Source organism: Eschrichtius robustus, chromosome 13 (genome assembly GCF_028021215.1).
Source record: "Eschrichtius robustus isolate mEscRob2 chromosome 13, mEscRob2.pri, whole genome shotgun sequence".
NCBI lineage: Eukaryota > Metazoa > Chordata > Mammalia > Artiodactyla > Eschrichtiidae > Eschrichtius > Eschrichtius robustus.
In genome coordinates, this window is record NC_090836.1 from 40,314,835 (window position 1) to 40,453,166 (window position 138,332).

Genomic DNA, 138,332 nt, shown 5'->3' on the forward strand with positions numbered 1-138,332 from the left:
CTGGAAGCGGGCCGGGCTGCTGTGGTTGGGTTATCTGATGTGAGGAGCCAGGTGTGCTCTGGGCGTGGGGGGAAGAGCAGCCTGAGAGAGAGAGAGAGAGAGAGGGAGGCAGAAACTGCAGACGCGGCCTGGAGACGCAGAGAGGCCGAAATAAGACAGACAGAGGAAGCCTGGGGGCCTTTGAGATCTCTCCCCCTTTCCTCCCGAGCTCTGCAGGCAGCCCAGGGGTGGGGGCCGTGTCCTCCTGGCCATCCCCCCCCTTGCTCCCACAGCTCCCCGAGAAGCAGGCGGCCTCCCCTCCACCTCGGGACAGAGGTGGGGTGGCCGGTGGGGGGATGGGGGGTGTGTGGCGTGGCAGGGGTCCAGCCTCATCTTGAATCAGGGCAGTTGGAGACAGTTGAGGGTCTGTAATCTCTGTTGGGGGTTGATGGGTGGAGGAGGCTTTGCAGGAGGAGATAATGGGAGGGAGCAGAGCCCGGGCCTGGAACAGGGTGCTGTGGGCCTGGCCCTCCCCCTCCTTGGGTGGCTTGAGCAGGGCTGGGTCTTTCACAAGAGGAGTCCACCTGTGAGTCCCAACTGCCACCTCCTCTAGTCCTGACTCGGGATGTGTGTATGTTGGGAGGAGGATGACTGAGGAGAGGAGAGGATCCCTGAGAGAGTGATGAAAGTTTTAATAACCAAGACTAATAGTCACCAAGCACTTACTGCGCACCAGACCCAAGTCTAAATGCTGTGTGTTCACTTATTTACTTTTCACAGCACCTCCCAAGTGAGTACAACTAGTATCTTTGCTCTGTAGAAGAGAGACAGAACAAGTCCAGCTGCCAGCAGTCCGGCAGGTAGTTCAAATCCTGCTCCCCCTCGTTGCAGCTTCTGCTATTCTCACCTGCTCCCCTAGAGGAGGCCCTGCAAGCTTCCTCCCATTCGCTTCACAAAGACCCTGTTCATAGGTGGGGAAACCGAGACCCAGAGGACTCAAGTCATTGCCCCCAAGTTACACAGCTAGTGACAGGTGGTATCAGGAGTCATCCTTCACCACCGTGGCTGCTTCCCTCAAGGCTGGGAGTGGTATGGAGAGGGCAGGGGGCGGTGTGAGGGAGCACCTGGGCTCCCTCTGCCTCCGTGCCCACAGCCCAGCCCCTGCAGACCCGCGGTGGAGACAGCGGTGGGGAGCATCCGAAAGAACTAACAACCAACTGAACGGTCCTCTCCCAAGTCTACTGACATCCTGCCCACCGACAGTGCTCCCTCGGCTCCCCTCCCATCCACTCCTCCGCCACCTCAAGGCCTTCCTGTGAACGCAGCAGAAGGCAGGAGCCCCTCAGGGCGGGGTCCCTATCAGAGAGGAAGTGGGGCTGGCTTCGTTCCCATCCCCTTTATCACTTCTCCCCATCCCCACTTTATCACCCAGGGCTGTTTCACCATCTCCTCCCGGCTGCTCTCCTAGGGCTCCAGGGTGGGAGAGGGGAAGAAATTTAAATCTGTGGGGCTGGGGGAAACAAAGGGGACAGCGGGAAGGGGTTTCCCCGACACCTTGAACCCGGTTGCTTATGGTCCTCTGCACCCAGGCTGGGTTGGCCTGGGATGAGCCTTTTCTGATGGGCTGCTTGCTCTACCTGGCCTTCCTGGGAGACAAATAGAGAAACAGGAGCCAGGTGCAGACACAGTTGGGGCCCCTGCACTCACTTCACCTCACCTTGCCCTTGCCCCATGCTGGCTGCCACAGGTGTTCACAGGATTTGTAATTAAATGGGGTTGGGTCAGGGTGGCAAGGGCCTTTCCAGATGCCCTGGAGAAGTCTGAGTGCAAGTGAAGAGGACAATGGGGAGACCCTGCTGAGCTAAATAAGGGCTGCCAGGCTGGGCTGCATGTGACTTCTCCATTTCTCACTGAGGTATGGATGCCTCAGGAGAGTTCTGCCCACTGCCCACTACCTTCCCCTCTCAGCAACCAAAATCTATGAAGGAGACTATGCCTTTCTTCCCTGAGTCCAGTTCAGACAGTATTTGCCGAACAATCCAGCTTGGAATTTGATACTTGATCCACCCCTTCCTGCATCCCCTATATCAGGTATCCCTGGATCCCTGAGCCTTGGCTCAGATCTGGTCTAATTCTATAAGAATCTGTTCAGACTTGGGGTAAGACTGTTGGGTCCTGGAGAGGGAGGGGTTGTGGGAGCATTGCCAAGTTTCCCAAATTCCCGTGGATGCCTGGGTTTTTGCAAGGCATCCACTCACCTCCCCAAGACTCAATCTCATTACCCACCCCTTCCCTTTCTCCCAGGGAGGTCTTGAACAACTGAACCAAAGTCAAGTCCCTCTGGTAGGGACCCTGTCCCAAGTCTGGTCAGTGCGCTAGTGTCAACCTGCAAGAAGGCATCGTCTTGGCTCTGTCTTAGCCAGCTCTGTACGCGGTCTGCGGAGCAAAGTTTTGGAAGATGCAAGGCCAGGAGGGATGGTCAGAATGTTGGATGACAAAATGAAGATTCAAAAGATTTGAGCAGGCTAAAATGTGGGAGAAATCAAATCAGATAGATATGAATAGGGATCAATGCTAAATTCTGCATTTTGGACCAAAAACCCAACCATCCACATGCAGAATGAGGGAGATATGGCAGGTGCTGTAGGGAGAGGTAGTTAGCATGTGGGTTCTGAAGCCACAGGGACTTAACTTCTCAGTTTCCAAAGTTAGGGGAAGGTGCTGAAATTTGCATAAGTCTGTTTGCATTTCATCTTCCAGCAGGGACCCAAGCAGAATTTTTTTTTTTTTTTAATTTGACATCTATTGTGAAGATCAGATCTTTTAGATGCTGACAGAAGTGGGCGGCACATTGCCTCATACTCATTCGTTCGTTCATGTATTTATTCAGCTACATTTATGGAATCCCTCCTTTGTTCCAGTCTGGTAGGGAGCCCCGAAGGCAAACCAGAAATTTAAAACACACAACAATGTACACTTCAGGGCTTCCCTGGTGGTGCAGTGGTTGAGAGTCTGCCTGCCAATGCAGGGGGACATGGGTTCGAGCCCTGGTCCAGGAAGATCCCACATGCCGCAGAGTAACTAAGCCCGTGCGCCACAACTACTGAGCCCGTGTGCCACAACTACTGAAGCCCACGCTCCTAGAGCCTGTGCTCCTCAACAAGAGAAGCCACCGCAATGAGAAGCCCGCGCGCCGCAACTGGAGAAAAGCCCTCACGCAGTGATGAAGACCCAATGCAGCCAAAAATAAATAAATAAATAAATAAAATTAAAAAAAAAAAAAATGTACACTTCATTCTACCATAGAGTGGGCGCACCATTCTACCCAGATGGGGCAAGGGAGGGTACAGCATTGTGAAGTTCAGGGAAGAATTTGTGCAAGAGATGAAGCCTGAGCTGGAAACTGAAGGAGCAGGAAGAGTTTGCTGAGTTGAGAAAACTGGGGGATGGAGAACAGGGTGGGGCATGTCTGGCCAAGGAAACAAGGCCTAGAAAAGTGTGCAGTGTGGGTCTCAGAGTGTAAGCTGGGGACCCCTGTGGATCCCTGAGCCCCATGCAGGGGCTTTGCAAGGTCAAAGCTACTTTCATAATAATACTAAGACATCATTTGCCTTTTTAACTCTCATTCTCTCACTTGTGTACAGAGGAGTCTCCCAAGGTTTCCATCTTGTGTGATACCCTAACAGATGGAACGCAGAACCAATTATGAGAATCTAGCTGCCTTCTATGAAGCCAGACATCAAAGAGATTTGCAAAACTGTCAAACAATACCTTGTCACTAAATTTGTTTTGTTACCTTTAACAAAAATTGTATTATTTATGTTAACTTAGATTCATTATTGTTTTTTTTTTAATTTAATGAGTATTTAAAATTCTTCTCAATTTAAGTTCCTAATCTGGTTAATATTGATGGATATAACCCACATAAACAAAAGCTCTTTGGTTGGGGGGCTCTTTATTTTTAGTAGTCCAAATAGGGGTCCAAAGAACAAAACATTTGAGAAGGGCTGGTGTGGAAGCAGCCTGCCGAGTGCACGGTCAGAGCTGCAAGTGGTTGGACGTGGCCGTGGCTCGAGTCCCACAGTCTGGACAATGACACGTTTTCCTGGAGCGGCGGACAGGCGGCATCATGTTGGCTGTGCACCTCGCCAAGGGGACATGGGTCCAGTGAACGCCAGGGTAAACGAATAGAAACTGTGACACAAAAAAATACATGGAGCAAACCTGATTCTTGAGGCTTATCTTGATTTCCCCCTCTCTGGACAGGAACCGCTTCCGTCCAGAGAATACTGACGTTAGTTTTGGGTCGGTAATGTGTGTACAGTGAAGTCGGTGGTGGTGGTCATTGAGGGAGCGAAGCTGGCAAAGAAAGACCATAATTGAAAGAAGCCGGGGAGAGTATTAACTAGAGTTCCCCGTGTTTCTGTGCCTGCCTTCCCATCTCTTTCCCACACTTTTCTCTCCAGCGGGGCTGTTTCAATTCGGGCCTATTTGGCTTATGAAGTTGCACACTTGCCTCCTGGGGGCCACATGGAGCAATGACGCCTTCCCCCAGCCCCTGTAGATATTCACGGAGCAGGGGCTCATAGCTCCAGAGGCTGAGATCTGCATGGGGTGGGGGGGGGGTGGGTCAAAGAGATCCCCCTGGAGCCAGTCCAGAGAGCCTAGCAAGGATCAGTGGTCAGAGGACTGGAGCAATGACAACTTGCAATGAAAACTTATTTGACCACCCTTTCACTCTGCAACCTAATAATGATGCTGGCAGCACAGGTACTGTGAAAAGTGATTTACACAGATTATATCACAACAACGAACCTAGGAGTAGGTACTATTATTGTTGCCATTGTATAGATGAAGATTCTGAGGCTCAAAAATATCAAGTCACTTGCCCAAGGTCACACAAGGTAGCAAGTGGGAGAGCCAGGACAGGGACCCAGCAGTTTATGCCATTAAGTGTTCGGCTTCTGCTTGTGCTGCTTGGTGATGGCCTGTTTGCAGGCCTGCCTTCTCCCCCTGGACTGTACCTTTTTGGGGGGCAGCGACTGTCCTATTCATCGCTGTATCCCCAGCACTGGGCTCAGTGTGACACTTGGAGACACTTGTGCTTGGAGACACTGAAAGGACTGCACAACCAAGCTGGACCTCAGAGGGAACGTGGGACCAGCAGGGAAGGTGCTCAGAGGCCCCAGGCACAGCAGGCCAGGCACCTTCACAGAGATAAAAGCAGGAGCAGGATGTAGAGGGAGGAGGGATTGGGGGAGAGCGGCCCGGCGAGCAGCCCAAGCCTGTCCCTATAGGGCAGTAGCACCACCTAGTGGTGAAGCTGAACATGACTTCGGGAGGGAAAAAAAACACTAGACAGTCCAGAGCTGGGGAGAGGCTGGGAACGACCCCCTCTGGAGGGAGCTCCAGGAACTATTGCTACCCCCTCCCTAGAGCCAAAAAGAAGGGCCTGGCAGCATTCTGGCCCCTCCCCAAGGCGTCAGGTTGTACAAAATGTGAAGAAACGACCCCCAGTCCTACCTGCCCTTGGCTGAAAAGAGGTAACTCTTTTCCTGGGGACAGCCTGCCTCCAAGGACCGGGTGATGTAAGAATGTAAAAGCCAGCTCCCTCACCTCAACTTGGGGCAATCCAAAGGGCCATCCCAGTTTCAGAGCTCCCCATAGGGTTGGTTGAGATCTCTGCTGAGATTGCTTGGCAGCCCTTCTCCCTCTACCCAATCCCACTTTCTTCCCTGCCACCCAAGCTTGAGACCTCTCCCCAGTAAACTTCCTGCACTCCCATCTACACTTCAGAGTTGGCTTCCCCAGAACCCGACCTGCAACACTATCTCATATATCATATACGGCATGTCTGAGTGCAGAGATTCCAAGCAGCTGTCTGGAGCAGTGACAACCCCCCGTCACCACTCCCAGCCTCTGCTCCACATCCTGCTGTGCTTCTTGGTCAGTTGGAGCACAGACCCCTTCAGCAGGCTTCTTGCCCACAGCGATGCTAGTTGGCACGAAGAGGCAGCCCTTTGGCCGCACTAGGAGTGCCAGATGTCACTCATCACCCTTGTCTCTACAAGCCCGGCTGGAGAGAAAAGTCTCATCACCTGCAGGGCCATGGGGCAGACCCAAGACAGACCCAAGGTGCATAGACAGCTTCCAGGGAGCCCCGGTAGGAGCTAGAGACCCTGACCTGAGGGATCTGGTCGCTCCAGGCAGGCCCTGTCTTCTTGTCCCCAGGACTGAAGGAATCAGTACTTCCTGGAACAGCGCTGACGTATTTATGCCACCTGAAGCTCTGAGCCTATCAACCTCATGATCTGTGAGATGTTTCTTCTTTATGTCTCTTTTGAGGAGCAGACGTGTTCACAGCAGTCCCGCTGCAACATTGCTTGATGTAAAGGGAGGATGTTCCCTGAATACCCTCTATATGGTGTCGAACACTTGGTGGCCATCTGCCCAACAGATCAGCAGCAACATACCATCCAAACATAGGACCAGATAAGAATGCATTGTGTAGACCAATGCCGTCCAATAGAACTTTCTGCAATGAGGGAAATGTTCAGTATCTGCACCGTCCATTCCCATAGCCCTGGGGCTACTGAGTGCTGAAAATGTGGCGAGTGCAGTTGAAGAGCTTAATGTTTACTTTTATTTAATTGTAATGAATTTTAACGTAAATAGTCACATGCAGCTACCTCACTGAACAGCACAGATGTAGACCCAAGACTTGGAATGTGAAAACTTAAAATCACTTTCTCCTAAGTGTGTGCATTCCTCTCTGTTTACCTGGAAAAGTTGATTGTAACACACAGACGTGGAGATTTTGTGTTCCTCTGGATCATCTATAAAAATGCTAAATAAGTCTCCTAACAGTTTCTAAGGACATGCCTTCACACTTCTCCTGCCAGAGCCTGTGTCCGTTTAGGCAGCTGCTGGTTTCCTTTCTCTAAGTCTATTCACTTTTCTTGGCAAAACGGCCCTCAAACCCCACCCCCAATTCTTCTATTCCCATCCCATCCCCCACTGACACATTTGGTTTGAAATCTTTTCAGATGCTTCTGAAAAATTAAATCACATCCACAGGTTCCTAGGCCAACTTATCATAAATAAATACATTGGTTATGCTTTCCTTGCATGATTTTCCCTTAGGATGACCATGTGTGTCTTTGGTTAGTTATTTTTGCTTGTGTGTTTAACGAAAGCTGCCCTTTATCATAAACCCCCCTTTTTTTGGAAATGGAGGGGGTACATTGGCTCCTCAGGGCCCTTTGGGAGTCCTGTATATTCATAGGAGTCACTTGAAGTTTGCCAAGTCACTGGCACAGCATTTCAAATACAAGACACATTTTTGTCAACAGCCGCCTGGCTTCCTATTCTTGAGGTTCTCAGGTAAGGGCCACACAGAAATGGACCCAACACATGTGACTGAATGCTTCCTGAGAGTAGAGCCCTGTTGGATCCAGCACCTCCAATTTCTCTATCCCAAGGCCTACTTTAGGAATGGGAATCTCCCTTACATCCACTTTAATAGAGAGCTGGCATGACTAGCTGTCATTTGTCAGCCCACTCAGCTCAATAGGAAGCAGTATAGTGTAGCAGGTAATTAATGGCTTCTGGAGCCAGCTGCCAAGGGTTCAAACCCTATCTCTCACTTACCACCACTGTGGCTTTGGGCAAATTATCCCCTCTGCGAAATGAGGGTAATAGTCGTCCATCTCCCCTAGGGTCCTTATAAGGATAAAGCAAGCTGGTTTGCATAAAGCATTTATTTACAGCAGTACTTGCCACAAAGTGATATGTAAGTATGTGCCATCTTTATTACCATAAGCAGAGCTTTCTTCATTGGTTTATTTGACAAATTTCTGGCAAACTTTTTTTCTCTTTGGAAATCACTCAGGAGGCACTCTTCAAAGCTTTCTTTGCTGCTTTATTCCCAGATTTAACCAGATCTATCGTACGTTCCAAGCTTCCCTGTTGGCCTCATTCAGATTCTCCTACTTCTTCCAGTCGGCCAGAGAAGGGTTTTCCTATCTCCCAGAATCTTGTTTATTTGGCATTTTTGGTACAGACTTTCCTAGCTTTACAATAATATAGTTTAAAAAGGTTGAGATTTATGAATGTCTACCTTCACATTCTCTCATTCTAAAACAGAAAAGATGATAACATTGTCTCCCAATTCAGCCCCAGGGAACCTCACTTTTTCTCGTCCTCCCAGCTGCTGGACTTCCCTTTGGGACTGGACTGAGCTGTCACGGGCCCCAGGGCTGAGGAAATGGCGTTCTCAGTGGGTCCTGTCATGTTCCCTGGGGAAGGCAGGTCCAGGGGAGCGCCAGGAGGGTGAGGATAGTACAAAGACAGATGCACTTTATTGTTAAGGCAACAGCATTATGCCGAGCTGCGGCAGAGACCCCATCCGGCCAAGGCCACACTGGGGCGGGGGTGTGATTCACATTGAGACACAGGCTGAGGTGTCCCTTCTCCTCCTCCTGATGGGTCAGTGGGGTGACAACCCCGGGGAGCAAGGCAGGGATCTGGGATCTGGACATGCTCTGTCTAAAACCCAGGGCTTCCCCCAGGGATGAGGTCAGCCACGAGGGGAATGGGACATGGCGTCTGAGCTCAAGCATGATGTAATGAAAACAGCACTGGACCCTAAGTCCAAAGTCCGGGTCCAGTCCTGGGGCTGCTTTGAACTAGTTACATGAGCTTGGGTGAGTCACACCTTCTCCTCAGCGTCTGTTTTCTTTAACAAGGGGATTGAACTGGGTCAGAGATTTTCAAGCCCTTTCTACCACTGACTTGACATCTGGACCAATGTGTTCTGCAGCTACAATCAAATCCCAAGGGTCTCTCCCTAATTTGTAAAATAACAACAACAGTAATTAACCTGTAGAATTTTCACAACGGACGTCCTCATCACCCATAAATATCGCTTCATCAGTGGTGCCTACTACCCGCTGTATTAGAATGTGGTACCAAGTGGAGCCTGAAGGCAACTCCCATCTAACAGACATCAGACTGAGTCTAAGGACGGTTCTGCAATAGGGACGGTGGCTGTCAGATGAAGAAACACTGGCCAGCAGACACTGGCGGCTGCCGAGGAGGTAAGCTGGTTTGCTCCCGGGGTCTTCAGGGAACAGCGGACGCAGGCACAGGGGCATCCTGCTGACACCACCTCCTCCAGGCTGAGACAGCAAGCGCGGCTGCATCCCCCAAACTTGAGTATGATCTGAAGGGCCCTCTGTCGCTCCTGGAGGGGCCCTCTCTGCTCTGCTCCCGCATGCCTGCCACCCACGCCCCAGAGAAGCCCAGCCGCGTACACTGGCCGTGAGTGCCCACCTCCTGAGCTGCTCTGCCCATGGGGAGTTTGAGGTTCGGTGCTCCTACCCCGCCCTGCCTCACAGGTCCCTTTTGACGTCAGGGTGTGGGGTGGGAATAAGGAACTATCCCGCCCGACTCCCCCCCGAAGTGCTCTCACTGACCAGCCACCAGGCCAACCCGCTGTCCCCCGATCCGGGGTGCTGGGTGCTGGAGCACACTGCCTTCTGCTTCTCCGGGGGACAGCCGTGTTAGAAGCAGAACTAGGTGGGCCGGGAGGGCTTGGGCTTTTGGGGGTCTGGAAATTCCTCTCCCCCATCCCCCCCTGCCAGGTGGGAAAGATGAGGCCCCGCTGGTAAGCAGAGCAGCACCTGCTTCTCCAGACTGTTGGCGGGGCTCGGACAGTGGGCTGACCTCTGGGTCACCACCCTTGGCCATCCCAGGGTCAGGCCCCTTCAGCGCCCTCGGCCGCTGCGCAGGGGCTCTGGAGCCTGCGGCCGGTTCTCTCTCTGGGGTGGGAGGTAAGGCACTGGCAGGGTGAGGGTGAGGGTGGTGCCCGTGATTCTCTGAAGCCTGGGGGCCATTCAGTCCTGCCATGTGGATTGTCGGAGGGAGAGCCCCCCTCCTCGGCCAACCCCTTAGCTCCAGGCTGAGGAGCCACGGACTTGGCGGCAGGACGGGTGTGGCCTCCATCTACTACTCTTATGTTCAGGCCGGGTTTGCCTGTCCCCTCACTGCCTGGGCCCTGCTCTCTTCCCTCCTTGGCCTCTCAGCACATGGGTTCTGGGCCAGTGGCCCCCGCCATGGGGAGAAAGCCCATCTTACCACGGCTACTTCCGGGGAGAATGTTACCATGGCGATGGGATGAAGGTGGGCACCGTGGGGTTAGGCAAATGCCTTTTGGCCAGCAGAGGTGGAAGAGGGGAAGCTGTGACCTTAGTCACCTTGGTTTTGGTCTTCCTTGGCAGTGAGTGTCCTAGGCAGGCCAGGGTGGGAAGACAGAGGGAGAAGGCCCCATCGTGGCACACTGCCCTGGGGCAGAACAGGACAGACCGGCAGCAGGATGAGGTGGGGGTCATGGGTCAGTGTTTATCGTGGGTGGGGCGAAGGAAGGGTGATCCCACCAGGATCTGGACGTGTGGGCCTGGAGCTGGGTAGAGGTGAGGGTATCTCTGTCCCTGAGGAATGGCTGCGTCTCTCCCGCCTGCCTGTTCCCTCGGCACCAGCCAGCAGCCACTTCTGGAGTGTGGGAGGGGGCATCCCCGGGCACGGGCCCACCTTCAGCCTCTGCCCTCGGCCCCCACTTGAGATTCTTTGTCAAATAAGGAGCAATTCCTCATGACTGAGGTCTCGAGGGACTGGGGGCAGCCCGTGGCCTGCAGGTAAGGGGGACCTGGTGTTAGATTGGGCAGGAGAGCGGATGGGCTGGGCGGGGAGGGGGAGTGGGAGAGGAGGGGTTGAACTCCAGAAGGGGTGGGAAGAGCTGCTGGGCACCCGGCCCCAGAGAGGCAACCCCGCCCAGGCGCCAGGGCAGGCTGCCCTGCTCAGGAGATCTCGTTGCCAAACACCTCGAGCACGAGGGGCGTGAGCTTCATGCTGCACTCGGGCTGGAAGGAGAGGGAGCGGTACTGCTTGGAATGCTCCTCGTTCAGGCTGCGCAGGTCCGCTAGCTTCTGGATCATCTTGGCGTAGAGCAGGTGGCTGCCCGGGGGTGGGTGGCGGCAGCTGATGTAGGTCTGCAGCGTGTTGGACAGGCGGTCCTGGATGGCCTCGACCAGCGCAGCGTCCTGCACCCCGGGACGGTCTGTGGGCAGAGAGGCGGGCGAGGAGCTCTGAGCCAGCTCCCTTACCGTTCGGCCCACCCCCCGGCCCACACAGACAGACACCCAGCCTCAGCATGCTCCCAGGTCACTCCCGGATGCCTGCTGACCTGTGACACCACAGTCCTCCCCAACCCCTCGACCACTTCCCAGTGCATTTAGGATCAAGTCTCAGGTCCGTTTGCGGGCCATCTGGGCCTGTCTCCACCTATTCTCTCTCCTTCTGTCTCTGTGCTCCATCTTTCATCAGGACCCCGATGAGCCATGCTCTCTGCACTCCAGGCTTCACATTTGTGCTCCTTCGGCCCAGAACTCAGCTCTTTTACCTTTGCCTGACTCTTGCTGACCCTTCAGGTAACAGCTTAAAGGACCTTCCTCAAGAAGGCGATTCCTGATGACCCCGTCCCTCCACGCCCCAGACGACCTCAGGTTCCCACTTTCTGCTATACCCTCTGTAGCATCATGTACTTCTTTATTTTTAAAATAAAGTATTTGTTTAATGTCTCTTTCTACACTTCCTGGGAAAGAAGTCTGTGTCCTGGTTGCTGCTGAGTCCCTATGCCCAGCATCGTGCCTGGTTCCTGACAGAAGCCCAGTAAATCATTGCTGAGTGAATGAATGAATGAATGAGTGAATGCTCACTGGCCAGGAGGAGGGGTGCCCATGTCCTTTCCTTGGACCCCCAGCCCAGGAAAGCGTCCCTGGAGAAAGGCCACTGGCTTGTTCCCTGAACACAGTCCCAGTGGAGGCCTTATCAGCAATCCAGCATCCCCAGAACCACAAGACCTCCCTCCTCGGCTTCTCTCCCTCTTCCCACCCCAAACAGGCAGAAGAGCTCAAGGATCACAGCACCGTGCCTCCAAAATCAGTCAGCTAAACTGTCTGTCAGGCCAGCAGAACCTCCTATCAGGCCCCAGGCTTTTGTGCCCTATCCCCAGGGGGCCTCAAGTGTCAGCAGAGGTCAGTCCAGTTCACACAAGAGCAGAGCTTGAGTACTGTCTGTGGCCTGAGAAACCCCATCTATTTGGTTCCTCAGAATCCCACCCATGAATCACCAATGGTCTTGCTAGGGCAAGGCCAAGGGCAGTGAGGGAACCCTCAACATACACACACCACACGGGCAGGGCAAACCCAGCAAAGTGGGTGTTTCCTTGTTGGTCTCTCCTTGTGCTCACTTCTCCCTCCAAACCTCCCTGCTGGCCCTCAGCGGGGCTCCCCCCTTCCCGCTCCCCACACTGCTAGGTACCTGGGGAGACAATGCAGATGGCCATGAGCAGCACGTGCTCCTCCTCATGCAAGTTCAGCTTCTTCAGCGCCACCTGGAACTTGATTAGGGGCTCAATCAGCTCCAGGCTGTGTCCGGCTATGAGAGAGAACGGCCAGCTGCTGTGGGCACCCCCAGGACCACCCACCCCACCCTACCTCCGGCCTGACCCTCACCCTTCTCTCCCTGGTGCTGCCTCACTCCCTCTGATGTGCCTGGTGGGGCCCATGACCCCAGGAGGGGTGGAGCCGGGGCAGGAGGAGGCAGAGCCCAGCCGCACCTTTGGTCACATCACTGACTTGGTACTTGAAGTCCGGGCTGCCGCAGGTCCAGGACATGTCGTCCATGGTGAAGGACTGGTTGGAGCGCAGCATGATGACCTCAATGGCACTTGACTTCAGCAGCACGATCTGGTCCTCAGGGGTGAGGTCTCTGCCAGGGAGGGTGCGGGGGCGGGGGTGGGGGGAGGTCAGGTTACTGGTCAAGACCATCAAGTCATGTAAATCAGTGCAGTGCTTTGACAGGTGTACACCTGCCAGGTGACCAGCATGTGCCCTGGGTCCTCCATCGAGGAGCTTGCAGCCTGGTTGGAAAGAACGAGACTGTTTCTTGAGGGAGAACGACTTGAGAACAACTCAAAGCTGTGACCAAATGCCAACCGATGTAGCTTAGCTACTAAGACAGGGAAAACCCAGTGACTTTCCAGGGTCTCCAAGGTCGGAGCAGCCATGGCTCTTCTAGGGTCAGGAAGATAGAGCCTGAAGAAGCTCCCAGGGCTATGGCATGAATATGGTCGTCTGCAAAAGCATGGCCAGAGCCATCCCCAATGGCTCCCATGCTTTCTTTCCCTCTCCCTCTTCCTGCCCTTCGGTCCTTCCAGTAGTGAAGTCAGCTCTGTCTCCAGGACGTCTCTGGACTCCCGCTCCCACTGGACTGCTCTGATTCAGAGCTCCATCATCTTTTCGGTTGCCTCTTACTGGACTCCTGGAGTCAAGTCTCTCGTTCACCTTTCTTACTACTGCTACAGGGACGTGTCACTCCTGCGCTCAGAAATCCCCACTGACTATCAAATGCCCCAGGATCAAGTCCATACGCCATAACTGGGCTCCAACCTGTCTTTCCAGCCCCCGTTCCCATCACAGACTCCACCAACCCTACATTCTAACAACATCGGACTACTCCACATTCAGATGCTAGGCATTCTCATGCCACCATGCCTTTGAACGTGGGACAGCTCCAGCTTAGAGCACCCATCTTCTGCTCCACCCCACCTTTCCGGTCCTGAATCCAGTGAGGTCTCCCTTGGATCCCTCCACCCTTCGATTCTCTTCATAGAATTAGAGCCATTCCTTTACGACCTGCTGCACATTGCCTGTAATCCTATTTTGCCCTTTCCCCTTCTTTGCCTCTGTCCTTTAGATACTTGTCTCTGGCTCTTCATCGTAAGCTACTTGAGGGCCAGCACCACCTCTTAATTACTTTAGTGTTGCCCTGACACTGTTCATTGAGCCCTGAGCATGAGGAGAGGGTCAATAGCTATGTGTTGATGAGTCAAAAGGCTCACGACTAGTTCCACTATTCTGAGTCACGAGCTGGGCTTGTCTGAACAATGACAAGGAAAAGGCAGGACCCACAGATCAAATTGCTTCCTCTTTTTCCTCCCTTTCTCTTTCTGTGTATTTCCTCCTGGATATCCTGTCGATGGGCTGTCATCCCCTGTGGCTGCACTTTGGAAAGTAAAAAGGTGGGAAATGGATATTAACTGATGAGAGTCCCGTATCAACAGGTGATGGATGAGGAGGTGTGAAAGGGCTTGCATGATTAGATGACCACCAAAGGGCCTGCACTGAAGGAAAATCACAAAGTGCTAGGGTTGGAAGGCCCCACTTAGAGGCTATGTGGTCCAATTCCTTCCTCAGCATTCCTGACAGACGGCTCTCACACAGCCTCTGCAGGACTCCCCCAGTGCCAGGGAGCTCCTGGCCTCTGGATACAGCCATGGGGTGCTTGGCTTTTGGGTCAATAGCCTCTTCTCTTGAGCTCTAAGCCACGTGGTCACACACTCATCCATTGCTTGTAGTTCTGTCCTCTCAAGGAACACAGAACCAGACTTCTCCATTAGCCGCGGGACATCCTTTTAACCATTTAAGGAAAGCCACCATGTCCCTCCTTGCCTTTTCTCTGGAATAAGTAGCCCTGATGCCGTGACATCTAGATGTCTCACCATCCTTGTCACCTTTTTCTGGGTGCTCAATCCACAATGAAAAAATAAAAACTAACACCACCCTCATTTGGGTTTTAATTCATTATACGAGTAAAACATGTTCATTATCAAATCTTTGGAAAATACAGTCTCCCACCCACCTATTTTTGGGCATTTTGGTTGCTTCTAAGTTTTGCTGTTATAAGGAATTCCATGAGGAACATCTCTGTACATAACCTTTTGTTCAATGGCCCACTCAAAATGGATGGCCAGAAGTGAACAAACATCCCATGGGTGCCTGGCTAGAGAGATTTCAGTGGGATCACTGCCTGCTGTGATCCAGACATATTACTTCTATGAAAGCAAACCTAGAATGACCTCAAATTACCACCCACAGCCTGGAAATACAGGGACTTTCTAAGTGCAGCTCACAGCCAGAAGTGGAAATGGTAGTGGGTGGCGGTAGCGGTGAAGATAAAGGGGAACTCAGTAAGAGACCTCGTTCCTGCTGTGATGGGCACCAGCTCCGGCTCTGGGCCTCCTCCCTGGACCTGAGTAATATTTACACCCTGATCAGTTTCCACACCTCTGGCCACTTCTGGGCACCTGTGAGGTGCTCTGGGGATGTCTCGTCTTCCCCACCCTCCTAGGCAGGGTCCAGTTTCTCCCCATCTGCCTTCCCTCGGTACATCTTGGCGCCCTTATCTCTTCACCGCGGCTCTTCATATGTCTATCTCTTCACCGCGGCTATTCATATGTCTATCTCTTCCATCAGACGCTGAACCTCTGCAGGCCAGGGACTGTGTCCTAGTCATCTTTTATCCCTCACAGTTTATGTCATAAGCAAGCTGATTGTTGGACAGATGAATAAGTGAATATAGAGGAAAGGGCATAGGAGGAGGGAAGCACTATGACCCCAGGCCTCTGACCCAGGAAGGAGCCCCTGGGGATGGAAATGGCAGTGCGGTTGAAGGCGTTTAGCCCTCTGGGGCTGTTTGGGCCTGGTCCCTCATGCACCCCTCTGGGCAGTGAAACCTGTGGTCCTTGGCTGTCGGATCCAAGACGGCTCCTGGCCATGGAGTCGCTGCTCCTGACACCACTTCCTCCATGCATTTCTTTTGCAGGGCTGAAGGCGGGGGGGGGGGGATTTGTGGGGTGCAGACCGAGAGGCTGAGGGAGAAGAGGTGGGAGCCAGGGGCAGGGCCAAGGCCACCCCACAGGGCAGGCCACGCCCAGCACAGCCCATGCAGTCCCGCCCACGCTGGAATCTTGTCCTGTACTCTCCCCTCCACTCACCCACACAGAAGTCCCATCCTGCCCTCCCCACACCCTCCACCCCCGCCTCCAGGCAGCAAGATCAAAGCCACCAGGGACGCAGACACTGTTCTTTCACTTCTTGGAAAAACGGAACCTCTAAGTGCAGGAACCGGCAGAACCAGAGAACTGTTGGGCTGCCCCCGCCTGGGTCCTGCGGAAGCCTGGGCTCTGGCCCCCGTCCTGATGCAGCATCAGCTCCACGCATTCCCAGAGAACATCCGCGTAAATGTCCCCACAGAGCTCTTGCTGAAGCCTGCTCCAGTTTTGTTGGAAAACATTCCACTTTGGGACTTCTCAAGACACGCTGAAGCCAGAAAAGTTAACCCAAGCGTGTTTAGGATTGATTTAATGGATTTTGCCTCCATAGCTGGGTGGCTCCAATACCTGCTCATATATACCTCACTTCGGCCAGGACTGCAGGGCTAGACCAGGGAACTCTGGAGGATGAGGTTTGAAAGGGGAGGAAGGGGGTAGACTTCAGCTCATCCTTGGGGAGAGGAATTGAGGGGCAGGTGGTGCTATTTTGTGCGAGGGTATATGTGGCGAAGGGAAGGGATGGGGGCCAAGAGAAAAACTGGGGCTCAGGTTACTTAGTGGAGGGGGCTGCACTGGGGTAATCTGGTTAAATAGGTCACTTTCTTTTTAGGACAGTTTTCCCATGTGGGCAATCCCAGCCACCAAACCTCAGCATCTGGACAGGGCTTCAGGTGCCCTCTGGTCCAGCTCCCCACTAGGCAAGGTTTGGGGACTGGGTAGATGAGAGCTGCTCCTCCTGGAAGTAGGATGAGAGCCGTCTGCTACAGTGTATCCATCAACACCTTGAAGTATTTTTTCTCTAGCTGTTTACACAAAACAAGACTTTGGGAACATGTGCAGTGTGCAAACAGTAACCAGAAGAGTGGGGGAGGGAGCTGGAACTTGTACTAAGCGGAATGTTGTCATCGGTTCCAAGGAAAGACTCTGGAGGGTAAATCCCAGGCCCTGTGTGATGCTGACCTCACAGGTGACACCCGTTCTGCCTGCAGAGTGGCCTTTACTCTTTTTGATGCAACCAAAATGTGCGATACAGTAAGAGTGTCTCAACACCATTTGATGGTTTCTCTCCTTTATAATTTTCACATTAATTCCAGGAAAGAACATTGGTGAATCCCTGGTATTTGAATTGGTGCGAGGCATAAAATAACACAGAGCAGGTTGTCTCAAGACAGAAACAAACTGGGATGCGCTGGGTTTAGCGCTGTGAATTACCATCATTTAGCTGGCAATCAATGCAGCAATTTAGACAGTAGCTGATGGCTTCTCTACGCGCCAGAGATTCACCAAACGATAAATGGCACCTCGTGTTAGCTTCCATCCGGAGCTGGCCAACATCCAGTCATTTTCCAGCTCCCAGTATTCTAGCGCTGAATCCGAGCGTCAGTATTGAGGAAGCATTCTACCCCTTCTGCTACAGCTGCAACTATTGCTACTATTTGAAATGATGAGAGTATTGCTTGATATTAATTAATTTCTTTCTTTTTTTTTTGGCCACGCCAGCCACGTGGCATGCAGGATCTTAGTTCCCCCACCAGTGATTCCCCCTGCAGTGGAAGGTGGATCCTTAACCACTGGACCGCCAGGGAAGTTTATTCATTTATTTCTTGACCACAATGTATATCTATTTGATGACAATGTTCCAAATGAACTTTTAGAAAGAATGAAGCTATTGATATACATAAATATAGATATAACTGCCTCCCAACATATCTACTAAAAGCGTCAACTTTTATGTACTTTTAAGAATATTTAACACTGCATGACCATTTAAATATAAGTATTATAGATAGCATCATGACCAAAACAATAGAACATCTGAATGAATGAATGAAATTTGTATGAATGAATCCATAAGGGAGGGTCTTTACTCCAGTAGAACTCCTCATACTTACCTACTTTGGCAAAAAAGATCTCAGTATGATTAGGAAACAGCCTTGGGTGAAGGGTAAATTGGGTGAAAGATGCCCAGGTTATATGTACAAGTGCGTCTCCCTCTAGGATTCCTAAATTACATCACAAGCCCAACCCTTTTTCCTCTCTATCGCTTCATCCTGGTTTCAGAATTGGGTGTGCCGGATTAATGTAGGTTTAATTTAAAAGGATAATATGAGGAATAGATCCAAGGCAGCTGGAGTGGACACAGCAGTGAACTAAGAGTTCTTAACCCGGCTCTGACACGTGGGCTCCAACACTAGAAATCCTGGTGTTGGCCACTGAACCTCACTGGGCTCCTGTGCCATCACATAGGAAGTGTAAGGGATGGATGGCTCTCCAGTGCTGGCCTGCCGAGTAATGCTGGATGGGCTGCACTTCTTAAATACAGATTCCTGAGCCTTGCCCAGAGATTCTGACTTAGGAGGTCTGGGGTAGGGCCTGAAGTTGTATTTTGGGAAGCAGTAGATTGGTAATTTCCGAGCCTTCTTCGGGCTCAGTCTAGGATTCTGACTCTGTTCCCTGGATGTCCCAGAAGCTCCTTACCTGAACCCTGGAATCATCTTGGCAAAGCCGATGACCTTTTGGATACTGTAACTGACCAGGTCAGCCAGGTGGGGCAGCATGGAGAGCTGGGACAGGTCCAGGGTCACAGAAGGGTCATCAGAGTCTTCTTCACTCAGATCCAGGTTGGAGAAGCCGGTTGGCTCCATCGTATCTGGGGAAGGATGAGGGAAGAGAAGGAACTACTTGAGCCAGGCTTCCTTCCGCGAGGCCCCGCGAGGCCCTCCTACACCCTGGCAGCAGGGCCAGCTGGGAATCCCACAGTCACCACCTCTCTCCAAAGTCACTTCAGCCCAGGCTTCCCCCTAGGGTTCCCTGTGTCTTCTTTCAGCAGAGTGGGGCAGGAAAGTCAAATATCAGAGACACTCTGAGATAAGAGACTTCTTTAAGATGTGATTTTACGTGTTGTTCCTAATGATCTCAAATCAAAGATGTATTTGGAACCAATAAACTTGTGGAAAACAATGTTCAGCCTCACTAGTGATCAAAGAATGGCCAAGAAGAACATCTACTTTTCACCTCTAAACTAGAAGCAAGTACGTTTATATGTTGACACCAGTGTTCGTAAAGATGTAGGGAATTAGGCAATCCTTGTGCAGCACTGGGGTGTAAAGGAGGCATACATTTGTGCAACTAATCTAGAAAGCTGTTTGACCGTGAGGGTCAAAAGCCTACAATTATGTATACTCTATGACCAGTAATCCTACTTCCATGAATTCAACATAAGGAAAAATTCAGAATAAGTGCAAATATTTAACCCCAAGCATACTGTTATCTTAATGAAGAGCTGGGAAAAAAATCTAGATATCCAGTGATAGGGGTTTAGATATGTTATTGTACATTATACCCCAGAATACTATGCAGCCTTTAAAAATTATATTCTAGGTGTGTACTGAATGGTATGAAGATATGACATAATATACTATCAAGAGAAAAAAGCAAGTTACCAGACTGCGTATAGCACAATTCCATTTCTGAACATATATATATGTTAAAAAAAATTGGGAAAAGATACATCACAGTGTTAACCGTGATTATCTTTGGGTGGTAGGTTTAAAGATTATATATAATATATATAATATACATAATTTAGTTTATATTTTCTGAATGTCTACAATGAACACATATTACTTTTATATAATAATTTTTTTTTAATAATTTTTTAAAAGTTAAAAATGTTAACTAGTTTGAATTTTTCAATAAATATATGCTATACTGAACATACCATGGGGGGGGTGGTAAACACCTCAAATTAATTAACCTATGAGAAGAAATCAAAACTTCTAAATAATATAAAATTATTATGAAAAGTTGAAGTACAGACCAATGTATAACATGCAAATTGGCCCTTTTTTAATTTTCCCCCCGGCTGTGCCGCAAGGCTTGTGGGATCTTTGTTTTCCAACCAGGGATTGAACCCGTGCCCTCGGCAGTGAAAGTGCGGAGTCCTAACCACTGGACCACCAGGGAAGTCCCCAGATTGATAAAAATGAATATACCATAAAGTAAAAAGAGCAGGAAAGTGAGTAGAGAAAATTACCACAGGGGAGGGGTTACTACAAGGTTAACTACAAGGTGAGGGGCTCAGAGGATCAGTTATCTGTGCAGTGGTCAATGCAGGTGAGTAGACACACGGCCAACTCCACTGTTATCCCTGTCTAGTAGACACAGGGAGCCCTCCCACCTACTCTGGATCTGGGCACAGATCCATCAATGGGTCTGGAAGTACCATATCTGAGGATACTAGTTCCCCAGAGGGGAGGGGGCTTTTCCATCCCTGCCTTTCTACAGGCCCCAACCAGAGGGCAGCTGGGTTGGGTGAGAGGTAGAAGGATGAAGGCAAGGGCAGGGGGAAGACGAGACAGGAAGATGAAGAGGAAGGTAGGAAAGGACTATAAGAGGAAAGCAAGGATGAGCTGGCAGGGACAGGTCCTCCAGGGCCTTAGGGGCTCCCCAGGGCTTGAGGGGAAGGCGGGCTGTAGTGGGACCCACATCTTCTCCTTCCATGCTGAACTCCACCTTCCAAAGACTCAGGCTCTGGTGACTGCAGTTAACAACACTGTCTGTTATATTTGAAAGCTGCTAAGAGAGTACGTCTTAAAAGCTATCACAGGCGGGGAAAATATCTTTGTAACTATGTGAGGTTAACTAAACTTACTGTGGCAATCATTCTGCAATATATACATATATCAAATCATTATGTTATACACCTTAAACGAATGCAATGCTCTATGTCAATTATATCTCAATAAAACCGGAGAAAACAAAACCCAAAATGAAACAAACAAAAAAAACCCCAAGGGCCCGGGCTCAAAGTACCCTTTAAAGGAATCCGGTCACTCCCAGGGAGGGAGCCGGGGGCAGAAGCCTCGCTTAGAGGAAAGAACAGAGGATCTGCAGGCAGACCCTGCCCACCGGACCCCTGTTTGGCCTCTTCCTCAGCGTCCTGCACGTGGGCCCTCAGGAAAGCCCCGCCTCTTCTCTAAGAAAGGTTTTTTTCTGAGGACGTTGTGTGGCACACAGTAGGTAAGTGCTGTCCTTCCAGCTGCAGCCTAGGACAGGTGGGCTGGGGAAGCCCTGGGCTCTCTGGGAGGCGTGCAGAGCCACTTACCTGGAGAGGAGGTGTAGCGATCTGAGCAGGAGGACGATGAGTTTCCAGAGAAGCTGGGCGTGTGTATCAACCAAGGCCCTGAGGGATGCTTCCCTTCATTCTCACCCTCTCGAACCGGAGGCTGGAGGGAAAGGTGGAGGGTCAGAGGCCCTCACTTGGAGGTCACCTTCCTACCCCAGCCCTGATCTCTGACAGGAGCGGGAGTCCTCCCCAGTGTCAGAAGGCCAGAGCAGCCTCCGTCCCTTCCCAGGTTCTGCGCCCAGATCCCCCTTTGCCCTCCGTCCGCCTCGGAGCCCGGGCTCTGCTGGTGGCTCAGGCTGTACCCGGAACTGGCTGAAGTCGGCGTAGGTGGGGTCATAGGTCTTGTGGTGGGCGTCCAGCAGGATGGCGATGATGTGTTGCTGCTCCTCGGACAGCTTCGGCCGCAGGCTGTCTTTCAAGGCCTCCTCTTCCTTCCTCTTGAGGATCATCTCCCGCTTCCGCTGCACCTCTTCATCAGTCAGGATGACTGTGGGGCGGGAAGGGGGAGTCAGGAGGGCTCCCCTGCAGCGCCTCCAAGGAACCTTCCTCCAGGTGTAAAGGCACGAGATGGAAGGGGCTGTGCCTCACACTTGGAGCTCACCGGGCCGTCCGGCCACGGGGACCCCAAGCCCACAATACGAATGGAAGATTGCGTGTTCTATGTTGAAAAGGCAGGCGCATGAGAGAGGAGATAGAGGATTTGGGAGGTGGGATGCTTGGGCATTGTTAGGGAGCCTGGGATCTCAACAACAAGGTGTCTGACTCTGCACAGACTGAGCTCTCCAGGCTTTTGTTTGCTTGTTTCTAAAATGAGAAGTTTGGATCATATGATCTCTTCTTAGTCCCTGTTTTGTTCCTTCCTCCATAAAGCATGCGTATGTGGGGATCCTACCTCAAAGGCCCGACTGCCTTGAGACCTGAATGCAGGCCTAGCACAGAGCAGATGCTCACTAAACGTTTGTTCTTGTGGCTTCTACCCCCTCCCTGTACTCCCTGATCCTGAGGGAGACACTGGGGGGAGGGAGGGTGCACAGTCACGGCGACAGAGGCTAGGAGGTGCTGAGAAGACCTCACACGGCCTTCCCCACATCCAAGTTTCCAGGCTTGTGATCTACTATGACCGACGTAGAAAGACTTTGCCTCTTTGGTTGGGCCAAAACAACCCCTGCCTCAGCCAGTCCAGTCTTGAAATGACTGCCCAAGGAAGTTTTCGAGTCCTCTGGAAGTCCCCAAGCATAGCAGCTCACAGCTCTAATCTGGAAAGCTCTCTCCAGCAGCTGGCCAGTGTACCTGACCTCGGGGATCCCCGGTCCCCTGCAGGCTGCGCAGGGGCTCCGGGCCTCCCCAGGCTGGGGCAGCTGCCGGAAGGGCGGGGCTGGGAGCAGGGGTGCTTAGCACGGCAGCAGGGCACACAGACCTCCCGGCTGGGGCTTGCAGAGCGCTGAGGGCAGGAGTGGGTGCTGGAGCCCTCGGCCTGCAGCCGCTTGCTCTGTGCTGGTCTTGCCAGGGCATCTGCCCACAGAACTGAGAGTTCACAAGAGCAGGGAAAGGAACCAGAACCCTAGAGTGGGTGAGTGTCCGGCTTCGAGAAAGGCCTATTGGCCTAGGCCCCTTGGGTGGGGGAAGGACGAGAGAAGTTGGCGGGGGCGGGGAGGGAGAGCCTGTCGGGGGTGGGAGTGGGCAGAGCAGGAAAGGGAGGCCTGCTGCGAAAGATGGCCTGTTTCTTCCAGAGCTGGAACAAACTATACCTAGAGGAAGACTGGGGTGGACGCCACGCCCAGGTTACTGACTCACCTGCCCAAAGAGCTGCCAGCCCTCCTCCCACAGAGGGTGTCTGCTCAGACCCCAAGAGATCGAGCAGGGTGGGAGAGGGAGCATCCCATTCAAGGCAGGGTGCAAGACCCTAGCCGGGGGGGAAGCCAAGATTAGGTGTCGGGTCTTTCCTGCTCACCTGAGGGGCAGGCGGAGGAGGTGATGAGTCTGGAGCCGGGGGGCTGGCTCTGTGTGCCCACAGGCATGCTTCTCAGCCCCGACAGGGCTCTGATAACCCCCTGTGATTCTAGGATGTCACTCTCCTGCTCAGAAACTTTTTCTGGATCCTTCCTGCTTACCATGCCCCAACTAAAGTCAAGATTCTCCGTGTTCCCTTCTTCCTAACTTTCCAACCTCATTTCCCGGGGCCACTGGACACAGCTTCTGCTCTAGTCACGTTGGGATTGCTGACCTGTGAACATGACCTGCTCACTCTTGCCACTGCATTTCTCCTTGTGCTGGGTGCCTGTCCAACTGGGTCTTCTCTCCCCAGCAGCCATGCAAGCTCTGTCGGTTCTCCAGCACCCAGTTCACAGCCCTCTCGTACGACGAGAGACTTTCTTATTGCCTTGATCTGCAGTGAGCCGTTTTTCCCACACACACTGGCACCCGATCGTTTTTCACTCTGTTACATTTACGGTTAGTACAGATCCCGGTAAATGCCTTTATAGAGAGAGCCTAAGAAGTTCAAGGTCTCCTTCACTGGAACTGCAGGCTACCTAAGGGTGGGGGCCACATCCTACAATGCCTGTGTCTTCCCCACCAAGGCTAGCCCAGTGGGGCTTCCTCAATAGTCTGATGCACTGGACACCCAACACATCAACACTGGCTGTACCTACTATGTGCTGGTCGTCATCCTGGCTCAGGAAAGAATGGTGAGAAGTATAGCAATGCTGCATGTTCCCTACCACGTCGAATGGCACACGCCACACGCCAGTCCACCCGATCGCTGAGCAAAGCTTACATTTTTAATTTAAATAATTGTAACTGAAGTATTTTCAAGACAGAATACCTTGTAACAGAACATGTGTAACATCATGTAACCTTTGCTTGATGATTCAGAGGCATCATTCTGAATAATTCTTGGACTTTGCAGGGACAAGGTTATGACCCCAGAATTGTATGGAGCTGTTTTCCTGCACCATATGACTCAGCCAGCTGTGATTTTGAGTTCTTGTACTACTTTTCATACCAGTCTAGCCCGCTCTCTTCAGCTATGTGTTGTCTCTTCTTATTTGTGTGTCTCTAGAAGTATGCCTTTATCCCCCTTAAGAGTTACTTCTAATCTGCTGGGAGCTGGAAATCCTGATGATCAAGCTGTATGTAATAAAAAATACTGTTAATAAAAATAGAGGTTTATTTGAATGTACCGGGCCCTATTCTAAGTGCTTCTATATATTAACTCACATTAATTAGTCCTTGTAATAACCCCTAAGGCAGGTACTATTATCCTCACTTTGCAGATGAGGGAACTGAGGCCCAGAGAGGCTATAAAGCTTGTTCAGAGTCACACAGCAAACAAGTGGTGGAGCTGGTATTTGGGCCTGGGCAGTCTGGCTCTACAGTCCAAGGTCCTAACCACTACCCCATACTGCCTGTGACTCTAATTGGCTATGAATGCTCAGCAGGACCCTGGTCCTCAGCCATGGAGTCCTGACACACAAGGTGTTCCAATGCATCTGAAGAGTGTGAAAAAGTAAATAAAGTCGCAAAGCTTGTAAGCGATTTACCTTAAAAGGAAAAAGAGATTTGAGGTTAACCTTATGACACTGATCTTCTCCATCACTTCTAGCAAATAGTGACCACCATCCCATGTGCGGTACTAGAGGAAGAAATGCTAAGATCCGCTGGTTTCAAATGAAGGCTGCCAATCTATGGGCCTCCCTCCAGGCAACATTTTCTGGAGACTAATAAGTCATAAGTCTCTCACACATGCAGATGTTGTTGTGACTTATGAAATAAGTCATTTGTTTAAAGGGGCTGTTAATTTCATAGGATTGAAAGAATCATTTTCTCAGTGAATTGCGACTAAAAATACCATTATTATCATGTAGGAGGACACTTTGTTTGTTTGTTTTATTTTTTGTGTTTCTTTGGCTAAACAATAGAAATTTATTTCTCACTAGGAGGCACATTTTGAAGTTAAAAGCCACTCAAGTTAAAAGCCCATTGATGGGCTCTCCAGTGAATAAAGGACATGAGCTGTGTACAGGGGTTTTGTGAAATCCACATGGCTGCTTAGTAGCTTCCCAGGTCCTTGCTGAGTGTGCAAATGGCTTTGCTCAAGTTAATCCCATGCAAGATATTCCCTGTTCCATAAAGTCTAGAATAGAGTTAGGGGGTCAAGATCTGAAAGCACGAACAACTTAAAAACATTTCAGTTTGCCACAGGTGGCCTAAGGACAACATTAGGGAAACAGACATAAAATTTTCCCCTATGAATGACATTGACAATGTCAGATGTGGGAGATCTTCCTGATATATAAATCAGTGGGAGAGGCAGAGATACAAAGAAGCATAATGGGGAGCTAACATTCAATCATTCAACACATATTTACTGAGTACCTACTATGTGCCAGGGGCTGTGCTCATGCTGGGCAGAAAAGATGTACATGCATAAAAACATTAAACAAGTTCACATGTGCAGGCCAGGTCTACAAGAGGCCAGAACTCAACTGTGAAATATCTTGGGCTCCAGGGACATCAAGTCAACCTGGACTTGAAGAGAGCGAGAGTCTTTAGTGGGAACAAACTCTCTTCCGCCCCAGGAAGTGCCTGGAAATGCACAGTGGAGGAACTCTGGCCCACTGAGGGGAGTGGAGGGGAAAGGGGAGGGGGGCCGAAGGGCTGTGCTGGGGTGGATCCCACAGGCTTGACCTTTGGAAACACACAGGCCTAGATTATCAGCTTTGGAGGCATGATATTTTAATTTCTCTGAATTTGCTCATCTATCACAAAAAATAAAAAATAAAAACAGAAGTATTTACATATTTAGGGATTGTTGTCGGACTTTAACAAGAAAGTACTAGTGCCTGACACTGGTACAGTAAGTGGTCAATAAACATTGGTTCCCACAGGCATCTCCTCCCCTTCTTATGCCTCCTCTAGGAAACAGCCACCTCCCTGTCCCCACCAGAAAGGAGCCTGGGTTTGCAGCTCCCTTCAAAGGAAGCCCTGGGGTGTCCTGTGGTTTTACTAATGTCGACACTCAGTTGTCTCTAGGAGGCTAGGCCTTGGGGATGACAGCCAGCCTGGGTGATAAATAAGCAGCTCTCCTAGGGACCTGAGCTGGGGAGTTCCAGGCCCCCCAAAGCTTGGCTAACCTGAGGCAGGAAATAGAGCTCTTCCTGGAGGACCTTCCCTTTGGGGCAGTGGAAAGAATAAGCCTAGCGTTGGCCCAACATTTCTATTACAAATGGAGCTCTGGGGCCCAGACCCCAAAAGCGCAGCTCTACAAACCCATCCCTAACTCAGCACAGCTCCCTGCACTAGCATGGCGAGAGTGGTGGGCACAGGGCTGCCCTGGGCATAGAGCAGGAGGCGGGCACGGGGCTCCGTCCAAGGGATTGAGGCTGAGATTGGGGTGACTGAGGCACAAAGCTGACCAGGGGCTGGGGGTGGGCATCCGCTTCTGGATTGCTGGCCCCCCACCACGTGGTGTTCCTGCGGTGGGAGCACCCTGAAACACTCAAGGCCTGTTCATCACGGTGGATGCAGTGCTCTCCACGGGGACCAGGAGTGATCTAGGAGGGGACAAAGAGTTGGATTCTAGTCCCAACACACTTTCTGACTCCAATCCTGGTATTAATATTTTTGCCTTTCTGGGTCTCAGATGATTTCTAAGTGTGCTTCCTGTTCTAAGCGGATGGAACATCTCTTTTCTCCTGAGACATAGGAGAGGCACTTCTGGGACATCAGTGAGGCTGGCCCTGACCAGAAATCCTGTGGCAGAGCCTTTCTGAATTTCAGGTGTAACTCTGGGCCATTCTTGGTTGGCTGCAGCCTTAGAACCATGGCCCCCTGCCCTGTGGAGGCTGTGTGCTCGGAGGGGGCAGGGGCAGGGGCAGGGGCAGGGGCAGGGGCAGGGGCAGGGGCGGCGCACGCTGCTTCCTGTTTACGTCCAGCCTAGCACCTTGAACAGAGCAGGCTGCACTAAGCCAACGTGTGAGAAGCTCCACGAGGCACCCAGGCCTTGAGCCTCCATGACTCCAGGATAAACAGGAGTTGGGCGGGGCAGGGGACCCGGGCTAGGAGTGATCAGCGTGCCCAGGCCTGCATGCTCCCATGGGGGCGAGGAGGAACGATGGCCTGGAAGCTTCTTCCAGGGCTGCTGGTGTTGGCTGGGGAGCTGGTATCAGGAGTGAGGGGCCGTGGCCCACCAGAAGGGAGCCTGTCAAGGCCCGAGGAGGCCTCACTGGGGCCGCCACTTGGCCTCTGTTTCCCAAAAACACAGCATTTTTTCCCATCAAGGAAGAAATTTCCCATCCCCTCAGCCCTGTCCTGTGGCTTTTTCCTTGTTCCAGACACATCTCCCCTGTACCTAACCTCTCCAACGCCCACCCCCCACCCCCCACCCCCCCCAGAATTGGCCCCATGGTCAGGAGGGCCTCCAGGGGTGGCTGTATCTGAATGTCCCTCCTGAGCCTCCTCAGGCCCATAGCTTAGCAGGGCACGGCCCCCATCCCAGGCCCTGGAAGGGATCAGGGTACAGTTCACAGACAGGGATAAGCAAAAGGCACAGAGCAGGGAATAGTGTTCAGAGGGCACCCATGACCAGGCCAGCCCAGTGCCCTTGCTTCCAGCCCAGGGAGGGCCTGGCCAGCCCTTCCCAGGGTCTACTGAATTCAATGGTTACTCTGGTTACCAAGTAACTGGCACTAGAGCTCAGATGCAAAGTCCAGGGGTTATTTTTAGTTTAGCTTAGTTTTGTTTTGTTTTGTTTTGGCCACGCCACACAGCATGTGGGATCTTAGTTCCCGACCAAGGATCCAACCCGCGGCCCCTGCATTGGAAGCACGGAGTCTTAACCACTGGACCACCAGAGAAGTCCCCAAGGGTTGTTTTTAACAGTGGGTCAGAACATGTTAACCTGCCACATTGGTCCTCTTCTGCAATGCCAGCGCTGGACAGCAAGTCCTAGAGGGTCGCGCCTCTTTTTCAATCTGTATCTAGAGGGTCTTCCTAGAGTCTAGGGCTTCCCCTTACAGGATCTTTCCATCTAGTCCCGGACACCAGCCCTTGGCTCTGCTCACTGGGCCAGTGGCTGGAAGGCTAGGGCGGGACAGAAACCCCATGACAGCCAGGCGCTGAGTATTTCTCCTCCCCTTCACTCCTGCCCCTCCCCACTCACAGCAGCCCTCTCTCCCAAAGTCCAAAGAACCCTGGGGTCCTTGAGCCTCATCCTTTCCCCGAAGGTCCTGGAAAGAGGCTGCTGTAAGAATGGCGATGACGTCTTAGAGGAAGACAAACCTGGGGGGGCTCATGAAGGCAGTGCCCTGCCTGTCCCTCCTCACAGGCCTCGCACAGGAGTGGCCCTTCCTGGGCCTCGGGACACACACACACACGGATCCTAAAAAGGCTGGCAGGACTCCTTGGGCCTTTGCCCTTGGAGTTCCAGCCGCCCTGCCTGATGCTGCTGGTCCCACTCATGCCCGGACTCCCGACTCAGGCCCCAAATGCCGGCAGCTACAGAGGAAGGGCAAGAGGACATTGCTAGCCAAACCTGCGTAAACAGCATCCACCTTCCCCCTGACCCCGCCCCCTCCCCGCCCAGGCCCCGCCCCTGAAACTCACACTCCTTCATCATGCCGATGTCCACACAGCGCTTGAGCCGGCAGGCCTGGCAGTGGCGGCGGTTGTCCTTGGTGATGCGGCAGTCTCCATTGAAGGGACAGGTGAACAGTGCCTTCCGCTTCATGCTCCGTCTGCGGAGACAGCACAGACCCTCGTCTGGGTCACCTACTTCCCAGCCCCTTGGCCCTGCCTGTGGGAGAGTGGCCTGAGAGGGCTGTGATCAGGAGACCTGCCAATCCACCCCCACCCCCACCCCGCCCCGGGGCTCTATGTCTCCCAAGGAGGATGACGGCCCAGCCCAGTCATTTCCTATTCTGCCCCCATCTTTGGTTTTACTTACCTTTACAGTACTCTCCTCCTCCCTTTTTATTACACAGGAAATATGAGTGAATTAGCTAGCAAAAAAAATTTTTCATACTGAAATCTGCAGAGTTGCCCTCACTGCCTTTAGTGCCATCATGAGAGGCGATGAAGCTGGTCTCAGCTTTAAGTCTTCTAGAGTCAGAGATCTGTGACTAGAGCATCCCCGGTTCAGGGACAGACATGTGCACAGGTGCACAGAGAAGGGAGAAAGGGCCCAAACCATAGCTTCAGACATCCAGACAACCTGCCCAGAAAGAGAAGCAGCCAGATGAGCAGGTGGGTGCCTTGAGGTTTGGCCTTGGCTTTCCGAAAGGTAGAGGAAGTTAAGAGTTCTGTAAGAACAGAAAACTACCGAAGAGCTCTTAGCTCTTAGCTGGCACACCCCGCTCCACCCCGCAGCCTATGTAAATTTGTGTGTGTGTGTGTGCGCACGTGTGTGTGTGTGTGTGTGCGCACAGGCACGCGTGCAAGCCCAAAGGCTCATTTTCCTAATTCCGGCTTTCTCCCCTGCTCCCAGCCACAGCACATGGGACGTTCATGAGGCTGCATAAAGGACCGCTCCCCAGACGCTTCTCAGCATCTGTATCCTAGAGGTTCCTCTCACTCTCCCCAGCCCCGGCAAGGGGAGGCCCCACCCTTTCTGCCCCAGGACAGGTGCCAGGATTTAGCTGGGGAAAGATGGTGGCAGAATCACTTTCTCTGTGAGCAGTAGCCTCTTCCAAGGAGCTGTGGAGATGCCCAAGCCTTAGAAGCCAAGGTCCAGGCTCAACCCTTTCCCTCTCCTGGAGATGAGCTACCGATATCGTCTTCTCCAGATGTCATAAACTAGTTATGTTTTTGGCGAAAAATGACTTATTGTTCACATTCACTAGAACACACACGGATTTAGGACAAACACGTTCATCAGTCGACATGGACATATGGGGACCAAACCAACTTGACCCACGGGAGAGGGGAGAAGAGACTAGAGGAACAGGAAGTCATAGGTAGTCAGACTCTAAGACCCTTAGGGCGCCCCTCGTTTTATGGCTAGGACCCCTGAGGTGAAGAGACTTACTTGAGGCGATTTAGCAAAGACTTGAGGCTCCCAAGTTGGGACCTTAGGAATGTGAGGCTCAGCTTTTAGCTTCCTGGGTTGGACATACTGTTTCATACCCAGAAACTCAAGGAGCTCGATGAAGCTGAGCCCACAGGCAAACGGCTTCAGGCAGCTGGCCCTTGAGCACAGCTCAAGGCAAAGGACACCCAGTGGTCTGGGAAGCAGGTGCTGTTGGCTTTGGACCTCGGCCCTGGTACCCTCCCATCACAACCCTCATACCCAAGGGGTCACCAGCAGACTGGGCAATACGGGGAGGTGGAGGAGTGCTGGCTATTCGGGTGGTTTAGCCCCCAGTCCAGCCCACTGAAGGCCATGTCCTGCCCCTGCAGTGACTCCCCAGGGAGAGACTGTATCCCAGGCTCTTGCCTATGGAAACGGAAAGCCTTTCTCCTTGCGTTTCCATACGTTTACCGCAGTTTCCCAGAGGGATAGAAGAACATGGAAGCACCTTGGTTAACCTGAAATGAGATACTGTCATCACCACAGGGCACATCGCTATGTTCCAGGACATGAGATTGGCTCCCCTTTTACTCCTTTCTCTCCTTCCCACTTGGTGGTTCTTGAGGCGCCACCTGTTACCACAAATGCTCAGGCCCCAGAATGCCCATAATTCTCTAAACCTACTCAAGGACCAGAAGTTTCTAATTAGAGCAAACTCTCACTTCCTTTTTTTTTTTTTTTATTAACAACCAGGCATTTTGCCTGGGGGCTGAGCTGAGGGGCTTCTCTGTCCTCCTACCCGCTGTCTTGTCTGGCTCAGAGGTCACCCTGTTCATTCTCTAGGGCCGCGGGCACCAAGAAGAACACACATCACGGCACCTCTAGACACATGAGCCAAAGCCTCTCACATCCCTGCGCTGGGAGCTGAGAGCTTCCCGAGGCCCCAGGAGGGAGGGGGCCCCAGCATCCTTTCGAGGCCCGTCTCTATCTTCCTCAGACTCTACAGGGCCTGCCCCTGCCCCTCACCAGTGGGTACCTCCCCCAACTACGCATTTGCTCGGAAAAAGATTTTGAAACTTCGCCCTCTTTCTTTTATCTTTCTCATGTTGTAAATCTGAAGCCTAACCCAGGCTTCCACACACAGGAGAGTGGAAGATAGCTGCTCAGCCCAACTTGGCCTGACAGCAGCAGTGGACTCCAGAGAGGCTGGGGTAGGAGTCCAGAGAACGCAGAGCTGGGTTAAAAGAAAGTACTGGGGGAGGGGGACCAGTGTCCTTGCTTTCAACCTTATATTAGGAGTATGAAGCCCAACAGGATTGAGATTGAAAGAGGAGGAGGAAGAGGACCAAGACCATGACAAGGAGGGAGGGAGGGAGAGAAAGGAGGTGGTGGAAGGGGGAGGGAAGGAGGGAGGGAAGGAGGGAGGGAGGGAGAGGGAGTGGGAGAGAGACAGAGAGGGAAGGAAGGAAGGAAGGAAAGGAGAAAGGGAGGGAGGGAGGGAGGGAGGAAGAAAGATGTTAAAAATTCTATTGGCCAGGCTCACAGCAGGGCTCAGACGGGGGGGTAAGAATGCAGCCTGTGTTTTTCACCCGTTGCCACACCTTGTCCTGAAGCCCACCAACCTTGTACTGTGTCTGCACATTATTTGAGCAAAGCAGAAAGCAGCCTATAAACATATGGAGCTCTGAAGTTATTATTATGAAAGCATACAGTAAGCAGCTCTTCCGTGGCTCCTCGACAGACAGAATCAGAGGCAAGGCGCTGGCTTGTGGCTGGGGAGACGGAGGCTGCACATCGCGAACAACGTCATCACGCTCTGGGCTGTGGGGTCGGCCTTTGGGGCAGGGAAAGCTCTCTCACCAACTCCAGCAGGCAGGCCCAGGCCCTTCCCGGAGCCTGGGTTCTGGAGCCAGCCTTTCTGGCTTGCCTGGCCCAGCATGGCTGTTTGGCAGGACACAGTTTCCCTGGTCTCTGAGGCCCAGTTCTTCCCCGGTCTCCCGCCTTCTAAGGGCACTTGCACACATGTGGTTGTCAGCTAGCCTCTGCCCGCAAGGACTTAGGGCAGCCAGACTGGCCTGGCTCTGTGCTTTGTCCTGAAGATCCACGCCCTGCCCTGCCTTCCTCCTAACACTAATTGCCTGGGAGCTGGTTTGGTTTTGAGAAACAAGAGCCTTGGGTTTCCAAGGGAGCCCATTTCCTCAGCAGCGCTCTCAGCCTGGACCCTGTCATTCTCTGGATGGTTGGCAATTATACCCCAGCTCAGGAAGGGGGGGTAGGGGTGGTGCAACCAGGCTAAATATAGACGCAGTTTCTAGAAAGCCAGGGTGAGAAAGGACATTGACGGATTCTTGCACCAGAGACCAATTCATCAAAACATGAGACAAGCAGCTCACAAAAGCATCAAGCACCTGGGGCCAGGGTCTTGGGCCTGGGACAGGAGGGTCCTTTTTCAGTAGGTAACCCCTGACAGCAGAGACACACCTTGTAAAACCCCAAACTGGGGCCAAATACTAGCTCTGAGCTTTGCCTCCACTGCAGCTCTAGTGTCACAGAAATCCCAGAGCCCAGTCTGGATGCAGATGTCTTACAGAGCTCCTGATATGAAAGGCCTGCCTGTGTGGTCTGATAATGAGACCCACTGGGCACATTTGTGTGTGGTGACATCAAGGGGTTCTCAGCAGCTGGGTTAAAAAAGAAAAACCAACTTTAAGGGGAGGTAGGTTAGCACTGGTAAAGAGCACAGGCCTCTTTTTTGGAGGGCCATTTGGCAATACAGGCATACATTGCGACATCGCAGGTTTGGTTCCAGACCACCGCAATAAAGCCAATATCGCAATAAAGCGTGTCACGCAAATTTTTGGTTTCCCAGTGCATATAAAAGTTATGTTTACACTATATTGTGATCTATTAAGTGTGTAGTAGCATTACATCTACAAAAACAATGAATACACTTTAATTAAAATATACTTTATCATTAAAAACTGTTAATTATCATCTGACAATGCAGGGTTGCCACAAACCTTCAATTTGTAAAGAACACAGTGTCTGCAAAGTGCAATAAAACAAAGCACAATAAAATGAGGTATGCCTGTATCTACCAATATATAACGCGCACAGAGCCTTTCACACAGTAAAGCCACTTCCAGGAATTCATCCTGTGGGTAGGGACCTGAGAATTGGGTTGAGAAGGAGACTTATTTTTCACTTATGTTCCCTTTTGAACTGTCTACATCTTTTTAAAAAAACCATTCACAGGCATTACTTAACCAGACAAAAAACAAAAACAAAAAACCCCACCCTTTATAGCTGTTTTAAAATTTTAAATGAAACACAGACTTTGGTTAGATGGATCTGTTTGGGTTTAAACTCTAATGCACAACCTTGGGTTAAGTTACTTAATCTCCCCATGCCTCAGTTTCCACATCTGTAAAATGGAAACAACCCTACAGAGGGGGTTGCTGTAAGGATTAAATAAAGGAAGCAGGACCTGGTACAAAGTAAGCACTAAATAAAGGGAAGGGAGAGAAGCTGGCAGGGAGGGGCAGTGGGAGGGAGTGCTGAAGGGTGGCTGAAGAAAGCAGTGAGAATCCGAGACCCTGGAAGCAGAGAGCACATCTCACACCAACGCCTGGAGTGCCTGGTGTGGGGCTCTGCAGGCAGAGAAACTTGAAACGGTGTGGGGCTCTGCAGGCAGAGAAACTTGAAACGTACCGTTGCTTCATGTTTTGTTGCTCCTGATGTCTAGACCCACAGCCCTTGTGTGAGTTACAGCGACCAATGTTCAGTTTCTCTGAGCACCAACCAGGTCTCACAGAGTCCCTGACTGACGGTGAAGGTCTCTAGAGCCCCCGGACCAGCCCTTTCTTTCTCACACCTGATATTTAACTCCTGTTCGGGGACCTTTAATCAGAGACCCTTGCTGACACATAAAGTCACACATGTTCCAGGTTCCATGACAGAGGAGAGGAAAGGACCGTCTGTTCTCAGAAACTCAGACACTACAAAGGGACAATGATAATAGGTACCACTTACTGAGAGCCTTCTCTGCCAGTACTTTACATATTCTCTCCAACGCTCTCAACAACCTATTAGGATAGGCATTATCCCTATTTTACAGGTGGTACAAAAAGGCAATGGAAAGTTAAATAATCTGCTTAATGTCACACAGCTAAAAAGTGTAAAAGCTGAGATTAGAATCAAGATCTGTTTGATTCCAAAGCCTCTGGTATTCTTACATAATATGGTCCTTATCATGAATCCACCATACCTCAATCCAAGCCAGAGCAGCCGTCAAAAGTATGCCCCCCAAAGTCCATGAGCAGGAAGCAGGGGCTGTCTGAAGGACTTCTGTAGGACAGAGAAGCCACTGGGATAGAGGCAGGATCTGAGATGGGCGGGTTGGAAGTAGGGGATAACATATGGCCATCCTCTCCACTGGCACCTCTACTGCCATTGCACGGAGAGGATTCCCAGCGTGTGTCTAGAGGGAATTCACACCAGTGAGCCCTGAGGAGAGTGCTGGCTTCCTAAGGAAATGAAACACTGACCAGAAAGAAATGTACCCTCTTCCTCATGTCCACGTAGCTGCCTTTCTTGACACCTCCAGTGGTGTTCCCTCTCCAACTATTCTGGCCTCCTCCCCACAAGCTTCCAAACATCACTCTTGGCTGATCCGTAGCTGACCCCCTCATTCTCTTCCGTTCACATCTTTGAGCAGCTATGGAGAGAGGCCAGATGCCAAGCTGGCCTGGACAAAGTTCTCTCCAGCAACACCAACCTCTTGGTGACTCATTCACTTGTGCCCACAGAATGCCCCAAGCGGCCACTCCTCCCCTCTCTATTTACTCTGCTGCCTTTAAGCACTTTGGGTCGCTGGACACCTGCCCCGTTGCTCTGCTCCCTTCACAGCACAGCTCCTGCAAATACTGTCAGGATGAACTTCCTGAAAGCCAGAACCCTCCTCATGTACCTGGATCCTCACCAGCCTGTGCCCCCCAAGGCCCGTCATTAACAAGGTCCCTGAGAACCTTGGGGCTCACAAACAAGAAGGCATTTCTCCACACCGTCTTTGTTGGCTTGGCGCTTGCTGCACATGTCAGCTTCACGGTGTCCTGATGAGGAGGAGGGAGACGACATACAGAGGCAAGCAGTGATCTGTTTCTCAACCTTGTCTTCCAAGTGCACCTCTTAAACATCGCCAGTATTCTTCATTCTCTTCATCAAAAGGGTCTTTCTGATTTTTCTTCTCTGTCCTTTACACCTTTCCCTGATATCAAAATCTGGACAAAGCCATTCATGACCAGAGAATCATCCACATCCACAGATCATCACTATATATATGTGTGTGTGTGTGTGTGTGTGTGTGTGTGTGTGTATACATGCTTTGTAGTGGGCTTACATATTTTCCTCCTATGGCTCTTGCTTGTGCTCTGGTTGTTAACTTATTACCAAGACATATAACCATCTAGAAACCTGCCCATGCCAACCTTTTATTCACACTGGAAATCTTTCTCTGAGGAAGTACATGTATTCCAGAGGAGCAAGAAGCAGAAACAACATGAAATAGCTTGCAAGAGGAATTGGCTGGCAATAGTCTCTAATTCCTGACCATGGATCAATAGAACTGACCAACCCCCATAATCACACTTCGGTTTGATTATGAGTCTTGGATCTGCTGGGATGACCAGAGCTCTAGCTTCTAGAGCAGTTTAGCTTGACTTAGAAGTCAATCAAACACTAAATGGTCAAATGGGCTTATACCCCAGGGCTTAGAAAATAGCCAGTGACTCAACACCAAAGTAATGCTCTTGCCTTGAGAACTGCTACTGTAGGGTTGAGTGAGCTCCTTGAGAGCAAGGACTTGTGTTATCTTTATGTTCTCAAGGATGTGGTACCCGACACAGAGAAGTACCTCCCACTGACAGAGGCCTTCCTTCCCAGGATCAGGATTTCACAAACAGACATAAGTGACAATGGAATTCTCGAACAACTATTTGAAATAGACTAAAGTGGAAGAGTATCAAACAGAATTTGGATGAAGCAAAGGAGGAGAAGTAGGGGAAGGGGGGGAAAGAAGAGAAGAAATTATATATAGACAGTCTATTCTTGTTATTCGAGGTAGTTATGTTCTATCAAGCAAATATTGAACCATCAGCAAATATTGAACCATTGCTCCTAAGAGAATATGGGTTAGGTTCCTGAGAGCCTCTGGTCACAACGTTTTCATCAATCCCTCAGTACATAACTTTGTTTCATGTGTGTTGTCTGTTTAAAGGCACCTCATTTAATACATATTGTTGATTAATTAACATTGAACTCACAGCCAACAGCACTATAGCCCACGTCTGAACAAAGCTTGTGTAACACGTCTTTTCTCTGTAAGGCAACTTGTGGCTTTCCTGTGCTTAGGAACACTTGACAGAATTTCAGCACCAGGCTTGGGTGCCATCTTGAACAGTGAAATCACCATCAGGTACAAAAATGCAAAAAGGGTGGCACTAAATAGACCAAGAAAAACACACTTGTTTACAGCATGAGAGCTGAAGCAGAGGCAGGACGTCTTGCGTGGCCTCAGCTGGGAACGTGTGCATCGGGAGACTCGAATTTTTCTCCACTCTGCACGTGTTCACAAATGAGCACAAAAGTGCCGCAAGTATTGATTTGGGGATTACAAGTAAATTTTAGCAGGTAGTCAAATTTGCAGATACGGACTCCACAAACAATGAAGATCAACGGTGCGTGCATGCGTGTGTGCGTTTGGGTGTTTATTTATAAAACAAAATTCAAGGCAAACAACAGAGATGTTGGCTCTTCAGAAAGTGCAGCCTGGCTCAGTCATCAAGGCAGAGATAGTAAAGATATAAGGTAGACCGAGGACAGGGTAACAAGATAAAAGCAGCCTGCTGCCGGTAATGCCAGGCCTTGCAGGCGGGCGTTGTGGCCATCAGCCAGCAGCAGAACTCTGAGGCGTCTCAGAGAGAGGGGCTGAGGCTGGGTTACGATAGCACAATGTGCCCACGTGCAGCAAGCCACACTGTTGGTCCCTGGTGCCCTGGATGTGCAAACCTGCCATCCCCATCCATTTGGCATCTCCTGTCCTCCCTCCACCTGGATGCCTAATGGGTCTGTCCCAAGGATTCACCGCCTAGTGGTGTGTCTGAGGGCAGCAAGCCCAGGTGCACAGGGGTCGGAGCTACTCTAGTGAGGAACTCCCACATGTCATAATCCAATAAGCAGCCACCTAAGTGTCCCATCTCTCAGAGCAGAACCCCAGTGGGTGGTGACCTGGAAAGAGAGGGGATTTGGGGTGGGGTCCATGAATCAACCAAACAGCCCTGAGAGCAGTTGGAGACGTTTGGGTCACAGATTGACGAGATATGACCTCTGTCTGGGTCTCCATGTTCCCAGCTCCTAGTCCAATTCTTGGATCACAGATGTTCATTAAAATCTGGGAGGCAGTGTGTGAAAGCGAAAACAAAAGGAGGGTGGATGGCTGGAGAGACTTTTGTTTATTAGGGCAGGGTTCCACATAGGACGTCAGTATTGACCCATCAGGCTCAAATATGTATATATTTCTATTGTGCTTTGTTTCTCAAAACACCTTTGTATACGTTATTTCATTAATCCTCAGTTTATTCCATATACTAGAGGGGCTGGGTATTTATACACCCATGTGGTTAGCTGGGGTAACTGAAACATAGAGAAGTCAAGAGATTCGAGCAAAGACAGACAATTAATTAACGGCACAGTAGCACTATAGCCCACACGTTTCTGCCTGGTTTTAAGATGCGAAGCAGGCCCTGATGCGAGCACCCAGACTCCTTCTCCATTTCTACTCTGAAGGCAGCTCCCCCATCCCCAGGCCCTGGCAGCAAAGGGTCCAGGTGGCACCTGGGACACAAGGCCTGGGCTCGGGAAGGCCCACCCTGCAGAAAGCACGGGCTTCAGGCCAGAGGAACAAGAGACGTGGCAACAGGACCTGGAACCAGCGACGCTGCCGGTCTGGTTCCCGAGATGCGGAGCAGCCTGCCGGGAAGCTGAGTAGGCAACAAGTGCCAGGCCGCACAGGCAGTTAGCACCCACAGAAACCCTGCCCGCGGCCCAGCGGTTGCTCGAGGCAGTGAAACTGCAGGCCTGCCAGCTCCCAAGACAGAGGGCAGGTGAGTCGGGAGCCTGTATATATAGAGCCCAGGGGTCCCCGAGCTGGAGGGGAGCACCCCAGACATGCTGAGGCCTCTGATTCACTCTGCCCTCGAAGCCCGTTCAGGGAAATAGGAGTCCTTGTTCTGGACTTGAATGACTCTTTCCTCTCTTTGATGGCTAAAGCCTTGCCCTTAGTTTTACTCACCTCCAACAAGACTATTATACAGAAGCTCTTTTTTGGTCACCTTCTTGCAGGCTTCTCTCTCCCTCTCTCTCTCTCTCTCTCTCTCTCTCTCTCCAAAATATGCCAAATGCTAATTTCTCATGGTTCACAATCCCATCCTGCAATTCATCACTTCCCTATGCTCCCTCCCTGGTTCTGGATGGGAACAGCCTTTGTCTAGCCTTTCTAGTACTTTCCCATACTGTTGGCACTGGTAGTGCTGGGCTCGCATGAGAAGAGAGGAAGCTGCTCACAGAGGAACTGGCCCTGACCAAACAGGAACGCCTGCGCTTCCTGGGCATTCTGAGGTTGGCTTTCCAACCCGGGACAAGCAAGCCGTGGATGCAGATCTGGGCACAGATCAACTATGGAGGTCCAGCCAGGGATGCAGTTTCCCTTGTTCTAGAGACGGGTTTGATTTGGATGGGGCGGTGGGGGAGAGGGCAAGCTCTGAGGCCAAGTTCTTGGGCCTCCCCGAGGCCATGCCGGTCTCTTGGATTAGGAAGCTGTGATCATCAACTGGTAGGAGGTTTGCTCCGGGAGGACAGACACGTGGGTCGGTGCAGGGGGCTGCAGGTCAAGGGGTAATGGAAGGATGGGGACCTACATGCCACCTCAGGAAAGCAGTTTCTGAGGGGGTCAGAGAATGAGCTGGAGCTGAGGGCAGAGGAGGAAGAAGATAGCCTCGAGACCCTATCGCCCCCCGGGGGCTGTGAGAGCTGGCGTGTGCCCGGGCCTGGTAGGGAAGGAGACACGGAAAACGCAGGGTCTCTTCCTGGGAAACCCCGTTCCTCTCCTCCCCCTCGCCCTTGGGGAGGATTTACCTGAAGAAGCCTTTGCAGCCTTCGCAGGTCATAGCGTTGAAATGGAAGCCGGTGGCTCGGTCTCCGCACACACCGCAGATCCGGGGCACATGCCGGTCCAAGTCGCCGGGGTCAGGTAAGGAAGCGCCGGCTGCCATCGCCTCCATCCCTGCAAGGACAGCGGGCAGGGGTGAGACAGTGCCAGGGCTGGCTGGCGGCCCTTCCGCCAGGAGCTCAGCAAAGCTGGGCAGCTCCCAGGGGCCCAGGCCGGAGCAGGATTCTTTGGTGCCCTCCCTTCGTGGCTCTCGGTCCCCAGCTCACCCTCCTGACACTCTGCTGGCCACGGGCAGAAGGCGGGCTCCTAACCCAGTTCGGAGCAAATCTGTTGGGGGGGGGGGGGGGCGCTGCAGTGATGCTCACGGCGTGGCCTGGAACCGAGGTGCCAGGGAGCAGAGGCTGTGCCTGCTGCCTATGAGCTGGGCTACTTTGCGTGAGATGTTCAGCCTCTCTGCACCCCACTGTCCTCATCTGAAGAATGTGTTTTTCTTCACCGGGTGTGAGGAGGGATTATGCGAATGAACACACGCCCACCCCTGGCCTCAGCTCCACCTCAGCAGCGGACCTGCCGCAGGTCAGAGGCCTCTCTTGCCTAGTGTCCCCTCCAGGAGGGACGAGGGCCCTCCAACAGCCTCCAACGCAGAGGGAAACCCTCGGCCCCTCTTTCCTTCAGGGCGAGGGGAAGAGGATGGATTACACGCCCAAATCAGACCCTGTCGTGCCAGCTCCTCGCCGCCCTCCTGCTCAGGATGGACAGGATTTGTGCCCCTGCGGTCCTGGTACCAAATTCATCAGTCTTTTTCTCTCTCTTTTTTTTCAATATAAATTCAACACATCGTTCTGAACGTCCTTCTGAGTAATGTGAGTCATATACAGTGAACTAATTTTGTTTTCAGAGATGGCTTTTATAAATAGGCATTATCTAGAGATGGAGTTCGCACTTGAAGAAAAGGGGGAAAGAGATAGAGGGAACAAAATATATAGCTTTGGGAGATCCTTCTCAGGAAGCTGCTGACAGGTCTTCCCTTGGGCAAACTGGGGCCTTGGCTTCACCTGCTTCCTCTGGTCCCCACTGCTGTCAGCTCAGAGCTGCTTCTGGGGTCCCTCCTGCCTCCCTGAAATGGTTTCAGACCCTGCTGCCTCCCAGTTTTATCTGAGTCCTCACATGGGTTGCTACAGGTTTAAGTGCCTTGGCTCCAGGGCAGGAGGGTCCCTCAGGACAGAAGAAGAACAAGAGAGAAAGCCAGTGGTGAGGGGGCAAGCACCCTACCCCCTCCTACCCTGGTGCCACGTCCTCCCACTGAGGTGAGAGAGGTAACTTCCGGGGGCCCTTGGGAAGCTCCAAGCTTCTTTCTTTCCAATGGCTAGGCTCTCAATCTGAGCTGAGGTTTGACACATCAATGCCTGGTAGGGTCTTATTTCAGTCCATCTTCATCTCACCGCAATGAGGCAAGTACTATTATTATCACTTGTTATACAAATGAGGCCCAGAGAAGCCCAAACATTGAGGTTTTCTAGCAACTATAATTACGAAGTGCACAAAACAAATACTTAATTTTACAAAAAGAAAAATCTCACCAAGAGCTTCAAGCCAAACAAAGGAAGCTGGACAGATAAGGACAGGTATTGTCAGTCCTGCAGGGGCAGAGGGGCCCTGATCACAGGCAGATGTATTGGATCCCCTAACTTTCTCTTTCAGCTCTTCTTTTCCTGGGAACTTTAAAGTAATAATAGTGACCCTGTTGCCCATCCCTATCACAGTTAGGTTGATACTTGTTAAACAATAATGTTTATATATATATACACATGCAGAGACCGAGAGAGAAACACTTTTAAAAAAAAAGGAACAAAGGAATGATTAACAGAAACTTTTGAGGGAGTAAGATTGGGGAGGGCATGCAGAGGCATTATGCAGCAGCCATATTCCATTTCTCCGAGTGGTAGGTATACAGTGTCTTATTACTACTACTAAAACACTATTTTCTGTTTTATATGCTCATCTGTATATATAAAACACTTCATAACTGTAAAACAACTAAAAATAAAAGAGAGTGCCTTTGGGGTTGTCAACACTGTCCTTATAGCCCATATTAAGTCCAGGCTGACTCCAGGCTCCTGGAGTGTCACCCACACCCCAGATGTGGGCAGGGATCCCAGAGGCCCAATACCATTGTGGGGCAAGAAGAGAAACTGTCTAGGACGCTTGTGGCTTGACCCCAGGTCAGCTGAGATGATGCAATTCCCAGTCATCGTGATGTTGCTACAGAGTCTGTGTCATCCAGCGACCAAACATCCGGTGGATTTGGTGGAAAAAAGAGAAATTAAATGTGAGGGTGGAGGGAAATCAGTCAGATCAGTCCAACAAGTATTCAGCATCATCTGGGCCCACTGGAGATGTGATGATGCAAGAGAATTGAAAAAACACGACACCACAGCCGGGCAACTGTGCCTTCCTGCAACAGAGTGATGGCAGGAAGGCTCCTGGCCCGGGGGTGGGACCCCAGGCACTGGGTTAGGCCTGACAGAAGGCTGGACCCGGCAGCCAGAGGCCCAGAGTGAACAGGACAATTTCAGGTGAGCTGAGAGACAACTCAGCCCTGCTTGGGGTTATGTGCTGCTACCAAGAAGCCAGGGCCCAGGACCAGAGTCCAGAGGTGGAGAAGAGTCCCAGGCACATATGGCCTGAGAGCTGGCAGTGCCAGGAGTGACAGGCAGAGACCGTGGAGGGCAGGAAAGAGAAAGGAGTTGGGAGCTGGAGAGGAAACCTCACCATGCTGGATGGCCCCCTGGGGTCCTGGCCTGGGCATCTGCAAGCCCGTCCCTCTGAGGCCTCACCCCGATCAGCCTGGCTCCAGGTCTCGGCCGCGGGCTGCTGAGGACTCTGCTGACACAGGACTGGACCAACCCACGTTTGCTAAGGGCAAGGGAGTATCTCCTCTTCCCCCTGCCCACCGCCTTCCCATGCCCGCCTCCCCTCGCCCCCGGATAACAGAAAGCCAGGAGGTTGTGGCTGAGGAGGAAACACCCACCTGAAGGAGCAGGAGGGAAGGGAAGTCGAGCGCAGAGGTGCCCTTCTGTGAAGGCTCGCAGACGGTTCCAACCAAAAAGACTCTGAAATGAAAAGGGGGAAGCACTTTGCAGCTCAGCGCTGACCTCGCCGCTAGAGAGCTCGTCAAGCCGGATGAGAGGCTCTTTCCAGGGGCTTTAGTCCCCAGATCAGGGACTGAAAACTTGACGGAAGTGATCTGTTGGGGGCAGACATGTGGTGTCATCACTGGCAGGACTGAAGGGGCAGGAGCCCAGCCGGCAGCCAGGAACAGCCCTCGCTGGAGGCCGGGGGCAGCAAGAGCAGCGGGAAGGGGTGGGAGGTGGCCGCCAGCACACGGGCAAATGGAAAGAGCTGCAGAGAGTGTTGGGAGGGAGGAAGGGCTTCTTCCAAGGGAGCTCGACTGCTCCCACGGCCCCACCCCCAGGTTTTAGGGATGCTCGGAGAAGCAGAGCCAGAGGGGGGCCTGGCAGGCTGCTGAGGGTGGGAAGGAGACCGGTGCCCGGGCGATGGCAGAGGCCACTCGGGAGCTGGGAATGGTGCAGGTTAGCCCTGGCCTCTTGGGATAGCTTCAAAGACAGGTGTGTGGGATCTGCTGTCTGTGGAGACTGGGTGTAGGCGGAGCCGGTGCTGCAGGGGTTAAATAAAGCAACGCACTGCTTTCAAACAGGATGTTTTCTGCCACTTTTAGCTCTTCCCCAGACATGCTCAACACCTCCGGCCTCGGCGAAGGCTGAAGGTGGGCTGACTCTAGTGTCCTGACTCTGGGTCTTAGTGGCGTGATGGGTCACCAAGGTGGGGCTGGTGGAATTTCACCCTTCCCACTTCCACCCACACTCAGTGCTACTTGCCCACCCAGACAGACAAACACACACACACTTCCTCCCTTCGCTGACGCCAATAGGAAGTGGCTGGGGAGATAATAGATATGCAGGTGCCTGACCCCAAACCCTGGCAAAGGCCTTTCAGGCAAACCCCATATGGGGGAGGTTCAGACCCCCAGCTTTTGTTTCACTGCCTCCTAGTGGCCCGACTAGGCAGAGAAGGGGAGAGCCCAAGGGGCATCCAAGACCTGGGCCCAGTCCTAAGACTGCCAGCCCACTGACCCATCTACCACCCCCTCAGGCACTGCCCACCCCCAAGGAACAACTGAGGAAAGTGTCAGTGGACCCTACTGAGATAATGTGAACATGGCTGGCCCACTCCCAAGGACCGTGGCTGGAGGAGGGGTACCTGCAGGGTACAGACATGTGGCCACTTCCTCCAAGCCAGGCTCTCCTCTGCTCCCTCTGCTTGTATTGCCCAAGGCCCCCCCCAGCCAACCGGGCTCTTCTGGATTCTACCCCATGGCCTTAGCAATTTCCCAGACTCCCTGCTTGCTCCTCAGGAAGGCTGAGGTAAGGACCAAGTGGGTACAGAAAGGACCACTGCTTTCCTGCTCTCAGCCCCTAAGATATTTAGAGGTCAGACCTGAGATCCAGGTAGCCTACCATCCCTGAGCTTAAAGAGAAAGTGTTTGAGTATCTACTATGTGCCACCCGGGATCTCATGTAACCTCCGAACAGTCCTGTGAGATGAGAAGCAATCTCATTTTACAGATGGCAAAACCAAACTCCAGGTAGGGCACTTTGAGAGACTTGCCCAGGGTCCCACGGCCAGGCCAGTGGTGGTGCCAGGGACCAAACGAGGGCAGGCTGGCTGCCTGCAGTGGCCAAGGGCTGCCCTTGCCTCCTGCCAACTCAACCCATCCCAGCGATAATCACCAGCACAGGCGCTAATACTCACGCTGGGCCCTGCTTCAAGTTCCTCCTGTACCCTCACTCATTTAATCCTCACAACAACCTCGCAGGCAGGTACTGATATTACCCCTATTTTAGGCATGGGGAAACTGAGGCACAGAGATGATTGCCTTTGGAGCCCAGATCTGAACCGAGGCAGCTGAGCCCCGAGTCTTTGCTCTACTTTTCCTAAGGGAGATAACTCAGTCATTCCTCACCCTGTGCTCTGGACACCCTTCACTTCCACTAAGTCAGGGAGGAGCAGACAGGGCAATCCCCAGGTCATGACGGAAGAACGTCATGGCGCTTTTCCTTCCAAGGCTCCCAAATCAGCCAGGATCTCTCTTCTGCCAGCCAACCCCTCTTACCTGGGAAAACCCCATTCAAAAGATGGGCCTCTCCTCCCCATGCAACTTTGCACTACTGGGTGGTCCTTTTAGGAAAGATTGTCCTAGATTTAGCCTGTAGGTCCAAGTGCATGGAAAGTGGGGCAAAGACACAGGGTGAAAAAAAAACAAGTGGAAAAAGCCCCAGCTTAATACCACCCCCTTTGCCACGTCATACACCCCCCACCCCCAATTCATGTTCTGAGTATAAGAGCATCCCACTGCCTTTGCTGGGGCTGTCCCCAGAGCCACCCCCTCCCGCCCTGTTTTAGAAATACCCAAACCCTTAGTATTGAGCCTTGGAGAAGCAGAGGGGTAGTAGCTCAGCTCTGCAGAAAGCCCCTGGCTTCCATTCCTCCGGGGTCAGCATCCCACATCAAAACCCCTCCCTGAGCCTGACCCCAGGCCTGACCTTGCTTTAGCAAGAAATGAGGAGATAATGTGTTTCCTTCCAGTCATCGAAGCCACAACCACTGCCTCTCCCACACGTCTGCCCGTCAGCTCACACAACAGACACCCCATCTTCCAGTGGCTTCTGCTGAATGGGCATCCCCGGGCAGAGTCTCACCTAGGGCAGTCTTGTAGGGTGGGGACGGCAGGGTGTCCTGGGGAGACCCCTGGCAAGACAGGGATCGAAGTGTGCTACAGGGCTCGGTTTAACTCTGCTGCATTCACTAGACCCTCTTTGGAGTCCTGAGGGCAGTAAAGCTGTGACTCTAGGAGGACCAAGCGGCAGACAGAGGTCTGACTTCTAAAAGGTCTTTTCTAGCTCTGAAAGTATGCAACTCCAAGGCTGAATTCCCATCATGATGAGGCCTTAAGACCATTCAGGAAGTGAAATTCCTTCACTGAGCGCTCTCCCCAACCCTCCCAGTGACAGGTGAGGCCCACTCCTCACCCTCAGATGCTAAGGGGCAGGAAGGGCGGGAGTGAAATGGCCCCTTTGGGTCCTGTGGGCACTGGGAGCCCAGGAGAGGGGCCTCCCTCAGCAGGGTTGGGACTGGACTGATCAAAACGGGCTTTCTAATTGTTGACATTAGCTCAAAGCTCCCTCTCCTTCTAGAAAGAAATGCAAAGCTAAGTGATTTCCCAGCAGAGGGGGAGAAAATTCCCCTTCTTCCTAAAATTGGCGCACACGGAATCAACCACACGCTGGGCTCTCTCTGGAGCGGATGGGCCTGTGCACACGCCAGCCACAAGTGCACATGTGCTTATGCGTGCACGCCCTTTTCTTGTTGTTTTCATTTCATCATCCTTGCAACTCTGCCCATAGAGTGCTGAACGCTGTATGACCTACCCAACTTCTTACTTGCTGTCTCTTTATTCTAGTATAACTTAGGCACAGCAGTATCATGGCCAGTTGAGGTAATGCCTTTTCTTCCTTCTTCACCATCCCCAACATAAGCCCACATTCTTTCTCCAGAAAAGTCTCAGCATTACTTCCCAGAAGAAGCTGAGGGGGGATAGAGTGGAAATGAGGGCAAGGAAAGAGGAAAGTGTACTGTGGAGTTAGAACTTGGCCCAATTCTTTCTTCCCCCACTGTCTCCCCAGTTCCTCCACGCACACACACACACGCACACACACACACACACATTTTAAACGTGGCTGAGAACATTCGGAAATTATTTTCCAAAGACTACAATTTCCAAAGTAAAACCCAGTGGATACCAGTCATCTCAGAATATCTCAAGATTGGAAGGAAACTCAACACCACCTACTCCAACCATCTTAAATCGCTTCTATAATATTCTAGCCAGTTTTCTAGCCTGGACTTAAATATCTTTTCTGTTGGAGAACTATCTCCCACGGTAATCCATACTCTTTGGATGGCTCTATGCTTAGAAAGTTCTTCATTATGCACAGATGAAATAGCCCCTACAGTTTTCAACCACTGGTCCTAGACCAGCTCTCCGCAGCCATCTAAGATGAATCTACTAGGCCATTCCCACAGTGTCTCTGGAGGAGGGGTTGGTCGGGCCACCATGTGGTACTACCTCACACATTAGAAAAAGAAGCACACTTCTCATCTGCTGGGAAATTGTCATGAAAAGATAGAAAAAATCTACGAAGTTTATCATGCAAGTGAGGTTTCAGGGGAGAAGCACAGGAAGCTAGCCTGGCTACATTTAATTTTGATTTAGACCTCATAAACATCCCAGGTACGATCATGATTCCCACAAGGGCAGTGAATAAGGTGGTGAGTGCAGACAGCGTCTGCCTCCTTGGCTTCACCTGGGAAGGAGTTTCCAGCCCAAGAAAAGGGCGCTGTGGAAGAGTGTGAGTAGCTGCATAAGTTCTGCCAAGCCAGCCTGCCGCCTCTGTCTTAGGCTCAGTTGTTTCCAGGGGAGGCTGGCCCCCAGCACTGCAGCTCTAAGAACATGCCTGAGGTGGACCAAACTGTTTAACGACTGACTGAAGGATGGGAAATTAAGTGGCTGATGATCCAGCAGTTTCAGGAATAACTTTACCCCTGAAGGCGCTTCTGAATTAACTTTTTGGGGAATATACCTCGCCTTTGAGAACCTGGTAAAGGTCATGAACTGACACCCCATACGGTGTCACGGGTTAGCAGGTCACTCCAGAGAAGCCATGCTACAGACTCCCACTCTACTGGCCATTCATCAAGGCTCTTTCTTAGCAGATGGTCCCGTCACTCTTGGGAGCACTGATAGCTTCTTGGAGCTGAGCAGAACCCAGAGGCAGGAACCCACGAAGCTCTAGGCAGTGGGACAGGAGATACGTAGCTTACTTAGATATATTTCCACTTCTTATCAACAACAATTATTCCTGCAAGCTGCCTTTTTTCCAGTGGAAACTCAGCCCTCAGCTTTGTCAACAAGATTTCTGAGTTGATTACTGTTCTCCAGGTAACAGGCAGGCCATGCCCTGTCCCTGCCGGAAAGCGTGGGCAGCGACAGTGGCCGGTGAAGCATAGGGAACCTGCCCATTCGTAGCTGCAGCCCAATCTCTCTGGTTTTACAGCAGAAGAAACCGAGGCCACCAGAGGGGAAGCGAGTTGTCAAGGCCACACAAGGAGGAAGGATGCTTCTCCAGCCCCACCCTGGCCAGGTCCCAAGACCTCTCATCACCAGCCCGAGCAGCTTCCCAGGGGAACAGAGAGAGGTGGGAGAGAAACAGGCCACGGAAGGGAGCATGAATTTAATTATTCAGAGGAGGGGAGTTGTGAGAGGCCACGAGGAGGCCCTGAGGCAGACTGCAGTGAGACCACCCACCACTGACTCTGTCCTTACAAGCAATACAGAAAAACAAAGAGGTGGGTGAGGGGTACCCACTCGCTCCTGCCTGACCAACTCAGCTCCCACAGCCGGCTTCTCTGGCCTGAAGAAATGGATGAGGACTCAAGACAGTCAGGGACTATTTTAGAGGGAGGCAGGATACACCTGGCCTGGGTGTATCTCGCTCCTCTGGGTGGCTTTCCTGGGATACTAGGGTGGGAGTACTTCCCTGGGGCATCTGCCACAGGTGGAAGTTGATGGGACAAGGAGGCTCTTTGTCCAGTGACTTGGAGACCAAGGAGTAGAAACTGAGGCAGCCCAAAGGGAGAGCACCAAGAATACAGGGAGAGCAGATCTAGCCCTCCTCTGGGGACACCTGAACCCCTGGGATTGCTGGTGCAACTGATGGCTAAATGGGATTTTCCTTGATTTTCTAAAAAAAAAAAAAAAATGGCCCCAGGACAACAGGAGAGAGCTACTTCTTTCTCCCAAGTGATTCCCAAGGCCAGTTTTTAGTGCCCCATGACCCTCTACCCAGCTTAAGCATCTTTCTGACTGCTGGTCCCCAGCCCAAGTTCATGTAGGCCCAAGTTCACCCCTGCTGGGGCAAACGGTTTTTAGGTCCACCCCCTCCAGCCCACCACCCTGGCCAGCATTCTCTTCCTCATTTTCCTTCTGGGATCAATGCAATCTCTGAATCCCTCAGACTCTTCCTGGACTGTGGGAAAGGTAGTACCTAAGTCCCAGGTCCTGCCAGCTCCAAGCGGGATATTTGGGATCCTAGGCATCAGGTCCCTTGCCCACCTTCACAATCACCTTGGTCAGCCTGACACCCTTGGCTACCTGACTACTGTCCAGCTTCCCCCAGAACCTGTCCCTGTGTCCTCATCTACAAATAGGGACATGATAGTGCCCAGGTCACAGGCGGTCACGGGGACCAAGATCTCTGTGCAGCACTCAGCACAGGGCCCGGCACACTGGAGCTCTATGTGTTTGCTCTCATTATTAGAGTGCTTACTGTTGTTAGTACAATTGCGGAGAGTTCAGGGCCCAGAGAGGTGCCGTGGAGGCCAGGAAGCCTGTTCTCCATCCCAGAGGCTCCAGCCCAAACAAACATTGCCCAGAGAGCCACATATCTGCTGAACTGGGAAAAAACGGACTACCCCACCCATTGGCTGTGACTCCTAAAAATCTGGCTGCTCGGGGTGGGGAGAATGGATTGTTCTAATCTCTCCCTGACAAGCAGAGAAGCTGAGCTACACATCTGGACTTTTCCTCCACAAGGAAGACGAGGCCGTGTCCCCCAAGGTGCCACCGATTGCTCACTGCTTCTGCTCATAGCGCGTCCTTTCCCTCTCTCACCCCGTGAGTCTCTTTCCTACCTCCTCCGGCATCCAGGGCTTATCGGGCATCTGTTCTCCCCTTAGTGGGACCCTGCTCAGCAGCCCGGGGGCGCCCCCTGTCGGTTATCAGGGCAGCGGCACTTCCTCGCCCCACTCACGGCCACCACAGCAGGCAGCGGAAGGCAGAGTGATGGGAAAGGCTGGCAGAGGCCAGGGGGCCGGAGCCTGGGGCGGGGCAGTAAGGGCTGCAGCCACCCTGGCAGCGGGGTGGCCCTGTCGTGGCCCCTAACCTAAAAAGTGGGCTGGCTCTGGCTCAGTGGGCTGCCGCCGGCTCTTGGCAGCCCTGGAAAGCCATTCGCTTAACCTCGGATAGATTCTGAGGCCTGTGTCAGAATCCATGAGGGATCCCAGGGTCCTCTGAGATGGGTGGGGCTGGGGTAACTCTCTACCAGACAGCTCCAGTCCCATAAGGGGCTGATTTACCCAAAGGCATCCTGTCTCTCTTCTGCATTATTAGTGAAGAGGTGAACACTTCTCACGTATTCATGAGGCTTCTCAGGAAGAGGCCAAGTGGGGAGGTTCCCATTTACTTTAGAGGGAAGCAGCAGACACCCCCAAGCTGCTCCTCAGTTCCTGTGTAGAATGATTACCCCAATGGGGCTTTTCCAGAGCTTCTGTTTGGTCAGAATTCCAGCCATCTTGCTGTGCTGCGTAGATTTCTTCTTGGGGACCATACTGGAGGGCCAAGGAGGCCACAGTGTTTCTTCTTGGCCTCACACTGTGCTGGGTATTGGTTCTGGCCTCTGATGCCTTATCTATGATGGTGACCCCTGCCTGGTTTTAAGCACTGACTATGTGGCATGCTGTATACTAGGACTCAGAGACACCATGGTGAGCTGCCCAGAGACCCGGCCCTCATGAAGCTTACAGTCTACTGAGGGAGACAAACAGGAATCTCCAACTCAGATCCGCACTGCAATACAGGTAGGCACAGGTGTGATGGGAGCACGTGGGAGAGCACCTGGCCTGGTCTTGGAGAGGGAGAGAGGCTCTTTAGAGGACGTCACTTCTCTGCCTCTCAACTGAGACAGAAAAGACCATTGTTTAACATGGCAGTGGTGAGAAGGGTAAAGAGGGGTCCGGGCAGGTGATACCATGTGAGCAAAGGCTATGGAAAGAGGAGCAAAGGCAAAAGGGAAAGAGCATTTTGGAGGCGGAGAAACTAGCTCCATATGGCTGGAGAGAGAGAGGGGACATAAGAAAGAAATAAACCAACTGACCACACTCATTTCAGTCGGAAGTAAATTCCATTCTTTCCTCTACCGAGTGTACTTCTTCTCGTAAACACACTGAGTCTTGAATACCAGGAATTTTAAATTACTGCAATGATATTTTGCAACCAAAGACTTTCAGACTCCATTCAGCTTCCCATTCCAACCGGAATTGACCTTGAGCTTTGTGAAGGAAGTAAAAATGGGCCTCCTTCCCGACTGCTCAAGGAGAAAGGGCCCCCCAGGTCAGAAAGGCAGTGGGCCTCTTCTACCACCCTGGTGCACACCCCTTGTTCTCCTTTGAGGAGGGGGGGATGCTTTACCCTGGGATTATTCCATCAGTAACAGAGCTGGAATGGAGAGGTAGAGGAGAGAGTTCTGGAAAATCCTGCGCAGCTAAATAGGAAAACATACTTTTTGTGAGAGAAAACCCAAAGAAAGAACAAAAGGTTCAACAAGGGCAGATGGAAGTTGTGAACAATTCAGTGGCACATCACCAGTCAATCCTTATCTGACGCATCAAGCTGTCCAGGGTGGCCAGATGCGGTTGCCGGGAACAGAGAGAGCTGCCTTACCACAGAACCCACCGGTCCCCACATTTGCGTCCACCAGCGCGCTTGGCTCACTCCTCTCTCTCAGTCAACAAGGTCACTTCCCTGTTGCCAGGAATCCCTCTAAGGGCACCAGCCACACACACACGATGGTCACAAACAACTTGCGCCATGGACATGTGTGGGAAGTCCCCTGCATGCGTGGGCACACGCCAGCCCCTACCCTGGGTCCAGATGTCCACGTTCACTGCTGACCGATGACATGACACAAGCACAGCCTTCCCCTTAGAGCTATCATTGAAGATAACCCTCTTGTTTCAATGTTTCAGGCCAAACCGCTGGAGGATTCTTCCCTGGGGCCACAAAGTGGTAGGAAATAGTGGCCTTTGTCCTAACCCATGAACCCCCTCCAAACTAAAACCCCCTCCCCCAACCCTACCCATTGGCTATCTTCCTCTTCCTTGTTTTTCTTTGGTACCCAGGGGCAAAGATGGAACAGATTCGCTACACAGAGTGGCGTTCAATGCTGCCTCAGGGTACAGGAGAAGCTGAGCCCAGGTCTCCAACAATCCTCTCATGGGATTGCTGTATCCGCTGAGATTAAAAAAAAAAGCATGTTATAAAATTGCTATACTCCATACCAATGTTAGTTACTAGTTTACAATTATTTTCCCAGGTGTTTAAGAGGGGGAGGAGGCCTGTACTCCAGAGCAACAACTTCTTTCCCTCCTTGGCCGTCTGCAGCCCCCCGGCTGCCCACCTGGACCTCCACACCAGGTAACAGAATTTCCACTCCCTTCACTCAACACTCCTTCGGGCAGAGGCAAACATCCCCGGAGAAGGAATGTGATGGACCAGCTCAGGGCCTGCACTCAATCGAAGGAGCTGTGAGGGAACTGCTCTCCAGCTGGCTGGGCAGGCTGCACGCTGTCCGCTGGCGTGGCCGCTGGTCAGGCAGCCCGATGAACAGCATTCTGGGGAAGAAGGCCAGTGCTTGTGGCCATCGCAGCCCCTGGGGGAAGAGGAGGTACCCCTCCACCCACCGCTTCCCCTTTGCTTCCCGACTCATCACTTCTCCCAGTACTCCCCCTGTCCTGAAACACACTTCTGCAGCCAGGCTTTTCAGTAGTCCAGGATTGAAGTTTAACAGAGACAAAAATAATTCTCTTGAGTGAGCTGTTTTCTGCCCAGCTTGGGGAATAATAGCTCAGGGTGACAGTCAGTCGGGGTGGGCGTGGAGAGGAGGCCGGCCACGGGCCACCCTTTGGTTTAGGGCCTTCCCCGTGCCCCACACCACACTCACCCTGGAGCGGGAGTTTCAGGGAAGTGGAGACCTCAGTCAGGGGCTCCGGACTACCAGCTGTCCCCCTACCCTCCCACCTGTGGATGCCAGGTGAGGAGTGAGGGCGGCAGGCATGGGAAGGCCTGGGGGAGCCAGGGGCTCCCCGCACACCAGGTTTCAATCCTCCCTGGCTACGGCTCTCTTATGGAATGGAAGGAAAAGAATTAAACACTGCTACTTTACCAAGCCTCCAAAAGGGGATTCTATACCCACTTGCCTATCTCACAGGAATGTTGTATCAGCTGAGATTAAAAAAAAAGCGTGTTATAAAATTGTTATACTGCGTACCAATGTTAGTTATTAGTTTACAATTATTTTCCCAGGTATTTAAGAGGGGGCGGAAGCCTATACTCAGGCATAAAGGGGAAAGCTGTGAGAAAACATTCTGAAGTATAACGTGGAGGGTGATCCCCTCTCTGACAGCATGAGGTCCTCGCAGCCCGGGAGAGCCCACAGTGCAGTGAGGGTTTCAGACCCGGCCTGATAAGCGTCATTCATTGCCTACCGAGCCCAATCCAAAAATGCCACTTTTTTTGGGGGGGGGGGGGTGGGGTGGAGGCTAGAGACCCTTTCTTTGACTGTTAGTTTCCTTTTGATTTTTCTACATCGAACCTTCCTTCTAATACCTATAGGGAAATATCTGACTGGGAAGACCCAGTAGAGGAGGAAGGGGGAAGGAAGGAAGGAGGGAGGAAGGAAGGAGGGAGGGAGAGAGAAAGATAAGGAGGAAAGGGGACGATTTATTTTTTATCATCAGACTGAAAGATTTCATTATAACTCTCCAGAAAGAAACACTCTGCATTGTAAAGTATTATCACACGATGGGAGGGGTACCCATGGAGGGGAATCATTCATGCCTTTAGTAAGGAATTCTATATACACTAGGGCTTTCCTGGTCCCCCTCCAGGTAACAGTCATCTCTTAAAGGAAAGAAACTACCAGAGGACACACAGGAGGCCTGCAGGCTAAACCTGACCATGAATGAGTTCTGTTTGTCACCCCCCTACCCATCACCACCAATGATTATACCTTTTTAAATTGGCTGTCAATGTTTCCAAAAAAATAGAGAGATTTGACTTTTGGAAAAAACCTGGATGTCCCGCTTCCTATTAAACATATTGTATAATCTGGCCACACTGCTGCAGTTCCAGTGGCCACCCTGCTGGCCTGAGGCGGGGCTGTCCCTCTAGACCAGGTTTGTGCCATCCCACCAGGGTTTGCACTCACTGTTCCCTACCTGGCCCTAGTTCCCGGACCCAGCCCCCAGCTTCAGCCGAGCTCTGTGTTGAGGGAGACACTTGAGAGAAGAGGCTCTGGAGGCAGGCTGCCCGGGTGCCAACCCTGCCTTCCCCCCCTGCCAGAGGTGTGACCAGAACCAATGACCTGAGCTCTCTACGCTTCCGTTCCCTGGCCTGTCAAATGAGAAAAATAATAGTACCTACCTCATTCATGTGTGAGGATTAAATGAGATAACGTATGTCAAGTGCTCAGCACAGGGCCTGGCTCATGGCACCTGCTCTGTGTTAGCGCTTGTGATTATGCACAGTTGGTTCAATTCATCTGAGCTGCAGGCCAGATTTTTAAGGATGTTTTAGTCACACGAAGCGATTGCCCTCCAACTCTCCTTTCTAGCTTAGGGGACCCGGTCTACCTAAAAAACAACCCAATAAACATCTACTGAGCATATCTATGATGAGTTAGGTATTGCGTGGAGTGGTGACACCTCAGAGATGGGGTTCAGACCTGTTCTCGGGGGCTCACAGCACAGTGGGGGAAATGGACAACTGGACAATCACAGCCTTGCTCCCTCCCAGTCCTGCCCAACTACCGGGGAGCCTGGCATTCAAGGAGAAACTGGGGTGCCTCTGACTCTTCTCCTAGGCTCCAAACCCTCCCAGAGCCTTCCTAAGAGACACTCAAGGGCGAATCAACTCCAGTTCATTTCTAGTTTCTCAGGCTGCATATTTGAGTTCTTCCACTGCACCCAGGTTAAAATAATTCCATTTTAACCAAGCCATTCGGATCTTAGATGGCGTTCATTATAATGGAATTTTACCTGAGGCAGCCCATCCCCCAATTCTCAACATCATGGCACCCAAGAAGTTGGCAAGCTTGCCAAATAGGCTGGGCAGAAGTAACTTCCCGCCTCTGGCAGAAGTCCGGAAATTCAGAGCCTTTTGGAACAAAGAACTCTGCCCCGAAGGTGTTTTCCAGCATCATCCTGGCCAGCCTGGAACTGTTCCATTCCCCCTCCACTGGCACCACCTGCTGCCTCTTTTTCCGGCCCTCTTCAGACAGGAAGGGGCGGGGAGTTGAAGGACAGGGACGCAGGGCAGGACAGGCAGTGGCAGTTGAAGAAGGACCCCACGTCGGGTCTTAGAAAGACCTGAATTTAAGTTCTGGTTCTGACTTGGGAGCTCGATGGCTTTGGGCAAGAAATTTAGCCTCTTAACTTGTTCGAACTCAGTTTCCTCTTCTGTAAAGTGGGGATAACAATATTACCTACCTCCTAGGATTATTGAGAGGCATATATGAGAAGAAGCACGAAAAACATTTAACCCAGTGCCTGGAACATATTAAGTTATAGTAACCTTTTGGTTTATTATGATTATCAGCTATTATATGATATGTGAGCTTCAAAAGGGTCAAAGGTTGGTATAGAGAGAGACACTGGGGCAGAGTTGGGGGTAGAAGTGGCTGAAGGATAGGTGAGGCCCTGCCACTGAGCCCAGCATGGGACTGGTGACCAAGATAAGGCCAAGGGCAGAGGCGCTCTCCTGCCCGTGGAGCTGACAGGCACAGACTAGATGGGTAATTACGGGATTGTGGGCTGGGGTGGCCCATGCAACTGCCCAACCAGCCACATTCTTTTGTCCCGTGGGTGGCTGGGTGGGTGGGCAGCTGGCTGTTTATTTGGCTGCCAGGACACTGAGTATATCTAACACCTTTCAGACCGGTACCCTCCACCCCCGGGCAGAGTGTTCAACACTTGGAAGGGGAAGGGATTCTCTGTGAGCATTCGCCTCCTCCTGTGGCAGCAAGTGGTGCCAGTGGAGGGGGAATGGGACAGTTCCAGGCTGGCCAGGATGATGCTGGAAAACACCTTCGGGGCAGAGGTCTTTGCTCCAAAAGGCTCTGAATTTCCGGACTTCTGCCAGAGGCGGGAAGTTACTTCTGTCCAGCCTATTTGGCACCTCCTCTGTTCTCTTCACCCCATCTTCCAGACCTCCCCCCTGCTCTCCAACCAGACAAGTCAGAGGGTCAAAGTTCAAGGCCAGACTCTGAACAATTGGTCAGCGGAGACTACTAACTTCGGTTCACCTCACCTGGAGCCTTCAAATGATCAAGAAGCCCAAGACAGACATAAATCCCATCACTGTCCCCAGCCCCAGGGCTCTGGTGAGCTAGCACATACATGATTCTGATACTTCCACGTCTTGTTCTTAAAATCAGTGCTCAGGGAAAATATACATCCCTCCCAATCCATCTGGCAAAAATGCAATTCAGTGGGTATTAATTGAGCACCTGGTATGTTCTCAGCCCTGACATCAGCCTCTCGGTTGAACTGAACAGAACACCAAGTGTTGGGAAGGATGTAGAGCCACGGGATCCCTCACCCACTGTCGGTGGAAGCCCAGTGAGGAAGGGCTTCAGCTGCACCTGCAGACCCTGCAAAGGGCTCTCAGAGTCAGGCTGTGGCGTTTGCGGGGCCACCTGTGCACCACACATCAGACAGGCACACACATAAGCCAGAAACCAGGCCCTTAGGTTAAGAATGATACATTTATTATAGACGAAAGAGACTTTAGAAGCTCCTCTAGTACAAATTTTTCATTTTAGAAATGAAGTCTATATCAAGTGTTAAAAAGGATGGGGAACTTTTATCTTAAAGGAGTGTTTACTTAAAGGAGTGTTTTTGGTACAGTCACTGTGGAAGACATGTAGAGTAATGCCAAACAGGGAATTCCGTGTGGCCCAACAACTCCATTCCTAGTATGTGCCCTAGAGAAAAGCCTACACATGCACCAGAAGACAAGCACAACATCTTCCTAGCAGTATTAGCTTATCATAATAGCCCCCAAACCGGAAACAGCCCAGATGTTCATCAACAAGAGGAAGGATGCACAAATTGTGGCATATTCTTATGGAATACGACAGCACTGAAAACTAATCAATACAGCTGTGTGCTTCGAAGTGGATGAATCTCAGAAACATGATATTGAGTGAAAAAAGTGCATTGCAGACAACACACATGTAGGTAAACTCCAAAGACGTGAAACTAAACAATACACTGTTTTGTAAAGCGTACAGAGATGATAACTTGCAAAGAAAAGCAAGGACATATTAACTAAAATTCATAATATTAGTTACAGTGTGGTGGAGAGTGAGGAAGGGGATGCAAATGGGAAGAGGAAAGGGGGCTTTTAAGCTTCTGTAAATGTTCCACTCCAAACTTAGGTGGTGGGTCAGGATATATTACACTACTCTTTAATGTATACATAGGCCTATTGTGTACTCTTGTGTGCACGATGTATTTCACAGTTTAAAAAAGTAGAGTCTTGGAGAAGCTAAATGACTTTTCCAAGCTCATCAGCTAACAAATAACAGAAAGAGAAATCTATTTACTGAATCTGAGTTTAGCTATTCCTGGCTTCTAAAAGGACCTTTCACAATGATGAGCTTCTGGTCTAGGAAATTTGAAAACAATTGCAAGAGTCTTTTCTTTTCACTGTTAAATTCCCAGTGTCTTGAATAGTACCTGGCACACAGTAGGTCCTCAGTGCATATCTACCGAATGACTGTCTACACAAGCTCTTCCGGGGCTTACATCGCGCCAGGCGCTCGACTTGTATCATCTCTAATCCTCACACAACACTGCAAGGGAGTTATTCTTACCCCAGTTTACAGATAAGGAAACTGAGATTCAGAGAGATTAAAAAACCTGCCCAAGGTCACGAGCTACAAAGTGACAAAGCCAGAATTTAAACCTAGGTGTGTCTAACTCAAACCCAGTGTTTCTCCCATTCCGCAAGGCTGCTAGCACAGCTTCTAATAGCACTATCTAAAATTTCAGTCGTTTACCAAGAAACCCTGGGAACCCCAGCTGAGGGGTAGGCTCAGTGTTTTCTCCTCCTTCTACCTGTCTCCAGGCTCCGGCTCTGGCACTTAGAGTGGTTTGTACAGCCAGGCCCATCACCAGCACACAACGTAGAGCTGTGGTCATGGGTTAGCTTTACAGCATGGGGCAGGTTACTGCATCTCTTTAAACCTTCGTTTCCCATATGCATGCTGGAGAGAATACTAGTAACTTACTCCAAAGAAAGGCTGGGAAGATTAAGGGAGACAAGGAAAGTGATCAACACAGTGCCTGGCAGAGGCTGTCAGGTGAGGCTGGGTCTGTTTCTCTTTCCAGGTGGGTAGGTCCGGGAGTGTTCCTTAAGGGGTAGCCAGGAGAGGAAGAGGCAAACAAGGTGAGAGTAGCTCCCAGTTGGCCAGTGGGACAATGGCCTTTTCTTCCTTGGTGCACTTAGCACATAGAAGGTCATCAATAAAGTGTTCTGTTTGAAACTGAGAGTTTCTTATTTACCTTCCAGACCATCCAAGTCTTCTCTGATCCCTGCTATCTCTCCACACAGAGCTATCTCTCTCGGGTTCTTGTCTGCTGTTTTTACCCAAGTAAGGTACCCAAGACTGCCAGAGAGGCACCGAGGCCTGAGGGTATGGCAGAGGGAGCCTCCTCTGAGAGACCACCGTCCCCAGAGTAACCTTTGGACAAACTGAACTTGCTCCCAGGTCAATTCATTCAAACTGCTATGAAAATCTAAGCTTGCTGCTCAGGGCCATTTCTGCAGGCCTATTATGTGTGAGGCAGGCCCTGAATGCTTGTGGCCGCCTGGTAAGGGCAGAGGTGGCAGGGTCCCCCTGAGGTTGAGACAGACCCAGTGTGAGTCCTGACTCTCCCTCTCACCAGCTGTGTCACCTCAGCACATGGCTCCACCTCCCCGATCCTCGGTTTCCCCATTTTTGTAAAACGAACATGGTGGTGGTTCTCGTCTACACAAGCTGTGACAGCTCTGGGGGGCAGTGCACGCGGCGTCCGGGGCCCAGTACCTGGTACCACTGGGCTGAGTGCTCAGTAAGTAGCTGTTCCTGGAGCTACAACTCCAGTGCCAGCAGGTGGCACACACTGGATGTGTCACCAGCTAAGCTTTGGGCCTCATGGGTGCCTCACAGGGCTTAGAATATCACACTTTGCGTAACACCTCAAAGCTTCAACCTGCCATCAGAAGGCCAATGAGAGGCAGCGGCTTCCCAGGAACTGGCTGCTGGGTGCTGCCTAGACTCCACTTTCTCACTGGTGCAGCTGCCTACACCATGCTCAGGACCACGACCCTGCCCTGTGCCCAGTGAGGACTTTGTGTGGCAAAGACTGTGGAATAGACTGCTTGGTCTATTCCTTGGCATGGGACCTGTCGGGCAGGTTTGCGAAGGTATGACACACACTCAGACTCCCCGAGCGTCTGTTCCTTCTGCCTTTGGCTCCTGCCATTTACCTACCAGCCTGCCACCTCTGCCACCCCTGCCACCCCTGCCACCCCAGAAGCTCTCTCCTCTCCCCTCTCCATAAGTCGCTTCAAAGGGTGGGACTTCCCAAGAGGTCTCCACCTGCCATTTTCATTTGTCTGTGAGGAGAATGACTTCCTTCCTGCCACAGTAGACAGAGTCACTATACAGTCATCAAGGAGGCTCCACCCCCATGCCCGGCACCCCGTCTCTCATGCTGAACCTCTGGGGACTCTCCAGGGCACCCACCCTGAGCATCTGGGCCACGAGGACCAAGGACTCGGAAGGGAAGGCAGTTTCTCTTCCACATGTCTCCACAGCAGGCTGCAGTTGCCCGCTGCCACCAGCGCCTTTAGTCGGGGTTGAGAAAGTCTGTCCCCACCCTGGACCATTTCCCCAGAAGTCAGACAAGCCGAGAGTCAAGCTCCAGTGTCCAGGGGACCTGGCTCCCCCTCCTGCTACGCAGCTTCTCTCGGCCCTGACCTCCACTTTGCTTGCCATTTCCCCAGAATCTGATTACAAGTGACCTGTGCCCTTTATCCACATGGGCAAGGTTTGACTACCCTTCCCTTCCTGGTTGTTTACCCGCTTTAATGCTGAGCTTTCCCGCGGGACGCTGTGGCCCCCGGAGGTCTGGGAAGATGGATGGACAGAATGAAGAGGCTACAGATTTGGGGGAAGAGAGAAGAGGAAGCGTGAGGCTGAGTCTTGGCTTCAGTATAAATCCCAGTTCCCCAGGGGCACCTGAAGGGGAGTTGGCAGGCCTTCCTGAACCTGTGTGAGGTAGGGGTGGGGCAGGAAAACCAAAGGTGAGGCCAGTCACAAGTCAAGGGTGAAGGGAAGTCACAGGGAAGGGGAAGGGAGTGAACAGTAGGCTAGTCCAGAGAGAGGGCGGCCGAGAGCAGTGCTGGCCTCAGGGAGAGACTGCAATTAGCGGTAGCACCGCAGAGCAGGCTACCCCCATCTTCCCCTCACCATTAAGCACCACCCCCATCTTCTCCTCATTAAACCCACACCCACCCGTCTTCCCCTCATCACCGTGACCTCCGCTGGGTCTGGGGTGGGGTTCGCTAGAATGCCTCAATGTTCCAATTTGTCCTGAACAGCTTGGGTTTAATTATTCATCACACCCCTTTCACTCTCAAAAGTCTCCCAGTTTGGGCAATAAATTATACAGTCACTCTCTCTAGCACATCCAAGAGGGCACTGAGACAGGAGACAGTCAATGGGGAACCGGAGAAAAGCATAACTAGAAGCAAGACCTTAGTGGTCCAGAGCTACAGCCAGGCTGGCTCCTGTCCAGCTGGACCCCCTGAGAACTGGACTGTAGTGGAAGAAGAGCCCGCCAGCCACTGCCCAGCCTGAGCTCAGACCGTCTAGGGGGAGGAGGCCCGGTCTGGTGGGTTCCGTTCCCTGTCATCCCTCAGAGGGCCTAGTACCATGCTGGGCACACAAGAGGCTCTTAAGAAAATCTTGTCATTTCCTTACTTCTCTTTACCTGCATCCAAACCAGACGTAAGCAGTAACAAATGGAAAGCTGGAGCTCCTATAACTCATCCTGTCCAGCAACACACTGGAGTGCCATCCTAGCTCAGACCTCCAGGTGCTCATGACTCTGGCTCTCCGGCCACTAGAACCCACCTGCTGGATGTAAGCACCGGCCAGTTTCTTGCAGAGAAACTCTGGCTCTCAGGCAGGATGACCTCTGCCTCCTCAGGATGTGGGGTAAAGAAATGAACAACTGCAAGTCCTTCTCCTGTCTTGGATAACCACTTGGTCTGGCCCACTAGACCCCAGGCCTTCCTCCAAATGTGGAAGACATTGGCTTTAACACTGGCTATTTGTTCTGGGAGTGGACGGTGTGGGTCCAAGAGGTCCTCCTGGTGCTTCCTCTGGGACTCGGTGCCCAAAGGAGATCAGTTCTGAGGTCGAATAGGGAAAGAAGACCGAGAAACCATAAACACAAGTAACTAGGGCACCTCAAACAGCATCAGACCTTCCACAGTATTTATACAAATAAAGTGTGATGGTCTTGGCTGTGAGTGGTGAGGAAAGCTCCCTAACCCTAACCCTCTTCTTTCCCTCCTTCCTTATCCCACTCTCCTGTTTTCTTATCCTTTTTCTCTTCCCTCCTTTCTTATCCATTACCCTGGAAAGGGTCCAAGTCATGGCTGATGAGGGACAGCCAAACTGAAGCCATGGGACCCAGCCAGAGCACAGACTGTGAATTCCCCAGCTGTTTGCAGTTTGAGTCAGCCCCCTTGCCTGCTTGTGGATTGTCTTCAAATGGGTCCAGAGAGGCCACTGAGTAGGGGGCAAATGGGGCCCCTACTTCTGCTCAAGGGTCTGAAACACCCAAAGCAAAAGCCAGAGAGAAATCTGCAGTCTTAATAGCCTCCTGGTCTGGCTGCATACAATCCTGACACCATTCCAGAAGGACTGACAATCCCCTCCAGCACTTGGACAGGGATGGGATGAGGAAGGTCCCCCGAAACACAGCACTCTTGGCTCGTAAAGTTGAGGCTCCAGTGTCCAGATAATCCATTTCCACCTCAGCGAACCACCCCCACTTCCCAGCCTGACTTAAAACCATTGCCAGCACCACGGCTTCCCTTATCCCAGAGTCTTTCCCAATCTCTTGTGCATGCCCACCTCCCTAACACACATAGGCAGCTAACAAGATCACTAGGCAGAAATGGAATGAGGGGCTGGAAAATTCTGCCGTGCTGGGATGCACCTCCTGATCCCAGGAGAATAAGAGACGTGGATTTACCACAAAGCCACAATCCCTTCCCAGTCAACCCATTCTGGAGTCATACCATAGCCATCCCATAATCATTGCTGTGTAGAGTGTCCCCTCCAGGAGTGGCCACCACCAGCCATGAAGAAGCCGGCCTTCCAGCAGGGAGCTGGCGCAGAGCTGAACTCTGCCCAGGAGAGCTTTTGCAATGCTCAGAAAATGCCTGCCCAACTGCTTGCCTGGGCTCTGGCCCCTCTGGCTGCTGAGCCCAGACAGGAGGTTGACTCACTCACCGCATGGAGAAGGAGGAAGAGGAGGAGGAGAAGGAGGAGCAGGAGGAGATGCGGGAAGGGCCTGGGTTCAGAGACCCAGGGCTCTCCCAGCCCAGGCAGCCTAGGTCTCAGCCTCAGTGGTCCATGGGGGGAGGGGGGCAATGTCAAACTGCTCCCCGGAGACCATATGATGGTCCCTCCTAGATACTTCCCCTGAAATCCTCCTCATCCACCACCCACAGATGTGGGACTCCTCACTCCCCCAATAGAAGCTACTCCTTGAGCCCCCTCCTCAATTAGATGCTTGCCCCTGAGCTCCTGTGGACATCTATGGATTGGCTTTCCTGAGAAGGTAAGTCCAGTGCACTGGACTGGTTGATCCAGGATCAACCAGGTCTAAAATAATTGGTGGCTTAAAAAAAAAAAAGCAAGAAAAGAAAAGAAAGGAAAAGAAACCCTCTACTTAAGAGATCCAGCTGCATCATCGCAGGTGACCATGCGTGGGTCCTATAAGATAACAAGGCTATACACACTCCATCCCCAGAAGACCTCAGCACGTAGAGAGCCAACCCCTCCCTTTCTTATTCCTTCAGTCCATGCCAAGGCGGCCCGACAGAGGAAGGAAACAAATGTTTCTTGTTGCCCAAGTGCCGAGCACCCCGCCGGAGGAGCGTTTCTGTGTTCCGCTGCCTGAGCCCCGAGGAGGTCGCTGCCCCCCTCGCCAGCCTGCCACGAACTTCAGCTTTCTCTCAGACCTCAGGGTCCCCTTAGTGCCCCAGCCTCAAGGCACGACAGCCCAGATCTCAGTCGCCAAGTTCGCCCAGACTCTAGTGCTTGCACACGGGCACTCAGGCCCGGTACTCCCGACGCCCCCACCCCGCGCCTAATCCCGATACTGGGGGCCGCCTCCCCGCCGGTCCCGGGTCCGCACCTGGTCCTGCGTGTGGGCACGCTGCTCCGCGCTCCCGGCGCCTGGGCGGGGATCGGCGGCTGCCTTTTGACAAGCAGAGACAGCCCAGCACCGGGCCCCGCCCCTCGCAAGGCCCCGCCCCGCCCCTGGGCCCCGCCCACAGATCCAGTCCTCTCTCGCCCGGCGCTCCGACTGCGCTGCAACCATCTTGACTTGGAATCAACCACTGCACTGCCTCCTGGGAGACTCTGCCCAGTCCTCCAAGACTGCCGTCCACGGGGCAAGGCAAGCTGTGCCCTCCGTGCGTGAGAGCTTTCGATGGTTATGTGTGTGCAGATCCACGATTCTGCCTGCGATAATCCGTGATGCCTCCCCTTTCCCCGCACTGCAGTGGTTCTACCCAGCCTGCTGCGGACGCCTCTTCCAGGTGCGTCACCCCCACCTGGGCTGACCCGGCCAGGACTTCTCCGTCGTCTGCGGGGCTCCGTGGTGGGGGTGGAGAGGTGCTGCGGCGGGCACCAAAGGTTCTCTCAGCGCTCTTGGAGAATCCCAGTGCAGCCCGCCGTCGTGTTACTCCTGCAGAGCGTCAGGGAGCTCAGCCCGAGCCCACACGCTGGTATAAAAGAGCGAACGAAAACGGGGCCGAAGAGGAGGCTGGAGTTGCATTGTCACCCCTACTCGATGTCCCCTCGGGCGCGACCACGGCTGACCACGTTCTCGGCCCGTCGCGAACCTCGTCCAAACAAGCTTAGTCTCAGCTTCCCTGGGCCCTGGGCCCCAGCCCCACACACCCATCCCATCCGACATTGGTGTGAAGGGGTGGAAGGAGGTAAAAAGTACATCTGAGACCTGGGATTGTAGGTGGATGCGGAAAATTCGCCATAGAAAATCTTGGCTAAAAATTACTGCGTTTCCTTGGCTATGTGCTAGGCACCACTCTAGATGCTAGAGGAGAGCCGAAAAAGATGTGGTTCCCATCTTAGAGCTCACTGTCCAGTGGGAGAATATATAAATAAATAGTAATTACAATGTAATGTTCTATAATAGAGATGCCCAGGAAGTCATCCAGCAGTTGGTGACCCCCTTTAGGCAGGGAAGATGTTGTCATTCACCTTTTACAGAGGAGCAAACCATGGCTCAGAGGGGCAAGCTGAACAGGTGGGAAAATGAGGTATAGAGAGGTTGATTTGCCCAACATGACATACCTATTCAATGAAGGGCAGTACTAGAGCTCAGCAAATAATAGCCTCTGATCCATTTCTGAAACAGTTATGCTAGACTGTATGATAACCAGCCCCTCTCAAACTCTCAATAACTGGATCAAGAGAAATGGACTGAGGCTAAACAGAAAAAAGGACCTTCAAACAGTGAAGTTTGTTAAGCACTGAAACAGTTCATTAAGGGAGTATCATGGACACTTTCTCTCTGGACAGGTTAAAAAAAAAATAGAAGAGACACAGACTGTTTGATTGACCCAGGGAATGGGCTATCCATTCTGAGAAACAGACGAAAGGAAGTGCCCCTTTGGAGGTCCTGCCAGTCTGATGGATGGATTAGCTGTTTGTAATGAAAGTAAAAGAAAGAATCCCCTTGCCCAGAGCATCATGGGAAAGCTAGAAGTGGTTCTTGTGGGCAGGAAAGTGTAAGAGGAAATCTCTAACAACCAACACTTTGGGACATCCTCAGAAAGTTCCATGAGCCTCTGGAAGAGGTTGATCACTCAGAAGTCACTTTCGTAATGCTTAATTGGCCAGACAGGTGAACCTGGCATCTTGAAAATAAACCTTATCAAAAAGTGGTAGAAGATGAGTCCTAAGTGTTCCACAGTAATTGGCAGTGTCTTTTCACAGCTCTTCATTTGGTCTTCATCATGACCTTTTGAGTCAGGCCTGCTAGAAAATACTCTCCCCGTTGTGTAACTGATGTGCGGAGTTGCCAAAGCTCTTACAGCCGGTGAGTGACAGAGCCACTTGAACTCAGATCTCTCTGCACTTTCCACTGTTCCATGCTGCCTCTCAAAAAAAAAAAAAAAAAAAAAAAAAAGGGTCCATAGGCTTTCCACCTGCTCCACCAATCTAGATAATACAGCCTTAGAGAACTCAGAGGTTCTGAGTTTGACAGATTTGCAGGATTATCGATGTGATCACAGTCACCAGCAGCATATGCACTAATTAGCCCATCTCTCTAACCCTAACCAACTTCTTTTTATCTTCCCCCAGTACCTGAACTGCTCCCTCTCACCTGTCTCTCCAGACCCTGTCCTCTTCCAGGCTGCTCTCCAGGTGAAAATGTGCCCTTTGAGCCCTCTCTGGAGCACTCCCATCTGTTTGCTTTTCCCTTTTTTAGGGCCTTAAATATTTTTTTTTATTTTTCTCCTTAAATATTTTATGGTTATAAGTATGGTGGGAATGAAGGAAAGGCTCTCACTCAGCAAACTTCAGAACATCTGAGAGACACGGAGTCATGGATTCATAAAGACAGAAGCTACCAGGCCATCCCAGTTAGTTCTCTTGTTTTAGAGATTAAAAAAAATTAAGTCCAGAAAGGTGAACTTATTTATCTTTTCTAAGCCATGTTAGGGCTGTTCTCTCTGTTTATGTTCTGGATGGTGAAAATGGAATGAATAAATGGAAGAAGCTGTAAGCAATGAAAGCAACCCAAACAAAAGGGTCTTCCCAGGACAGTGTTTACCAAAATTTTAACTGCAACCCATAGTAGGAAACAATTTTTTGTCATGACCTAGTATACCCATGCAGATATACATTTTATAAAACAAGAGATACCCTGCAATGTTTTCCATTATTTTTCCCTTCCTTCCTTCCTTCTTTCCTCCCTTCCTCCCTTCTTTTTGTCTTTCTGGCTTTCTTTTTCGGATCCACCAAACTGATTTCACAGACCACAGTGGGTTGTGACCCAAAGTTTGAAAAAGTCCCTATTATCATGAGATCCCTTCATTTAGAACCTGCAACATGAGATTCACAGAAGGGCCTTTCAGAGCCCAGCCTGGCTTGCACAGAGCGCCCTCAGAAGCCCATGGGGGCTCCAAGGCTTTGGAGGATTCTACTTCCAAGGCCACATTGTCAGGATTAGGTCACTGAGGCAGCGTGTATCTACCCAATGTTTGCCTTTATGGCCTTAACTCAGCTGTTATCCTACCATGCTCCTGCATTTTCTAGCATGGGAGCTTCTTTCAGCCTCAGGAAGCTTTATGGCATCTCAGAAATCCTGATTTCCCCAGAACAGGACAGCTGTGGGGGAGTAGTGTGCAATGTCACGAGAAGTGAGTGTCCACAGACTCAGCTTGCCCTAGAAAGTGTAGCTCACCCCCGGTTGTTCAATCCAAATGCCTGTGGCTCCAGGGCTCCATTCCCAGTAGCCCAGCTCATGTCTCCATCCTCAGGGCTTTTGGCACTTGTCTTTCCCATCTGCTCCCACATCCTTGAGCCCTAGGCTGCCTGCCTGCTGGCCCGCACACAGCGTCTGCTGGCATGGTAAAGCAGAGCCTAGGGGCCGGACGAAGGAAGGTGGAGACTCCCACCTGCATCTCCAGGCAGAGGGAGCTCCAGAGCTCTCCTAGGCTCCCAGGTATTTGCTGGGCTCCCATCCAAACCCCAGCAGACAATGATGACTCTTCAAGCCCCAACACCAACTACAGAGACCAGTGGAATAAACAAGAGGCTCAAGATCCTTTCCCACCTATGAGGGTCTGTGGCTGTAAGTTTTGCAACAATTACGGTCACTCTAACAGGAAGTGAAGTGACCCTATCCCCTAGCCCTTGGGGAATTCTTATTTTGCTCCTCTAGGGAAGCATATCTTGGAGAGCCTAGTGAGGCAGGTGGATGGAGAGGCTCTGAGGCGTGGGAGTAGGTATCCTGGGAGCAGGTGAGAGTGCCCTTTGTGTCACATCACTGCTGAAGAAGTCAGTAGGAAATGGCTGACTGTTTTCAAAGGAAGCCCCCTTTACCCAGAGGAGAGTCTCCACGGAAGGCGATTATGCACAGATCTCCTTTTCTTCATACCAAGAAGCAGAAGCCTCACAAGCCCCATCCTGGGCATGCCTGCTTCTTTCTCCAGAAGAACAGGAAGGACATTCCGTAAGCAGCCCAGGAATGCATTAAACAGCTCTTCCCTGAGGCCTCGACTCCAGAAAGAGTGGCGATTGACAGCTGTTTTCCTTTGCCTTTGGCCTCTGACCTGGGACGAACACTACTGAGCATGGACGCCCCTCTCTTTGTATTTGCCTCGTTGTTCCATGTTGTTAAAGATGCCACCGTTGTTAAGACTGGTGTTTCTGGTGTCCATCTCCACTTGCAACAGAGTTTACTCTGGACTAAATGATAATGGTATTGTGCTGCTTTGTATCGTCCACATGTCCTACAGCCAAGAAGTGGTCTCTAGACACTTCTGATTGTAAAACCTTATTGGCAAAAAAATTTTGCCATCCCCATATATGAATATGACTTTAAAAGTTCTATCATTAACTCATATTTCAAGTCAAACTACACAGTTCGGGTGAGATTCATCATCAACATTAACGAATGTAAATTTGTACTTCAATGGATGTTCTTGATACTTTTTACTGACTTCCCTAACACTTCTTGGCACTCAGATACCTCACCCAACATACCTGACTCGGAGACCATCTGATACAAGGACCAAGTGAGGGTTCAGTGTCAATCTGTATTGACATAAACAATATTAAACATACTAAACATACTATATGTTTAAACTTTAAACATACTAAGGCTTAATTTTTTTTAATTAAATAATTAATTAATTTTTATTTTTGGCTGTGTTCAGTCTTCGTTGCTGTGCATGGGCTTTCTCTAGTTGCACCAAGCCGGGGCTACTCTTCATCGTGATGCATGGGCTTCTCATTGCGGTGGCTTCTCTTGTTGCGGAGCATGGGCTCTAGGTGTGCAGGCTTCAGTAGTTGTGGCTCACGGGCTTAGTCGCTCCGCGGCATGTGGGATCTTCCTAGACCAGGTCTCATACCCGTGTCCCCTGCATTGGCAGGCAGATTCTTAACCCCTGCACCACCGGAGAAGTCCTAAATCTTAATTAAAAAAACAAAAAAAACAAAAAAAAACAAAAAACGCAGTGGTTAAGAATCTGCCTGCCAATGCAGGGGACACGGGTTCAAGCCCTGGTCTGGGAAGATCCCACATGCCGCGGAGCAACTAGGCCTGTGAGCCACAACTACTGAGCCTGCGCGTCTGGAGCCTGTGCTCCGCAACAAGAGAGGCCACGATAGTGAGAGGCCCACGCACCGCGATGAACAGTGGCCCCCGCTCGCCGCAACTGGAGAAAGCCCTCGCACAGAAACGAAGACCCAACACAGCCAAAAGTATATGTATATAAATAAATAAATTTATAAAAAAAAAAAAAAGAAAAAGGAAGTCTTTGATATTGTCCTCCCATACCCAGTGGATTGTGTAACATATCCTCCCTCGGAGATCTCTGCTCTAGAGAACAGAGAAACAGGATTTGGACCCCGAGAGTTCGTCAAGTTTAGGTGACGCATTCAAGTTTATAATTGGTGAGTTGCAAAGCAGGGACTAGAGGCCAAGTCTCCTTCCTTGAAATCCAGGTCTTGCTCTTTCCACCACCCTGTGCCTCCTCTTCCCTCTGCTTTGTGGAGAAATGGAAGCACTTTGTGTGTGGGGGGGGGGGGGGGTGGGGGGTGGGCAGGGAGAATCTCTTGAAGGCTGGGAAGCTAAATTCTTTGATCTGATTGGCTTATTTAAGCAGAGTCTGAGGCAAGATCCAGGTGGAATTGACTGTGATGTGTGTCTGGAGTCACAGCTGCCAATAGTCTGATGCCACAGGTCTCTAACCAGATTAAACCAGAGAGGCAAACAGGACAGGCTCTCCCAACAGTGGCTACCAGGGTTGGGAGAAAGGGTGTGGTGGCCACTTGTGGGTAACTAGGAGTAGGAGAATAGACCTTAAATTCTTAGCTTGGGCACCACCAAGGACCTTCCTTTGACCCACATTCTCGAGGAGAGATGTCGCTCAGTTGGGGTTTCTGGAACCTGGGAAGAAGGGGTTGCCTGACCTCTGAGTGCCAGCTGTCAAGCCCAGAAAGAATGTGGTGAAGAGACCCGAACCATCAGGGGTTTCCATCTCTTTACCCTTTAACCCTCCTTTTCCCCACCCATCTTCTCAGTCCAGACAAATCAGTTACTCCTCCCTAGATCTTTCTTTCCTGCCCTCCCTCTGCTCCCCAGTTTACTTCACATACCTCACATGCCTCTGTACCTTATTCATCACCAGGCTCCTCATCTGTCAAGAGATGGGGAGTTTGAGGGCCATCAAGGGCTGATGATCAGTGAGTCTATGACTTGGACCTGCCCAGAAAGGAGAATAATATCTCAGTTGCCAACACTCCCCCACCTTCTCCCTGCCTTTCCTTCCAGTGACACCCAAAATATGGGTGAGGATGAGTTGAGAGAGAACATTTAGGCAAGTAGTCCAGATGCCCAGGCATGAAAACGCCAGCTGTAGGCTCCTCACAGGGTTGGGATGGAGTTCCTGAGCAGAATGCTAGACCCAGAACAATGAATTATAGCAACTGAGTCTTTGTTCTGTGTCCTTGAAGTAATCTTGGTATCCCAGTTCCCTGTCCTCTTCTCTTCCCAAGAACCTTATGCTTGATCTTGACAGGAATTAGAAGTGAATTCCAAAGGCAAATACCAAAATCTCCACTGTAGCTTCCTAGAGGTGATCAAAGTAATTCAACCACTTCTGCTATGTTGGGAGCTGGAACTCTAGAGAAACACATGTCTCTACATCACTTTCACTCCCCCAACTTCTCTCCCATTCCATGAGGCTTAAACTGTGGACTGATACCATATACCCTGTCACTTGTGACAATGCAATCTAGCCTGATAGAGAGGCTGATCTGGTGCCTACAGCTGGTTTACTTCCTTGTCAAACCCCTGAATGTGAGGAGATACAATTCCTGCTTTGTGATTAATAATAGTCTCCCCTCTAATCACTTGTTATCTTACTGCCTTAGACTATACGTTGACATTTGATCTGCAGCAATTAAGGATTTATTGCCATGTTTCTTTCTCCCAAATAGCATACACCCTTTAAGTAGAGGGCATTTGAGGACGAGTGGTGTTGGAACCAGAACAATTGACAAAGAATTGTATGTGTCAATGTTGCATTACCTCTGTCTCAACCTCAGTCTAAAAAAGATGTTTCATTTCTAATAGTACAATGGATTAGATACCTTGAATGACCCTTTCAGTTGAAATAACAATTTTAAACACAACCATTTAAATTAAACAACATTTAATCTTAAATGTATCACCAAGCTGGCACAAAAGAAAGAAATCTACAGAACTCAAAATGAAGTGAAAATAGGAGCACAGGTTGGAAAGCAAGGACCAAAGCTGGTCTTCACCCTGAGAGAGTCTTGGGAACCTTGAGCTTTCACTTTGATGGTTTCACAGGTCATGGGACAAGAGGTATGGCCAAGGGATTATCCTGCATAAATTTGGGCTCTCAAAGAGTATACCCCAGAACTCTCTGTGTAAAGAGAATGAGAAATAAACCTCCATATAGAAAGGAGCAGCAAGGAATTTGGCCTGTGTCATTCTGGATGGTAGGAAAAATAATAAATATTCCCTCAGAATTCACAACCACGAGCCAGTGCTCAGCTGGGTTTGCAGTCCAAATTCATGTGCTATGTGATCAAAAAAAAAAAAAAACCCAAAAAACAAAAACCAAAAATTCAAACAGAAAACTTAAAGTTATCCTAGGTTGGTACTATTCAGGTAACTTGCTGAATCAATTGTAATCCTCTTTGAAGGAACTCAACCACATCCTAGTACTCAAAGGCTTGCCACAGGTGAAATCTCAGGGAAAATTACAGCTTATGGTCCAAGTCACAAAACACACATGGAAATAAAGCACGTTGAGTGAAAATCAGCAGAAATAGACCCACAAAGGCATTAGATATTTAAAGTTTTAGACACAGAATATAAGGTTTTTGTTTGTTTGTTTTAAAGAAACAAAAGAGAAGCTCAAAAAAGTGAGCAGGAAATAAGAGACTATAAATAACTAATTAGACTTGGAAAATAAGCAAAAAGAATTTCTGGATAAAAAATAATAGGTGTTGAATCTTAAAACTCAGTGGATAGATTTAATAGCTGATTAGATATGGCTGAGGAAAAAATTAGTAACCTGGAAGCTAGAGCTGAAAAAATGACCTAGAATGTAATCCAAAAAGACAAGACATGGAAAATATGAAAGATTAAAAGACATAAAGGAGAGAGAAAATTGAACTGTGCCAAATTAGAGCTCTGGAATGAAATAGAAGGATAGGAAAGAGGTAATATTCAAAGACAATGGCTGAGATGTTTCCAGAACTGTAGAGAACTTCTGGAAGCTCAGTGAATGCCAAGAAGATAAATAAGAAAAAACTCACATGTAGGAACACCATAGGAAACTAAACATCAAAGAAGAAAGAGAAGATTGTGAACATTGGCAAGGAGAATGATCACCGACAAAGGAATGGTGATAATTAGACTTATGGCTGACTTCTCAACAGCAAAAATGGGGGCCAGAAGACAGGGATATAGCAGTATCTTCAAGGTGCTGAAAGACAATTACTATGGACCTAGAATCTTATATCAATGCAACTATCTTTCAATAATGAGAGAAAACAAAAATATTTTCCAGTAAAAATTGAGAGCATTTGTAACCAACAGACCCTCACTAAAGGAAATTCTCAAGGATTTATTTCAAGCAGAGGTAAGTGATCTTAGATTGACCATCTGTGTTACAAGAAGGAATGATGAGTAAAGAGATTGGTGAATACCTAGGTAAATCCCAACAAACAGTAACTTTAAAATAACAATTATAACATCTTATTTACGTGTAGTGGGGGAAAGCTGGTACTAAAAGAATGGATGATAAAAGCAGGTAGGTTGGGTAGGGATGATTAAGTTTAAAGTGTTTTCAAGATCTTTGTATTGTTCAAGGGAGGGAGACAGAAATTGATTCATTGCACACTTTATTAAAGTAAGAATGAATATAAAGAAATAGCTAGGCTAATCATTAAAAAAATGATATTAAGTGGATAACTTCAAGTAAAGGATAAAAGGGGAACAAGTAAAAGTAAAAGTAAAGGGGAACAAAAGAAGTCAAGAAAAGTGTAAAGAAATGAATACAAAAATCAAGATAAAGCACTTAGGAGGATTACTGGACTGAATGTCAATATTATGACATAGAAAAAAATATATATATGTGTGTGTCATCTTGGACATGTTACTTAACCTCTTGTCTCATATGTAAAATGGGATAATAGTAGTAGTATTGTTGGGAAATTATGTGAGATAGTATATGTAATGTAGAGCACTTAGAATGGTATATGGTTCAACCAAAGACTATATATGTGTTTGCTTTCTTCATGGTATTTTATTGTGTATATGCAATATAATTAATTTAGCTAGTTTCCCATTGATCAATGTATAGCATTTTCAATTCCTCTGCTATTCCAATGTTGTTGTCAATATCCTTACATATCCATTAAAAAAAAAAGATAAAACACTTAATAAGATGGTAGCAATAAATCAAAATATGTCAATAATCCCAGAGTTGTAATTAAATAAATGTTCCAGTGAAGGATGAAGCTAGATCAGAATTTTAGAATTCCAGATATAAACTGTTAGGAGTCAATGAATCAGGAAGCTAAAATAATTCTAAATTTGTATGTGTTAATAACATAGCCCCAAAAATATAGAACAAAAAGACAAGATGATAAGAAAATGGTAAGTCCACTATCAGAGTGGGAAATTTTTACTACCTCTGTCAGGAATTGATAGATGAAGGAAACAAAAAATCAGTGAGGATGGAGAAGATGGTTTGCAAGCTTGATCTAATATGCATTGAAGGAACAGTGCTCACACAATTAGAGAATAAATATTCTTTTCAAACATTACAAGGCATGTTTATGGAAACTGGACACATAGTATGCCATAAATCCAGTCCCAACCATTTTAAAGGATGACTTTCAAACAGATTGTATTCTTGGACCATAATTCAATTAAAATAGAAATAATATCAAGTAGGATAGGCTAGATTATGGTGTGGTAACAACATCAAAACTTGTGTAGCTTGACACCATGATGTTTATTTTTTGCTCAAGGTGTTGAGAGCCCTCCAGAGCAGCTGCCCACTATGTGTGGCTTTGTGTTACAGACTGCTCTGACCTAGTGGCACCTGTATCTCAACATGTATTTCCCCAATCCCTGCAGAAAGGGAAAGAGCATGGAAAATTGCATGCTGCTTTCTTAAATGCTTCCACTCACATTTCATTGAGCAAAGCAAGTCCCTTGGCTATGATGAACTCCCAGGGGTCTATGAAGTGTAATCTTCTCATAGGTCCAGGAAGGGAGGAAAACTGGAAATACTGACAACTGACATTTTAAAAACGCACTTCTGAAGAATAAATTATAATGCAAAAGAGAAATTACTAAGAATTTAATAATAACCATACTATGTATCCAAACTTATGGAAGTAGCTAAAATAGTACTTAGAGGAAAGTATATAATACTAACATTTACTTAGGATTTACTGTGTGGCAGGCATTGGTTTATGAGCTCTACATATTTTACTCATTTAATTCTCGTAACAACCCTTGAGGCAGGCGTAAACGGGGAAATTGAAGCACGGAAAAGTGAACTGAACTACACAGCTAGCAAGTGGCAGCAGAGCCAGGAATTGGACTCAGCCAGTGTGGCTTCCAAGTCCATATGTTATAGTTGCAAATGCTTACATTAGAAAAATTTCAAAGCTTAGAATTAATGTGCTAAGAATTTTGTTTAGGAAGTTAGGGAGGAACAAAAGCAAAATGGCCCCAGAAAAGTGTAAGAAAAGAAAAAATGAACAGGGTCCAAATTAAGTTGAAAAAGATACATTATAGGGAAAAAAATCAACAAGTTAAAAGTTGGTTCTTTGAAACAACTTTGAAACAGTATAGACAAACCTGTCACAAGATAAATCAAGACAAAAAGAAACAAGTTGAAAAGAAACAATATTAGCAATTGAAAAGGGGATATAACTAGAGATGCTGTGGAAATTAAATAGTTGAGAAAATGTTAAAAACAACTTTATGCCAATAAATTTGAAGTTTTCAAGGAAGTGGATAAATTCCTAGAACAATACTATTTGCTAAAACTGACTAAAGAAGAAATAGAAACCTGAATAGATGTATAAGCATTAGAGAAAAAGAATTGAACTGGCAGTTAAAACCGTTCCCTCAAAGAAAACACCAGGCCACACAATTTAATTACAGGTAGTTGTTGTGGCCTGGGTTCCTCCAGAAAGCAAAGCCAGAGTCAAGGATTTGGGTGTAGATGGTTTATTTTGGAAATTGAAATGTTTTATTTTGGAAATGGAGAACCAGGAAAAATGAAACAGGGAAGGAGGAACAGCCAACACAAGGGAGTCACTACTATGGGCAACTAAGGCTCAATCTTGCTGCATGGAATGTACCTTAGAATTGTTTGCCCAAGGGATGGAAGGGGAAAGCCACCAGTTTCCATCCTCCATTGGTCAAGGGTTGCCCCGTAGGTTATTAACTTTCTGGAACTTCCAGATTTACAAACCCTCAAGTGCTAGGGGTTTTTCCAGGCTCCCCTCAACATCCATAGTGGAGAAGCCATAGGACAGAAAGTGAGAGATTAGTGGGGTAGCTGAGGCAAGATTCTGTCACATTACACCTGTATCAACCTGGTTATTGCTGTCATAGCTGGAGTGCCCAAAGGATGTGAGGTGGGCACAAGAGGTGGTACATATAGGAAGTTCTAGAAAACATTCAAGAAAATACATTCCTTAACTCATTTTATGAGACTAGTAGAACTTTGATTCTAAAACCAGATAAGAACAGTATAAGGAAAACTACAAGCTAATCTCACCCATAAACACAGACAGAAAAATCTTAGACAAAATATTAGCAAACCAAATCCAGCAATGTGTGAAACACTAACAGATTAAAGAGGGGAAAGAGCCACATGACTATCTAAATAGATGCCCCCCCCCAAAAGTGTTCAATAAGATGTAACATTCATTCTTGATTTTTTAAAAAAAGTTTGCAAACTTGGTAGAGATGGGAACTTCCTTAACCTGATAAAACATATGTAAAACAGTATACTTAATAATGACACTTTGAAATACTTCTGTTAAGATCTAGAACAAGATGAGAATGCCCCTTATTACTGGCTCTATTCAACATCATACTGGAAGTCTTAGACAGTTGATATAAGTCAAGAAATAGAAATGAAGTCAAGAAATAGAAATGAAAGCTATGAGGATTCGAAAGGAAAAAACTAAACTGTCATTATTTGTAGGTGATGTGATTATCTGTTTGGAAAACCCGAGATCATTTACAAACGAATTCTAGAATTAATAAAAATTTAGGACAATTGCTGGATACGAAATATGTAAAAGTAATTGCATTTCTATATACCAACAACTATCTGATGGAAAATTTAAAAGAGTGAAAAGAAGCACCTTACAATAATAGCAAAAATATAAAGTTCCTAGGAATAAAATCTAACAACAGGTGTTCAAGTTCTTCAAGGAGAAAAATATAAATCTCTACAGAAATATATTAGAGAAGATCAAATAAATGAAGAAATACACCATGTCCTTGGCTAAGGCGACTCAATATAATAAAGCTGTCAATTATTTACAAATGGAATTATGAATTCAATGCAATTCCAATAAAAACCCCAACAGAGCTTTTCTTGGAACTGAGTAAGCTAGTTCTAAAGTTTATTTGGAAAATCAAGTGCCAAATGCAGGCAAAATAGTCCTGATAAAAAAAAGAACACGGTGGGATACTCACTCTACCCAACATCATCATAATATAAAACTCTAATCATTAATATTGTGGGATATCAGTGCAGAGAAAGACAACTAGATCAGTGACTCAGAATTGAGACACACATGTATGGAGACCTATTTGTAACAGAAAGTATTTCATATTAGTGGGGAAAGGATGGACTATTGAATAGGCTGGAACAAATGGTTATCCATTTAGAAAATGATTAAATTGGATCTCTACCTCAAACAGTACACTCAAACCCATTACAAGTTGATTCAAGCCTTAAATGGGAAAATGCAAACCTAGAAAACTCTTAGTAGGTAATATAGAAGACTACTAAGAGGACTTTCACATTACAAATAGATTTCTTTTATACTTTGGGTAATAATCTAATACTCCCTCATTTACTGTGTTGTTAAAATTATTCCAGCTTTGGCCATGGGGAGCTCTGAAGGCTGCTGTGTCCCTTTAACATACCCCCATCATTCTGGGGGGTTTTGAGTACTTCCTTACTTTCTGGCACTATAAGATGGTCCAGGCTCATCTTGTATATTTCCTGCCCAGTCCTAGAATAAGCCATTTCTCTAAAAATCCCTGGTTCTTTTTATTGGAGAATGGTATTAGAAATTAAAATCTTGGCGCTGGGTCTGCTCATAGCTACTGGGGTACTGTAGACCCTCTCAGCAGACAGAGTTAGGAAATATATGTATGTATACTCTACATGTGTATACATACATCTATAATTATTTCTATATCTCTATTAAGCTAAACATGGGTTCATATTAATGTCTCCAACTCTCATCAAGAACTATATGGTTCATTCCAGCCTTGTCCCCTTGCTTATCTGTAACCTCTCCAATAGTGAGAAACTAAGCTTCTACTATACGTGTTCCATAAATAAATATCCATGATAAATAAATAAACATTAATTAGTGATTGAATAAGTAAATGGAGGAGGATAGACCACTTTCCATACAGAAGAATTCTAAATACTTTATAGATACTCCCCCTTTAAGAAAATGAAGCATAACTCCCTACTTATTAAGTGTGGTATGTACATTATGACTTCCTTCTAAAGAATACAGTATGGAAAGGGGTAGGGGATGTAACTTTACATTACATCACAGGTGGGGAAACCTGAAAAACACTACCTCAGCCAGGGGATCAAGGTTAATGTAATCAATGATAATTAATATTAATAGCATATACCTTTCATATGATATGATGAAAATGGCACTTTACCTCTGTGGTCTTCTTTCTGAAAATCCATAATCCTGTCTAACAATTCTTTTAGACAAAGAAATCCCAATTGAAGGACATTCTACAAAATACTTGACCAGTCCTCAAAATGGTCAAGATTCTCAAAAACAAGGAAAGTTTGAGAAATTGTTATAGTTTAGAGGAGCCTAAGGAGACATGAGGACTAAATGTGATGTAGTATCCTGGATGGGATCCTTGAACAGAAAAACTAAGAAAATCTGAATGAAATATGGACTTTACACTATTTACAATAGCCAAGACACGGAAACAACCTAGATGGATAGATAAAGAAGAAGTAGTACATATATACAATGGAATATTACTCAGCCATTAAAACGAATGAAATAATGCCATTTACAGCAACATGGATGGACCCAGAAATTATCATACTAAGCAAAGTAAGTCAGAAAGAGAATGATAAATACCATATGTTATCACCTATATGTGGAATCTAAAATACGACACAAATGAACATATCTACAAAACAGAAACAGACTTACAGACATAAAGAACAGACTTATGGTTGCCAAAGGGGAAGGGGGGATGGGGAGGGAAGGAACAGGAGTTTGGGATTAGCAGAGGCAAACTATTATACATAGGATGGATAAACAACAATGTCCTACTGTATAGCACAGGGAACTGTATTCGATATCCTGTGACAAACCATAATGGAAAAGAATATATATGTATAACTGAGTCACTTTGCTGTGCAGAAGAAATTAACACAACGTTGTAAATCAACTATACTTCAATAAAATTTTTTTAAAATGGACTTTAGATAACAATGATGTATCAATATTTGTTCATTAGCTGTGATAAATGCACTGTAGTAATAAAGTGAAACGTTAACAATAGAGGAAACTGGGTGTGGGGTATACGAGAACTATCTGTAAGGCTCTTGCAACTTTTCTACAAATCTAAAACTATTCTAATATTAAAAGTTCATTGAATGTTTAAAAGGAGGATTCCTTAAACAAAAAAGAAAATGGGCAAACTAAAAGAAAACGACTCTACTCAATACTCTGTAACGACCTAGGTGGGAAAAGAATCTAAAAAAGAGTGGATCTATGTATATGTGTAACTGATTTACTTTGCTGTACAGCAGAAACTAACACAACATTGTAAGTCAACTATAAAATATAAAAAAAATTTATTTTTAAAATTTTCCAATAAAAATTTTTTTAATTTAATTTATTTTTTTATACAGCAGGTTCTTACTGGTCATCAATTTTATACACATCAGTGTATACATGTGAATCCCAATCGCCCAATTCATCCCACGACTCCCCCACCTCTCCTCCGCTTTCCCCCCTTGGTGTCCACACGTTTGTTCTCTTCATCTGTGTCTCAATTTCTGCCCTGCAAACCGGTTATCTGTACCATTTTTCTAGGTTCCACATGTATGCGTTAATACATGATATTTGTTTTTCTCTTTCTGACTTACTTCACTCCGTATGACAGTCTCTAGATTGATCCATGTCTCAACAAATGACCCAATTTCGTTCCTTTTTATGGCTGAGTAATTTTTTTTTAATTTTTTAAAAAAATAAATAAAAGAAAAAGACTAACAAATCTGACTGTATTTGAATGGAGAACTTCAATTTACAAAAAGATACCACCAAAAGAATAAAATAACTAACTAGCTCAATGAAAGATGTGCTGATGAGCAAGCTATGTGGACATTTTTTTTTCCTTCCTTCCTTCCTTCCTGCCCTCCCTCCCTCCCTCCTTTCTTTCTTTCTTTCTTTCTGTAGACATATTTCTTTTAAATTTCTTTTCTTTTCTTTTCTTTTTTTAATTAATTTATTTATTTTTGGCTGCGTTGGGTCCTTGTTGTGGCGAGCAGGGGCTACTCTTTGTTGCGGTGCACGGGCTTCTCATTGCAGTGGCTTCTCTTGTTGTGGAGCACCGGCTCTAGGCACGCGGGCTTCAGTAGTTGTGGCACACGGGCTCAGTAGTTGTGGCGCACGGGCTTAGTTGCTCCGTGGCATGTGGGATCTTCCCGGCCAGGGCTCGAACCTGTGTCCCCTCAACTGGCAGGTGGCTTCTTTTCCACTGCACCCCCAAGGAAGCCCGGTGGACATATCTCTGACGGTAAGAGTGAGCTGGGAACATTTAGTAGGTAGAATCCCTTTTCCACTTCTCACTAAGGCTGACTCTACTATGCAGTCCCCCCAATTTCTCATTTTAAATTTGTGTTTAAAAGTCTTTTCATTTTCTGCCGGGTCATTCCAGACAATTGTCATTGTGGTCTTCTTCCTGAGTGCCCTCTGGACCCTCCCTGTCGTTCCTGAGCACAAGCTTCCTCCTGACGTGGCACAGTCAGATCCGCTCGATTCCATTCCCATTGGGACTGGATTTGCTAACACCTGGACCTCTCTCCAAGTTCCCCGGCCTCCGGCTCTGCTTCCCAAATCCATCCTGTTATCTGAGCTGAAGTGCTCCATGCGAACATCTCATCGCCTTCTTTGGGGGAAACTTGCCCACTCGCAGCATCCCAGTCTTCCTCTTATTGTTCTGCTGTTTGTGTTCTTTCCATCTCAAGACAAGAAAAATATTCTGCTTAAGGGTCTGTATCCAGACCTAGGATAAAAAGATTCCTTTTTCCCACCTTACCTTCAAATCCAACAAGTTAACGAGCAATGTTTTGTCTCCATGTTTTGTCAGTATAGGGTAGTGATTAAGTATCGTGGTTCTGGACTCAGGCTGATCTAAGTTTAAATCTCAGTCCTGCCATTTAACAACTGCATGACCTTGAGCTAGTTATTTAACCACTTGAATCCCCACCTTCTTCATTTATATAATCGGGATTTTTTTTTTTTTTTATTCCAGGTACTTTTGTTGTAAACATCTTTGCCGTAGACATCTTTGCCGTAGACATCTTTACCACAAGCATTTTGGCCGTAAACATTTTCATAGCATAACTAATTGACCGTAAGGCAATTTAAAAGATAAAATAACTGGTTGGCAGTTTGGTTTAACAGTTTGGTTTCGACTCCTTGGCATTGACACAGTACTCTCATTTTTATATTACATAAATCTTAGCTTTCATAATGGTCTATACAGTGACGAGCAGATGTGGCAGTCTTAAAATAGTAGATGACAACAACTGTGGACATATATCGACTTGATGGAAAATACAGTGATAAAACTTACTGAAAGTGTGAAATAAGAGAGTATAAAGCCAGGTTGCACACTATACTAGAGAAAGATAACATATCACTTTGCAAGTTCTTCAATGATTTGAAGGCACAGAGTTGAACCCACATTTCCCATAGAACTTTGGAACGTCTATCAACGGACATGTAACCATATGCCAAGAACAACCAGCAGTATAGAGGCTCTCACAAGGCAACATAAAGCTCAGTTACAAATATGTATCCTAGGATTTGGAAACTGATACGTCTCTTAATGAATAAAGAAATTTTATGGAAAAAGAAAAAGCGCAATGCTGAATGAGGAGACAAATCAACAAGCAAAAAAAAAAAAAAATGCATAAAATACTATAAACAAATGACTTGGAAGCCACGTGCTTTGGTACAACCCATGAAATAAAATCAGTTATTTGTGCAGTAGTGCCATGATTATGCACACATTTTAAATCTATTCAAATATTTTGTATTTCATGACAGTCTTCTTAATTTTGTTATTCATTTTTCATGTTTTATTATGTCCTTTTTAATGTCTCTCTTTTTTTTGTTGTTATTTTACTTTTTATGGCAAAATTGCCTGATGGTCATTTAGTTATGCAGCAAAAATGTTTGTGGTGAAAATGCTTGTGGCAAAGATGCTTACTGTGAATATACCGGACACGCTATTTTTTCCTACTTCACCGAGGTATCATGAGCATTAAGTTAAATAAAGCACTAAGCAAGTTGTCTGAGGTGTAGTGAGCACTCAATAAATGTCGGATATTATTCCTTTGTTTTTTGTCTTAGTATTATCGATTTGCTTTGGAAGCTGAGTTCTTCCTCGTGGTGAAATTATTTCTTGTTAACTTTCCTGGACTCTGAAATAGTCCTTTCTCCAACTTACTTACCCTCCTACTGTCACTTCCCCTGCTTTGGCATCAAAATGAGACTCTAGGAAGTTAAACTAAAATCTCCCCAGGCAGATGGGAAGCCTGTCCATGTCCTTATAAGCTCTTGAGCAGCCAGAACAATCTATACGATTTCTCAGTAATTCCTTACAGTACCACATTCTTCTGCTTGTCTTGAGTTTCTTCCTGATATCTGATTTCAATTCCTTTTACTGGACTCACGCTCATTCATTCTTCAATGAGGATAGGGAATAACTGGCTTTTATCCTTAACTCTATGATAATAGCTGAAAACTCTCCATCCCCCTTCTTATCCACACAGAAGAATCTTAATTGGCTTGTCCCTTCCTTCTCTCTTTCTGTCATTCATACTCATTTCAAAACTTTTCAGGCTATAATATCAATAAAAAAGCCAACATTCAAGAAACGTTGGCATTAAAACATTTAAAACTTACAAAAGCAATAATTTACATAAATAACCTTTCATAAACTTTTAAAATAATCTTTGACAACTGAGGCATGTTTTATCATTCAAACAAAAATCAAATGAAGAGAGAAAAGAAAATACTCTCCAATCTGCTAGCTGAAGTCTGCAACTCTACGTTAGAGCTTCATTCTGTCAGAATAAATCCCTGTTAGAATGCAGATTCCTCCAAAGAGATGCAAACATTCTGAGAGAGATAATGCCTTAGACCTGGGTTTTGCAACCTATAATCCACAGCATACTAGTTCTACGGGATGTTAACAGATATGTTTACACCAGAAAAAAAAAGTTCCGTGATCAAATAAGGTTGGAAAATGCTGGGTAAATAGCTCACTGTAGATGACAAGGTTGTGAATGATCTGGCCCCTTCCTGCCTCTCAGATCTCACCTGGTACCACTCTTCTTCTCTCTGGTCTAGGGCACCTGTCTTCCATCTTTCAGACCCAAACGTGCAAAAGCTCACTCCAGCCTCAGCACCTTTGCATTTGCTAGTCCCTCTGCCAGGGATGCTCTTCCCAGCTCTTCACATAGCTGGCTTCTTCTGATTATTCATTCAGATCTTGGTTCAAATGTCACATTTGACCATGCCATTAACATTCTTCATAACAATCTTTAACACTATCTGAAATTACAAATTTTACTTGTGTATTATCTGCTCCACCAATTAAAATGAGAAACCATATCTATCCTATTCATAACTATAGCTCTGGTGCCTAGAAAAATATGTGGCACACTGTGGAAACTCAATAAATATATGAATGCATGAAGGAACCAACATTAAATAGGTTTTTTGAACACAAGACTTCTCAGGGCCTTTCATGCATGAATCTGTATTGGAACTCTTCAAGCAGGAGACGTAGTATTCAGGCTTTTCCAAACCGAAGTGTTCCCTGGAGCATTGAGTGGAAAAATTTTTTATTGCTTATACTTTTGGACATACTGCTTTAGGTTTTTTTTTTTTTTTTAAGAGATTGCAAGTTCTAGAAGGAGGAAATTGGGGGGGGGGGTGCTGCGTTGGGTCTTCGTTGCCACGTGGGCTTTCTTTAGTTGCGGCGAGAGGGGGCTACTCTTCGTTGCGGTGCATGGGCTTCTCTTGTTGCAGAGCACGGGCTCTAGGCACGCGGGCTTCAGTAGTTGTGGCTCGCGGGCTTTAGAGCGCAGGCTCAGTAGTTGTGGCGCACAGGCTTAGTTGCTCCGCGGCATGTGGGATTTTCCCGGACCAGGGCTCGAACCAGTGTCCCCTGCATTGGCAGGCGGATTCTTAACCACTGCGCCACCAGGGAAGCCCTGCTTTAGGTTTTATGAATGACTTTATACCTAAATGAATTTTAGATTGTCTGAAAGCTAGTTTAGAGGGTTACAGAGTCAAGATGATCCAGGAAGCTATAAATAGAGAAAAGATGTATAGATAATGGGAGTGGGGATGAAAAAGATCTCTGAAGTAGTAGATGGAGACCTTTGCCCAAGGTTGGCCCCCAACATCTAGATCATTAGATCTCTCTTGGGATATGTCTTTGAATTAAGAACTTGCTCAGCCCAGTTGTACCTAGCGCTGGCCTCACTTGCTTCTACTGAAGCTTTATTTATAAACAGAAAGGTTGCCACCCTGAATAAAAACAAAGTTACACACACACACACACACACACACAAACACACAACTTCAATAAATGTTCCAAATTATATCCTATCAGGTAAATTAGAATGTAACTAGCAAGGATGTTATTTTGTAACTAACAAGGATCCTTGTGCCTACAACATTATGGCTGTTAATTATTTGAATGCCTCAGTCATTGCTTTCTTGCTGCATCCATGAAGGGCTGAAGTCAAGGCAGTTGGGAAAGTACCAGGGAGATGGTTTTGTCCACATTCTATCTTCTGGAGAGAAAATATTGAAACGTCCTTGAAAATGTCTTTCTGAACTTCTTGACTGCTTTCATCTGGGTAGCAGACAGATGAACTGGGAGATGAGAAGGGCATGGTGGTGGGGAGGAGGAGAGGAAGCTGTTATCTGGGGGATTAAAATAACACAGTTCATCATCATCGTGGATGAACTATAAACGGGTTCAATACTTTAATTTGCTTGGAAAATGGTTTTGTTTACCGCTTCTAAATTGGCTTAATAGTTCAGAGAAGAGAAAATGATCTTTATGGAAATCAGGCCCCAGTTAAACTGTGTACTAGCTGCAGAAGTATTATTATTGAGCTTAAAATGCAGGTACCATAAAATTTTTTCTCTGGAAGGAGTTATAAGTAACCGTTAACGGCGACATTTGGAGAGAGGTTCCTCTCCGAACTTAGGGTCTGAAACTTAGGTTGGGTGAGGGATGTGTAGAGGGAGAATTTTACTTTTTCTCTAATCTTTCTGCTCAGTTTGTGTGTTTACTATATATGTGCATTACACCTATTAGTTTTTTAAAGTGTCAACGCATCAAAAGAATGCGTTTCCCTAATCGGGTTACCTCTCTCCATTTTGGTACCTGGGGCTGGGGTAGGAAGAACAGGAAACTGGAAACATGTGAGAAGAATCAGAAAAGGCCAACTTAGAAGCCCTGCAGGAGGAGCTGGGGCCCTGACTTTGTCCTTTGTGGCCCGACCTCTTGATCCCGGCCCTTTGAGAGAGGGAATGACCACTGGGCTTACACAATTTAGGACGAATTTCTTGAATTGGTTCTTTTAATGAATAGACTATGCACTTTGCTGGGAAACAAAGGTATGAAACATTAATTCTTGACCCCTTGGTGTAGTAAATGAGTGCTGAGTCTGAAACTTCCAAATCAAGTTTGAGGAAGAAGGAGAAGGAAGAGAAAGAGGAAAAGTTGGAACAGGAACAGGAGGAGGAGGAGGGGGAAACTTTTTTTTAAAAAATGAAGTGGTCCTAGTATCCTCAATATCTTTATAGAGATATAATCCTTCAGATTAGGTGACTTTTCAGGTGCTAGCCATTATGTCCCTCATAGCCTCTACCTCTGCCTTCCTGCCTTCCTGCCTTCCTTCCTTCCTTCCTTCCTCTCTCCTTCCCTCCCTCCCTTCTTCTCTCCCTCTCTCCCTCTCTTCCTTCTCACCTGTATTTTAATAAATGTTTATTGAGCACCTACTAAGTGGGAGGCATTGGTGCAACAGAAGATACAAAGATGAGTAAGACATGGTTCCTATTCTCAAACTGCTCATTAATATTGAATACAATGAGATAAGAGGTTGAATGGAGGGCCAGTGATGTGCTAGGAGAGCAGTTAATTCTGAGTGAATTAACCAGGAAGGCTTTACATTGGTGGTAGCATTTGAACTAAGGACCGAAAGTGTGGTGAGCAGAATTTTAAGACGGATGGTGTTACTCCTATGATTATATGGCAAAAGGGAAATTGTCCATATGGGCCTAATCTAATCACACGAGCCCTTTAAAGCAAAGGATTTTATCTAGCTGGTGTCAGAAGAGTAATGCAGAGAGATCTGAAGCATGAGGAGGGCTCAACATGCCATTGCTGCTTTGCAGATGGAGAAACCACAGGGGAAAGGATGAGGATGGATTAAAGGAGCCAAAAGAGACTCCTGGCTGACAGCCAGCCAGGACACCAGGACCTCAGTCCTTCAGCCACGAGGTAATGAATTCTCCCAAAAGCCTGAATGAACCTGAAAGCAGATTCTTCCCCAGAGCCTCCAGATCTGAGCCCACCCTGGCCAACACTTTGATTTTGGCCTTGTGAGACTTTCAGTAGAGACCTCAGTGGAGCCTGCCTGGACTCCTGACCTATAGAACAGTGAGATCATAAATGGGTGTTGTTTTAAGCCATTACCTATGTGATACTCATTACACAGCAATAAAAATCTCACAGAGAAGCATTTTCTATTCGGAGGGAAAAGCATGAGGGCTCAGAGACTTAGGGGGAGAACAAGTAGCTTGGAAACGTGGGGTGCCTGAGTGCACAGGCAGTAGCCTGGAAGTCTACAAAGCTGAGTTTGAGTCAGACCAGGAAAGTCATTGAATGTCATGCATGTCGAGGAGTTTGGGCTTTATCTTGAGCACCACCTTCTACCTTCCCTTCCCTCCTAGCAGCTCCATCATCTGCCCAACATGGAAATACTTCTCTTATTTGACTAGTGTCTGGGATGTCCATACCGTTTTTTAATGCATCTGTCTTTCTTTTCTCTTCTTTCCTTTCCTGTTTAATATCCACCTGCATCATTCCTGCTCTTCACTCTGGCACTGTTTCCCTTCAGGTAGGAAGATGCCCAGGAGTCCTGCCTGATGATGGCCAGAAGGGGACATAGCTGCATGGCCATAGCCTTGACAATGTCCACCAGTGTCCACCACCAGGCCCTTTTGAAGGGACTGGCTGATGGTGAGAGGGAGTAGAGTCTTCTCCAAATGGAAGGAACAGAGTGGATCAGAGCCTGGGTGTCTCATATAGGAAGTAATGGAAGAATTATGGGCAGGGAGGCTCTGCGACTGACCCAAGGATCCTATTAGCCAGAGAAGTGCTGTCTGTTTAGGAAATGGAAGAGGTGAGATGTGTCCGTCAGGGTCCCAGCTGGAAATATAATTTTCCCCAGAGGGCTCAAATGAAGAGACTTTAAAGAAAGGTCATTGACAGATGTGTGGGCAAGGTTAAGGGAACAAAAATGGAGTATAGGAGTGACAGGAAATCATTACCACCTCAACCTCAATGGTCCAAGGGATAAGAAAAAAGTAACCAGTGCCCAGTGAGAGCTGGAGCCATGGAGAATGGGCCGCCTGGATGAAACAGTAGTCATGGAGGCATGGAACTATTGCCAAAGAATTAGTTTTGAAGCAAGGAGGAGCAGGGAGAAGTACCTAATCTCTCTCTCCTCCCTCTGACCCCCTGATAGGGTCCCCCTAGGTGGACCCTATCAGAAGCCAGTCAGCAAGGGAGCCCAGGAAGATGTGGTCCAAAGGTGTCATCCTCCTGGGGCACAGAACAGGGCAGAGAAAGGTGGTCAATGGATCTGGGAGAGAGGTGGAAATGAAGAACAGAAAATCATCAACACGTCAGGGAAGCAAGAGGCTCATTGGCCTTGCCATGATACTAACTTTGCCATGACCTGGGTCACGTATGGGCTCAACATCACTGCTTTTAACCCTTGGACCCTCGCTATGGCTATACTCTTGCTGGTGGGATCCAGAGGAGGGATGACCTGAAAGGGGAAAGACCCCGTGACAGCCAAGCCCACATGTTGGCCCTCCAGTTCAAGGACCCTCTATGAATGCAGTCACCTCCCATATGAGGAGAGGGTTTGGGGGAGTGAACACAGGGGTATCATATGTAATTGTGGGAGCTTCTATCCCAGGGACATTAGGGGCTTCCCAGAGATTGCAGCCTGAACTATTTAGGGTCTACATACTCAGAGTGGTGGGAAACCATGCTCAGAGTTGTGGGCTGGACTGACCATTTGTGCCAGGGCTGTAAAGCTGTGTTTTGGAGGGAGAGGGGCAGCAAAGAGATGGCACAGGGGAAGGATGCGGTTAAGTCCTTCTTTAAGAGCACAGCTTGTTATCTTTTGGGTCAAGAAAATTATAGGGGATTGATAAATTTACTAGAACAGCAAGAATCACACTGTTTTATTTTTTTCAGCTTTAAATAAGGACATTCTTCTCCTAAAATATCCTCCTTGGGCTTAGAATGATCCTAGGAAGGTTTCTGACCATCCAGAGACTTTAAAATTAATTCTGATGAAGAGCCACAGTCAGTACTATCAGGACAGATGGAGCCCTTAAGTGACCCAAATCTCACTACACGCACTCCAGGCTGCCTTGTCCAGTTTGGACAACCCCCTGCTCCCTCTCAGCATTTGGCTCAGAAAGGCTAAGTAATAGCTCGCACTTCTAGCCTAATCCCACAGCTGAGCCAGCCCCCAACAAGCTTCAGGGCAAGCTTCTCCAGCCCTGTGGGACTTTAAGGACCAGGTCCGGGATTGAAAACAAAGATAGGGCAGACTGAAGCGCCACATGAAGGGCCAGGGAAGGCGTGAGGCCCAAGAGAGGATTCACCTTTTGGCTGAGTCCAGTCTCCCCTCCCTCCAGATGATTCTGTGTGACCTGGCCCCCTGGCTGTGGGTCTGGACACCGGGCCCTCTCCCTCAACCTCAAGCAGCTGGTCAGGGCAGTTGTTCCCAGGAACATGGCCTGTTTACTCTACCCCGTGGCCCAAATTCCCTCTTGAGCCCAGAGAAAGTCCCCACAGCAGAGGCCTGGACCCAAACTTGCACAATCCGGCCCTCTTCCCTGGGTCCCCAGACACAGAGGACAGGCCAAGATGGGGTTGGGAGGCCTGGGTCAGCGTGGCCAGTGGGGAGGGTGGAAGCTGAGCCCAAGACCAAGCTGCCCCACGGTATTTGCCGCCTGCCTGAGACCACAAGCGAGACGCATTCGGAGGCGTCACAGCCCCTGCCGTCCAGGCCCCCCATGGCTCCCCAGGGACTCCCGGAGCCCATGAGCTTGGCATGAAGCCTTCAGCCAGACTTTGGACCCATTAAGTGCAGGCTGGAAAGACGGGTGGGGGGACTGGGGCTGGGCGGAGTTGGCAACCACCATCAGATCCTCCCTGGTTTGATGTCCAAAGGCAAACTAAGGGCCAGATGTGACTTAGAGTTTATTAGCTTATAGTGAAGCAAGAGAAAACCACTGTAAGCAAGCGATCCAAAGTTGGGGATCTCTGGGTACCATCAGTACCTCCAGCCTCACTCTGACCCCTGACTCCAGGCCCCAAGGCCCCCAGGGCTGAGCACCAGGTGCAGGGGTGCTCTCCCTGTTAACAAGCCAGCTCTCGATTTCCTAGACTTGCTTTGTTAGGTTCCGGTCCCCACCACACACACACACACACACCACCGCACACACCACACACATACACACACAAAACACCACACACACACACACACACACACACCCTAGCCCAATTACACACCTCACCTGCCATGGCGGTAATCAGTAATCTGGCCAATTACTCTAACTGCATGTGCCGGGGAGGAAGGGACCCACCCATACACCTGCCGCTGAGATACTTTCTTCCAGAGCTGTTTTCCTCCTCCGAGTGGGGCTGACACCTGGGTGCCCTCCAGGAACTCCGTGTCCCCTCCGCTCCCGACAACTCCTCTCCCCATCCCCACCACAGAAATCAGGGCCCAAGGCAAGTCAAGGCGGGTGGAGAGCACTTCCAAGATCCTTCAGACAAACCTTGAGTCTGTCTCAGCCGAGCAAGTACGCGACACAGGGGTCTGCACAGAGTCCGTGGAAAGATTTGGGTTTGTGCTGAGCTGCCTGAGACACATACCCTATGCCGTGGGCTGCTGCCCCCAGCCCTGTGTTCTTGCTACCCTGCTCCTGGGCCCAGAGTGCCATCCTTATCTAGATCTGTCCATCCAAGTCAGTCTTGACCAGCTGATGCCAGATGGCTTGGTGATATCTGGGTATGCTTGGGGACGACCCAAGAGAGAAAATGTCCGCATTCCTGGGGTAGATGAGAGGGCCCAGGAGCTTGCTGGGGACCAGCACAGGTGGAAGCTTTGATCTCTCAGCTTAATCAGAAGAATATGTTGTAAAGATGTGTCCACCCACAAGATTGCTCCCTTTTATCCCATCCTTGAGTACTGAAAACTCAGATGATTGGCCATAGGACATTGTTTAGGACTTGTATCATTTTGGGTCATTGATTGGTGTGAACATACATTTTTAATGGGGTTGCTTGGTCCCTAACATAGGTTATAGTTTCTGAGAACCCTCCTGTTACCAGGAAAACCTGGCCCCTTCCATTGTTTCCTCCCAGCAGGAAGGCTTTCAAGCAATGGAACTCACCTCCTGCCCCCGCCCCCAGTAGGGTCTCTGATGAGCTGGTCTTCAGATCCTGCCAGTTCAGTGAAGGTTAGATGGTAGCCGTGACCCTGATGATACTTATAAAGTCCCCTTCAATACACCCACCCCCCAGGATCTGCCACCCGTGTCTCCCTGGGTCCCTGCGAGTCACCTGGCAACTGATCAGTCCCTAAGAGAGCCCCCATTCTGGGCAGAAGGTAGTGTGGGTTGTGAAAGTTTAGGTGTTCTTTTGCTCACAGGTCTCTTGGGGCCTCCTTTGACTTGCCCACATCGCGTCCCACAGATTCCTGATGCGCTGCACGCACTTCAGGGCCCTTGCCTCCTACCTTGCAGGGTTTCCCCAGACCACAGACACTCATGCAGCCTTCACAGTTTCCAGCCCCTAAGCCTCTAGGGTGAGACTTTCAGAAACAACATCACCTCCCCCCACTCAAGCTCAGCTTGAGGTCTGACCTCAGGTTGGGTGGGGAGAGAGCCTGGACACCCCAAGCCCAACCCTATTGAGGGACCCACAACTGAGTAAACATGAGTGCTTCTTATGTCTCCCGCACCAACACCATTTGGTCAGTAGATCAGTGTCCCTACCTGTACTTCCCCTCCCCAAACAAAATTATCTGTTTTGCTGACTTCAAAGAAATGCAGAGACATTCCTGACAATGGCACTCATCAGAGCAAAATTCTCCTTAGCCAGTCTACACTGGAGTCAGCAGAGGAATCTGAAGGTGTGTGTGTGTGTGTACACGCACGTGCGCCCCTGTGCATGCAAGGAGGGAGGTCTGTGAAGGGACCTATGAGATAGGAGAAACCACAGTGACACTGTGGGGAGGGGAGGACGGAGGAAATCCAGGTGGACAGAGCCTGGGAGGGCAGAGGGTTTGGCTCAGACTTGTAGATGCCAGTGGGGCTCACTGTGCAGAACTGCGTCAGCCCATTCGTGCATCCCTCGTATGTGCTGAAGGAAATGGACCACCAAGGTAGAATGCCCTCCTGTGGGTTGTGGGAGCCAAGCAGTGGGGACAGAGGTACACAGACAGATCCAGGGCTTATAGAGGCAGGCGGCAGTGAAAATGACTGCACCTTAAATGGATGATAAAGATAAAGTGAGTACAGGATAAGGTAACTCCCAGGGCTAGGGCTCAGGAGAATTGTGAGAGAATAATTCACATTCATTTTCCTGGGAATAGCCACGCCATCCTCAATTCCTCTGGATACCTCCTGTTTAAAACCCAGGGATACAAAAAAGTAAATGTGTATAATGCTAATAGATATAATGTATCTGCTAAAGGACAGACACTCTCAGATTGGATTTGTATGAGTCAATCTATATTTTGTTCATAATTCATAATAACACAAAAATGTTGAAAGTGAAATGATAGAAAAAGTTGATATAGCAATATTAATATCAGCAATAATAATATTAATAATTATTATCAAAGAGACTTTAAAGCGAGAAAAAAATACAAGCATTGTAGGGATAAAGAGAATCATTACTCAAAGATATTATACCAGGAAGATACAGTAATAACTGAACCTGCATGCATTTAGCAATATAGTCTTGAAATACATGAAACAAAAATTGACAGAATTACAAGGAGAAATGAACAAATCCACAATTAGAGTGGGTGATTTCCATTTAGCTTTTGCAGAAACTCAAAGCTTAAGAAGTAAAAATATTGAATAAGAACATAAATAGTAAATTGTTACAATACAACTTATTATTGTCTTGATCCGAAGGCCATGTGTAAAATCTTGTACCCCGAAACTGGAGAATACACATTCTTTTCAAGAACACATGACAAAATATTCACAAAAGTAGACCATAAACCAAGTCTCAAAAAAAGACCAAAAACATTTTTTTACATGTTCTGTGACCACGATGAAGTAAAACAAACTTTGATTTCAAAAATACAAACAAAATTTTTATTTGGCAAACTTCAAATGCTCTCAGAAATAATTTATAGGCCAAGAAAAATAATTACAGCTATGAAAATTATAACTAAGTAATGAAAACAATACACCTCAAAATTTGTGGATGCAGTGAAAACACTCTATTGGAAAATGTATAGTTTAAAATATACTGATAATAAAAAAAGACTGAATGTTAATCAGTTACATATTCAATTTTAAAAATCAAGAGAATATTCAAAGAAAGTAGAAACATAAAAATAAAAGCAAAATTAAGAAACCCAGAGACAAACAATAATGGACAAACTCAAAAGCTGGTTTCTGAGAAGACTACCGAACTTGACAGACTTAAAGAAAATAAAATAGCAAGATTCATTTAGGAAGAAAAAAGAAAAAAAAAAAAAAAAGAGGTGGCAGAAACAGCCTTAATGGCAACTAGAGGCAGTGTAGATACGACAAAAGCCTGAAAGAATAGCACGTCCTTAGGGGAGATAGCTCTCCCTCCCCTTTCCAGCTGGCTATGCAGTGCCCATGTCTTATTTATCTTTGTATCTTCAAAGGCTGGCAGCCTGGTACAAAATAGATATTCAGCGAGCTTGTTATATAAAATCAAATCCTCTTCTTGAGCAGGCAGTCTGTGGCCCCAGTATTGGAGTAAGCAGAGTCCATGGACAGAGTTCTCAACAACTATCCGATGTCACTATTTGTTCTTGCTGTTAAATAAAGCACCAAAGTTTAGAAACCCCATACTTGAAAAATAATAATAATCAGAGTAAATTAAAGTTATCCTTATAATAATATTCTTCTTCCTTACTTGGATGAGACTGGTCTGAATAAGAGTGAAGAGGGTAGAGTTATAGCTGGGGTGGGGATGCGGAGGGTTGGTACTCATCACCCAGGGCACTCGGAGGAGATTTTGTCCCACACGTGACCACCGACTAACAAGGCTGTCGAGGGGGGAAGCAGGTTGGAAACCCCTGGTTCATCATGACGTCTGTGTCAAAGCTTCTACGTGGTGAAGAAACCTGGACCTGCCAGGTTTTCACATCTGTCTATGAAATCAAAGGAGTTGGTCTCGGCTTTCACAAACACCCATGCGGGTCAGGATCAAGATCAAGAACACCGCAAGGCTGGAATGTTTCTGGCTGAAAATGGGACACTGCAAGGCAGACAGATGCAGGAGACCGAAGTCTAGGATTTCAGAGGTAGTAGAGAGGGCTCCTGACCCCTTCCAAAGATGCCCTTTGCAGGCACTGAGGCCTGAACCGTTCCCTTGTGGTTCTAACCGCATCTTGGCTTTGTCCTCTAAGGAGAGGTCACCCTAAGTGTTATCAGCCATTGCTAACCCTGAATTCGAGAATCAGATGCTTTCCCAACGTGAGGATTTGATGGGGTGTGTTGGGTGGAGTGAGCTGAAGGCATGAGGACATGAGGGCACTGGCTGCCTGAGGGAAAAACAGGGAGTTAAAACCGCATAGTGCAGAGTTCTGCCTGGGCCAGCCCTGAGCACGTAGCGAGCTAAAGGGAGAGTTCACAAGAGGGGGTGCGGGGAGGAGGGGTGGAAGAATGTGTTCCGGATGCCCCAGCACAGCTGGAAGCCATGTGGCCTCTCTGGGTCATGGGCCAGGAGAACAAGCAGAACGGCAATCGGGGGGCAGAGGGAGAAACACAGAGCGTCTGGCTCTGCGAATAACAGCTTCCAGGGAAAAGGCTTCACGTGAGCGCGCTGTGGAACTGACGCGAGGATGCAGGGACTCTCGCTGCTATCACCCCATCGGTCCACCCGCCATGTCAGCAGCACTCGGGAGTCTTTGAAGGTAAAGCTGTGCAACCCCAAAACAATAATAACAAACATTTGTAAGACACTTTACGACGTAGAGAGGGCGTTCAGAAATATGTTATCTCCTATGAGCCTCACAACAACCCCTGGGAGTACGTATTTAAGACTGTTTTTATTTTGCAAAAGAGCAAACTGAGGCTCAGCAAAGATAAGAAACTAGGGACAGACCTGGGACTTCTCACACCAGACCCAGGAGGTTTAATGCCTTTGCTTCTCAAAGTGTGGTCCTTGGACCAGCAGCATAGGCCTACCCCGGGAGCTTATTAGAAATAAGAAATTTCAAACCCAGACTTAGTGAATCAGAATCAGCATTTTAACAAGATCCTTAGGTGATTCACATTTTAATACTCACATTAAAATTTGAGGCCTACTATGATAGTCTACCATATCAGACCATTCTCATAAACACCTGATGACCCACATGAGTTCGATGTTCTTGGGGAGTCTCAGTATTTTAGAGCTGGAGGGAACTTCTCAAAAGCACCTACACCTACTCCATCATGGTACAGATGGTGACACTGACAAATTTTCAAAACAAGTCCCTAGCAAAACTAAGGTGAAAATGCAAATCTCTCTTTTGACTCAAAAGGCTTCCATTATACCTTCCCTCTTCCTATTTCTTTAAGAATTTTCCTATCTGGTGCTTCTTATTTGGGGTTCTGTTATAAAAGCAGGCTTCCCTTGCCAATTAGGTGCAATTTAGGCTAACAGTAAATGTCATTTCATTTTCTGACACACATTAATAGAGAATGAAAACAATAACAAGAACAGAAGCAGTCATGGCCTTTTCTTTGTTTAGCGTGTCCTACTTTTTCAGTGTTTTATACCCATGGTTCAGTCACATGCTAGGCAGCTGTAGAAAACCAGCCCGCTATGAAAGATTGGTTCTGGACCAATCTGGGACAATCATCGAGTTGGTTACAAATATAAATTAGATGTAATAACACGTGGAGAGATCTACTTAATAATAATGTGTGGAGAGATATCTATGTATCTATAAGGATACAGGCCACACTAAAACTGTGTCTGTCCAGCACAAGTGCAGGGCTTTGGCAATTTTCTGGTTAATTTGCTAAGTCAAGAAGGCCAAACCAGATCATTCAGGCCAGTAGTAGCTTTTTGAACCTAAATATTCTGGTTTGGCTGTCTTCATTTATAAAGTTAACCTGATACTTACCAAATCACTGCCTCATTCACGCTCTATCAAGGGGAAAGAAATTCTTATGTGAGTGTGAACACACACGTTTTAATATGTGTGTTTACATGGAACTCGGCTTGGGTCATTTGTTCTTTGAGATGAGATATCAACTCAAACATTCATCCCACAGATGGTGGGAAATCCAGGGTCCCTCCCAATATCTCTAGGAATGTTTGGGATGGGAAGGGGGCTGGCCTAATGTCCCCCCACCCCACCCTGGCCACCCCAGTCACTTCTGGCTCTAAGTTCATGCTTCTGTGGGATTTTCTCTTTTATATCTTGTCTCCTGTGGACATTTCCACTCTCCACCTGCATGGATTCAAACATCTAATTCAGTCCATTTTCCTTGATTTCTCCCGAACATCACTCGCCAAAGTCAGTGGATGCAGCCAACTTTCCCTGTGGATGTGGAAGGAGCAGAGAGGCTGTTCTTTGCCACACAATAGAATAGCTCCTAATGTTGATTACTAGAACTTTGTCCTTAAAAGTCTTCCAGCTGTTCCTTTCCCCCACATTCCTGCCATGGGGAATTGTCTTCTACTTGGGCTCAAGCCTCCTACCATGCTGTGGCTCCTTCCTCATCCAAGTGCCTTCTAAGCTAAACAGCCCTCACCCACAAATTCCTATGTTGATTATCTCTTTGTCTCAGTCCAAGCCTATCCCATTCGAGGACTGCCTTCCAGGACTCAAATGGCCCATCATGATGTTTGTTCAACAAAGGGCCCAAGGATGAATTCTCCCACAGGTGTCAGTGACAGTGGGCCCTTTCCCGACACACCAACGCCTCCTGTTATAGGATAGATAGATGGATGGCATCCAGGTGCTAGTGTATGTGTGTGAATGTATGTGCAAGCTTGGCTGAGAGAATGTGTATGTGCAAGTGTGCTTATGTGTGACTATCTGTGTGTTTGCACATGTGGGAAGCAGCCCTAGGAATCAGACCAAATGTGACTAGGAAAATGTGTAAAGTGTGTCTCTAGACTCATTCATTAGGTGTTGGACCCGATGCTGGGAAATCCTACGTGTCAGTCCCGTGAGGACTCAAGGAGGGGATTCCCCACACCCAAGCTACATCTCCTTGAAAATTATTAATTAATTGGGAAGCAACATAGAGACGCAAAGGAAAATAGATAGAGCCATGGGGAATTGGAAAGACAGAAAAAGAATTAGCTGAAACAAGGTCATCCTGGTTCTCAGAGACCTGGACTACATATAGTAACTTGCCACAAATGCCAGTGGGAGGGACAAAACCGGGAAGAAGTTTCTACTCCTTAGGCATGGAAGACCCTGGGAAGGGTGAACAAGATAGGCTGTGCAGCCTTTCCTTCCCAGGTATCTCTGATGCCACAGGAGCCTGGCATTCCTGGAGGGAAGAGGAGGGCAAGGATGCCCTCTTGGAGCCCAACCTGATCTGAAAGGCTATGAGATCTGGGGTTTCCAAGCAAAGGAATGTGAGCTTGCCTGTAGCCCCAGAGTTGGAAGGATCAGAGACCCTTGGGATGGGAGGGGGTCAGGGTGGCGCAAGCATTTCACCAGCCCTTTCTCCATTCTGCTTGTATTCTCCAGGCCTTGGAAGCCTCTGGGGGACTGAGGTCACTACACAATATGCTTAATGTCACTGGGAGAGGCTGGTGAGACCAGGACACCCCTGAACATGTGTTGATGCCCTGTTCCATCCTGCGTCCAGGCGGATCCCCCGGGCCTGGGTGTAAAGAGGCCGCTGGAAGTTTGTGCTCTGCCCTTTTTTGCGAGCAGCATTGTCCCGGGGAGTCCTCCCCTCCCCTCCTCCAGCCCCACAGACTGACCTGGCTCTGACAGCTGAGACCTGGGAGGGCTAGTGTGGACAGGACAGTGCGGAAAGCCTTTCTGAGGAGATGACACTCAGGCCAACCCAAAGGATGAGAATGGGGCTAGCTCCTGGGGGGGAGGGGAGCAGGTGGCAGGTGAGTGGAAGTTCTAGGCCCTGAGGCAGGAAAAGAACTTTGGCCATTAGGAACTGAAAGAGCCGAGTGCCTGGCCAGTAAGGAGGGCAGAAGATGAAGCTAGGAATATGGGAAAAGTCCAGAATCACTCAGGGCCTGCCTGATAGGCCACAGTAACGTTCTGAACACACACACACACACACACACACACACACAAACGCGGGCATGCTGAAAGGAAAGGCTTGTGGGGAAAGTCTGCTACGGTCTGAATGATGATTCTTAACGCTTCAAGGAGATTGAAATGGAGGATCCTCAAGTTGGAAGCAGGGAGACCAGTCACGAGGCCACCATAGATTCCAGGTAAGGAGAGGAGGGTAATTTAGAAAAAACTGGGGAGGTTGTGACAATTGAAAGAAGTGGTGGGATTCGAAGTACACTTTGGAGGCAGAGTTTGCTGGACCTGATGATATAATGGATGTGGAAGGTGAGGAGGAATCCAGGACCACAGTCTTTAGCAACTAGGAAGGTGGAGGTGATATAGGCAAGCCTGGTGGGGAGGTAGCAGTGAGAATCAAGAGCTCTTGTCATGACAGGTTAATTTCAAAACGTCCGGAGACCTCAAGTAGAAACGCCACGTGGGACCTGCCTCTGAAAGTCGGACCTCAAAGAGGAGGAAGGGGCCAGTCAGAAATGTGGGCTTGCCACCGTGTGTGTGGTGTCTACAGCCATGGAGGCATGGAGAGAAGAGCCCAAGACCAAGTCCAAGGGCACTGGCACTAGCATCTCTTTGAAGCCACCAGCGAGGCAGGAAGAAAACCAGGAGAGCACCATGTGGGGAAGCCTGGAGATGGGAGGGCTTCAGGGTGGGGTCAGCTGAGTTAAAGCTGTGGAGAGAGGGGACACCTGAGGCGAGAGTTTGGTGAATTTAATATGAATGGTGGTGGGGCAGAAGCCAGGCTGGGGTGGAGTGAAGCAGGGATGGCCGGGGAGGAAGTAGAAGCAGCGAGTGTCATGCACACCCTCCCCCTGCCCCTGGGGCTGTGTGGGAGAGGTGTGGGTGTGGTAGAGGGATTTTTAGAAGACCCGTCCCTGTACGGACGGGAACATTCCAGGAGGAAGCTGGAGAGAGAAGCTGTGAAGGGGAAGGGGGTTGGTCCTCCCTCAGATGTCCCTGCCTCTTCCAATGCAGATGAGGAATCCCCTGCCCTTGGACCCGGACCCGGACCCCGGGCCTCGGCCCCTCCCGGGGCTGGATGCAGAGGAAATGCCAGGGCTTGGGTGAAGGAAGCCAGGAGGGGAGGGCCTGCCTTGCTCTGGAAATAGAAAACCGACGCTGGTAACTGAGTAACTCCTGGAGATGGGGCAAAGGCCCTGGCAGAGTCTGAAGGAGCAAAAATAATCTGTGCCGCTTGGGCGGTGAGGCAGATCGGATGTGGGGGGCGGAGAGGCCTGGTCTGCGGTCCCTCATCCCCCGGCACCCCTCCCTGGCCTGCAGGGGCGAGCGCCGCTCTTCTGTCTTGCTCTGGCCCGGCCGGGAGCGATGGATGGTTCCCGGCGGACAGAGCGTCCTCGAGTGAAGCCCGCGGACCAGTGCCGAGGCCGGCGAGCTCAGTCCCCTCTTGCCGCACGCACAGCACCGCCTGCTCTGGACCCCAGATGAGGACACCACCCAGACAGACAGACAGAGCAGGGCAGAGCCCCAACTGCCTGTGGTCAGGGAGGGGTGGAGTCCCACCCCACTTCAGGAAGCGGGCCTTGACTGCCTCAGCCTCCCTCAGATCTCCCTCGCCCGAGGTCCCAAAGCTTATGCACACGTTCCTCCCCTCACTCCTACCCACGCAGCGCATTATAGGTTCCTCAGAGGGGATGCCGAGCTAACAGCATCTATGAATTGATTGGGTGGTGGGTTGGTTTGGGGTCCTTCTCCCTCTTTGTTTCAGCACCACTGTCCTCCCTCGCCTTGGGGCAAAGGCGCCCCAGTCTCTCTCTGCTTCACCTCCCGCTCCCCAGGCTCACCTCTAAGATCACAGGAAGCAAGAGACACATCTTCTCAACCAGCAGATGGTGCCGGAAGATGGGGCTGAGGCCATGGGGTTGAGGCTCTGCCCTGGGTCCAGCCCCACGCCTGCCCCTCCTCCCCACAGCATGCCATCCCCAAGGAAAGCAGGGCTTTGAGGGAAGGAAGGTGCCAGGCTCCAGAGGGTTGGGGGGGTGGTTGGGCCCCTCTCTCCCGAGGAGGAAAGGAAGGTGAGAATCACTGACCTGAGAAGTTTCCATGAACTCTGGCCATGTGGGAGAAGCGGGGGGAGAGGCCCAAAGGAGCTGGGCAAGGCGCAGGGGAGGGAAGTAACTCCCCTAGTGGTTTCCTCACCGTAAACTTCTAACTGGATCCCGCGGTATAAACAGACACACTGGACCTGCCCGAGGAATGAGCACGGCTGGGAACCACGTACCACCAGGACATTAGAGAAGTAGAGGTGTTGGCAGCAAGGGACCCGGTACCTGGACCCCCGGGGGACCGGCCCTGGGCGAGGGGAGACAGTTGACCCAGGAAGGACCCAGAGGCCGTGCCCATTCTCACTCCTCCTGCCTCCTGGCACAGGAGTGCCCTCTGTTTATAGGCAAACTATGAGTGTGGGTAAGAGAGAGAAGGGGCCGTGCTTTGTCCTTGGACGCACCAGGCTCTGAACCCCCAGCTGCTGACTCAGCCACCTCCCGCTCCCCTCCCAACACCTCCCTCCCAAGCTGATGGGAACAAAGAGGCTGCAAGTTTCCAGTTGTAAAAGTCGGGAGGAGAGATCAAGAACGAAGATCAAGGCTTCGGATTTTCCATGACACTTGTGCAGGGGCGGGGGCCCCGTGCCTGCCTGGCACAGTGCCCATCACCCGTGCCCTCTGGGAAGCAGGAAGCTGCCATCTGGGCCTGGGGCAGTGCCAGCCTCACCATCAGCACGGCGCCCTCTCCTGGGGCTGCCTTGGCAGGAGGTGAGCTCACTGCCGTTGCAGTGTCCGTGCAGTCTCCTGAATTCTGGGTCCCCCGAGCCCAGTTCCTCCCAGCTCTCTCAGATCAGACAGTCTCGGAGGCCAGAAGCTCACCCAGCAGCCCCCCCAAACCTGCAGCACTGGGCAGAGGTCAAGCGTCAGGAGAGAGAAGGGGGAGGAGACAAATGACAGAGGGTAGGAGGTGTGGGCTTCGGGCGGGGGAGGGCGTTGAGGGGAATCCATCTGCAGGAGGTCAAAGGGCAGCTGGGCCTGGCCTCCCCCAACAGTGAGGCCAGTCTCCGTGTCCTCCACCCACCGTTGTACCCGACTATCTCAGCTTCTGGGGCATCTGCGACACGGAGGGGTCCACCCAGTTAAAACACATGACGGTACATCTATTTAATGCAGTACTCTTCAACATTTTAAAAAAGTCGAGTAAATCCATGCATCCTGACAGAAAGGATGACCAAAGCATAGTAAGTGGAAAAACAATAAGAAGATTCTGATACAATTTTCTTAAAAATACTTAAACCTCAAACCACTGCATTTGGATATGCGTATCTAAATAACTACATATTTTAATGTGCTTAGAAAGAAGGATAAATGTGCTGAAGTATGCCTGGGGTCATTTGGATTAGAATTAGAGTAAAGGAGAGACTTTTGTATTAGAATTTTTTATACTAAGCATGTATAATTTCGAAATGCAAAGGAAAAAGATGAGGGTGGTGGAGATGATTCAGAGCAGTCCAAGTGTGTAGATAGAGCTGGGCACACACACAGACATGCCAGGTGCAGGCACGCACACACGCACACACGCACACACACACACACACACATAAGCACGTGCTCACACCAAGCACATCTGGCCCACCAAGGAAGGCACACCTGGTAAATCTGGCAAAAACGTGGGTGCACACCTGGCTCAGGCACATTCCCACAGCGCTGGGTTCCCTTGGCACATGTCTGGCAGGGCCCGAAGCTCTCTCTAGGCATCGATCCCATCCCAGATCAGCCCCTAGCTCCTCTCGCTTCCCCAGTCTCCAAATGCTCTCCCCTGGGCCTCCATCATTTCCTGCCAGGTACTCACACAGCAGGACCCTGGTCAGTCAGGAGAGTCAACAGATGCAGGAGGGGAGCCTGTGGCCTGGCCATGAATATGGCCTCCCCCTTCTCTGGGGCACTGGGGCACCCATCTCCAAAACCGGGGTTGTTCCAGGGTTTCTTTTGGATTCTGATTTGACTGAGAAACCGCCTGGGCATCAGCCAGTCCAAATATGACCCTGGTTCTGCCGCTTACTTGTTGGGTGACCTTGGGCTAGTTGTTAAAACCTTCTGAGCTTCAGTTTCCTCATCTGTAAAATGGGAATAATAAGGTTATTGTGAAACTCAAAGATGATAATATCTAAGAGACTAAATGCTTTGGAAGACAAACAAGGAAATGACGATCACAGATGTCAGGATCCTGGTTCCCTCCAGGGCAGAGGGATAGGACTGTGATCAGGGAAGGACACGGAGACCGCTGAGGTGCTGGCAGTATTCTAATTTTTGACCTGGGCTATGGAAACATGGATGTTTAATTTATAATTATTTATTAAACTGTATATATATTTAACATATGTACGTTATGTTTTATAATAAGAAAAAATGCTTTGGAAAGTTTCATGTTCAGCATAAATGTAAAATAATATTAACAAGCACAAATTCCCATTCTCATACCCTCTGAGAAGCCTCCGGGACTCTGAATTTCGCCATGGTCAGGGTTAGCTGGGTGGCAAGGATCAGCTAATAAGCAGGAATTTCAGTTATAAATCTAGACCAGTGTTGTCTTCCTTGCTAGAGGAGGCCTCGAGGGCAGAGGTGCCTAAGGGGTGTGGATCCTATGGGGGAGGCCTTGAAGAAAGCGGTCAATTCTGCCCTCCCCCGTGGCTCCTCCCTGCCGCAAAGTGCTGAGAACCACAGGCACATCTGCCCACCCAGGCTTCCTGGCTGGCATAATCCTTGCCCTTGCAAAGCTCCCTGAACCCCAGGCAACCTCCTTTCTGTACTGGCCACCACCCCATATTCCTCAACAGCACGGCCCCTTCCTTGGTTCTCAGACCCAGCACTTTCCTGCTCCACTGGCGTCCTACCTTGTGCCCGGAAGGTCTGCCCCCTACTTCCCAGCTTTCCCCGGCCCCACTGCTGGCTCCCCTAGATGGGGAGAACTCTCTACCACCCACAGCATCCTGGGGCTCCAGAGCCCAGTCTGCACAATGGCATGTCCCCCATACTGGCTCTGACTCCAGTGGACGGAGCCGTCCGGAGACCTGGCATGGAGGGCAGGGCCCGCCCCCCCAGGCCAGAGACCCCATGCTGGGCCCCAGCACCCAACAGCCTTCAGGGCTGATCCCACCCTGCCATCAGAGGCCACGGGAATTTCCATGGCAGGGAAGTTCAGCTCTCTACCCCCGCATGTGACTTGCTCCCTGTCTCTTTCTGACTCGGCTTCTGTTCGACTCTGTGATTTAGTCTGTCTCCCATCCCTGCTTTTCTATGGGCCTCTGTCTCCACAATCCTCCCCAGCCAGCACAGGGGCAGCAGGAACCTTCCATCTGCATGTGGGGCAGCCTGTGGGCTTCTGGTCCTGGCCATCAGCCTGAGCTGCTCCCTGCTCGTCTCCCACCTGGGAAGCAACGGAGGTGAAGACTTCAGAAAAGAGCCTGAGGGCCTCAGTGGCAGAGCTGAGCTGAAAGGGAAGAGGAAGCTGATGAAACTGGGGTGCAGGAAGATGGAACTTCTGTTGTTAGGGGAATGAAGGGCAACGCGGGGGTGGGGCGGGGGATGGGCTGTCTGAGGTCTTGCACAATAAGAGCTAAGAAGGGAGCTGAGTTCTGGAGTAACAAAGAGTCTTGAGTGATGTAATCTGGGATAGGTTCTGACATTAAGTTTTTTTTCAGGGTCTAACCTCAAGCCTGACTGCTGCAGAACTAGCTCTTTGCCATCTGTTTTTTCTTGCATCCTCAGAATCCGTGCCAGGCGTACAGTGCAGGCAAGAACAAGAGGTTCTTGTGAGGGGTAGGGAGTCCTTCTCCTCGGCCTGTGAAGCCACCAGGGTGTCCCCTCCCCATCCCAGACCACCTGATAGCTCCCCAGTCCTGGGCACAACCCAGAGACCAAGCTGGAGGAAGCGGCCACTCCAAGCCATTTAGACAATCTTCCTTTCACGAGCTTATTTATTATTCTTTTCCCACCTCTCCACCCCTTCCCCACCAGCTGCTTAAAATATTTTTCAAACAGAAAAATCCAACCACAGCTGGAAACCAACCCTAAAGTTAGTCCAGAACGTGGGAGCTGCCAGGGAAAATTGCCTCAGCTCAGGCGGGGCAGTGAGAGGGAAGGTCTCAGCCACGGAGGCAGTCCCGCTCTGCAGGGGCCTGGGTGGGACAGCAGACAGGGAGAGGGCCCTCGGGTCCCATCACCATTCCACGCATGGTCAGTGAGGACCCACAGTGGCCAGGCCCTGTGCTGGGACCCTGGGGGGGACACAAATTAGCTTAAGTAATGAGACCTCTCCTCAAGGAGTTGCAGGCTTCATGAGGAGGTAAGGAGCAGATGCAAACGCTTCACTGACAGCAAGAGCATACACTTAGAGAATGTTTCCTACGTTCGAGGTGCTGGCCTCAACACTTCACATGCATGACTCAATTAAAGCCCTATCAGCCCTGTACGGAAGGTACTTTTGTTCTCTCCATCTAGAACAAAGGAGGAAACTGAGGCACACAGAAATTAAGAAACACTCATATTTTAAAAAAAAAAAAGAGGGGGGACTTCCCTGGTGGTCCAGTGGTGAAGACTCTGTGCTCCCAATGCAGGGGGGTCTGGGTTCGATCCCTGGTCAGGGAACTAGATCCCGCAGGTCACAACTAAAGATCCTGCATGCCACAACTAAAGTTCCCACGTGCCACAACTAAAGATTCTGTATACTGCAGTGAAGATCCCGCATGCCACAACTAAGACCCGGCCCAGCCAAATAAATAAATAAATATTTAAAAAAAGAAAAAGAAAAAGAAACTCTCACCCCACCATACAACCGGTAAAGGCTAGAATCAGAATCTAGGCCCAGGGAGTCCAGAATCCATGCACTCAGCTCTGTAATCTGCTGCCTCTGTACCATAGTGCAAGAGGCAAAGCAAAAACCCCATGAGAGCGTATAAACAAGTTAACATGAAAATTCAAAGAGATGGCCCCTGGCAGAGGGTCAGAATCAAGGAGGGCTTCATGGAGGAGGTAACACAAGCACTACTTCTGGAAGGATAGTGAGGATTTTGAGCCTATGCTCCGTGGCAGGGACAGAAGGTATAGAGCCGAAAAAGCTGAGGCAGGAGCAGAGACAAAAACAAGACCCAAGAGGCCCAGCTCCCAACATATGGCCCCCACCACTCAAGAGGCTTGCTTTATCCCTGCCCAGTGCCCAGAGGGAAGAACGCACAGCTGAGCCCAGGCCTGGCCATTGTGGACCATGGTCCAGATTCACCCTCCATCTCTGCAGTATCCTGGGTTACTCTCTCACCTCCCTCTGACACCTCCCATGCAACCCTCTCACTCTTCCTGTTTGTACTGGTCCCCTTGCACACCCGTTCACAGGAGCGGGTGAGAGGCAAAAGCCACAACACTCTAAAAACTCTTTATAATACAAATGTTTGGAGGCATCTAACTTAGACCAAAATCACCAAGCTGTCTTGGTTGGGATGAATGGCCCAGGAGGTGGCCACACAGCCATGTGGCCCCAAGAACCCAAGAGGTAGGGTGGCGGGTCAGTGGACTGGACCCTTATTCTCTCTGCCCTGCTTCCACTTGTCTCTGTGACCTCTTCCAGTCACTGGGCCTCTCTGAGCCTCAGGTCTCCCTCTGGATCTGTTTGGTGTGCTCCCTTTCAGGTCTGAAGTCCCCGTGAACACGGAGTACTCAGCCCTTTTCTCCATACCTAAGGACTTGCCAGCTGGGAAGCTGGGAAGACCAGCTGGGTGGGTGCTCAAGGCTCATCCAAAGATGGTGGCATTGGGCGGTCTCCTGTGGGCCTTCCATGCAAGCTTCTAAGGGCTTGTTGATAGAGACTCATCATCACGATAATAGCTGATAATAGCTGCCCTTTATTGAATGCTGATAGCCTGACAGGCATTATCCTAAGAGGCTCTCATGGATTACCTCGTTTCATCATTTTAACAATGCTACATATGATGAAGCTGAGGCCCGGAAAGGGTTAAGGGCAGTACCCAAGGTCACACTCGGGTGCAGGGCTTCCACGGGGAGGGAGGGAGCACCTGGAGGCCAGGGACCATGCCCTGCTCAGCACTGTCTCCCAACCCCGGTTCCCTGGAAGATTGGCCTTGAATGGCATGGGGTTGGGTGGGAAGACAAAGCTGTGAGTTCTAAAGAGTTGCTTACTGTCCAGGAATTTGTGCAAACTACCTCCCCCAGGTCCATGATGTGAAGGGCTCTGAGCCCTTTCCTGGCTCTGGACCGACTCAACTCCAGCCATAGCCTCCAGCTGCAAGCACCCACCTGTCCCAAAGTGGTCCTTGCCTGGGTGCATCCAGATCCCAGGATGGGGAGCTGGCTCCTTCCGGTCCCACCAGGCAGGGCAGGCCAGGCCAGTGCCAGGTCCGCTGCTGCAGTAAACCAGCTTTGGGTGGGCTCCTTCCCTTGGATCTGGGCTGCCTCCAGAATTCTTCTGTGGAGGTAAACCACCCCAAACCTCTGCGGGTGTTAGGGCTGAGCTTCAAGGAGAAGAGAACTACCAGTCTGAGGGCCCCGGCTCCTGGGCCTCTCGCGCCCCCTGGTGGAAGGAACTGAGCAGTGCCAGGCCTGCACTGCATTCTGAGCCCAACCTTCCCTCCTCTCTCCCCCACTCCATCCTCTCTCCTCTTCTCGCCTCCGTTCATTCACCCTTGACGGCACGTCCACTGGGTGCCAGGCACCTGCCACGAGATGGGGGACAGAGACTGTGTCCTGTGACTGTGACACTGTCCCAGCCCCGAGGTGCTTGCCATTCATTCACTCACCTCACTCACTCATTCGACAAATATTCATGGAGCGCCTACTCTCCACCAGGCTCTCCTCTAGGCTCCAGAGACACCAACCCTGCCCACACGGAGTTTACAGTCTAACAGGATGTTCAGCCTGGGTAACAGAGAATTATAATATAGTGGAGAAAGCACAGGTGCTAGAGAGGAGTCCAGCAGAGGAGACAGACAGATGTGAGGACAGTGGCGCTGACACCGAGCGGCGTGTGTGTAGGCGCAGCAGGGGACGGGTGTGCAGAGAAGATTTCAGGGTGACCGCTGGGCTGGGTTTGGAGGGTTGCGTAGGCTCTCTCTGGGAATAGGAAACGGGGTGTGGAGTGAGGTGGGGCAGGGAGGAAAGAATATCCTACACAAAGAGGACAGAACGAGCAGGCACATGAAGTCCCAGCGTGTTTAGGGAGCTACAAATAGTCTCCTGTGGTCGGAGTGTGTGGTTAGCGGGAAGAGGGCAGCAGGAGAGTGGAAAGGGCCTTGCAAGTTGTGGAAGGGGTTTGGGTCTTTTCCTGCAGCCCGTGAGGAGCCACAGAAGGTTTTAAGAGACAGGATGATACCACCACGTCGGCATTTCAGAAAAGGACCCCTAGACCAATGGAATGTGGAGGAAGGGCTAGAAGAGCGAGCAGTCGAGGCTGGTGTGGTGCTTGTACCCCAGCTGGGTGACATGCAGCAAGCCACTTCACTTCTCTGAGCCACCGACCCCTCATCTGTCAAAGGGGGTGATGGCGCCCAGCCTGCAGAGCTGTTGAGAGGACCAGATGAGATACTGTGTGGGAAGCGCCTACTCCAGTGCTTGGCACATAATAGACACTCAGTAAAATTATCATTTTTGGAAGTCAGAGAGCCTACTACGCAGCCTATTACAACTGCCTAGGCAAAGGATGTAGAAGGCCTGAATCCGATCACAGACTATGCATGGGTAGGGAGGGAAGACACCAGGAGCTATTTCAGACAGTTGGCTTTCAGGATGGGGTTGGGTATGGATTTTGTTTCTCTAAACACCTCTTGGAGTTTACCTCTGCCTCCTGCCCTCAGGCTCTCCCTGGGGCTCCCTTATTCCTATCACCCCCTGCGTCCTCACTGCCTGCTTTGCACAGGATGCTTTCTTGTTTAGGGCCGGTCCCTCCTCTGGGCAGAGGCTCCGCTGGCTGAGGCCCTAGGCAAGTGCCCAGCACGGCAGCAGACACGGACAGGAGGTGAATGGCAGTTTCTGATGATAATCAGACGTGCAGCTGCTCAGCCATCAGGTTTGTCCCTGAAGCTGGCACAGGGGTGAGAAAGGCAGTGCTGGGGGAGGTCAACCAGGAAGACCAGCTCACTGCTGCCAGTGACGATGATATAATGGTGATGACTGGTCTCATCACTATAGCGTTAAAATCCAGCAAGCCCACCTCTGGCCTCCCCGCTCAGGCAGGCTTCCCAAATTCTCCAGCCCAGGCAGCCTTCCTCCCACACCTGCCCCGAGGGTGCCAGCTCCTAACATAATTCCCATTCAGGAGGTGGTCCAGAACTTCTTGGGTGGAGGGAGATGCTTAGGGGTGGCAATTCCTGGAGGGGAGGGAGGGCCACGCAGTTTACATTACATGTGTATAGCACATATGCCGATGTGACTTAGAGTGTGTTCATCTCAGGTCACTGTCAGGGGAGGGACTTTTGGCAGTTATAAGGGTCAAGGCCCCCGCAGCCATCACATAGGCCTTGGGGAGAGTTGTTAATAGTGTTCAGGGGTCAGGAATTAGTCTCCTCCATCTGCAAGTCCCCCTACAAGAGAATCTGGTTCAGGTGTTCCTTTTAAGGTGTCATTTGGTTTTGTTTTGTTTTGTTTTCCCTGTATTCCTGTCCCCCTGTTCCAAGGAGATAACAGCCCTCTGGGTCTCTTTGATTTACGTGGGGTAGAAATTTTCTTAAAAGATTGCTTCAAGACTTAAAAGACTACCTCTTAAACTGTCTTCTGTCAATGGCTCAGCTCATTAGAGAGATGATACTGAGGTGCCGTTGAGGAGAGAAAGGAAAGTATGGGGAGGGCAGGGAGAGATGGAGCCTGCACCGGGCAGGGAAGGGACTTCCCTCGGGTGAGCCCGCTGGGGGGGCCAGGAGGCTCTGGGACCCCTGCCCTGGCTGGGTCTGGACTGTGCACTGGGCATGCAGGACCCTGGGCACCAGCTCTGCCAGCCTGAGCAGAGATTCCCAGGCTCCAAGGAAGCAGTACCATCCCCCAAATCAGAGGCCCATGGGGTGTTGAATGAGGAGGAGAGAGCGTGACACGGTGGGCTGAGTGCGAGAGGCCCTTCCTGCCCCTGCTTCCTGGGTTCTTGAGACATCTTGGGGAAGGGAAGGCAGCCTCAGTGACCAAGACCAAATCCCCTGCCAGCCAGTCAGGATGGGGCTCTGAATTGGATTTAGGTTGGTTTCCTTTTTTTCTTTTTTTAACAGGACATCTTTTGTCCACCTGGGTTTGTGGAAGAAGGTTCATACCTTCCATGCAGCCAGCACTCAGAACACTTTATTGGCTCTTCCAGGGTGCACCCCCGAGCCAGGTGAGCATAAGCCCCACAATCAGCCTCCTCTACGCCCCTCGGGAAAGGAGCTGAGGAGACCGTGGCCTGGAGGACCACCATGGTTGATTGCAGCTTCGGTAAAGGGCCAAGACCTTCAGTGGCTTGAGATGGATTGTCAGCTCCTCGCACACACAAGCCCCTGCAACCCAAGGGGTCTCTCCATCAAGGTGACCTCTCTGGGCAGAGCTCCTGCCTTCAGCTGCTATGGGCCCGGGACACAGTGCAAACCCCCAACCTAGACCGCTTCTGTGTATAAGCACCCTCTGTGCCACTTCTCTTCCTAGAACAGGCCTGTAAACTTTCTTTCTGTAGTCAATCTTCCTAGGAAATAGCACAGTAAAGTAAAAAGAGACAGCACTTGCGAGCAGAAAACCCATGATCCAGTTCTGACCTTACCACTATAGCTGGGGCAATCAGCTTCCCCGATTGTGTCTCAGTGTAAAATGGAAATAACAGCCGCTTCACATAGATGGAAGCACAAGTGGCAAAATGCTCCATTGCTAGAAGAGGTTCTTAAATGCAAGGGACCATCTTCTTCCCCTTCTCCCTCTAGACCTTCCTTTAGAGAACTGGACCTGGAACTTTGGAGGGTGGGATCGATTTCTCTCTTTATCTGAACAACACATGCACCAGAGCTTTGAACACTGAGATCTCTGATGTGAGTTAGGATAAACACAGAATCCCTTAAATAAAAAGGGTTGTACGCCCCTGAAATCTGCCTGTGGCCACAGTGGCTGCAGCAATGGGCTACGATCTGGCTCTGCCCCTCACTGCCCACACTCTAACTAGTCCCCTGATCTCTTTGGAAAGTATACTGAACAAGGAAAGAGCGGATTTGGTTCTGGTCTAGATTTTTTCACTAACTGGGTGTCATTTAACCTCAAGCAAGTTTTCTCCACTGTGGACTTAATAAAGGGGGCAGAACGAAGACCATGAAGAACACTTCCAACTCTAAGCCCTCGGTTTCCCCATGTGCAGGGCCTTTCAGGACCACGGCCCCTCAATACCTTGACTCCCCTCAGCCTGTGGGGCCGGGGGTACATAACGCACATGGAGAAATCGAGGAGGCTGGGAGGGCAGGGATTCCCAGTTGGTCCTCCTCCACCCTGCCCCCCCCCCCAGCAGAGAGCCCCCCGTGAGCTCACGTCTGCAGTAACCTCACTGCTCATAACTGGGATGCTGAGACAACCTTGGAAGCCAGGCACAAGTGAGAAGTGATGGGTGTCTCCTCGGAATGTGCTGCCCAATTAAAACGGCCTCCTGGATGGCCATGGCGGATGCTGGGACTACTCCCCCAGGCAGTGCGGGCCAGCTTCCAGGTGGAGTCGGTCTGCAAGTGTTTATTGAGGGCCTACTATGCCTCAGGCTTCAAGCTGGGTGCTGGGGAAACAAGGAGGAATAGGAGCCACACTGGAGGGTACAGTCTATTTGTCCCAGACAGTGGACAGAAAGCCTCAACGGTTCTGCTGGCTACACCCCCAGACCCCCTTTACAGTCCCCAGCAACATGAGCCCCACTTTTCCTCACCACAGGCCCAAGCCCTTAGCCTGTTTCCCTTCCTTTATGAAGCATCCACAGCCCTCCATCTTCCCCTGGCCTTCTCTTCCTCTTAAGCTGGTATGAATCAGGCTGCTGCCTCCTCATCTTCCCTGTTCCTGGGACAGCCTGGACCACCCTCTGCAGTGTCCATCCATAGTGTGGACATTAGGCTCACTGCCTCTTGCCCTTGGCAGCGTTCCAGCAGAGGCCACAAAATGAGGCAATCCCCATGTGACTAAAGGATGGGCTCATTCCCCAGATTCCCAAGGTGAATTCCCTGTGAGAAGTGGGTCTTCAGACAAGAAAGCCGAACTTGGAAGACAGGTCTCAGACAGGCAAGAGGCCTCCCTCTCTCTAAAGGCATGTGCCCTAAGAGCAGATGTTAGAAGAGGATAGAAACCTAAGCGTGGCTTACATGGTGTTTGGGTAAAGCAGTCAGACTGCCTGTGTTAAAATCCAGGCTTCCCCCTTAACTAGCTCTGTGTCTGTATCTTCTAGCATTGCATCCTACTATGAGAAAGGCACACACACACACACACACACACACACACACACCACAATTTGTTGGGGTGGGGTTGGTTATTTTTCTCATGCAATGAGAAGTCAGAAGAAAGGTAGTCCAGAGCCTGAGTGTGGCTCCAAATGTCATCAGCCACCCAGGCTCTTTTAATCCCTCTACCCAGCCTTCCTTCACATGCACTTCTCACCTCATGGGCACAATTTGGCTGCCCCATCTCCAACATCAAGTCTAAATTCCAAACAGGAAGAGGAAGGTCAAAGCACAAGTTGAGTCTCCATCACTTTTAAGGAGCTTTCCTGGAAGTCCACACACCTCATTGGCTCAAACTGTGTCATATGGTAAGTAGGCAGGGAAATGTATTTTTCATTGAGCATATCGCTGCCTCCAACAAAATCAGATTTGTATAAACAAGGAATATAAACTGGTATAGAGCTTGCAAGGAGAGAGGTGAAGATCGATTTCACGAAGGGGAAGGTATGGGCCGTAGGTGGAAAAAGAGGAGCAATGGTTTCTTGTTGCTTCTGCCAAATATTCTTTTCTTGACCAAACTTTAGTCAAGTTCCTGAACCTTCTCTTAGGCCCATCTGTGCACTTATTGTATAATCCAGTTTTGTTTTTTTTTTACAAGTACATTTTTAATTTATTTATTTATTATTTATTTTTGGCAGTGTTGGGTCTTCGTTTCTGTGCGAGGGCCTTCTCTAGTTGTGGCAAGCGGGGGCCACTCTTCATCGCGGTGTGCGGGCCTCTCACTATCGCGGCCTCTCTTGTTCGGAGCACAGGCTCCAGACGCGCAGGCTCGGTAGTTGTGGCTCACGGGCCCAGTTGCTCCGCGGCATGTGGGATCCTCCCAGACCAGGGCTTGAACCCGTGTCCCCTGCATTGGCAGGCAGATTCTCAACCACTGCGCCACCAGGGAAGCCCCTATAATCCAGTTTTTGCATGAACCCCGCTAAGTCAGCTTAGCAAGAACCCCTCTCAAAATCTGATCACCTTCCATATCTGATTGGATTCCTCATCCTCCATCATCCCCCAGGTGATGTCTGATCACCATGGTGTGTCTTCAGCAAGAATCCTGTTAGGTCAGTTTAGCCAGAATTCCCCTTACCGCTATGTTTTCTCTTGGTAATTTTCCATCCACTGACCGGCACCCTGTTCCTTGACTCTAAATTCCCAGTTACCTTGCTGTATTCAGACTTGAACCCAATCTCTCTCCCCCACTGGAAGACCCCATTGGTGCAGCTGTCCCTCCACACCTATCACCATTGCCCACCTTGAACAAAGTCTGCCTTACTGTCTCCAACCAGTGTCATTCAATAATTTTTTCTTTACCATTTCTTATTCTAAAGACTCAGTGGGCTGACTGGGACCAGCAGTTGTGCAGGTGGCTAGACAGCAGCAGGGGCATCAGCCTTCCTCACAGGAGAAGGAGGAGAGAGAAGTGGAGATGGCAGAGAGCTCGAAGGTCGCCAGCCTCCCTCCACGTTGCAGGGCATGCCCCCCATTCACCCAGTTCAGAATCTCTCCTCTCCCCAGCATCGTCTTTATAACTTCACCTGCTTAAAGTCTGCCCTCGCTTGCTTCCTTCTGCTGCAGGCGAAGCTCAACCAGGCAGTCCCTACAAAGAAACCCGCCCTAAAAAAAGTGTCAGAATCGAGGAGGGCTTCATGGAGGAGGTAACACAAGCACTAAACCCGCCACTTTAAAAAGTGTCCTCTAGCCCCTTATGTGCATGCCTTGTGTGTGCGTGTCTAGGGCTGCGGAAGGGGACGTCCTAAAGCAGGATGAGGGCAGGTTCTGTGTCTGATGCACTTTTTACCCTCGGCATCTACACAACCCCCGTGGCTCAAAGAATAGTTGAAAATGGCTTTGGCTGCCGGCTCTTTCCGCCTTCCTCTTCCTCTGGAAACTTGAGCCTTTCCCAGCGTTTCTGGAGGACTCAATCACTCCACTGGACCTGCCTCAAGCCCCGAGAAGCGCTGCTCCACCCCGAACCCCAGCCCCCCAGCTCTCTGCCGCCCTCTCCCGGCGCCGTCAGCAGGGCCGCGAAGAGCGCACGCGCGGGCTCACGCCGGCATCCCCGGGCCACCTTGCGTTCTGCGCATGCGCATCGAGTGCGGGCAGTTTTGTAAGACCCAAGAGGAAGGTAAACCCGCTGAAGCGGGCAGGTGGCTGGCGGTCCGGCCCGTGAAGGAGCTGCCGGGAGCTCGTTCCCTGCAGGTCTGGAGCCTTCGGCATTTGCTCTCTACTGGGCGACTCTGGTGGGCTCGGAGCGCGCTTTTTGCCAAGGGGCGTGACCTGAGCCCGCCTCTTGGGTCTGGGAGTGGAGGGGGATGGGGAATCTTTGAGGCCTCTTATTAATTTGGTGCCTGTTGATTGTTGCGGAGGTTTTCTCGAGGAGGGCACAGAGTTTGAAAATAGCGGACAGGAAGGGGTGAGGCTGGACCACGTGGGAGCTGGGTCGACCCGAGCCCTGGGACTGCGAGGAGCTGGCGGCCCCGTTTCTCTGGCTGTGTGTGTCCCGAGTCGGAGGGGGTTAGGGAGCAGTGCTACAAAATGAGGAGCCTGGTAGAAATTGTGCAGGTGTTTGGGATCACATTCAGGACGGCAATTTGGTCATTTTTGTGTTATCGCTTTTCTCATAGAAAGATGCACGGCCACCTGTACACGCACTCACTTGCCTCTTTGCACCCTAGGACATGACACAAGTGGCACATCCTGGCCATGGGGTCCCAGCAGTCCGCCTATGCTCACCCCCGTTCTTGCAAGCGGAAGAAAGCAGATGACAGGAAGGATTTGCTGGCTGAACGGGAGCAGGAAGAAGCCATTGCTCAGTTCCCATATGTGGAGTTCACAGGGCGAGATAGCATCACCTGTCTCACATGCCAGGGGACAGGCTACATTCCAACAGGTGAGAGTCTTTGGTTATCACGGGAAGGATGATTCCCCAAGGAGAATTCCAAGATACCCGGAGGGCTTCTCCGGTCTCCCAGACAGAACTTTTCTCCTAGGCGGCAATACCACAGTCATAGGCCATGCCCTGAGCAGGAGCCGGCTGAGCTGACTTGATAAACTTGGGCAGGTTCCACAACTTCTCTAGGTTTCCCAATATTTGAAAGCCTTGCTTTTCTTCACTTCCACTCTTGTTCGTTGTTTCCTTGGTTTGGAACATTTGGTTTGCTCTAGATTGTGGGGTTTGTTGACAGGCACATTTCTTTATTGCTCTCACTCATAAGGCCTGGCATGGCTTTGTGGGGGAGGAGCAGACACCATCTTGGAAGCTTCTGTTCAAGGAAGCAGGTAGTGAATCATAAACCTAAGATCTGAAAAACAAATCAAGTGGGGGGAGAAAAACATGCACAGGACTGGAGCCTGGATTGGGTACAGAATCATCTGTCACTAAGTTGGCTCTCAGAAAGTCTTAACAGTGTAGATGGAGGGTCACAGAGGTTTAGAGCTGGTAAGAACCTTAGAAACCATTTAATCCAAAGCCTTCATATTACAGATGAGGACACAGTGGCCTAGAGAGGTAATGACTTCCCCAAGGCTATGCAGCAGCTGAAAGCCATGCAGCAGCTCAAGGCCATTCAGTAAAGCCAGAACAAGATCCTAGATTTCTCAACTTCCACGTCACTGGCCTGGGAGCACTGATAGATGTTTTGTAATTTGTAGCACTCTCTACATATTTACTTGTTTCTTGTTCATTAGACCCCAAGTATAAAACTGGTATCTTAGAAACGTCTAATTCCAGACAAGTATATTTGTGACAGGCTACTGTGTATGTGATGGAAAGTACTGCAACACATGGGGTTTATTTTACCAAAATTGTTGTTTGTTTCTTTTCTAGAGCAAGTAAATGAGCTGGTGGCTTTGATCCCACACAGTGATCAGAGATTGCGTCCTCAGAGAACGTGAGTCACCTGCGTCTCTCCTGTTAATGCCTACAGTTGTCTCTAGTCCCTTTTTCTGTGTGTGAATGCCAGTTAACTTCTTGAAAACGTTATCTGTTCCTGTAAATTCCCCACTTCCTTTAATACTGTCTGCTCAAGCAAGGTGCCTCTGCCCCCGTCACAACCTGGGGAAGGGAACTTGAGGCTAGAAATGTTTTGAGGACAGAGAGCCAAATGAAGGAACTTGAGTCGGAAGGAATTGGAGGAGAGGGTGTCCTGGGAGGTGAAGAGATGTTTCTGTCCACACAATTCCTCTCCTCAGCTTCTCTTCCCAGACTGCAGACAGCATTCAGATGGGTTTGTGAACATGTTCCACTTATTCGTGCCTGGTTTGTGATTCCTTGCTCTTTTCACTTTCTTGTCCCTCCCCGCCTCATTCCTGGTTTTGCATTTAATCTTGACTGATTGGACCTTGATATCTGACTGCCTGGGTTGGTCGTGCGCTTTGTCGTTTGCAGTAAGCAGTATGTCCTCCTGTCTGTTCTGCTCTGTCTCCTGGCATCTGGTTTGGTGGTTTTCTTCCTGTTTCCACATTCGGTCCTCGTGGATGATGACGGCATCAAAGTGGTGCAAGTCACATTTAATGAGCGGGACTCCCTTGTAATCCTCGCCATCACGGTAAGATTAGGGCCTCCCTTCCTGGGTCGTGCACCTGTGAGTCTTGTACCCAGGACCCTGACACGTGTTTCCTCTCTTGCCCTGATGCAGGCCACCCTGAAAATCAGGAACTCCAACTTCTACTCTGTGGCGGTGAGCAGCCTGTCCAGCCAGGTTCAGTGCATGAACACCGTGGTCGGGTCACACGTGACAACTAACATCTCCCTCATTCCACCTCGGAGCGAGCATCTGGTATGCCACCCTTTTAGGATCCTGGTCCCGTGGGCCTGAGAGAAGAGTAGGCGCTGTGGAATGCTGTCACCTCATTACTTTCCTCTTCCTCTCCTCATTTCCACTTGTAGCAACTGGTTGATGAGGAAGACCTGATGAGCTCTGTAATTATGAAAAATTAGGGGAAAAAAATCAGCTAGCATTTAAGTGTTACAGGAACAAAAGAATTTGTCGGAGAAAGCAATTTGCCAGCAATCGAGAAGAGGCCATGTGGTCCATTGGCCTCTCAACAGGGAAGAGGTTGGAAGATTTGTTAGAGGCTCATCATCTGGATCAGGGACAGTCTTGGGGAAATATTTTGTATGTGATAGAAGAGTGCTCTCAGGTCCTTGGGTTGCTGATAATAGTACTGTTCTTTGTCAAGACTGCTTAGCCACAGACTGACTCTGGTGTCTTATTTTCAGGTGAATTTTACCGTGAAGGCTGAGATGGGAGGACCATTTTCCTATGTGTAGTAAGGACAGTGTTCTCTACACGTGTGCTTTTTACTGGATGAAAGGGATTCAGAGTTGAGCTCAATTGGTGGGGGCCGATCCTGCCTTAAGTTCCAGCCTTGGGCCTGTGGGTTCCCTAGCTTTGGCCATCTTGAGGTTTACTTGGAGGATGTGGTATTTGATATGTGACTGAAGTGCTCAAATTTCTAAAAGAGAACATTAGGCCACTAGAAACATTTCCAAGCTGCAGCATTTTGTGATGGGTACGAACAAACAAAAAGATGGTGATGTGGGAGGATGGAAGGACACTTGTGGGGACTCGGAACTGGTGAGCCAGGGCAGCACTTAGGCCAGAAGGGCGGGTGTGGGGCAGGGGAGGTACCCAAACGGGGCTGACTGCTCCTCAGTTTGACAGTGTAACTCAGCACTCCTGCTGATTCGCCTTTTTTTAAAAACAAAAAACAAAAAAATGACCATTTCTCTATTTGCTGTTTGGCAGCTTCTTCTGCACGTTACCCGATATCCTGGTGCACAACATAGTGGTCTTCATGCGGTACGTTGCTCATTTCCCTGTGTCCAGGGCCTTTGTGTTTGAGCCTGGACCGTCAGGCCACGTGAGCTGGCCACCTTTGCTCGGGAGAGCCTGTGGGGCCCACAAACCAAAGAGGGGATGCCCAGTGCCTTACAGGCACAGACACGGCAGAGCCTTGCTGTCCTTTAGATACAGTGTCCAAATCCCTGTCACAAATCACCAGGGTCACAGTGAACGGTTAGATGTAGAATTTTCTCCATGAAATGGGGTCGAGTTGTGTGATCCCTTTAGAATCCTGATGGAACTAGTAAAGAAAAGAAAAGCTTTCTCAAGGCATAAGCCCTGGGCATCTGGCCAGACTTACTCTGTAGCCACACAAATTACCACATGTCATGGACCGGTAGGGTAATTTCTAGAACCATGACTGTTAAATTTGCAAGTGACAAGGTTCTGCTGCAGACATTTGAAATAGTAGGGTTAGAGCAGGGTTTCTTAGCCTTGGCACTATTGACATTTTGGGCCAGACAGTTCTTTGTTGCCAGGGGCTGTTCTGTGCATTGTAGGACGTTTTACAGCCTGGCCTCTACCCACTAGATGCCAGTAACACCACCTCCTCCCCCACTCAGCTGTAACAACCCCAAATGTTTAGACGTTGCCAGAAGTCCCCTGTGGGTTAAAATTGTCTCCGGTTTAGAACCACATATTTAGAGGGTCAGCTCAGGGCACAGTGTCTCTGGGGATGTGGAAAGATCCTCTGACTTCCTGGTTGTGTAACCATGAAGATACGTATCTAGGACCTGTGGATATTATTGCCTGAGCTTGCAAGAAATTACTTGGGCAATCTTTCTTACTTATTTCATCTCAGAAACAATTAATTCTCATTGGTTTTCCTTTCCCTAGAACTTCAGTGAAGATTTCCTACATTGGCCACATGACCCAGAGCTCCTTGGAGACACATCACTATGTGGATTGTGGAGCAAATTCCACAGCTGTTTAGAAACTGCTCGTGGTTCTTCCATGGCAGCACCTGTCAGAAGAGACACAGCATCTGTTCCCAGGGCCTGAGCCCTGTACCTACCCCAGGGGGTAGAACCAGAGGAGAAATTGGTTCTCTCAGTCCCCAGCAGACATCCTCCTGCCACTAGGGAGGAAAACTCCTCTCTGTAGCGCCATTTACTTTTCTCAGAGCCAGCAGGATCACTGCCTAGTGCCTAGCCTATGCCCAGCAAATAGTAGGCCCTCAAAGAAGGTTTGAAGAGTTTAACTGAGATCTTTTCAGCTGTTCTTGGGGCATTATCAATTAAAATCATACCATGGTTCTAGGGCATCAGACGACAGAGTGATCCGGAAATAGGACGGTCAGTGCAGTTGCAGAACTATTTTCGGGGCCTCATCACAGAAGAGGCAGCAGGGAGGGAGCATTTGAATACATTAAAGAAGAAAGCACAGACCATTCAATATGTGAAATTTTTTCATCTGCTTCCAAATGCCTAGGAACTTTATTAAAGAAAAAAAATAACTTTTTTTTCCTGTAGAAAGTTAAAACTGTTTTTACCAAGAGTCTGTGGGGTCTGATTTACCCTTCATCCATTGGCTGGAACATGGATTGGAGAATTTGGTAGAAAAATAAACCCTGCTTTTGATTCATCTGTGTCTCCTCTGATTGCCTGGATGTCTCAGTAGGCACCTCTGGGGGACCGTAGAAGAGTTGCCTGTGAAGTGTATCAGCACAGGATGGGAAGGGAAGAGAAGAAGCCCTGCTTGTACTGTCCCCATGAGCTGCTATCACAGTCCGTCTGCCTCTGATGGTGACATGCTGGCCTATCGCTGTTCTAGAACAGAGCACTTAATGCCCCCTGGAGGTTGGATGAGGGAGAGAGCAGTGATGCCTGAGGAGTGAGAAGCTGCTTCCCTGAGGAGGAATAACTTGCTAATTAAGAGGACCTGGTTTGAAGTTGAAAGTTTCTTGAACTGTCTCCACCCTCTCCACCACCCGAAGAGCAGGCTCCAGCCCCACGATGGCAGGGTATCTAGGGGGAAGCTTGAGTAGTGAGTTTCAGAGGTCCGCTGAGGTGGGCTCCAGCTCCTCCTCCAGCCCTGGTGCCTCGGGAAACCCTAACAGCAACAGGTGGTGGCACGTCTATTTTCTTTTTTGTCTTCGTTCACATAGCTTGATTTTCAATATTAATGATCTTTGCACTCTGAATCTTCAGGCTAAGGCTAAATTTCATGGCTGTTTGGCTGATGCTGACCATGCTTGAGTAACCCAAGAGCTGAGGGTTGAAAGCCGAGTTTCCCTGTTAACCTGGATCCTTTAACGGTCTGTATGTACACGATGTTGATGACTGTTCTGTGTGTAAATGATGGAACGCAACTTGTATGGAAGCAGATGTGCACCATTTTTGAGGACATGCCCTAAACACATGAAGATGTACACATTGCTACATTTTTTTATTTTCCCGTTTTCCAAACAGCCTCTAGCATATTTTTCATGTGATTTTGAAGAAGTTACTCCTATTGGTACTTCAGTTTTCAATAATTTTTTGTGACCATGTGCTTCAGTAGCATTTCTTGCTTCTCAATGTTATCTTTATTTTTTTTATTTTAGAACTTACAAATTGTTTACTCATTTTTTTTTTTAATTGGGGTATAGTTGTTTTACAATGTTGTGTTAGTTTCTACTGTACAGCGGAGTGGAGTTCCCTGTGCTATACAGCAGGTTCTTATTATCTATTTTATACATATTAGTGTATATATGTCAATCCCAATCTCCCAGTTCATCCCCCCACCCCACCCCCCCGCTTTCCCCCCTTGGTATCCATACATTTGTTCTCTACATCTGTGTCTCTGTTTCTGCCTTGCAAACTGGTTCATCTGTACCATTTTTCTAGATTCCACATATATGCGTTAGTATATGGTATTTGTTTTTCTCTTTCTGACTTACTTCACTCTATGACAGTCTCTGGGTCCATCCACATCTCTTCAAACGACCTAATTTCGTTCCTTTTTATGGCTGAGTAATATTCCATTGTATATATGTACCACATCTTCTTTATCCATTCGTCTGTCGATGGTCGTTTAGGTTGCTTCCATGACCTGGCTATTGTAAATAGTGCTGCAATGAACTTAGGGTGCATGTGGCATGTGTCTTTTTGAATTGTGGTTTTCTCTGGGTATATGCCCAGTAGTGGGATTGCTGGGTCGTATGGTAGTTCTATTTTTAGTTTTTTAAGGAACCTCCATACTGTTCTCCATAGTGGCTGTATCAATTTACCTTCCCACCAACAGTGCAAGAGGGTTCCCTTTTCTCCACATCCTCTCCAGCATTTATTGTTTGTAGATTTTCTGATGATGCCCATTCTACCCGGTGTGAGGTGACACCTCGTTGTAGTTTTGATATGCGTTTCTCTAATAATTAGTGATGTTGAGCAGCTTTTCATGTGCCTTTTCTTTGGAGAAACGTCTGTTTAGGTCTTCTGTCTATTTTTTCATTGGGTTGTTTGTTTTTTTGATATTGAGCTGCATGAGCTGTTTATATATTTTGGAGATTAATCCTTTGTCTATTGATTTATTTGCCAATATTTTCTCCCATTCTGAGGGTTGTCTTTTTGTTTATAGCTTCCTTTGCTGTGCAAAAGCTTTGAAGTTTCATTAGGTCCCATTTGTTTATTTTTTTTTTAATTTCCATTACTCTAGGAGGTGGGTCAAAAAAGATCTTGCTGTGATTTATGTCAAAGAGCATTCTTCCTGTGTTTTCCTCTAAGAGTTTTATAGTGTCAGGTCTTACATTTAGGTCTTTAATCCATTTTGAGTTTATTTTTGTGTGTGCTGTTAGGGGGTGTTCTAATTTCATTCTCTTACATGTAGCTGTCCAGTTTTTCCAGTACCACTTATTGAAAATGGTGTCTTTTCTCCATTGTATATCCTTGCCTCCTTTGTCATACATAGATGCGTAGGTTTATCTCTGGGCTTTCTATTCTGTTCCATTCATCTATATTTCAGTTTTTGTGCCTGTACCATACTGTCTTGATTACTGTAGCTTTGTAGTATAGTCTGAAGTCAGGGAGTCTGATTCCTCCACCTCCGTTTTTTTTCCTCAAGATTGCTTTGGCTATTCGGGCTCTTTTGTGTCTCCAGACATATTTTAAGATTTTTTTGTTATAGTTCTGTAAAAAAAATGCCATTGGTAATTTGATAGGGATTGCATTGAATCTGTAGATTGCTTTGGGTAGTATCGTCATTTTCACAATATTGATTCTTCCAATCCAAGAACATGGTGTATGTCTCCATCTGTTTGTATCATCTTTAACTTCTTTCATCAGTGTCTTATAGTTTTCTGTATACAGGTCTTTTGTCTCCGTAGGTAGGTTTATTCCTAGGTATTTTATTCTTTTCGTTGCAGTGGTAAATGGGAGTGTTTCCTTAATTTCTCTTTCAGATTTTTCATCATTAGTGTATAGGAATGCAAGAGATTTCTGTGCATTTTGTATCCTGCAACTTTAACAAATTCATTAATTAGCTCTAGTAGTTTTCTGGTGGCATCTTTAGGATTCTCTATGTATAGTATCATGTCATCTGCAAACAGTGACAGTTTTACTTCTTCTTTTTCAATTTGTATTGCTTTTATTTCTTTTTCTTCTCTGATTGCCATGGCTAGGACTTCCAAAACTATGTCGAATAATAGTGGCGAGAGTGGACATCCTTGTCTTGTTCCTGATCTTAGAGGAAATGCTTTCAGTTTTTCACCATTGAGAATGATGTTTGCTGTGGTTTGTCGTATATGGCCTTTATTATGTTGAGGTAGATTCCCTCTATGCCCACTTTCTGGAGAGTTTTTATCATAAATGGGTGTTGAATTTTGTCAACAGCTTTTTCTGCATCTATTGAGATGATCATATGGTTTTTCTTCTTCAATTTGTTAATATGGTGTATCACATTGATTGATTTGTGTATATTGAAGAATCGTTGCAGATCCCTGGGATAAATCCCACTTGATCGTGGTGTATGATCCTTTTAAAGTGTTGTTGGATTCTGTTTGCTAGTATTTTGTTGAGGATTTTTGCATCCATATTCATCAGTGATAGTGGTCTGTAATTTTCTTTTTTTTGTAGTGTCTTTGTCTGGTTTTGGTATCAGGGTGATGGTGCCCCCATAGAAGGAGTTTGGGAGTGTTCCTTCTTCTGCAATTTTTTGGAAGAGTTTGAGAAGGATGGGTGTTAGCTCTTCTCTAAATGTTTGATAGAATTCACCGATGAAGCCATCTGGTCCTGGACTTTTGTTTGTTGGGAGATTTTTTATCACACTTTCAATTTCATTACTTGTGATTGGTATGTTCATATTTTCTGTTTTTCCTGGTTCAGTCTTGGAAGGTTATACCTTTCTAAGGATTTGTCCATTTCTTCTAGGTTGTCCATTTCATTGGCATAGAGTTGCTTGTAGTAGTTCCCTTATGATGCTAAGTGTTTCTGCAGTGTCCGTTGTAACTTCTCCTCTTTCATTTCTGATTTTATTGATTTGAGTCCTCTCCCTCTTTTTCTTGATGAGTCTAGCTAAAGGTTTCTCAATTTTTTAATTTAATTTTATTTTATTTACTTATTTTTTTGAATTTTATTTTATTTTTTATACAGCAGGTTCTTATTAGTTATCTATTTTATACATGTTAGTGCAGATATGTCAAACCCAATCTGCTCAAAGAACCAGCTTTTAGTTTTATTGATCTTTGCTAATGTTTTCTGTGTTACTATTTCATTTACTTCTGCTCTGATCTTTATATTTCTTTCGTTCTACTTACTTTGGGTTTTGTTTGTTCTTCTTCCTCTAGTTCCTTTAGGTGTAAGGTTAGATTGTTTATTTGAGATTTTTCTTGTTTCTTGAGGTAGGCTTGTATAGCTATAAACTTCCCTCTTAGAACTGCTTTTGTTGCATCCCATAGGTTTTGGATCGTCGTGTTTTCATTGTCATTTGTCTCTAGGTATTTTTTGATTTCCTCTTTGATTTCTTCAGTGATCTCTTGGTTATTTAGTAACGTATTGTTTAGCCTCCATGTGTTTGTGTTTTTTACAAATTGATTGTAATTGATTTCTAATCTCAAAGCATTGTGGTCAGAAAAGATGCTTGATATGATTTCAGTTTTCTTAAATTTACCGAGGCTTGATTTGTGACCCAAGATGTGATCTATCCTGGAGAATGTTCCGTGTGCACTTGAGAAGAAAGTGTAATCTGCTGTTTTTGGATGGAATGTCCTATAAATATCAATTAAGTCTATCTGGTCTATTGTGTCATTTAAAGCTTCTGTTTCCTTATTTATTTTCATTTTGGATGATCTGTCCATTGGTGTAAGTGAGGTGTGAAAGCCCCCCACTATTATTGTGTTACTGTCGATTTCCTCTTTTATAGCTGTTAGCAGTTGCCTTATGTATTGAGGTGCTCCTATGTTGGGTGCATATATATTTATAATTGTTATATCTTCTTCTTGGATTGATCCCTTGATCATTATGTAGTGTCCTTCCTTGTCTCTTGTAACATTCTTTATTTTAAAGTCTATTTTATCTGATATGAGTATTGCTATTCCAGCTTTCTTTTGATTTCCATTTGCATGGAATATTTCTTTCCATCCCCTCACTTTCAGTCTGTATGTGTCCCTAGGTCTGAAGCGGGTCTCTTGTAGACAGCATATATATGGGTCTTGTTTTTGTATCCATTCAGTGAGCCTGTGTCTTTTGGTTAGAGCGTTTAATCCATTCACATTTAAGGTACTTATCGATATGTATGTTCCTATTACTATTTTCTTAATTTTGGGGGGTTTGTTTTTGTAGGTGCTTTTCTTCTCTTGTGTTTCCCACTTAGAGAATTTCCTTTAGCATTTGTCGTAGAGCTGGTTTGGTGGTGCTGTCTCTTAGCTTTTGCTTGTCTGTAAAGCTTTTGATTTCTCCGTCGAATCTGAATGTGATCCTTGCTGGGTAGAGTATTCTTGGTTGTAGGTTCTTCCCTTTCATCACTTTAAATATATTGTGCCACTCCCTTCTGCCTTTCAGAGTTTCTTTTTTTTTTTTTTTAATTTCTATTTTTTAAATCAGTCATCAGTTTTATACACATCATTGTATACATGTCAATCCCAATCGCCCAATTCAGCACACCCCATCCCCACCCCACCGCAGTTTTCCCCCCTTGGTGTCCATACGTTTGTTCTCTACATCTGTGTCTCAACTTCTGCCCTGCAACCCGGTTCATCTGTTTCATTTTTCTAGGTTCCACATACATGCGTTAATATACGATATTTGTTTTTCTCTTTCTGACTTACTTCGCTCTGTATGACAGTCTCTAGATACATCCACGTCTCAACAAATGACTCAATTTCGTTCCTTTTTATGGCTGAGTAATAGTCCATTGTATACATGTACCACATCTTCTTTATCCATTCGTCTGTCGATGGGCATTTAGGTTGCTTCCGTGACCTGGCTATTGTAAATAGTGCTGCAATGAACATTCGGGTGCAGGTGTCTTTTTGAATTACGGTTTTCTCTGGGTATATGCCCAGTAGTGGGATTGCTGGGTCATATGGTAATTCTATTTTTAGTTTTTTAAGGAACCTCCATATTGTTCTCCATAGTGGCTGTATCAATTTACATTCCCACCGACAGTGCTAGAGGCCCCCCTTTTCTCCACACCCTCTCCAGCATTTGTTGTTTGTAGATTTTCTGATGATGCCCATTCTAACTGGTGTGAGGTGATGCCTCATTGTAGTTTTGATTTACATTTCTCTAATAATTAGTGATGTTGAGCATCTTTTCATGTGCTTCGTGGCCGTCTGTATGTCTTCTTTGGAGAAATGTCTATTTAGGTCTTCTGCCCATTTTTGGATTGGGTTGTTTGTTTCTTTAATATTGAGCTGCATGAGCTGTTTATATATTTTGGAGATTAATCCTTTGTCCGTTGATTCGTTTACAAATATTTTCTCCCATTCTGAGGCTTGTCTTTTCGTCTTGTTTATGGTTTCCTTTGCTGTGCAAAAGCTTTGAAGTTTCATTAGGTCCCATTTGTTTATTTTTGTTTTTATTTCCATTACTCTAGGAGGTGGATCAAAAAAGATCTTGCTGTGATTTATGTCAAAGAGCGTTCTTCCTGTGTTTTCCTCTAAGAGTTTTATAGTGTCCGGTCTTACATTTAGGTCTCTAATCCATTTTGAGTTTATTTTTGTGTATGGTGTTAAGGAGTATTCTAATTTCATTCTTCTACATGTAGCTGTCCAGTTTTCACAGCACCACTTACTGAAGAGACTGTCTTTTCTCCATTGTATATCTTTGCCTCCTTTGTCATAGATTAGTTGACCATAGGTGCATGGGTTTATCTCTGGGCTTTCTATCTTGTTCCATTGATCTATGTTTCTGTTTTTGTGCCAGTACCATATTGTCTTGATTACTGTAGCTTTGTAGTATAGTCTGAAGTCAGGGAGTCTGATTCCTCCAGCTCCGTTTTTTTCCCTCAAGACTGCTTTGGCTATTCGGGGTCTTTTGTGTCTCCATACAAATTTTAAGATGATTTGTTCTAATTCCGTAAAAAATGCCATTGGTAATTTGATAGGGATTGCATTGAATCTGTAGATTGCTTTGGGTAGTATAGTCATTTTCACAATATTGATTCTTCCAATCCAAGAACATGGTATATCTCTCCACCTGTTGGTATCATCTTTAATTTCTTTCATCAGTGTCTTATAGTTTTCTGCATACAGGTCTTTTGTCTCCCTAGGTAGGTTTATTCCTAGGTAGTTTATTCTTTTCGTTGCAATGGTAAATGGGAGTGTTTCCATAATTTCTCTTTCAGATTTTTCATCATTAGTGTATAGGAATGCAAGAGATTTCTGTGCATTAATTTTGTATCCTGCAACTTTACCAAATTCATTAATTAGCTCTAGTAGTTTTCTGGTGGCAGTTTTAGGATTCTCTATGTATAGTATCATGTCATCTGCAAACAGTGACAGTTTTACTTCTTCTTTTCCAATTTGGATTCCTTTTATTTCTTTTTCTTCTCTGATTGCCATGGCTAGGACTTCCAAAACTATGTTGAATAATAGTGGTGAGAGTGGACATCCTTGTCTTGTTCCTGGTCTTAGAGGAAATGCTTTCAGTTTTTCACCGTTGAGAATGATGCTTGCTGTGGGTTTGTCGTATGTGGCCTTCATTATGTCGAGGTAGATTCCCTCTATGCCCACTTTCTGGAGAGTTTTTATCATAAATGGGTGTTGAATTTTGTCAAAAGCTTTTTCTGCATCTATTGAGATGATCATATGGTTTTTCTTCTTCAATTTGTTAATATGGTGTATCACATTGATTGATTTGCGTATATTGAAGAATCCTTGCATCCCTGGGATAAATCCCACTTGATCGTGGTGTATGATCCTTTTAAAGTGTTGTTGGATTCTGTTTGCTAGTATTTTGTTGAGGATTTTTGCATCTATGTTCATCAGTGATACTGGTCTGTAATTTTCTTTTTTTGTAGTGTCTTTGTCTGGTTTTGGTATCAGGGTGATGGTGGCCTCATAGAATGAGTTTGGGAGCGTTCCTTCCTCTGCAATTTTTTGGAAGAGTTTGAGAAGGATGGGTGTTAGCTCTTCTCTAAATGTTTGCTAGAATTCACCTGTGAAGCCATCTGGTCCTGGACTTTTGTTTGTTGGAAGATTTTTAATCACAGTTTCAATTTCATTACTTGTGATTGGTCTGTTCATATTTTCTGTTTCTTCCTGGTTCAGTCTTGGAAAGTTATACCTTTCTAAGAATTTGTCCATTTCTTCCAGGTTGTCCATTTAATGGCATAGAGTTGCTTGTAGTAGTCTCTTAGGATGCTTTGTATTTCTGCGGTATCTGTTGTAACTTCTCCTTTTTCATTTCTGATTTTGTTGATTTGAGTCCTCTCCCTCTTTTTCTTGATGAGTCTGGCTAATGGCTTATCAATTTTGTTTATCTTCTCAAAGAACCAGCTTTTAGTTTTATTGATCTTTGCTATTGTTTTCTTTGTTTCTATTTCATTTATTTCGACTCTGATCTTTATGATTTCTTTCCTTCTGCTAACTTTGGGTTTTGTTTGTTCTTCTTTCTCTAGTTGCTTTAGGTGTAAGGTTAGATTGTTTACTTGAGATTTTTCTTGTTTCTTGAGGTAGGCTTGTATAGCTATAAACTTCCCTCTTAGAACTGCTTCTGTTGCATCCCATAGGTTTTGGATCGTCGCGTTTTCATTGTCATTTGTCTCTAGGTATTCTTTGATTTCCTCTTTGATTTCTTCAGTGATCTCTTGGTTATTTAGTAATGTATTGTTTAGCCTCCATGTGTTTGTGTTTTTTACGTTTTTTTCCCTGTAATTCATTTCTAATCTCATAGCGTTGTGGTCAGAAAAGATGCTTGATATGATTTCAATTTTCTTAAATTTACTGAGGCTTGATTTGTGACCCAAGATGTGATCTGTCCTGGAGAATGTTCCATGTGCACTTGAGAAGAAAGTGTAATCTGCTGCTTTTGGATGGAATGTCCTATAAATATCAATTAAATCTATCTGGTCTATTGTGTCATTTAAAGCTTCTGTTTCCTTATTTATTTTCATTTTGGATGATCTGTCCATTGGTGTAAGTGAGGTGTTAAAGTCCCCCACTATTACTGTGTTACTGTCGATTTCCTCTTTTATGGCTGTTAGCAGTTGCCTTATGTATTGAGGTGCTCCTATGTTGGGTGCATATATATTTATAATTGTTATATCTTCTTCTTGGATTGATCCCTTGATCATTATGTAGTGTCCTTCCTTGTCTCTTGTAACATTTTTTATTTTAAAGTCTATTTTATCTGATATGAGTATAGCTACTCCAGCTTTCTTTTTTTTTTTTTTTCCCCAGCTTTCTTTTGATTTCCATTTGCATGGAATATCTTTTTCCATCCCCTCACTTTCAGTCTGTATGTGTCCCTAGGTCTGAAGCGGGTCTCTTGTAGACAGCATATATATGGGTCTTGTTTTTGTATCCATTCAGCAAGCCTGTGTCTTTTGGTTGGTGCATTTAATCCATTGACGTTTAAGGTAATTATCAATATGTATGTTCCTATGACCATTTTCTTAATTGTTTTGGGTTTGTTTTTGTAGGTCCTTTTCTTCTCTTGTGTTTCCCACTTAGAGAAGTTCCTTTAGCATTTGTTGTAGAGCTGGTTTGGTGGTGCTGAATTCTCTTAGCTTTTGCTTGTCTGTAAAGCTTTTGATTTCTCCATCAAATCTAAATGAGATCCTTGCCGGGTAGAGTAATCTTGGTTGTAGGTTCTTCCCTTTCATCACTTTAAGTATATCATGCCACTCCCTTCTGGCTTGTAGAGTTTCTGCTGCGAAATCAGCTGTTAACCTTATGGGAGTTCCCTTGTATGTTATTTGTCATTTTTCCCTTGCTGTTTTCAATAATTTTTCTTTGTCTTTAATTTTTGCCACTTTGATTACTATGTGTCTCAGTGTGTTTCTCCTTGGGTTTATCCTGTATGGGACTCTCTGTGCTTCCTGGACTTGGGTGGTTATTTCCTTTCCCATGTTAGGGAAGTTTTCGACTATAATCTCTTCAAATATTTTCTCGGGTCCTTTCTCTCTTCTCCTTCTGGGACCCCTATAATGTGAATGTTAGTGTGTTTAATGTTGTCCTCAAGGTCTCTTAGGCTGTCTTCATTTCTTTTGATTCTTTTTTCTTTATTCTGTTCCGTGACAGTGATTTCCACCATTCTGTCTTCCAGGTCACTTGTCCGTTCTTCTGCCTCAGTTATTCTGCTATTGATTCCTTCTAGTGTATTTTTCATTTCAGTTATTGTATTGTTCATCTCTGTTTCTTCTTTAATTCTCCTAGGTCTTTGTTAAACATTTCTTGCATCTTCTCAATCTTTGCCTCCATTCTTTTTCCGAGGTCTTGGATCATCTTCACTATCATTATTCTGAATTCTTTTTCTGGAAGATTGCCTATCTCCACTTCATTTAGCCGTTTTTCTGGGGTTTTGTCTTGTTCCTTCATCTGGTACATAGTCCTCTGCCTTTTCATTTTGCTACATATCTGTGATTGTGGTTTTTGTTCTGCAGGCTGCTGGATTGTATTTCTTCTTGCTTCTGCTGTCTGCTCTCTGGTGGATGATGCTATCTAAGAGGTTTCTGCAAGGTTCCTGATGGGAGCGACTGGTTGTGTATAGAGCTGGGTGTTGCTCTGGTGGGCAGAGCTCAGTAAAACTTTAATCCGCTTGTCTGCTGATGTGTGGGGCTGGGTTCCCTCCCTGTTGGTTGTTTGGCCTGAGGCAACCCAGCACTGGAGGCTATAGGCTTTTTGGTGGGGCTATCCAGGAGGGCTCATGCCAAGGAGTACTTCCCAGAAATTCTGCTGCCAGTGTCCCTGTCCCCACGGTGAGCCACAGCCACCCCCTGCCTCTGCAGGAGACCCTCCAACACTAGCAGGTAGGTCTGGTTCAGTCTCCTCTGGGGTCACTGCTCCTTCCCCCCTGGGTCCTGGTGTGCACACTACTTTGTGTGTGCCCTCCAAGAGTGGAGTCTCTTTCCCCCAGTCCTGTCAAAGTCCTGCAATCAAATCCTGCTGGCCTTCAAGGTCTGAGTCTCTGGGGATTCCTCCTCCTGTTGCCGGACCCCTAGGTTGGGAAGCCTGACATGGGGCTCAGAACCTTCACTCCAGTGGGTGGACTTCTGTGGTATAACTGGTCTCCAGTTTGTGAGTCACCCACCCAGCAGTTATGGGATTTGGTTTTATCATGATTGTGTCCCTTCTACCGTCTCACTGAGACTTCTCCTTTGTCTTTGGGCGTGGGGTATCTTTTTTGGTGAGTTCCAGTGTCTTCTTGTTGATGGTTGTTCAGCAGTTAGTTGTGATTCTGGTGCTCTCACAAGAGGGAGTCAATGTTATCTTTAAATGCAGCTATGATATTCAAATGAGAGCAGTTAAATTTTTTAAACACACAGCAGTAAGTCTGATCTAATAATGCTACGAACTCTCATACCTGTATATATTCTCAGCATCCCATACTGCACTTCGGGATGCTCTGTGTAGTTGTATCATGCTCTCTGTTAATTCTTGAACAAATACATAGAATTTGCTCTCGGCAACACCAAAGCAGAAAGGGGACGTGGTTGGCTCCGGTATCATTGCTATCACCATTGTATTTGTACCGGATTGAGATTTGGAAGGAGTGTGTTTCTTTTTAAAATTTTATTAAAGTATAGTTGATTTACAATTTGTATTAATTCCTGCTGTGCAGCAGAGTGATTCGGTTACACATATATTGCGTGGGCCAAAAGGTTCATTTGGTTTTTTTTCCGTAAGATGGCTCTAGTAGCACTTAGTTGTCTTTAACTTCATCTGAAACAATTTTGTTAGATTGTATGTGACAGCTGTCATGTCAGCATGCATTTAAAAAAACACATCAAACTTGATGAATTTTTGTGTAGCCATTTTAACACTGAAGGTGGGGGGTGGGGGGAAACCCCAACATTTTAGGCATATTATGCTTTATTATTTCAAGAAAGGTAAAAACGCAACTAAAACGCAAAAAAAGATCTGTGCAGTGTATGGAGAAGGTGCTGTGACTGATTGAACACGTCAGAAGTGGTTTGCGAAGTTTCTTCTCGCTGGACGATGCTCCACGGTCGGGTAGACCAGTTGAAGTTGATACCGATCATATTGAAACAGTAATTGAGAACAATCAACTTTATACCATACGGGAGATAGCCGACATACTCAAAATATCCAAATCAAGCGTTGAAAATCATTTGCACCAGCTTGGTTATGCTAATGACTTTGATGTTTGGGTTCCACATAAGTGAAGCAAAAAAAAAAAAAAAAACCTTGTTGACCATACTTCTGCATGTGGTTCTCTACTGGGACCTAATGAAAATGTTCCATTTTTAAAACAAATTGTGGCGGGCGATGAAGAGTGGATACTGTACAACAATGTGGAACAGAAGAGATCGTGGGGCAAGCAAAATGAACCACCACCAACCACACCAAAGGCCAGTCTTCATCCAAAGAAGGTGATGTTGTGTATATGGTGGGATTGGAAGGGAATCCTCTATTATGAGCTCCTTCCAGAAAACCAAACGATTAATTCCAACAAGTACTGCTCCCAACCAGACCAACTGAAAATGGCATTCGACGAAAAGCATCCAGAATTAGTCAACAGAAAATGCATGGTCTTCCATCAGGATAATTCAAGACTGCATGTTTTTTTGATGACCAGGCAAAAACTGTTACAGCTTGGCTGGGAAGTTCTGATTCATCCGCCATATTCACCAGACATTGCACCTGCGGATTTCCATTTATTTCAGTCTTTATAAAATTCTCTTAATGGAAAAAAATTCGATTTCCTGGAAGACTGTAAAAGGCACCTGGAACAGTTCTTGGCTTAAAAAGATAAAAAGTTTTGGGAAGATGGAATTACAAAGTTGCCTGAAAAATGGCAGAAGATAGTGAAACAAAAGGGTGAATACGTTGTTCAATAAAGTTCTTGGTGGAAATGAAAAATGTGTCTTTTATTTTTACTTAAAAAACCAAAGGCACTTTTTAGCCCACCCAGTACATATTCTTTTTCGTATTATTTTCCATTATGGTTTATTACAGGATATTGAATATAGTTCCCTGTGCTATACAGTAGGACCTTGTTGTTTATCCATCCTGTATATAATAGTTTGCATCTGCTAACCCCAAACTCCTGATCCTTCCCTCCCCCACCTCCCCTCCCCCTTGGCAACCACAAGTCCATTCTCTCTTTTTGTGAGTCTTTTTTTCTGTTTTGTAGATACGTTCATTTGCGTCATATTTTAGACTCCACATATAAATGATATCATATGGTATTTTTCTTTGTCTGACTTCACTTAAACTCTGGGTCCATCCATGTTGCTGCAAATAGCATTATTTCTTCTTTTTTTATGGCTGAGTAATATTCCCATATATTCCATGTGAGATACACACACACACACACACATATCACATCTTCTTTATCCATTCATCTGTTGATGGACATTTAGGTTGTTTCCACACCTTGGCTATTGTAAATAGTGCTGCCATGAACATAGGGGTGCATGTATCTTTTGGAATTATAGTTTTGTCTGGGTATATGCCCAGGAGTGGGATTGCTGGGTCATATGGCAACTCTATTTCTAGTTTTTTGAGAAACCTCCATACTGTTTTCCATAGTGGCTGCACCAATTTACATTCCCACCAACAGTGTAAGAGGGTTCCCTTTTCTCCACACCCTCTCCAGCATTTATTATTTGTAGACTTTTTAAAGATGACCATTCTGACCAGTGTGAGGTGGTACTTCATTGTAGTTCTGATTTGCATTTCTCTAATAATTAGTGGCGATGAGCGTATTTTCATGTGTCTATTGGCCATCTGTAAGTCTTTTTTGGAGAAATGTATATTTAGGTCTTTTGCCTAATTTTTGATTGGGTTGTTTTTTTGTTGTTATTTAATTGTATGAACTGTTTGTATATTTTGGAAATTAAGTCCTTGTCAGGTGCATCATTTGCAAATATTTTCTCACAGTCCATAGGCTGTCTTTTCATTTTGTTACTGGTTTCCTTTGCTGTGCAAAAGCTTATAGGTTTAATTAGGTTCCATTTGTTTATTTTTGCTTTTATTTCTAGTGCCTTGGGAGACTGACCTAAAAACATTGGTACAATTTATGTCAGAGAATGTTTTGCCTGTGTTCTCTTCTGGGAGTTTTATGGTGTCATGTTTAAGTCTTTAAGTCATTTTGAGTTTATTTTTCTGTGTGGTGTGAGGGTGTGTTCTAACTTCATTGATTTGCATATGGCTGTCCAACTTTCCCAACACCACTTGCTGAAGAGACTATCTTTTCACCATTGTATATTCTTGCCTTGTATATTCTTTGTTGAAGATTTACTGACCATAGGTATGTGGTTTATCTCTGGGCTCTCTATTCTGTTCCATTGATCCACATGTCTGTTTTTGTGCCAATACCACACTGTTTTGATTACTGCAGCTTTGCAGTATTGTCTTAAATCTGGGAGGGTTATGCCTCCTGCTTTGTTCTTTTTCCTCAGGATTGCTTTGGCAATTCTGGATCTTTTATGGTTCCCTGTAAAATTTAGGATTATTTGTTCTTGTTTTGTGAAAAATGTCATGGGTCATTTGATAAGGGATCACATTAAATCTGTAGATTGCTTTGGGTAGTGTGGCCATTTTAACAATATCAGTTTTTCCAGTCCAAGAGCATGGGATATCTTTCCATTTCTTTGAATCATCTTCAGTTTCCTTTATTAATGTTTTATAGTTTTCAGCATATAAGTCTGTCACCTCCTTGGTGAGGTTTATTCCTGAGTATTTTAATTTTTTTGATGTGATTTTAAAAGATTGTTTGTTTACATTCCCTTTATGATATTTCACTGTTAGTGTATAGAAATGCAACCAATTTCTGTATCTTAATCTTGTATGCTGCTACCTTGCTGAATTCATTTGTCAGTTCTAGTAGTTTTGGTGTGGAGTCTTTAGGGTTTTCTATATATAGTATCATGCCATCTGCATATAATGGCAGTTTTACCTCTTCCCTACCAATCTGAGTACCTTTTATTTCTTGTCTGATTGCTGTGGCTAGGACTTCCAATACTATGTTGAATAAAAGTGGTGAGAGTAGGCATTCTTGTCTTGTGCCACATTTTAGCAGGAAGGCTTTCAGCTTTTCCCCATTGAGTATTATATTGGCTGTGGGTTTGTCATAAATAACTTTTATTATGTTGAGATATGTTCCATCTATACCCACTTTCGTAAGGATTCTTATCATGAATGGATGCTGAATTTTATTGGATGCTTTTTCTGCATCTATTGAGATCATCATATGGTTTTTGTCTTTTCTTTTGTTGATGTGGTGTATCACATTCATTTGCATATTTTGACCCTGTGATGATCCTTGTGACCCTGGGATGAATCTAACTTGATCATGGTGTATGACCTTTTTTATGTGTTGTTGGATTTGGTTTGCTGAGAATTTTTGCATCTATATTCATCAAAGATATTGGTCTGTAGTTTTCTTTTTTGGTAGTGTCTTTGTCTGGCTTTGGTATCAGGGTGATGGTGGCTTCATAGAATGTCTTTGGGAGTGTTCCTTTTCTTCAGTCTTTCGGAAGAGTTTGAGAAGGATCAGTATAAACTCTTCTTTGTATATTTGGTAGAATTCGCCTGTGAAGCCATATGGTCCTGGACTTTCGTTTGTAGGGAGTTTTTAAAATTACACATTCTATTTCACTTCTAGCGATTATTCTGTTCAAGTTATCTATTTCTTCTTTTTTTTAATTTATTAATGTATTTATTTTTGGCTGCGTTGGGTCTTCGTTGCTGCGCGCAAGCTTTCTCTAGTTGCAGTGAGCAGGGGCTACTCTTCATTGTGGTGCACGGGCTTCTCGTGGTGGATTCTCTTGTTGCAGAGCACAGGCTCTAGGCATGCGGGCTTCAGTAGTTGTGGCACGTGGGCTCAGTAGTTGTGGCTCACGGGCTTAGTTGCTCCGCGGCATGTGGGATCTTCCCAGACCAGGGATTGAACCCGTGTCCCCTGCTTTGGCAGGCGGATTCTTAACCACTGCGCCACCAGGGAAGTCCCTCTATTTCTTCTTGCTCCAGTTTCGGTGGGCTGTATGTTTCTAGAAACTTGTCCATTTCTTCCAGGTTATCAAATTTGTTGGCATATAATTGTGCATAGTATTCTCGTGGTTTGTGGTATTTCTCTGGTATCAGCTGGGATTTCTCCTCTTTCATTTCTTATTTTTTAATTTGGGTCTTCTCTCTTCTTGGTGAGCCTGGCCAGAGGTTTGTCAATTTTGTTTACCCTTTCAAAGAACTGGCTCTTGGTTTTATTGATTTTTTTTAATTGTTTTTTTTTAATCTCTATTTTATTTATCTCCTCTCTGATCTTTATTATGTCCTTCCTCCTGCTAATTTTAGTTTTTTTTGTTCTTCTTTTTCTAATTCTTCTAGGTGGTGGGTTCAGTTGTTTGCGATTTTTCTTGTTCTTAAAGAAGGCCTGTATCACTATGAACTTCTCTCTAAGAACTGCTTTTGCTGCATTCCATAGATTTCATATGATTGTGCTTTCATTGTCATTTACCTCAAGGTATTTTTTTAATTTCTTCTTTGATTTCATCATTGACCTATTAGTTTTTTAGTAGCATGTTGTTTAGTCCATGTAATTGTTTTTTTTCTCGTGTCTTTTTCTGTGGTTGATTTCTAGTTTCATGCCATCATCATCAGAAAAGATGCTTGAAATAATTTCTATCCTCTTAAATTTGTTGAGGCTTGTTGAGACTTGTGCCCTAGTACGTGGCCAATCCTAGAGAGTGTTCCATGTGCACTTGAAAAGAAGGTGTATTCTGCTTTTTTGGCTGTAATATCTTGAAAATATCAATTAAGTATAACAGTTCTATTGTATCCTTTAGGATCTCTGTTGCCTTATTGATCTTCTGTCTCGAAGATCTGTTCATTGATGTGAGTGGGGTGTTAAAATCTCCTACTATTATTGTATTCTGTCAATTTCTCCCTTTATGTCTGTTAGTATTTGTTTTATGTATTTGGGTGCTCCTATATTGGGTGCATATATGTGGACAAGTGTAATATTCTCTTCTTGTGTTGATCCTTTTATCATTATATAGTGTCCTTCTTTATCTTTCTTTATAGCCTTTGTTTTAAAGTCTATTTTGTCTGATATGAGTATTGCTACCCCTGCTTTCTTGTCATTTCCGTTTGCATGAAATGTCTTTTTCCATCCCCTCACTTTCTTTTTTTTTTTATTTTTATTTATTTTATTTTTGGCTGTGTTGGGTCTTCGTTGCTGCACGCAGGCTTTTCTCTGGTTGTGGCGAGCATGGGCTACTCTTCTTTGCGGTGCACGGGCTTCTCATTGCAGTGGCTTCTCTTGTTGTGGAGCACGGGCTCTAGGCACACAGGCTTCAGCAGTTGTGGCACACAGGCTCAGTAGTTGTGGCTCGTGGGTTCTAGAGCACAGGCTCAGTAGTTGTGGTGCATGGGCTTAGTTGCTCCACAGCATATGGGATCTTCCCGGACCAGGGCTCGAAACCGTGTCCTCTGCATTGGCAGGCAGATTCTTAACGACTGTGCTACCAGGGAAGCCCCATCCCCTCACTTTCAATCTATGTGTGTCCTTTGCCCTAAAGTGGGTCTCTTGTAGGCAGCGTATTGTAGGCTCTTGTCCTTTTTATCCAGTCTGCCACTCTGTGTCTTTTGACTGGAGCATTTAGTCCACTGACATTTAAGGTAATTACTGATAGATATGTATTTATTGCCATTTTAAACCTTGTTTTCCCATTGATTTTATATTTCTGCCTTGTCCCTTTCTTTTTTTGTTTTTCCTTTTGTGGTTTGATGATTTTTTTTGTAGTATGCTTGTGTTCTGTTCTTTTTGGTTTTTGTGAATCTATTGTATGTTTTTGATTTTTGGATACCCTGTTTTTGAAGTATGTTAACCCCTTCCTATATCTACTTGCTTTAGACTGGTAGTCATACAGGCTTAAACACACTCTAGGAAAAAAAAATGTACATTTTCTTACTGTCCTCCCCCCACATCTTATGATTTGATGTCCTCTTTTACATCTTCACGTTCATCCTTTTGCTGTTCATTGTCATTACCATCACTTTCACAGAAATTTTTTGTTTTGTCTTTCTTTAAATCTGTGTACTGGCTTATTTAAGTGATTTACTTTCCAATTGTGATTTTCTCTTCCCTGTAGATTCTTACTTCTTTTCTATTTAGAGAAGACCTTTCAATATTTCCTTTAGGATAGGTTTAGTATTGCTGTATTCTTTTAGTTTTTGCCTGTGTGAGGAATTCTTTATCTCTTCTTCTATTCTAAATGATAATCTTGCTGGGTAGAGTATCCTAGGTTGCAGATTTTTCCCTTTCAGGACTTTGAATATATCTTGCCACTCCTTTCTGGCCTGCAACGTTTCAGTAGAGAAATCAGCTGATAGCCTTATGGGGGTTACCTTGTAGTTAACTCTTTGTTTTTCTCTTGCTGCCTTTAGAATCCTCTCTTTAACTTTTGCCATTTTAATTATAATATGTCTTGGTGTAGGTCTGTTTGGGTTCATCTTGTTTGGGACCCTCTGTGCTTCCTGTAACTGGATATCTGTTTCCTTATCTAGGTTTGGGAAGTTTTCAGCCATAGTTTCTTCAAATACGTTTTCAATTCCCTTTTCTCTTTCTTCTCCTTCTGGGATCCCTATTATGCATAGATTGGCATGCTTTATATTATCCCATAAGTCTCTTATATTGCTTCCATTTTTTAAAATTTGGCTTTCTGTCTGCTGTTCTGATTGGGTGCTTTCCATTATTCTGTCTTCCAGATCGCTTATTTGTTCCTCTGTGTTATTCATTCTGCTGTTCATTGCCTTTAGCTCAGCTTTCCTCTTGGCGAATGAGTTCTCTAGTTTTTCTTGGTTCCTTTTTTATAGTTTCTAGTTCCTTTTTACAGTAATCTGCATTTCTGTCAACAGCCCTTCTTAATTCCTTCAGTATTTTCATTATCTCCTTTTTGAACTCTGTGTCTGTTAGACTGAAGAGATCTGTTTCATTTGTTGTTCTTTCAGGGGAATTCTCCTGATTTTTTAACTGGGAGCGGTTCCTCTGCTTCTTCATTTTACTTATATTTCTGTTGCTTTATGAGTTTAGGAGAAACAGTTATCTACTGTGGTCTTGGAGGGCTATTTATATGTGGGAACATCCCTGTGTAGCCTGCTTGGGTTTAATATTTTTGGTGCGAGGGCTGTTTTTAGTATGGATGCCTGTCGCATCTTTCCTTAGTGTATGCTGGCCGTTATCCCCTTGATAGGAGGTGTGACTGGCATTGTGATCAGAGCCTGCACTAGATGTTGAGCGAGGCAGCCGCGCAGGGAGAGATTTCAGCCCTGCTTCCTAAGTTGCGTGGCCCCTGGGCTCAGCTGTGATTTCAGCCCCTCCTCTGCACGTGGGCAACCCGCTGGTGGCTGGGGCGTGGGAGCCCAGCCCAGGCGGGAGCCCACCCAGGCGGCGGCCCACTGAGGTGGTGGCTTGGGTGCGCGTTCCCAGAGCCTGTAGAGGCTGCTATGGCGGCTCCACCCCTCCCTTTGTACACCGCTTAATGGCGCTTCACTTCTATGGCGGGCTCGAGCTTCTTCTGCAAACACCCCCAGTTGCGGCTGTACCACACTCCAGCCCCTTCAGGCTGTCTCCGTGCAGCCAACAGCACTCCTCTCCCCAGGTCTGTTCTCTAAACCCCGCGTTCCAGCCCCCAGCCCCCACACCAGCAGCTGCACATCTCAGGCTGGGGTGCACAAAGCAGTGGCACAGACCACCTGTGTACGTCTCTCTCTGCTCTGCCTGCCACAAACCAGTTGTGCTCTCCTCTGAGCTTCTGGAGCTCCCTTTCTGTCCTGGCTGATCTCGCCACCAGTGAGGGGGCTTCCCAGGGTGCAGGAACCTCACCACTCCTTCAGCTCCTTCCCGGGGGAGCAGGTCCCATCCCGCTTCCTCTTTTTTTTTTTTTTTCTTTCATCCTGCCCGGTTATGTGGAGATCCTTCTTGTCCTTTCAGGTGTTTGAGGTCTCCTGCCAGTGATGGGTAGGTATTCTGTGAGAATTTTTCCATTTGTATTTTTTGATGTATTTGTGGGAGGAGGTGAGTTCCACATCCTTCTACTCCACCATCTTGACTGGAGCGCAGGAATGTGTTTCTTGGAGATGAAGCTTCACCAGAGATCTTTCTCTGTAGCTTCTGGGTTGGCCTCTGCTGTGACCTCTTTCTTACTCTCAGTGTACTTACACCATGTCACCTGGTTGAAATCTCCATTTATTCATTTACTCGTTCCAAAAAAGTATTTATTGAGCACCTGCTATATGCTAAGGATTGCATTTTCTATGCGTTTTTGTCCAGAGTCATAGGTAGATGTTTCGTATGCCATCATAAGCCTTTGATACTCACTGGGTCCCATATAGGCCACAATATACTTCCACCGTCTGTTCTGCAACACTAGTTACCCCAAAGCAGGATCCCTGAGACCGCTGGGTCAACTGTCCTTCTAGGGATTCTAGCCCCAAATGTGAAACAACTATTAAAAGAATCAGCCTGGGGACTTCCCTGGTGGTCCAGTGGTTGAGACTTCGCCTTCCAATGCAAGGGGTATGGGTTCGATCCCTGGTCAGGGAGCTAAGATCCCACATGCCTCAGGGCCAAAAACCCAAAACATAAAACAGAAGCAATATTGTAACAAATTCAATAAAGACTTTTAAAATGGTCCACATTAAAAAAAAAAAAAAAAAGAATCAGCCTGTTTGTAAAAGTTCTACATGAATCTAAGGGGTCCTAAGTATTTCTCTGGGCAAAATAATCCTTATTCTTTGCCTTTATAAGTAAGATTCTTCATCACCTTGAGATTCATTCTGTGCATTCTGTGTTTCTTCTCTTGTTTAGAAGGGGAAACTATTTCAGAAGTTGGCCTGTGATTTACCCAGGATCCAGGGTCTTGAGCAAGTCTTCACTGGAGTCAGACTCCTGGGTTCCACGCGGTGCAAAAAGCAAAAGCCCTTTGAGGCAGGACACTTTCGTAGAGACAAGGAAGCTCAAGAAAGGAACAGTAGCCTGACTGAGGCCTACAGCTAGTAGGCCAGGTCTGTCCACTCTGTCCTGCTGGGGTCAGAATGTTATCTGAGAGGTTATTGTGCCTGGAGAGACCTTCTGCCTTCCCTGGGGCATGAGGGATCATGGGAATTAGTGGTGAGCCTCTGGCCCAGGTCGGGACAAGGGGGCAGTAATACTGTAGTGC

General features: G+C 47.9%; 2 protein-coding genes across 3 annotated transcripts; one reads left to right on the plus strand and one right to left on the minus strand.

Annotated features, from left to right (window-relative positions):
• Positions 1-7,768: 7,768 nt before the first annotated feature.
• On the minus strand, positions 7,769-62,817 carry VDR (vitamin D receptor). 2 transcript variants are annotated; one of them, XM_068559749.1, is made up of 11 exons: positions 62,753-62,817; positions 42,321-42,402; positions 42,062-42,186; positions 39,256-39,403; positions 28,665-28,795; positions 21,362-21,546; positions 21,039-21,159; positions 18,410-18,581; positions 12,656-12,807; positions 12,358-12,474; positions 7,769-11,095 (listed from the first exon to the last, which is right to left on the minus strand). In XM_068559749.1, the coding sequence occupies exons 3-11, from the start codon at positions 42,096-42,098 to the stop codon at positions 10,836-10,838; spliced, it is 1,323 nt and encodes a 440-aa protein (XP_068415850.1). In that variant the 5' UTR covers positions 42,099-42,186; positions 42,321-42,402; positions 62,753-62,817; the 3' UTR covers positions 7,769-10,835. The 2 variants fall into 2 exon arrangements, with proteins under 2 accessions (XP_068415850.1, XP_068415851.1); XM_068559750.1 differs by lacking the exon at positions 42,062-42,186 and having other exon boundaries at positions 62,753-62,811.
• A 49,003-nt stretch (positions 62,818-111,820) lies between these two features.
• TMEM106C (transmembrane protein 106C) lies at positions 111,821-117,155 on the plus strand. The gene is made up of 8 exons (XM_068561497.1): positions 111,821-111,924; positions 112,401-112,615; positions 113,552-113,615; positions 114,113-114,272; positions 114,363-114,503; positions 114,947-114,996; positions 115,476-115,529; positions 116,409-117,155. The coding sequence occupies exons 2-8, from the start codon at positions 112,429-112,431 to the stop codon at positions 116,503-116,505; spliced, it is 753 nt and encodes a 250-aa protein (XP_068417598.1). The 5' UTR covers positions 111,821-111,924; positions 112,401-112,428; the 3' UTR covers positions 116,506-117,155.
• The last annotated feature ends 21,177 nt before the right edge of the window (positions 117,156-138,332 follow it).

Bases quoted from the DNA above. Each gene is read 5' to 3' on its own strand.
- VDR (XM_068559749.1), bottom strand. From the start codon at position 42,098: ATGCCCAGGCCAGGACCCCAGGGGGCCATCCAGCATG. The intron at 21,160-21,361 runs GTACAGCCTGAG...CTTTCCCTCCAG, and splicing joins CCGACTTCAGCCAGTTCCGG to CCTCCGGTTCGAGAGGGTGA. The intron at 18,582-21,038 runs GTAAGTGGCTCT...ATCCTTCCCCAG, and splicing joins TCGCTACACCTCCTCTCCAG to ATACGATGGAGCCAACCGGC.
- TMEM106C (XM_068561497.1), top strand. From the start codon at position 112,429: ATGGGGTCCCAGCAGTCCGCCTATGCTCACCCCCGTTCTTGCAAGCGG. The intron at 114,273-114,362 runs GTAAGATTAGGG...GCCCTGATGCAG, and splicing joins TTGTAATCCTCGCCATCACG to GCCACCCTGAAAATCAGGAA. The intron at 114,504-114,946 runs GTATGCCACCCT...TCTTATTTTCAG, and splicing joins CACCTCGGAGCGAGCATCTG to GTGAATTTTACCGTGAAGGC.